At 39.9% G+C, this 144,179-nt stretch overlaps 1 pseudogene; it reads left to right on the forward strand.

The window, feature by feature from the left end:
- Positions 1–57,124: 57,124 nt before the first annotated feature.
- Positions 57,125–106,721, forward strand: LOC149163049 (uncharacterized; annotated as a pseudogene).
- The last annotated feature ends 37,458 nt before the right edge of the window (positions 106,722–144,179 follow it).

Consider the following 144,179-nt stretch of genomic DNA (forward strand, 5'->3'; position numbering starts at 1 on the left):
AAACCCACTTTTCCAAAGTTTTCCTCATCAGCGCGTCTGTTTCTAAAATATCCGCGCTGACTGGCGGCTCCTAGTGTATTCAGTGCGCTGCCAGCGCGGAAGCACATCACTTTTCCGCGCTGGTCGCATTTTATGAGCCAGCGCATCTCTCCTGTGTATTGGGTCGCGCTGACATGACTTTTACAGTTATTGAGGCGCGACGTCAGCGCGTCAGTCACCTTATAAACCGCGCTGATCCTGTTTGGGCGAATTTGTTCCAACAGCCAGCCTTCCAGATTATTCCAGGCTTGGTTGTTGGCTTTGTGAGTATCGACTCCCTTCTATGGCATGTCTGTTCGACTCTTTGCAACCACTTCCCTCAAGGATAAGCTCATCCTTCCACCTTTTTAGGAGGCTCCTTCTCCTATATAAACTTCCACCATTACCATGAGCAGCTAGTTTGGAATAGCTTGGATTGTGTAGAGCTTATAGTGCTCAGATTGCTGCTACTATAGGTATTTGGTGTGCTAAGTGTGGAAGTGATTGATAGCTTAGGGAAGGTTGTTTTGTGTTTCTAGTGTGAGAGAGAGTTTCTTGTCTTGGGAGAATCATTTCCAAAGGTGAATGCTTGAGACACTTACTGACTGGCCCCTCCTGAGAAGGATACCGACGTCAGAACATTTGGTTGTACTCTTCTCTATTTTGATTAATAATAGATGATTGCTACTATTGTTCCATTCTCATTTGTACATGCAATGGTTAAATGTGAATTACATCTTTTCTAACTGGTGTATGGTTGCTTTTACTAGATTTCACGCTTGCGTTTGTTTCCTCTTCATGTGTGCAGGTGTCTGTTCGCGGGGATCGCGAAGGATCGTGACCAGCCAAAGCGAAGGAGCGAAGGCAACATCTCTTCGTCAAACGACAGCGCGGGAATCCAAGTAGGTGCTCTTTACCTCTTGTTTAATTGTAATTAGGAACATGCATAGCAGCATTGTGTGATTATTGCTAGACCCTTACTGGGCTAGTAGGGATCGCCTCTATCCGTAGAGGGGATTTACCTCTCCAAAAATTTGGCGACTCCACTGGGGATCAGCCTTTTTGTCTCTTGAGTCCATCTTTGTGTTTGAATTTGATTGTTCTCTCTTGTCGAGATTTTGGGATTGTTTCTCTGCTTGTAAACTTTCTGGGTGCATCTGAGAAGTGTTTTAACTGTTAAAAGGTCTTTACCTTTAGTTTGGGAAGTTTTTCCTTTGGCTTTATTGATTTTTGCCCTCAGCGCGCTTTAATTCAAAACAGACGCGCTGACGTCGCGTCCCTTCTTCTGTGTTGCCTTTGTCATCGCGCATGTACCATCCATAGTCGCGCTGACCTCGTTTTTAGAGACAGCACGCTTTATCCGTGTGCTTCCGCGCTGATGTCGCACACTTGCTTCTTTGTCCTTCCTGTCATCGCGACTGTGTGAGTTATAACCGCGCTAACCTCGTTTTTCCGAGACAGCGCGCTTTATCCGTGTATTTCCGCGCTGACGTCGCAAAGTTGCTACAAGACCCCTCTTGTCAGCGCCAAGTTGCTGAAGGCCACCCGCGCTGATCCTGTAAAATTTGATTTTGTCCAGATCAGCCTACTGAACCTGTTCCTTTAGCTTTCCCCTCTTCTCTCCACTTGGTTTGTGGCTTGTTTTTCACTATTTGAACTCTGAGCTGCTTGCTTGCGAAGTTTTGTTCCACAGGGTTTCGTTTTTCTCACCTTTTCGATTTTGCAAATACCTTCCTCTTTGCTGTTGCTGCTTGGTTTGTGTTTCCACCATTACTTTTACAGTTGCTGGATTGTGTTGAGTCTCTAATTGACTGGTTGTAACTCTCATCCTCCGGGTGTTTGCTTTTCTCCATTGATTTCGCACTCTAGCCCTAGGGCATCTAGTGGCCGTGTGTGTGTCAAGCCTTCCGTAGGGATCTTGTTTGCTTGTTTGACCAGCGAATTTCAGATTTGTTGTTGCACTTGTTCGGGGATTGTTGAAGTGTTTTGGGTTGTGTTTCCGAGTGGTTTTTCGCTTCCTCCTTGCTTGCAATCCTTGCTTGTCTTGCCAAGCTTAGATCACGTAGCTCGTGCAGAACTTACTTTTTCCTTTCGATTTGGGAATCTTTGTTGGGTTTTTGGGAACTTTGTGTGCTTTCATTAAGTGATTTGCTTGGTGTTCCGGTTCCTCCAAATTCATTTAGATGCTTTGTGCCATTGAAAGAAAATCAAACTAGTAGCTTTGCTTTTGGAAATTGAAAAGGAAAAGAACATTTCGTTTATTTGCATTTTCAAAGAGAAAAAGTTTCCTTTCCTCGCTTTAGCTGCATTAGGTTGCTTGTTTGCTTGTATTTGTTTTGTTTGATCAAGATTCTTTACCTTCTCGTAGCTAGAATTCATCGAACAAAATGAAATTCTTTGGCATGTAGTTTGCATCTAGGTAATTGTGAGAGAACATACGATAGAACATGAAATCGAAACTTAATTTCAAGATCAAATATAAAATGAACCGAATGAATCTAAAAACGCATTGGAACTAAACGCAAATATCTAGAGGTCTAGGTTAGAGACGTGTTCCGGCGTCTTTAAACATAGTCACTGTTGTTTCACGTTAGGTTGGGTGATTCCTCCTTCTGTGACTCGATAGTGGTCTAACACGGACTGCGCTCCCACGTACCATCGCGTATATAGGGAGACCCCACTAGGCTTTTATCCTTTATCCATAGGAAGCCGAGTCTGCCACCTTGTGAACCGTAACGCACCGAACACAGCATTCGGGAAGATTGACTGCAGTACGGAAAGTCCTTGGCTCTCATACGATTGCTGAGGTGTATAAGTAGTTTTACGGGTTGCTTGGTAAACCTTATACCTAGAGCCTCCGGAGCAGTCACTTTTGATCCTTTTCGGACTCCCTAAATGAAAAGGTGCCTGTGAGCATCTTGTCACTTCGTGCTCATTAAACATTCAAAGGAGACTGGAGTCATCTTTTCGTCCTTTTCTCGACTCCTGAAACATGAAAAGGTCAAGTTTGGTTCTTGTGTCTAAAAATTAATTCGGCCACAATAACATCACCTGATTACATCTTGTGTGCGATAGTTTTGAGTAGGGTTTTTATCTTTAGTTTCCTTTAGGTTTTTTAAGGGGTCTGGTCATCCTGGCTGACCCGTCAACTCCCGGTCCAAGTGATCAAGGTTCTCCATCTTCTGTTGCTCCAGAGGTACCAGTTGTAAGCGGTACTCTTCCCATTGTTCCGAGTATCCAGCCTATCAACGTACGTGCCCCAGGCGACGAAGATTACATAGAAGATTGGAATCCTATCTGGGAGCCCGATTATACCCCTCGTACCCCTCGTACTCCTCTCGGTATGTCGTCTCCAATGTCTACTTCCCCCATGGATGAGACAGCTTCCAGCACCGGTGAGATGCCCATGGTGACAGACATTGAGACTCCGATCCCGGCTTCCTCTCCCCTCCCTCCACGATATCAATCAGTGAGGGATAGGATAGCCGCTAGAACTACTTCTACGACTATATGGGATCCTAGTCTTATTGCCTCCACTGGGCCCTTTGTTTCGCAACCCCTTAGTACACCCCTTACGTCAGGGCTTAACACGCCCGTTACCTCAGTTCCCACTAGACCCACCGTCTGTGTAGCACGTCCGACTCCGGTTGTCAGTGCTGAACCGACGTCCTCATCTGCAAACCCTGAAGCTGGTCCCTTTTCTGGTGGCATTCCAGGAGCAGGGCCGTATGATGCTTTTGGGCAACCCATTACGGACCTAGATTACGAAGGTCCCCTCTTTTACTATGATGAGAACGGTGAGTACCTCGAGACCATTTCGGTCCTTCCTCATCGTCCTTTCGAAGAAAACGAGGAACCGTTGAACGTTACGTATGATCCCGCTACTCACATTCTCCGTGGGAACCGGGATCCTCCCAGACAACCCCAAGGACCACCCAATCAAGGCCAACCACTCTATGTGCAAACCCCTCAGGGGCAACCACTTTATGGTCCGCCTTACCCAGGACAATCTGGGGGCCCACAGGGTCAACCCTTCCAGGGACAACCCTCGGGCATTGGAGGTCCGTCGTATTCATATCAAGGTCAACCTACTGGCTATCCAGGGCAACCTGGTACCCAGCAGGGTTACCCAACTGGACAACCTGGGCAGCCTTACGTTCAGCAAGGCCAACCCGGTTTCCAGCAAGGGTACCCATCTGGACAAACTGGGACAGTTTATAATCCTCAAAATCAACCGGCAGTCCAGCAGGGATATCCTCTTGGGCAGGGGGGGCAACCCTACGTTCAGCAGGGCCAACCTACTGCCCAGTCTGGTCATCTTTCTGGGCAGGGTGGGCAACCCTATGTTCAGCAGGGTCAACCCACTGCTCAATCCATGAATCCTTCTGGGCAAGGGGGGCAACCTGCTATACAGCAAGGCCAACCCTCTGCTCAGCCTGTGCACCATGGAGGGCAGCCTGCCATGCAGCAAGCCCAGCCCTCTTCTCAATCTGTTCACCCTGGGGGGCAAACGGGCCAACCTTCTATACAGCAAGGTCAACCCGCTGTCCGCCCTAATCGCCAATCTGGACAAGCTGGCCAACCTCGGCGTCAACCAGCTATCCAGCCAATTCAGTCATCCATTCCGCAAGGACAACCCTTGGTGGCGCATGGACAACCTGGTGCCCAGCAAGTCTATCTTGCTGGCCAACCAGGTCTATCTCAAATCCAACTAGGTCAACCTTCGGGACAAATGGTTCAACCCAAGCCGGTTCAAGGACATTACCCTGGGCCTCAAACTCAAACAGGTTATCAACCTTCTTACCAAACGCAGCCTGCCTATCAGGCTTCGTATGGGGCCCAGCAACCATATGGCTACCAGCAACCCCAGGGGCAAAATCAGTTTGCTCCTTATCAAAATTATCAGCAACCACAGGTCACTCCTTATCAAAATTATCAATATGGTGCACCTGCGGGGCAAGCTGCTAGTACATGGGGAGCTGGGGGGCAGACACAGGGACAGCCGTCCGCATATGGCCAGAATCCATACGGACAGAACCCCTACGGACAAACTCCCTATGCGCCAGGCCCTTTTGGGCCAGGTCCATCGGGACAAAATTCTTACGCGCCAGGCCCTTTTGGGCCAGGTCCGTCCGGACAAAGTTCGTGGGGGCAACCACAATCTGGGTGGAACCCTAATGTCGCCTCGAATCCGCAGCCACAGATGTCCTTTAACCCGCAGCTACCATTTTTAGCAACGTTGGAACTGCCTGATGTGTCCAAGTTAACAAATGATCCTATTTTGCATAATCTGTATTGGCCACCGGTTCCAACCAAAATACCAGGTGACTGTCCAAAGTTTGACGGCAAAGCCGGTGAAGACCCTCAGGCCCATGTAATGACTTATCACCTTTGGTGCTCGTCTAACTCGTGGCTTGATGATTCTATCCGGCTTCGCCTCTTCCAGAGGACTCTCACTGGTTCAGCTGCTAAATGGTACATCGAACTCAATCGCGGCATGTTTTCAGATTTCAACTCGTTGGCTATGGCCTTTTTGACTCATTTTCAGTTACCCATTCGGTACGAGACTGGGACCCATCTTCTCACGTCTCTCAAACAGGATACGGCTACGCACATCTCTGATCATATACATGAATGGAGAAGGCGTCGTCACTTGATTAAATTTTGGATTCCTGATCAACTCCTGACCGACTGGTTCACGACTTCCTTTGTCCCTAAAATTGCAAAAGATATTGCAATGGGAGCGTGTGTAACTGAAGAGCAAGCAATTGCGCGAGGTCAGTACCTTGACTTAGTGTACTCCCAATCAGGTACTTTGTATGAGTATTTACCAGATGCCCCGAGGCCTGGACAGCCCAAAGCTCCACCAAAGCCTTCTGTTGATGGAGTCATTGGTTCTGTGAATTCGTCATCTAAGAAATCGGCTGCGAACCCTGGGAAGCAGAAACAGAACCCCTCTAACGAAAATGCTCCTCAGGGCCAATCTATTTCTGGGAATACCTCCGAGGTAAACGCCGTCCAGTCCACCGCGGCGAATAAATCCTCGAAAGGCAAAAAGAAAGGGAAGGCTAAAGATAAATCTGGACAGCCCAAGCAGAACCCTCCTAAACCTCCCTCCGAGGAAGGATCCAAACGAAAGCCTAAGTATCCTTGTCTCATCTGTGAGGAGGATCACTACACCAAGGATTGCCCTAGGCGGTCCGAGGTTAGTCGACTTTTGAAAGGTGCTCCGGGGCCTCCTGCTATTCTTAAAGAGCCCTTCCCTTCCCAATAGACGCATCAGGTGGCAGATCCCTCTCAATCCTCTTCCTCGTTCGGTTCTCAAGTGTTCATGGCTGGAACGATCCCCATCCATGTTTCAACTCGAGCGAAAGATTATCCATCTCCAGCCGGGAAAGAGCCGGAGGTTCCCTCCAGTGCTCCTCCGTCCAGTTCTGGTCCCCTTCACATCGAACGGCCCAGCACCGAGACGATCCCCCGACCCCCTCCCAAAGGTGTACTCAGGAAGTCATCTTATAACCCCAATGCTCGTGCTGCCCAGCATTATAGCATTGTCGAGGACTTAGCTCAGGCTCCGTCTGCTATGTCCGCATTAGAAGTCCTCCAGAGCTGCCCCTCCCAGAGGAAGTCCCTACTATCAGCGATTGGTGGCATAGACCCGGCAGATTCAGATTTAATTTCTTTTGATCTCGAGGGTTTCACCCAGAGACTGCCTCATCTGGTGGCCTTCCTTATACAGGTTCTCATCAACGGCAAAACGATCCATCGTACAGTCATTGATGAAGGTGCCTCAACCTGCATCATGTCAGTTGCTTACTGGAAGGCTATTGGTTCTCCTGCTCTGAGCCACTCTCCTACGACCCTGGAGGCTTTCGATGGAAGAGAATCTCGTCCATATGGTATCCTCCCACGATTGCCTATCTCTTTAGAAGGGAAAACCGTAGAAGTCGAGGTTGAAGTTGTTGACGCTAATCTCACTTACAACCTCCTCCTTGGACGAAGCTGGACATACGCCATGCAAGCCGTGGCTTCCTCCTTGTTCCGTGTCGTTCGCTTCCCCCATCAAGGATGTTGAAATTTGGTACCGGAGGACAGGTGGTTCCCTAAGGCTTTGATCTTTGGCCTAGGGAAAAGTGTCCAAAAGAATTTAATTTTTCTCCTAAAGTAACTTTATAATTTTTATAAAGTTAAATCTAATTTGAAAGTGACTTTAAGTGATAAAGTTACTAAGTCTAATTTTAAAGTGACTTTATAAAGTCAATGAAAAATTAGAAAGGAAAAGTGACTTTGGAAATAAATGACTAAGTGGGTCTTTATTAAAGTGGGGTGAATTAAAAAATAGAAAGTGAGATTTAAATGAGCATTTAATCTCAGCCATTGATCTAAATCTATTTCAGCCATTGGATTTAGGGATCACCCAAAAGTCATTTAGGGTTGGGTTAAGGGAGGAAAAGGAGGAAAAGATCATTCATTCTTTCATGAGCAGATTGGGAGAAGGAGAGCAAGAGAGCAAGGGAGATTTCTGGACAAGGAGGAGAAAGAGGCAGCAGTTTGGCACACACACCAAGGCAGCACTTCAGCAAATCCGAACAGCATAAAGAACAAGCAGAAAAAGGCAGTTTTTGTGAGCAAAATAGTGGAAAAATTAATTTTCAGCACGAATATCGAGGAGGCGATTTTCTGCACTTTTTCCGAGGGCTGTCCGTACAAGTCCGTACGGCCGTCCGTACAATCCGTACAGTCCGTACATCCGTACAGCCCGTACATCCGTACGGTCCGTACAGCTCTTACAGCATTTTTCAGATTGTCGTTTGGGCTGAAAACAGATAAGTTTTGCTTGCTGGAAATTTCTGTTTTTGCTGAAATTTATTTGCTGAAAATTTTCTCTGTAAAAGGCATTTTCCAGAAATAAAGAAGAGATCTCAAACTGGTTTTCCCCAAGAGTTGTAGGGGGTTTTTCCAGGGTCAAGTTGACCAAAAATCACTGAGTTTAAATGTGTTTTAATGGCTGTTTTAATTGCTGATTTTTTATTTCTGCAATTTCCAGCACTCTGAAAAATTTCCAGAATTTGTGTTTTCAGCAATATTTATTTTTTTCAGTCTGTTAAATGTATGGCTATGGGAATGGGCATTTAACTATATGGGAGAAATAAGGTGAAACTGAAAACCGGGGTGGGAAACAGAAAATTTTACATGGTATCAGAGCTTGAGTGCTGAAGGGCAGTTTGGGACAGCAAAAGAGAAAAATACAGCTGTTGATTTTTTCACTCAGAAAATTTCAGCAAGCTGATTTTTCATAAACAACAGGTTTATCTTTACCACAGCAGTGCTATTTTTCAGTTTTAGGACAGCAAGATGTCATTGGGATTAAGGGTGGAGGATAGGTTGGATGGGCATACAAATTACAGCGTTTGGAAGGAGAGAATGCAGAGTATCTTTGAGGAGGCAGAAGTCTGGGATATCATGGTGCATACAGCACAACACCCTGTTGTTGTGCCTACTGATGCTACTCAGTTGGCAGCTTATAATAAAAAGAACAACAAGGGTAAGAGGCTGATTCTAGACGGAATCAAAGACCATTGCATTCCTCATGTGAGAGGAAAAAGCAATGCCCATGAGATGTGGACAGCATTGTCCAATCTCTACCAGAGTACCAATGAGAACCGGAAGATGGTCCTGAAGGAGAAGTTGAAGAACATTAAGATGGGGAATGATAGTGCAGCTGGATATCTCACAAAGATTACCAATGTGAGAGATGAGTTGGCAGCGATTGGAGAGGCCATTCCATCCACTGAGTTGGTGCGTATTGCAGTGAATGGCCTCCCCCGTTCATGGTTGAACTTTGCTGATGGGGTTTGTGCACGTGAGACCCTTCCCACATGGGAGAGGTTTTGGGATGATTGTATTCAGACAGAGATCAGGAAAGGACAGCTTGGGGCAGCCAAGCCAGTTGAGCAGGATGAGGACGTAGCACTGATGGCAGGAGGCAAGAAAGGCAAAGGGAAGAAGCAGGCTTCCACAAGCGGTGGTGGAGGCAAAGGCAAAGGTAAAGGTAAACAGGGTAACTCACAAAAGGACTATTCCAAAGTGAAGTGTTGGAATTGTCAGAAGATGGGACACTATGCAGTTGTGTGTCCGGAGAAGAAGAAGAAGAAGGGGAAGACCCAGGATGTGGCAGCGTCAGCTGAGATTGAGGACTTTGCAGGTCGTTTTGACCGGGAGTTTGCGTTCACTACATGTGAGTCCTCTAGTGCAGGATCACCTGCCACACAGGTTCAGAGGGAGCATGCTTTTCCCTCGATTAGCGGAGCATCTACAGGTATCTGGTATGTGGACAGTGGGGCTTCACGTCACATGACAGGAGTCCGAGAGTACTTCTCAGAGCTTTCAGAGAGTGGCACTGATATTGAGGTAGTACTCGGTGATGACAGAGTTGTTAGAGCAGTCGGGGTGGGGACAGTGACATTTCAGAGGGAGTCCAAACCTCCCTTGAAGGTGTCAGAGGTTTTGTATGTGCCAGGGATGAGGAAGAACCTCATATCCGTCTCAGCTTTGGAGGACAGAGGATATGAGGTATTGTTCAGGGAAGGACAGGTGTTGATGTATCCCAGGGGCTCTCCAGCTGATTCAGCTAGAGTGATAGGTGTACGCCATGCAAAGGTGTACAAGTTTGCATTCCAGCCCCCTTTGGCATTGAGCTGTAGTACCGACAGCAGAGCTAGCAGTTCTGAGCTGTGTGAGATTTGGCACCGCAGGATGGGACACATGTATCATGGAGCCTTGAGGACATTGCAGGAGATCACCACAGGTGTGCCAGATTTCAGTACTGATCACTTCGATACTTGCAGAGGTTGTGCGATGGGCAAGTTTGCCAAATCCCCTTTTCCCAGCAGTGACAGCAGAGCGACGGGGATACTTGATTTGATTCATTCCGATGTGAGCGGTCGGATGTCTCATGTTTCCTTGAGTGGATATGAGTACTATGTCTTATTCATTGATGATCACTCCAGGAGGACCTGGATTTATTTCTTGAAGACCAAGAGTGAGGTCTTCAAGCGGTTTCAGGAGTTCAGAGCTCTTGTGGAGACTCAGACAGGTCGAAAGATCAAGTCCCTGAGGTCGGACAATGGAGGAGAGTACACCCTTGGAGAGTTTGTTGACTATTGTGCGGAGGCAGGCATTAGGAGGGAGTTCACTGTTCCTTACAACCCCCAGCAGAACGGGGTTGCGGAGAGGAAGAACAGATCCATCATAGGGGCTGCCAAAGCCATGTTATATGATCAGGGGTTGCCATTGTTCTTGTGGGCAGAGGCCTGCAACACAGCTGTTTACTTGCAGAACAGGAGTCCGCATCATGCCTTGGGGCACATGACTCCGGAGGAGGCTTTCTCTGGGAAGAAGCCTGATCTTGGTCATCTTCATATCTTTGGATGCATTACATACTCCTATATACCCAAGGAGGAGAGGACCAAACTAGAGCCCACCGCAGAGAAGGGTATCTTTGTGGGCTACAGTGAGACCTCAAAGGCCTTTCGGATTTACATTCCTGCACAGAGGAAAGTTGTTGTCAGACGGGATGTGAAGTTCGAGGAGGACAGGGCCTTTAGGAGGTCACGGGAGTTAGAGTATCTGGATCAGCCAGACCCTCAGCAGCAGTTGAGTCAGTCGCAGGGATCCAGTGGGCAGGGATCAGGAGGATCCAGAGGTACATCTATGAGGATGTCAGGTCCATCAGTGAGCAGTGGCTCGCCGAGCCAGAGGGGTGGTGCTCCGGGCAGCATGCAGAGCAGTTCACAGAGCAGTTCACTAGGGAGTCCACTGATGGACAGTTCACACGGTACCTCAACTTCTACAGGTTCAGGTGCAGGCAGGAGGACAGCAGACAGACAGTCAGGAGTTCAGGCTATTGATGGGGATGAGGAGGAGGAGTTTCATTCTCCTATGGGAGAAGCATGCTCAGGGAAGAGGAAGCCCAAGTGGCTTCAGGACACCTTGAGAGATGCCACATCTGTTGCTGAGCCGAAGAGGCCGGTCAGAGAGAGTAGACCACCTGAGAGATTTTGTAGCTATATGGCGATGGTTACCAGCATCCTTGACTCTGAGCCTTCTAGCTATGAGGAGGCAGCTAGCCAGCAGGTCTGGAGAGAGGCCATGCAGGAGGAGTATTCTTCTATCATGAAGAATGATGTTTGGGAGGTGGTGCCGAGGCCTGAGGGCAAATCCGTGGTTACTTCCAGATGGCTTTACAAGGTAAAGCATGTTGCAGATGGCAGCATTGAGAAATTCAAAGCAAGGTTTGTGGCTAGAGGGTTCTCACAGGTAGAGGGAGTTGATTATGAGGAGACCTTCGCTCCCGTGGCTCGATATACTTCGATCCGCTCCATTATATCGATAGCAGCAGAGATGGGTTGGAAGATCCACCAGATGGATGTGAAGACCGCATTTCTCAATGGCTACATACAGGAGGAGGTGTACATTGAGCAGCCACAGGGCTTTGAGGTGCATGGGAAGGAGTCCCATGTGTGCAGATTGAAGAAGGCCCTTTATGGCCTGAAGCAAGCTCCCAGAGCTTGGTACTCCAGGATAGATGCATACTTGCAGGGGATGGGTTTCACAAAGAGTGAGGCAGATCCGAACCTTTACTTTATTGTGATTGGTGAGGAGCCTCTCATTCTGGTGATGTATGTGGATGACTTGATCATTACAGGTGCAGAGAGACTCATAGAGCACTGCAAGAGAGATCTTGCGGCGGAGTTTGAGATGAAGGACATCGGCTTGATGCATTACTTTTTGGGTTTGGAGGTGTGGCAGGAGGAGGGGCATTTCTTCCTGGGGCAGGGGAAGTATATTGTGGACATCCTTAGCAGATTCCACATGGAGGATTGTAGACCCATGTCGACACCGATGATCACCAACTGGAAGAAGCTTCATGCTTCGGATTCCGAGTTGGTGGATCCCACATTGTACAGGCAGCTGATTGGTTCCTTGATGTATTTGGTCAACACCAGACCAGATATCTGTTTTGCAGTCAACACGATGAGTCAGTTTATGTGTGAGCCTAGGAAGGTTCACTGGGTGGCTGCAAAACACATTTTGCGGTACTTGCAGGGGACAGTGGATTATGGTCTGGACTACAGGCAGGGAGATGGAGTGAGATTGGCAGGATACACTGATTCTGATTGGGCAGGTTGTGCTTCTGATAGGAAGAGCACTTCAGGGTGTTGTTTTGGGTTGGGTTCAGCAGTAGTGTCATGGTTCAGCCGGAAGCAGCAGTCAATAGCACTGAGTTCAGCGGAAGCAGAGTATATGGCAGCCAGTCTAGCTAGTTGTGAGGCCATCTGGCTTCGCAAGATGTTGTTTGGCTTATTTGGTCAGCCGTTGAGACCTTCAGTGATTTACTGTGATAATCAGAGTTGCATTAAACTCACGGAGAATCCAGTATTTCATGACAGGTCAAAGCATATCGGGATCAGATATCATTTCATCAGAGACTATGTTCAGAAGGGAGCTGTGAAGCTTGAGTATATTTCCACTGATGAGCAGGTTGCAGATATTCTTACCAAAGCCTTACCACGGGGCAAGCATGTCTACTTCAGAGACAAGATGGGTGTGGTGAGGAACACCTTCCTCGGTAAGAGGGAGTGTTGAAATTTGGTACCGGAGGACAGGTGGTTCCCTAAGGCTTTGATCTTTGGCCTAGGGAAAAGTGTCCAAAAGAATTTATTTTTTCTCCTAAAGTAACTTTATAATTTTTATAAAGTTAAATCTAATTTGAAAGTGACTTTAAGTGATAAAGTTACTAAGTCTAATTTTAAAGTGACTTTATAAAGTCAATGAAAAATTAGAAAGGAAAAGTGACTTTGGAAATAAATGACTAAGTGGGTCTTTATTAAAGTGGGGTGAATTAAAAAATAGAAAGTGAGATTTAAATGAGCATTTAATCTCAGCCATTGATCTAAATCTATTTCAGCCATTGGATTTAGGGATCACCCAAAAGTCATTTAGGGTTGGGTTAAGGGAGGAAAAGGAGGAAAAGATCATTCATTCTTTCATGAGCAGATTGGGAGAAGGAGAGCAAGAGAGCAAGGGAGATTTCTGGACAAGGAGGAGAAAGAGGCAGCAGTTTGGCACACACACCAAGGCAGCACTTCAGCAAATCCGAACAGCATAAAGAACAAGCAGAAAAAGGCAGTTTTTGTGAGCAAAATAGTGGAAAAATTAATTTTCAGCACGAATATCGAGGAGGCGATTTTCTGCACTTTTTCCAAGGGCTGTCCGTACAAGTCCGTACGGTCGTCCGTACAATCCGTACAGTCCGTACGGTCCGTACAGTCCGTACATCTGTACGGCCGTACAGCTCTTACATCATTTTTCAGATTGTCGTTTGGGCTGAAAACAGATAAGTTTTGCTTGCTGGAAATTTCTGTTTTTGCTGAAATTTATTTGCTGAAAATTTTCTCTGTAAAAGGCATTTTCCAGAAATAAAGAAGAGCTCTCAAACTGGTTTTCCCCAAGAGTTGTAGGGGGTTTTTCCAGGGTCAAGTTGACCAAAAATCACTGAGTTTAAATGTGTTTTAATGGCTGTTTTAATTGCTGATTTTTTATTTCTGCAATTTCCAGCACTCTGAAAAATTTCCAGAATTTGTGTTTTCAGCAATATTTATTTTTTTCAGTCTGTTAAATGTATGGCTATGGGAATGGGCATTTAACTATATGGGAGAAATAAGGTGAAACTGAAAACCGGGGTGGGAAACAGAAAATTTTACAAAGGAAGAATCGTCACGGTGGACCAGCTGTCCTTTTTTGCTTCCTCCTCTGAAGGGAATGTGCCATTCGTGGAGCATACCTCCAAGTCGTTAGTGAGTGTGGATGCCGGATTGTTCAAAGATCCCTCATTGATGGGAGTCTTCCCCCTCCCACCTCTGAATCTCGCCCCTGTTAACATGATTTCAGTGCGTTCTAATCCATGGGTTCTTCCTCCCTTGAATCAGGAAGACTCTTGGGGTGAGATGATGTCGTTGAGTCCCGCCGAGCTCAACTACATCGAGATTGTCGCTGCATCGGCTCCCCCTCCTGAACCTGCTTTTCCAAGCAGCGTTCCCGATTCATATGATCACTTCCCTTGGTTAGGAGATGAGGCCACTTCGGATCCTTTGAAGGAATCATTCCCCTCCGATGAGGCTATCATTGAGACTATGTCTCTCGAGGAGCTCCCTTGGTTAGATCACCACCATCGCTCTTCGTTTCTCCCTCCACATTCGGAAATGGTCGCATGTCTCGAGCGGTTTGCTTCATGTGTCCCATCTCCGCCTCTCCAAACGCCTGTTCAGCTATATCAAGTGTCTTCGGAAGGCAATATGGGTAACATCACGCAGACCCAGGCCATCGACATCTCTGTCAAATCAGGGATTGTCGAGAATATTTTCATTGGAGTCACGTGCACTCCTGAGGAAGTTCAACTTTACACCGCTTTATTTCGTGAATTCCGTGATGTTTTCGCATGGTCTTACGAGGAAATGCCCGGCATCGACCCTAGTATTGTGGTGCACGAAATACCTACTTATCCCGGCGTTAAGCCTGTGCGTCAGCGTTTACGTCCAGTGCACACCCGAAAGGCTGCCGCTATCAAAGCTGAAGTTGAAAAGCTCCTTCGAGCTGGTTTCATCTATGCCATTCCCCTCACGGAATGGGTATCCAATATAGTCCCTGTGGATAAAAAGCAGGGCACTATCCGGGTCTGTGTTGACTATCGCGACATTAATCGTGCCTGTCCAAAAGATAACTTTCCTACGCCTTTTATTGATCAGCTTATTGATGACTGCGCAGGAAGCGAGATTTATTCATTTATGGATGGCTTCTCTGGTTACAACCAGATCAACATAGCCCCCGCAGACCAGCATAAGACAACTTTCATTTGTCCTTGGGGCACCTTCGCTTATAAGAAGCTACCTTTCGGTCTCAAAAATGCCGGTGCCACCTTCAGCGTGCGATGTCGTATGCTTTTCATGATATCCGACACATCGTACAGCCTTACCTGGATGACCTTCCAGCTCATTCAGCTAAACGTCAAGACCATCCATCTCATTTACGCGAAATCTTTCTCCGCTGTCGACACTACCGTATTCGACTTAATCCGCATAAGTGTGTCTTCTGCGTAGAATCTGGCCGACTGCTCGGGTTCATCGTCTCCCGGGAAGGCATCCGTTTGGATCCCCTCAAAGTCGAGGCCATTTTGAATCTTCCTCCCCCTGCCTCTTTGCAGCAATTGCAGAGCCTGCAGGGTAAAGCTAACTTTCTCAGATGATTCATTCCAAATTATGCCGAGGTGGCTAAGGGTTTCACACGGTTGTTAAAACAAGACACACCCTTTCGTTGGGATGCTATCGCCCAGGAATCTTTCGAGCGTCTTAAAGACCTTCTTGTCTCAGCTCCGCTCTTAAGACCTCCGAATTACCACCGCGATTACACCCTGTATCTAGCTGCCGCTGACACCACCATCGGCATGGTTCTAGTGCAGGATGATGATGCTAGCACCGAGCACGTTATCTACTATCTTAGCCGCAACCTTCTGGATACGGAAACTCGCTATGCATATGTCGAGAAGTTGGCATTGGCAGCTGTCTGTGCCGTCCAACGATTCCGTCATTATATCCTGTTGCGCACAACGACCGTGATCTCTGACTGCAACCCCATGACCTACATTTTGTCACGTTAGCTGTTGGGGGGCAAATACTCGAAGTGGATTGTAATCCTCCAAGAGTTCGACTTGGAATTCACTGCAGCCAAGTCTAAGAAATCTCTGGTCTTTGCTGAACTGCTCTATTCTTTACCATCTCATTCTGCACCATCTCGCTCAGAGGAGCATATCCCGGATGAAACGCTGTTTCTCATCAGCACCCTCGACCCGTGGTACGGGGACATTATCGTATATTTACAGACGTCTTCCTTCCATCCAAATGTATCAAAAGATGCTCGACGGCGAATTCGTCACCAAGCTCAACCCTATCGCATTCTGGGCGATACCCTGTACCGCCTCGGCGTTGATTCTGTTCTCTGCCGTTGCTTGACCCTCGAGGAGGCTGAGTAGGTTTTGAATGACTGCCACTCCGGCGCTTGTGGCGGCCATATGTCCGGATATGCTACCGCCCAGAAGATCCTCCGTGCTGGTTATTTCTGGCCTTCCATCTTCAAGGACTGCATCCTTGCTGTACGTGCATGTCACGAATGCCAGGTTTACCACCGGAAGATGCGTGCACCTGTTGCACCACTGCACCCTGTTGTCACCGTAGGTCCATTTGCCAAGTGGGGCATCGATTACACATCCTGTAACCCTCGTTCGGCCGGGGGGCATGGGTACATCATCGTTGCCATGGATTATTTCACCAAGTGGGCCGAAGCGATGCCTACATTAAACGAAGATGGTTACACAGCGGCGCAGTTTTTATTCAATCATGTCATTACTCGTTTCGGAGTCCCTCAGGCTATCGTCACAGATCACGGAAAGCATTTCCGTAATCACATGATGACAGAACTAACGACCCAACTAGGCTTGCGTCAGGATAGTTCGACACCATACTATCCACAATCTAATGGTCAGGTCGAAGCCGTGAACAAAGTTTTGATCACTATGCTTCAACGCACCGTCAATACGCACAAGTCTAATTGGCATCTGATGTTGTTCCCAGCCTTGTGGGCCTACCGGACTTCTGTGAAGGATGCCACCGGCTTCACTCCATTTCAATTGGTTTATGGGTTGGAGGCTACCCTTCCCGTCGAGTGTGAGATTCCTTCGTTGAAACTAGCTGTCGAGTTGCTTCCCAACACCACTCCGGTGGAGGAATGGCTTCTGTACCTAGAACGGTTAGACGAGACTCGTCGTTTAGCTTCTATGGCTATCGAAGCGCAAAAGAAGAGAGTCAAAGCTCACTTTGACCAGGATATTCATCCTCGTTCGTTCGTTGAGGGAGATCTAGTACTGCTCTACGATCAAGCTAAAGATAAGCTGGGGGCAGGAAAACTCGAGTCTATGTGGCTAGGTCCCTATATCGTGAAAATAGTTTTACAAAAGGGCGCATATGAGTTGATTGATTACGAAGGAAACCCTCTCGACAAGCCCCGCAACGGGCTGTATCTGAAGAAATATTATGCATGACTTCGTGCACTCACTTTGTACATACGTGTGTTTGGTGTGCATGATTTCATATTTTGCTTTGGTGTGAAAGCGTGTTTGCCTCTTATTGTGTTTTCTTCTTCTCGTGCAGATGTCTAGTACACCTTATGTTGGTTTCGCTGATGGCGCCTGCCGTAGTACCTGCAATTTGTCTTCTGCGGCATGGGCGATCTATGATCCTCACGGAGAGTTGCTAGATCTTCAAGGAGTCTGTCTTGGTCGTACCACTAATAATGTTGCTGAATACAGTGCCGTAATTGAGCTACTAGCCGAAGCAGTCGATCTCGGCATTCGAGCAATAATGGTAAACCTGGACTCCCAACTGGTCGTTCATCAACTCAACAGGCGATATTCCGTAAGAGACCAACATATCCTAAGGTTGTATCTACGTGTCAGATTGTTGGAAAGGAATTTTGACTATATCACATATCAACATATTCCGAGACGATTAAACGCGTTGAATGATGCATTGGCGAATCATGTATTAGACAGACATTTACGAAATAGATAATGTTATACAAGAAGACATAGAAAGCATAATAGAGTAAAGCATATGTAAATATTTTCTCAAGCATAGTTTGCATGCGTGCTGTGTGTGCTTTTAAGCTTGCATTTAAAAAACATTAAAGTACATGGGTCATGTGTTGTGCAAATCGTACATAAGATCACATTTGTACTGAACATTTGCATAGCATAAACAAAAACATCATCATATGTAAACAAGATCCATCCAAAATCGGTATGTATATATATATATCGTGTGGTGCACTGAGGCGCTCAAAAAATAAGTGTATGTGTCAAAATATAAGAGTCACTGTTCTCCATACATCAAGACAGATGTCTCGCAAAACATCAAAAAGAAACCTAGGCGACTACTGTGCTGGGTTGTGCTCTCTATAGCACACAGCCGCTCGTGTCACCCGCCTCAACAAGCGGTGCACCCTGGGTACCACCCCCACTGTATGGATCTGGTGCTCTATGGGAACCTCCTCGACTCCCTGATAGTCCGGCACACCCTCCAACAACCCCTCGAGGTTGCGGGCTATGGTCTCTGAAGTATCAACTCCTGGAGGGACCAAGGCAAGGACATTAGCTCCCTGCACCTCCCTCCGTGCCTCTGGGGCTAAGCCGACGGGTCTGACAGGTCCCACATCTGCACACGGCGACATTTGTTAAAACATATACATTAAAATCAAAAACATTAAAAACTCAGAAAAATCAAAGTGTCATACCTCCATCATCCCAGTGGTCTCCCGGCGGCAATGGCATGTCGGGATCGTTGCGGAAATCCATACCTGCGTATGGCCAATCCTCAACGAAAACAATCTGCTGCTCCAACCACTCTCGAAAAACCACTCCCCAATTAGCTGGCCGGCCACCGCCCCCGCGTGGCATGATGCGAGCCCATCGAGTGGCCCTCGTCTCCCGCGGACTCCTGGGAGGATCCACGTCTATAGTCTGCAGCCGCATGACTGGCACCCGCTCTAGAATAAGTGGAAGTAAGAGCGACCCATAGCCAAACTATTTCGACTCTCCGCGTCGACAGTTGTTGAGTTGTCTCTTCATGTTGTTGGTCACTCCAGTAGCCCAGTCAAACACAGTAGGCTGTAGGCAATCAAGAGCTAGCAGAAGATGGGTCTTCGAGGCCTCATGGTTGGCCAAGCTTCCCGCTGCCCGGGTCACCATAAAAATAATGGTGCGAAGAACTATGTCTCTCACCGTGGGAATTGACACCTTCCCACTCCGCGTTTTCTCTGCCTCTGGACATACTCGAGCCATGAGTTGGTCAAGAGTCTCGCCGCTGGGCCGCTGCCCCTCCAGAATGAGCCTCGCCCCCCGGCGCGACAAACCGGTCAAGAAATATATGTCCATATAGTCAAACTCGATGTCTTTACCGCGGATGGTAAATTTTCCATCTATTGGGTTCCATGCCCGGATCAGGAACTCAAGTAAGTCATGATGAGCTCTCAAGCGTGGAGTCAGGAAGAATTTTAGAAATCCACACGCCCGCATGGCATCTCGACAATCCGCTCTTGCAAAAGCGGCTATATCCTCAACATCATGAGCCCTCTCTTTCCACTGGAAGGCCATTGCGTCCTGCATGAACATTAAAACCAATTAGAATACTGGCTAATAAAAATTTCACGTCCAAATTGTAAAAATTGAAATTTGACTGCGCCAGCGTGGCTGTTTTTAAAACAGTCGTGCTGAAAATGGCGGTCCCTTTGTATTTTCTCCAGGTCAGCGCGGAAGAACACGGGTTTTCCGCGCTGACCCGAAATCTGGTACGTGCAATTTTCATCGGTCAGCGCGGTCCCGAGCCGGAAACCCGCGCTGACCGAGAGCGCACCAATGGCTAAAAAACTCGCCCAATTGGGCCAATCCCACCGTCAAAATACTGCTAAAAAGACTCAAAAGAGGGCGCGTCGCAAGAGGAACCTACCTGGAGCAAGCCATTCGCCAAATGGTGTCCGCACGAGGAAGAATTGGCTCCGTCAACTTCACAGCTTCACAACGTTCTCAAAGGCTCAATTTGGTAACAATGGTGAAAATGACTATTTACCTTTCTATTTATAGTAAAAATGGCTTAATTGACTATAATTTTACGAATATGGGTTTTTGGTCATGCTTTTACCATGGATTTAGCACTTCTGCTGATGTCTTATACATGTTTCTATATATTTGTAACATGTCGAACGGATTTATGCGGGTATTTTTATTGTGCAGGTCCTTCGAAACGGTGAAACTCATAATGATCCTAAAATCACTTGGTCGCAAACAATGTCGTCTTTGAGCTCTTTTTTGACACAAAACAAGAAAATATGGCCGAGCCTCCTTTCAGCTCGTTAAAAGGAAAGAGAGGTGGTCATTTTAAGCTCTTTTTTCGACCGTGTAACTTAAAAAGATTGCCGGGTGTTTGTCGTTTCGCACTCGTTATTGGCTCTAAAACGACGTGTTTTCGACCGCTTTTTTACTTTTTCGGGTCAAAAACACTATTTACGAAAAGTACTCCTCGATCGTAATGGTTGGGCGGTTCTTTCGAGCATTGTTTTATACTTTTTCGGGCTCGAGAGACACAACTGTACGAAAAAGGACCCCCCTGGAGTCTCCTTTTCCGCTGTCTTTTCAGACTCTCTAAACAAGAAAAGGCGCCGAGTTTTTCCTTTGTCAGGCTCGTTAAACACTTGATGACATTGGGCATTGTCGAAATGACGCTCTTCAAGCATATGCTATCCCCGTCAAGCTTGTCATCCAAAAATAACCGGGGTACCTGCCAGAAATGGTGGGGAAAATGGAATTGTAATCATAGTCGTGTCGGCAGTATGTCGCTCTTGAACATGGCACTCCTCTACTTCGTGTCTGGGTGGGACCATCTCATCTTGCTTTTCGCTGGCTTCCGTGGGTTTGGGTTATCCTATTTGGCCTATCATCTGCTCATTGCCATCGTTATCATACCCTTTGCTCATTTGATGTCAAATACTGCCAAATCCGCTATAGTGTCGCCGATATGTTCAAGAGAAGTTGACCTCTGCAATAGTACAACCTCATCTGTTGTCTCACACAAATCATTTGTTACCTCTGTCTCGTGTCGATGATGTGGGAAACATTATGGCCCACCTTCGATCAAGGTCACTTCCTGTCGACTTCAACTCATTATCCAGGAAGGTGACTTAGAGACTCCCTTCAGGTGCCTTAGAGCCTGCATGCCTCAATGGCAGGTTCTTCGTGTTCGACACGAGGTTTTCATCATTGGCCTCTGATCGGATGATTCTGCGGGTGTTCGACACCAGCTCATTGATTCACATGCCGCGGATTGTACCTATAGTACCTTGAGGGCCATTGTCATTATTGGTGGTACCTCTCGCGTCTGTTAACAGTTTCATCATTGACTGGTAATCAGACGATGTTCACGCATGTTCGACTCCAGCTCATGTATTCACATGTTTGAACTTGTACTTTGTTCAGATCGGGACGGAGCGCAAGACTCTGGATCCCTATCTGTTATGGTCCAGGTTGCGATTTTGTGGATGATCATTTGCATGACTCATTGATGGATGGCTGCGCCCATACCTGAGTCTTCATGGATGGCTGCGACCATACCTTATCATTATTTTGGTCTCTTTAGCTGGGTGGCTGCGTCCATTCCACAGACCTTTTCGCATGTCTTTTGGATGGCTGCGCCCATGCCTAGACTGCATGCACTTGATTATCAGAGATATTCGGTCCTTCCTGGTGGTGTTCCAGTTCGGCAAAGCGTTGTAAAGCATTTCACCCCTCCCACTCTCTCGGTCTTCATGCTTTAGGGGGCATCTGTTACACAGTAATTTGTCACTGTCTCCCTATCAGTCACCCTACTGTGTCAAGAATTCACAATAATCAAGTTCATGCCTTCTGAACTGGCCCAAAACCCACTTTTCCAAAGTTTTCCTCATCAGCGCGTCTGTTTCTAAAATATCCGCGCTTACTGGCGGCTCCTAGTGTATTCAATGCGCTGCCAGCGCGGAAGCACATCACTTTTCCGCGCTGGTCGCATTTTATGAGCCAGCGCATCTCTCCTGTGTATTGGGTCGCACTGACATGACTTTTACAGTTATTGAGGCGCGACGTCAGCGCGTCAGTCACCTTATAAACCGTGCTGATCCTATTTAGGCGAATTTGTTCCAACAGCCAGCCTTCCAGATTATTCCAGGCTTGGTTGTTGGCTTTGTGAGTATCGACTCCCTTCTATGGCATGTCTGTTCGATTCTTTGCAACCATTTCCCTCAAGGATAAGTTCATCCTTCCACCTTTTTAGGAGGCTCCTTCTCCTATATGAACTTCCACCATTACCATGAGCAGCTAGTTTGGAATAGCTTGGATTGTGTAGAGCTTATAGTGCTCAGATTGCTGCTACTATAGGTATTTGGTGTGCTAAGTGTGGAAGTGATTGATAGCTTAGGGAAGGTTGTTTTGTGTTGCTAGTGTGAGAGAGAGTTTCTTGTCTTGGGAGAATCATTTCCAAAGGTGAATGCTTGAGACACTTGCTGACTGGCCCCTCCTAAGAAGGATACCGACGTCAGAACATTTGGTTGTACTCTTCTCTATTTTGATTAATAATAGATGACTGCTACTATTGTTCCATTCTCATTTGTACATGCAATGGTTAAATGTGAATTATATCTTTTCTGACTGGTGTATGATTGCTTTTACTAGATTTCACGCTTGCGTTTGTTTCCTCTTCGTGTGTGCAGGTGTCTGTTCGCGAAGGATCGTGACCAGCCAAAGCGAAGGAGCGAAGGCAACATCTCTTCGTCAAACGACAGCGTGGGAATCCAAGTAGGTGCTCTTTACCTCTTGTTTAATTGTAATTAGGAACATGCATAGCAACATTGTGTGATTGTTGCTAGACCCTTACTGGGCTAGTAGGGATCGCCTCTATCCGTAGAGGGGATTTACCTCTCCAACAGGGCTCTTTACGAGGTAAGAAGGATGATGATCATTCCAAGAAAGGACATGGAGGAAATGGTGATCCACCACCCCCATCTTCACCTTCTTCCTCTTCATCTTTGTCTTATTCTGTTCATAAGCATAGATCCTCTGGAAAAGGTCCTTTTTTGAAGCTTGATGTAAAATTCGAATTACCTATGTTTAATGGTGAAGTGAATGCATAAAATCTTGACAACTGGATTAGGCAGTTGGAAGTTTACTTGAGGATCCAAAATATGCATGATTATGCCACAAAGATTCAGTTGGCTTCTTTGAGAATGGATGGAGTAGCATTGGTCTGGTGGGAGGCCAAGACTAAAGAGGAGATCAAAAATTTTGGTAAGGTTACCTTAACATGGCCTGAATTTCTGTTAGCCATTAAAAAACTGTTTTATCCTCTTGCTCACATGCAGAAGGCCATTATGAATTGGCAAAATTTCAGACTACTTAAGGGTCAGAGTGTCCAAGACTACACCCAAGAATTCAGGAGAAGAGCTCTCTTGTTAGGGGTAGATTTACAGACCCAAGAAACCTTGCTGAAATACATCGGTGGCTTGCATAGCTACCTTAGACACACCATCTTGATGTTTAACCCTACTATCCTGGACGAGGTTTGTGTCCAAGCTACCCATTTAGAGGCAAGGGGAAAAAACACATTTGAAGAGGGTAGAAACAAGCCCCCCAAGGGGAAAAACAAAGAGAAAACCTCCAAGGGAAAGGGCAAAAAGAATGCATCTGTCAAACAGGAGAGTGAGAAAGTGATCTGTAAACACTGTTATAAACCAGGCCATGAGGAGAAAAACTGTTGGAAATTATATCCTGAAAAAAGACCTCAATTTAACAAATCCAAAGGGAAACAGAAAACTGTTGCTACTACATCTACACCACAAGATTTAGGGGAAGATTCAGGTGATGAAACCAAAATTACAGCCATGGGTTTGGAAAACTTGAAGGAAAAAGAAATTGAAACTCAAGCCAGCACTAGTACCTCAAACTGCCATGTACAAGCTCCTAATGAGGAAGAAAGAATTGAACTGTTACATGTGAGGGTGATTTCAAAACATACTAAAATTGACACAATTTTTGGTAGTGGGTCACAAGAAAACCTTATATCAGAGGACTTGGTCAAGCAGCTTAAACTTGAGACCGTTCCACATCTGAAGCCATATCCACTTGGATGGATTTGCAAGGATGCAAATTTACAAGTTTCAAGAAAGTGCACATTTCGCTTTGCAATTACTGCACATTTTATTGACAAAGTTGAACTTGATGTGGTACCTTTTGATATAGCAGGAATTGTTTTGAGAAGTCCTTACTTGTTTGACAGGAAAGCTATCTTTCATCGCCATGAAAACAAATATCATATGTTCAAAGATGGCAAGGAGTTCATTGTTAGAGCTCATCGCAAGAAGACAAATATAGTGATGGTGAATGCAGGACAGGTAAAAAGGCTGGTCAATTCAAGTAAGAATTTTGTTCTTCTTATGATTAAGCCCAAGGTTGATGTGAATCATGAGTCATTTGACAATTGTGATCCAAAACTTAAATCAGATCTGTATGATGTAGTTGATGCATATCATGAGATGTTTTAGGAGCCAACAGGTTTGCCTCCTAAGAGGGAGATTTAGCATGAAATCCATTTGCATCCAGATTTTCCTCTTCCAAACATAGGCATGTACTGCATGTCTATTATGGAGAATGTTGAAATAAAGAAGCAAATCAAGGACTTGTTGGACAAGAGTTTCATAAGGCCAAGTACTTCGCCATGTGGGTCACCGATTGTATTGATTCCAAAGAAAGATGGCACTTGGCATATGTGTGTTGATTTCAGGGCCTTGAACAAGATAACGGTAAAGAATCGTTACCCACTCCCAAGGATAGATGATTTGCTAGACCAGCTAAAAGATGCTCGATATTTCACTAAGCTAGACTTGCACAGTGGATATCATCAAGTAAGAATTGAAGAAAGTGACATTTGGAAGACAGCCTTTAAAACCAAACAAGGACTCTTTGAGTGGCTTGTGATGTTGTTTGGTTTGTGCAATGCACCTGCAACTTTCATGCGGGTAATGGATGATGTCTTGCCTCCTTTTTTTGATGATTTCGTTATTGTCTACTTAGACGAAATCTTAATTTTGAGCAAGTCTAGAGAAGATCATGTCATGCATGTTAGAAAAGTACTTGATGTTTTGAAGAAGAATCGGTTCTTTCTTAAAATGTCAAAGTGTGAATTTGGAAAGACTTCTTTGGTTTATTTGGGACACATAGTAGGAGGAGGTACTTTGAGAATTGATCCTGCTAAGATTGAGGCTATTGTGAAGTGGCCTACTCCCAAATCCATAACATAGGTAAGAAGTTTTTTGGGTGCAGCTCAATATTGGAGGAAGTTTATCTCTAACTTCTCTTCTATAGCAGCTCCTATGCATGCAGTGACAAGTGTGAAGCATGCTTTCCAATGGGGAGGAAAGCAACAAAAAACTTTCGAATCTTTGAAAGAGAAGATTAGTTCAGCTCCAGTCCTTGCATTACCGGATTTGAGACAGCCATTTGAAATACAAACTGATGCTAGTGATTATGCTATGGGTGCAGTTCTTCTACAGCATGGTAAGCCTATTGCTTTTCATTCTGAAACTTTTAATGGTGTTGTTGTAAATTATCCTACATATGATAAGGAGTTGTATGCGTTGGTACAAAGCGTCAAAAAGTGGAAACACTACTTGATGGGCAAAGAAACTATTATACATACCGACCATCAGCCCTTACAGTACTTGCAATCACAAAGCAAGTTACAACAGTCACGACACTTCAGATGGATGGGCTTCTTGCAACAATTCCATTTGGTAATAAGGTATAAGAAAGGTACTTTGAATAAGGTTGCTGATATGCTTTCAAGGCCTATTATTGCTGTTGTTACTTTACTTAAGAATGATTCCATTGTACATGATAGTTACATAGAACAATATGCATCTGATGATGACTTTAAAGATGTGTATGCTAACTTTAGTAAAGGGAATCATGTAGAGGAAAATGACTATCACATGCATAACAATTTGCTATTTCATTTGGGCAAGTTGTTTATACCATAGGGGGAGAGGATAAATGTCATAAGAGAAGCTCATTATTCTCTTATTGCTGGCCATTTTGGTGTGAGTAAAACAGTTGCACATCTACAGAGGTATTGCTATTGGCCTCGCATGGTAGATTCTGTTTCAAGGTTCATAAGAGGTTGTTCATTATGTGCTACAAGCAAGCCTAGCAACAGGAAGCTTGGTTTGTATACTCCTTTGCCGGTACCTTCTAGACCATGGGAGAGCATCTCTATGGATTTTGTAGGAGGTTTGCCAAAATCTCGAAAGCAACATGATTATTTATATGTAGTAGTTGATCGTTTCAGAAAAATGTGTATACTTATGCCTTGTAAGAAAACTATAACTGCTGAACAAACTGCTGAATTATTTTTTCATCATGTATGGATTCACTTTGGTTTGCCTACTTCCATTATTAGTGACAGGGATTCCAGATTTGTGGGGAATTTTTGGTCCAACCTATGGGAGATGATGGACAAAAAGTTGAAGAAAAGTATTGCTTTCCATCCGCAAACAGATGGACAAACCGAAGTTGTGAACAGAACCATTGTGCACCTCTTGAGAGGTTATTGCAGCAAGCATCCCAAGCTTTGGGATGAACATTTGCACTACATACAGCATGCTTACAATCGTGCCAAGCACTCTTCCACAAACACCTCGCCATTTGAAGCTTGTTTTGGTTACTTGCCAAAATCACCTCTTGATTTCATTCTTGAGAAAGATGTTGCCATTGAGGGACATAGTGACATTGACAAAGCTCGTTCATTCATTGAAAGAACTCAGCAAATACATTAGCAAATTCAAGAACAGCTTGAGAAGAGTCAAAGCAAGTACAAGGAAAGACACGACAAGCATAGAGTCGATCACAAGTTTCAAGAAGGAGATGAGGTATGGCTGTACATTAGTAAGGAAAGGATGCAATGAGAAGGTAAAAAGTTGAAGCCTATTCATTATGGTCCATTCAAATTCCTCAAGAAGGTTGGAAATAATGCTTTTCAATTAGATTTGCCTTCCTACATGCAAATGTATTCTGTTGTCAATGTGGAGAACTTACGTTTGTATGAACCTCCTTTGATTGTTGATCATGAAAGTGTTGTTCAGCTTCCATCTATAGAAGATTTCTCGCTATAATTCTTAGATGAGTTGAAAGAAGATACAATCCTTGACATAAGGACACACACTTCAAGAAGGGGCAGTGTAGATTATGTTCGGGTTGGTTTCAAAGGCAGCAAACCGAACAAGGAAAAGTGGATGGAGGTGTACAGAGTGAGGGAGCTGTACCCTCACCTCTTTAACAGGTAGTTGAAGGCTTTTGGGGTCCAAAAGCTTCCCAATGGGGAGGCGTGATCAGGTGCTCATGTCCTAAGTGTCGTAAAATGCTCAAAATTTAAAGTGCTTAGAACTAGTTCAAAGTTGAATGACTGGAAAGTGCTCGCCTTCCGATTCTGGTGCCGCAAACAGTTCGAAAAACGGTCGCCGTATGAGGAAGTTATGGCAAAAAGAAGAATTTGTCCATAACATTAGAAATTTTAATTTTTCAAAAAAAAAATAAAAAAAGAATATTCCGCTGGGGACGAAATCCGAGGCAACCACCAAACATTAAATGTAACTGCAGTTAAGTTGGCGGAATTTTGGCAGGAGCGCCAAATTTTTCGGACTTGCCATAATTGGCGGAGCTATCTGGAGTTAACTAAAGTTAGCCGGAGTTTTTCTAGGGAAAAACTGGAGAAACTTTAAATGGCCATAACTTTGGCTAGGAAAGTCAGTTTTGGACGAATTTGTTTTTGATTTTGGGTAATTTCAACCTTATGAAGTCATTGGTGCAGGTCTTACAGCCATCTGAGGTCATTTGCAGAGGTTTTGGAGCCATGAAAGTTCTAGGAGCCACCACGGCCCAGTTTTGTGAAGACTGTATAGGGTTGCAGGTATCCATTGGAGGTGATCCAATAGTCAATCCTGAAGGATTCAAGTGTTCTGAATCCATTTTTACCATTTATTTCTCCTGTAGATGCTTCTATTCAGCTGTATTTTCAATTTTAGCATTTAATAAAAACAAGGACAAGCCTGGTTGGGAGCTTTGGACCCAGCAGACATAGCCCTGGAGGGGGTGAACTGCTTTATCAACTTCTTTTGCATTTGTGGTTGATTTATTTTGCAGATCAAAATCATTTTAATGTGTTAAACAGTAAAAGGAAATAACTCTGCTATGCTTAAATGGGTCATGAACAACTGAAAATTTCATGTCTATTCTTTCTGCAAGACATGGAAATCTTTTAAACATGTTTAATTCTGAATTGAATACCTTGCAAAAAAATTTCAAGTAGTTTCAAATTCATATCAATAATGGGGACCATTGCTTCCTAATGGGGGAGGAATGATCCAGGTGGATATTAGTGGCCACCCACCAATTCCACTTGGACTCCCACCATTGTTTCTCTAAGTTTTTCAGTTTCCTTAATTGTAGCACAATTTACTATTTTTACTAGTTCGGGTCCTGAACTTCCGGAGCCATTTTGAGGCTCTAAACGATGTTTTTTTTGGCAATATACCACCAAAACTTTTAACAAGTTTCTTTTTTCATCGTAGTCCTTGGAGAGATATTTCCAACAGGGTATTATGTGCGTCAAACAGAGATAATATGACCAAGTCATGACCTCGGGAACTTGGATGCCCAACTAACCCCAACGGGACCCATAAACTCTTGGTGTTACATCTCCTTGGGTTAGGGTTTTTTATGAGCCTCATCATTGGGTAATTATATAGGCCTTAATTCACCTCCTAGCTTAGTCAAATCAACTCTTCTCACAACTTATTACATTTTTTTATTATATTTTGTTTAATGAGATGAGTTAAAGTGAGATATTATGCCTAGTGGACTAATATGCATTGAATGTAGGTTTGGAAGAGAAAATCAAGGAATTTTGGCAAGACTAAGGTTTGAAACTCAAATGGGGCAAGGGAGAGAGATTGTAGGAGGTAAATCCTCCTCATTTACCCCCCCACTCAAATATTCATCCATTAATCACACCAGCTCATAGTGCAAGCATCCAAGTCATGAAGATCAAAAGGCAGTCGCGCAAGTGATAGGCAAAGAGTTATTTCATCTCAATTTTGGGAGCTGAGCCTCCCTAGATTTAAGGAATTCATTGGAGACTTCAATTGTATAAGTGGAGAGGCCTAGAGCCTCATTAGGATTCGAATTTTGGTTGCAAAAATACTAGTTATTTTCGAGCTCTAAACTTGTGGAAGACATTGATGTAATTTTATGTTTTGATAATGAAAATGAGATTTTTATTGATCCGACACTGAGTTAACTCAGAGGGTTGAAGCTCTTGGGTTAGGGCCCAAACCTAGCAGCAAAGGCTCCTCTTCTTGCATCTGTATGCTTAGCTTAGTTTCATAGATTCATGGTTAAATTGTCTCTAGAAGTATTTCATTGCAAGTACTGTGGATTTGATTAGTTGTTTATTAGTTTGCTTCCATTTTTGATTTACTTTAGTAGCAGGTTAGAATAGATAAAAGGAGCACCACAAAGCTGTTAGTGGGTGTCTTGGCCTCACCTCTTCCCTTAGGAATCATGATTTGAGGAAAAGACCCTTAAGTAGCCCCAAAAAGATAGATTTCTGTTTCTTCATAAGATTTAGAGTTTACGCTACTTAAAATAGCATTTGATCATTTTTGCAAGTGTAGGATTTAGTTGCATCTCTTATATCTTCAGTCTTTCATTAGATCTCATCCATGATTCCATTTTGTTCAACAATTTTCTTCATTCATGAAGTAGATAGTTCATTCAATTCTACTTTTCTAGCTTGTTAGAATTCTTCTTGTTTACATGACCTGGTGGAAATTATAAATGTTTGATGTAGAGCAGGTGCTTCAGAAATATAAAGGATCTCATATTAGGCAACATCCCTCCAACTTCATCCATTCATAATCATCCCTTTCTTTCACCAAGATCTTCACCAATCTCATCATTTTACATAGAAATTACTCCAAGCATGTTGAGTGAATCCAACCATCTCCTAACCTTGGTATTGAGTTCTAAGTAATCTTGGGCATTTTCTCACTCCATTCCACCTATCCACCACCTTCCATAAGACTTCCATCACCTCCAGCAACCATCGTTTTTCTCTCAGCTGTATCTTGTAGAAGTAGTGGGAATCTTGAAGGTTTCTAGTACATCTTGTAGGTTTTCATGTAGTGGTCTATTTTGAGACCGAATTGAGGGAAAACCTCTAGGAAGCCACACCAGGTCACCAAAGGGTCTCCCAAACCTCCCAGTCATATCCTAAACCTCCCAATCATATCCTAAACCTCCTAACCATCCACCATCATCGCTAAGCCACCTGCCACATCACCAAAAGCAATTAGGGTTTACACTTCACTTTCTAGAAAAAGAATAAAAAGAACAAAACAGATTTATTTCAGTCCTCTACATGCATAGTAGTGACATTTAATGTCTTGAACTTCCATGCTTTAGATAGTAGCATTTCATACATGTTGGTTTGACATTTTTGTAAGTCATAGTTTCTCAACAGCTATTTAGAGAAGGATGTGTTTTTAGAATAGGATTTTGGTCATTTTCCTTATTTGCAGTAGATAAGATTTATCCTAGAGTAGATCTCTCTTTCTTTCATCAGCAATCAAGCTTCTTCTGAATCCATATAAGTTTGGCTTCAAACCCTAGTGGTCTCTCACCAGCTGAATAGTGACAAAAGGCAGCCATCACTTGTACTTGTGTATACAGCACTGTCACCTCCAAGTTTGTATGAACCCCCAGTTGATAAAGTAAAGTTGGTAGCTCCAGGAGTTGAAACATTCTTGTTGAAATACTGGTGCTCATTGGTTTTGGTTGTTTAGGGTTTGCTCTTATTGTTCAATAATAAAAAGGTCCTTGAGCTTCATTGTAACTCATTTTAGAGGCATGTAGCCACCACATCTCTTCTTAGAGATAAGCTATCATCGTCGAGCTAGTCTCATTTCCATACTATTTGTAATCATATTTCATTATTTGATATTAATCAAAGGAAGTGTTATTTTTACTGCATCTCTGTATTTATGGTTATATCTATGATTTACTACGTTCTTGTTTAAATTCAAATGAGCCTGACTTTTGTGTTGTAGATTCAGAATGTCGAGGACTAGTTCTTAATTTTATAATATCTTTGCATATATGAAATGATAATAACAGTTCTTTAAATTTGAATTTCTTCGTACATTTGGAGCAATCGTAAACAATTCTTAATGTAATGCTTCTCCATCGATTTTAGGTAACTATAGAAACCTGAATCCTTTCAAGGAGAACACAAATTTCTTTGCTTAAAGGACCATGCTGATAAGAGCTTATGGCTCCAAAAATGGGACTAACCTTAACCTTATCCAGAGGGAATGTTTATGTAAGAATCCCAAATTCCAAGGGAAAATAACCCACCCCAGTGTTTACAATATCTGTTATTTTTATTAAATAATATGCATCCTAATTTCCATACTGGTTTCATTAATTGGTTCTTTGTTTGATCAATTTCTTTTCTTTTGGTACTATAACTTCCTATCAATTTGGAAATTTCACAATAACACTCTTCATTATAGGTTCTTTTTTTTTCCTTTTCTTTAACCCATAATTTCTCACATAACTTTCTATAGTGGACAGTATTTCTTCTATCAATATTTACTAGCTACTTCTTTTCCTTTCAAAACATAACTTACAGAAGATAGACAATAAAATTTCCATGTAGCTTTACATAAATCAGACAACAGTACCTTCCTATAATAATTCAAGTTGCCTTTCTAATCAACACAAGGTACTTATCTACATGTTACACTTATCAAGGAATTATTTGAGAAGGAATACTTTTCCTCCCAACTGATGAGATTGGCTATTACTTCCAATACTCCCCCTAAGCCTCTTTAAATATCCAGAGTTGATTAGGCAACAATTTTCAGTTCCTTGAACTCAAGACTCCAATCGAGTCAAGAACTTCTCATAGTTTCCACTGGCTCCAGACCAACTCAAGAATATCCTAGTGATAATATGCATTTCCCTTGGGAGCGTCTTGCACAAGGTTTCCTCTTTTGTTTGATTTATTTTCTAGCCTCAGGCTCTCCCCTACCCTCCTAGGTTTTCTCTATGAAAAATGAGATCTTTTAAAAGGAAAGGCATAACTGCTTCAACCACTTGGAGAATTTTTAAAGATATTATTTTAAAAGTATGTTCTCTATAATTCCACTAATTGCATAACTAATCTTTAAACAATAAACATAATTAACCCCTGTAATTTTATTCTTACTTTTAACTATTCTAAATAATTATCACATACTTGCATCATGTAGTAAATTAATATTTACAAAACCTGGGTGGGTGTTACATCTTCCCCCCTTGAGAAAAACATTGTCCTTTGTGTTTGTCTTATTCTTGGAACATGTAAGGATACACTTTCTGCATGAGGTCCTCCTCCTCCCAGGTGGCTTCTTCCAGGCCAAAGTGCCTCCACTTTACTTTAACCTGGGTGATAGCTCACCTTCGTACTGTTGTTTCTCTCTGATTGAGAAGGAGCAAGGGTTCTATGATCATTTCTCGGTCTGGCTCTACTTGTTTCACATCATGCAATGTCATCAATGTTTATTTTTTAGTAATACATATATGTTATGCACAATTTATCATATAATGTTTTAACCAATCTATTCTACTTGTACGTCTTGCTAATTTATAACATGTCTAGAGTCATACACATATTTCTTTAACAAGGACACATGGAACACGTTGTGGACTTGCACATGACTGGGTAGCGCAAGTTGATAGGCAACGGGTCGAATCCTTTCCAGGATTTGGAAGGGCCCACAATATCAAGGTCCTAATTTTTCACATTATCTCCATCGCAAGGTGCTCTTTTTGGGTTTTACTCGGACATAAACATGATCCCCTTCTTGATATTCTTTAGGTGTCCTTTTCCTGTCTGCATATGGCTTTTTCTGATCTTAGGCAACCTTCAAAATTTTCCACGCTTTTTTCACTATTTTCTCCAGTCCCACTAACATATATGGTCCTCGAAGTAAATTATCTTCAGGGCTATTTCAACTTATTTGTGTTTTGCATCTCCTTCCATATAAAACCTCAAAAGGGCTCATTTTTAAAGATTCATGGTAATTGTTGTTGTATGTGAGTTTGATCCAGATCTTAGGGGGGGCCCCCAAGATCTAAAAAAATGAAATGGATCTTGGGAGGGGGGAGGCTCCCAAGATCTGGAAAATTGAAATGGTAGAAGAAAAAGAGGAGAATTCCCAATAAAGAAAACCAGAATGATTTGTTTTATTAAAAACAGGGAATGATGGTAAAAGCTATATTGTCGTAGACAAACTGTCCTTTTACAAAATGTGACTTGTTACTTATAGTATTTTTCGGTTACAATACCATGGGTAAATTAATACCATGGGTGGATGTCACAATACCATGGGTGAATGAATACCATGGGAAAATACCATGGGTGGATGTCACTTACAATACCTTGGGTGGATATGACTTACAATACCATGGGTGGATGAATACCATGGGTTGATGCCAGTTTCCATTCCGATCATTCCTCCCTCCTTAAGAAGCAATGGTCCCCATCACATGAAGTTCCCTCCTGCGAAGCCCTTATTAAATATGAAGAGCCACTGAAGGTAAGGGTTTTATGTGGTTAACCCATAACCATGATGAACGAAGATCCAAGGATAGAGATACCCTATAATGCTTGTGACCAATTGTGATGTTGACAGTGTGCAACCTAGTAAATGGAATTCGATGAAGTGTGGGTTCGTGAATGAGCCATAACCATGATGAATGCAGATCTGAGGATAGAGATACCCTGTAATTCTTGTGACCAACTATGATACTGATAGTGTGTGGCCTAGAAAATGGACTTCGATGAAGTGTGGGTTTTTGGATGACCCATAACCATGAAAAACGAATATCCGAGGATAGAGATACCATGTAATGCTTGTGACCAATTGTGATACTAACAATGTGCAGCCTAGAAAATGGACTTTGATGACAAGAATTTTGTGCGGTTGAACCATAAATGTGATTTTGGTTGTTGATGAAGTAGAAGGTGCCTACATAGCCTAGTGTGGGAGGGCACATCTCCCAAGAACCCAAGCTGAATCCTGCTATGCTAAAACTAATGAATGTAAAGCATATGCCTACTAAAGCGGGGTGGGAGGGCATGTCTCCAAAGGTAACCCGCTCCGAATGCTGCTCCATAATTAAAATGGACATAACTTGACCAATATAACCATTTTTCATCTTCCTATGTGTTGGAAATACTTATCTAGACACTCTAGAATATCAGATTCATGCTGCAACTTTTCTGCCGTCACAAAAGTTCTAAAAAATTAGTTGATTTTAAATCAGAAATATCTCCCACATCCGAACTCCGATTTGACCCATTTTGTTTTTTAAATTAAGTGTTTTTTTGAGAGGACCTCAGATCTACAATCACTTTTTTGAAATTATGTACCCAAATTGCAAAAAAATATAAGAGAGCTGCCATCCATGATTTGCCGTCAGAAACATTTCTGCAACATAGCTGATTTTAAATCAGTGATATCTCCCTCATTAAAAGTGTGATTCGGCCAATTCTTTTTTTTTTTTTAATTTGGGTATTTTTTCACAAGGAATCCAAATCTGTTTTTTTTTTTTTGTAAAATTTTCACCCAAAATTTCAGATCTGATTTGCAAGCTTGTCACCCAAAAACATTCTTGCAAAAAAATGAAAAAGGAAAAATTCTTCCCACTTGACACAAGAAAATGCTTTGTGGATGAAGTAGCACATGCCTGAAGTTTATTGAATATTGCTACAAAATTTAAAACTAAAATATGCATCAAACCCTCATTCCCATGGAATCATAACCTGCTCTGATACCACTGATCTAGATCATAGGGGGAGGCCCCCAAGATCTAAAAAATTGAAATGGATCTTGGGGGTGGAGGCCCCCAAGATTTGAAAAATTGAAAATGTAGAAGAAAAAAAGGAGAATGCCCAATAAATAAAAGCACAAATATTTTTTTATTATTAAAAACAGTGAATAACTGTAAAAGCTACATTTTGGCGAACAAACTGTCCTCTTACAAAATGCAACTTGTTACTTATAGTATTTTTCGGTTACGATACCATGGGTAAATTCCATGGGTAAATTCCATGGGTGGATGAATAACATGGGTGGATGCCATTTTCCATTCGGATAAGAGTTCTACCAAATGGAGGTACTCTTCCCATTTTCCTGGTTGTTGCATAACATAAAATCACAACGTATCCTCTATCACTTGATTCACCTATTCTGTTTTCCCATCTGTTTAAGGATGATATGTAGTACTGAATTGTACTTGAGTGCCAAAACCAGTAAAAAGAGTTTTCCAAAATGCTGACGTGAAATTCACATCTCTATCAGAAACCATTATCTTAGGCATTCCATGCACTCTAAATATTTCATGCATGAATATATCTGTAATTTGTATAGTTTTGTATGTTGATTGAATAAGAATGAAATGGGATACTTTAGTTAATTTTTTTACTACCACCATGATTGAAACATTATGTTTCTTGGTCTTAGGAAAACCAATGATGAAGTCTGAAGTGATTACCTGCCAAATTCATTCTGGAATGGGTACCGGGTGAAGCAGTCCAACCGGGTGTTGGTGTTCAACTTTAACTTGCTAACACTCCAAACATTTGGCCAAATATTCCATAATGTCCTTTCTCATTCCCGACCAAAATAATTTTTTCTTAACAAAAAAAAATAATTTTTGATAACTGGGGTTGGAAACATAAGGTATTTTATGGAATTTTTCTAGTATTAATTTTCTAACAACTACCTGATTCATAATGTATACTCGTCCTCTAAATATCAATAAATTATCACCATTTATGTCATAATTAGTTTGTTTTTCTGCATTATTTGCTTCTTTTGTTTGTTGCCACAAAAATAAATATTTCAGATCCTTATTTGTTGCTTCTTTAATCAATTCTGAAAAATTAAATTCAACCTGACTCTATGAAATTTCATACACATGATGAAACTTCATACTTAATGAATCCACCATTCGATTTTATTTTCCTTTTAAATATTTAATATAAAAATTGAATTCACACAAAAAGGTGGTCCATCTAGCTTGATGAGCATTGAGGCTAGGTTGCTTAAAGAAACTGGTTAGGATACTATGATCAGTCATTAAACAAAAATAATTTCCTAGAAGATAATGTCTCCACATCTTTAAGAGTGTACCACTGCGGTTAGTTCCAAGTTGTAAGCGGAATACCTCTATTCATGTTCCTTTATTTTTCAAACCTCATATGCAATGACTTTACCTTATTGCATCAACACCCCTCCCACACCTTTTTGACATGCATGAGTGCAGACGATGAAATCCTTTTCTAGGTCTATTATCTTTAACACTAGAGCCGTGGTTAGCAAATGATTTAATAAATCAAAGCTGCGCTGAAATTCCACAGTCCACTTAAAGGTTTTTCCTTTCTTTTGTAAGGAAGTAATGGGATATTGTCTTCATCTGTGCCTTCACCGGTACAAATTTCAGCCCAATTCTTCTCGCAGTATCTTCACCCATGAAGTTGTGAGAGGCCCCTGTTACAGGGAAAAGTGTCTATTTAGAACTGCTCTATCCCACTAAGGTGTGATAGCTGCCTTAGAAACAAACAGAGAAAAGCTACTTTTGTTTTTCCTTTATGAATTATAGATAGAGAGGAACAGAAAGACCAACCTCTGTCTTGCGCTAATCCTTCGATTTGATTCCTCTCTTCTTTGATAGTCCTCAGCTACCTGCTCCCTTGCACGCCCAGCTTCACAAAGTACCTGTAAGATCACAGAAGCATAGCACTATACAAAGACATGGATCTATAATCATAAACAATCTAGGGTCAGATGTAAATTGACCATACAAATGTAACAAGCATCAATGACACAAAAGCATGGAGGAAAACTCAAATAGCTTTTATTGATAAACAAGAAAAGAGCCAAGAGGAGTTACAACCGGTTGTTCTGACCTAGCATCAAACTCCCAGCAAAGAAGCCCCTCTTCACCTCAAACAAAGCTTAGATCACCCAACAATCTGATGTTTGTCTCAGAAAACCAACAACAATTCCTTACAATATGCAAAATTCCAGCCTCTGGATCTCTGGGATGAGGGATCCATATATAGATATCTGTAAGGGGGATGAGTCAGCTTGTGATTTTATTAGTGTCTTCTCTCTGATAGTTCTTACTTCCACTTGGAGACTGAGGGCATCTTACTCATCCTTGGTCGAATTCAGTGAGGCAAGTGTCACAGGAGAATATTTTGGAAGCTTCCATTGCCTCTCCACCTCGCGGAATGAAACTACCATTTGTAATTTCTCACCCATCACACCCCAAAGAAGGGACTTTTGAAATGCAACGCACCCTCACAGTGTATTTTGGTGAGATGCAACGCACCTAGCCAGTGGAGCAGCTGCAATGATCCTCTTTTGACCAATTCTGAGCAGTTTCTCATGGAGAACTTCTGGGAGAAGCTGTAATCTGTTGACCTTGTTCCTTTAGGGGTTATAACAACACTTTTAGGGACTTCAGAGCCCTTGGTTTATGGACATTTCATGCTTGGGGTTGTAGGGCCCAAAAATGTCAATAACAGCCCCACTATCCACCATAGTGAGTATATCAGCGTCTCCAACCTTCATCTGAACATACTCCAACTTGTTCCTCTCAGGATCCCTCTGAGAGACCACCTCTATAGCAGTAGCAGCACCTAGTATCTGCATCATCCCCATAGAAGCTTTTTCATTCTTCGCATTAGATTGTGCAATCGCAGCCACTTTCAGTTTAGAAGGACAATTCTTCACCGTATGTGGTCCAGCACATATCCAACACTTCAAGGTTTTCTTCGTCTTCGAATTATCATCCGATTTTGAAGCATCATCCTTCTTCTTATCTTTCGACTTATTGAGCTTCTTCTTCCTATCATTAGAAGTCTCATCATAATGCTCCACCAACCTGTCAACAGCAACAAAAGCTTCCTCAAGTGTTCTAATTCTCTGCCTCTTCACTTCATTGCGTGCCCAAGGCTTCAACCCAATAATGAAGTTGAACACCTTGTCTCTCTCTACCATGTCAGGAAATTCCAGAACCACACTTGCAAACTCCCACTGCTATGTGCGAAGGTTCCCGATCTGCTTTATGAACTTAATTTTCATCCTTTCTTCCCACATTTCATCCTGACGACTAAAATGGGTCTGCAAAGCTTTCTTCATCTTGTCCCACAAAGTAATGTCACCAGCACTGCCATTGGCAATTTGATCCATCCTCCTTTGCCACCACATCTTAGCATCCTTTGTCATGAACTGAGCAGCCACTTTCACTCTTGTCTCATCATCAGATAGACCCAATTGTTCCAAGTATTGCTCCATGTCCCATAGAAAGTTGCCAAGAATATTTTCACTCCTTGTATCATCGTAAGATTTTGGTTTCTTGACTTTCACATGATGCACTCCTCCACCTGAGTTATGCCTCACGACCTTCTTCAATACCGCGATCTCATCTCTGGCTTTGTCAAGATATTTTCGCAATCCCACAATCTATACAAGACCTTGGTCTCTCACCTCTTCAACCTCCTTGACCCTTACTTTAAGTGGTGTACACATAAGATCAGTGTACTCATGTTGAGTCCAGAGTTCCTCGAGCTCTTCCCTCATCTTCGAATTGGCCACTTGATCCCTGTCGACCAAGTCCATATTCTTAGTCCAGTAAGTCTCTAAGTCCTCCATATTCTCCAACACTTTTTCAATGAATGCCATAGTAGCATCCTTCACACTGTGACTAGACCCAACCTGAGATTTAGCTGCCATTGCTAACAGCTTCCTTCTTGTATGCGATCTAGTTTTGACCATCCAACAGCTTCACCAAGATGCCTGCAACTTGAACCAGCTCTTGTTCCACTTGTATGTGTAACAGCTTCCTTCACCTGCAAGTACCTTCTTCACTGTCACCAATTTTCAAGCTTCTTTAGCCCTGAATCAGCTTCAATCACCAACTCCAACCGAGCTCTGATACCAACTGTCGTGCCCCCAGGCCGACGGTAGTCTTTCAACTGCACCTAGCGAGGTGCGGCACCACCGAACACTTTCTTTTCACAAATACTTATGTTCGTGGACTACGCCTAACCACTTATTCCTACTTAGTTTGTGTTTCGTAACCAAGTATTATTAATGTTTCCTTTATACCAATGAACACCCATACACATTCATTAACATCAGCAATTATACATGAAGAACACAATTGCACAGTATAAAGGGAGGGGAAACTCCCTGAAAAATTAGTCTGCCCGAATAATATATATTATACAATATTCAATGTTAAAAGCTTTTACAAGTATACTTGGGAAACACCAAGTTTCATACTCAGCCAAATTTACAATATTCAGCAAACTCGGTTGCCCAGCACGTCGGCGCCTCTGCACGATCACCGCATGACTCACCAACCCTTTTGTACACCTTGTCGCACGATCGTGTTGTTTTCCCAACTTGAGCGCGCCTCCAAGTCACCACACACGGGTGCCTCTGCATGAGACACTCCTACGTTCACAATCTCAACACTTCACCAAGTCACCGTGCACACTTGCACGATGGGCGGGTGCTCACCCGAGTCACCCAAGAACCCGTGTCAAGTCATCGCACAAATCGGGTGCCACATCCATGCACACCTTCCTCAACCACCGGGCGACCCTGCTCGTGCCCTTCACCCAAAACCAAGACAAGCGGTTCACCTTCGTGCGGCCTTGCCCAATAACGAGCGCATCACCCAAATCTGCGCCTTTCTCCTTAGCTGCGTCCACACTCTTGTTCTACACCTTCTTCACATGTTTGAGCGATGAGTGATGGATGATGGTTCAAATGACTCCAACGCATCACTTTGCTTATACGGGTGGAAAGGCGAGTTAGCCTACCCAGCCGACTCGTCCTCCACACCTTACACACCCACACTTCATCACACTTTAACCCGTCGGCTTTATGTCCAAGTATGGTCAGCCTATGGGTGTTTCATTACGCTCCCACGCCTATATAACAGCTCACCCAACTCTTATGTCTTCGCATTATGCCATAACACCATCGTACACCAAGTCGAGCTCGCACCTCAAGCCGGAACGTTGTTCGTTCAAGTCTCCAACTGTGCACGCTTCCGTTCGGTCGCGGTCGCACTTCAGGCGGAGCTACAGGTCCTTACATACTCCTCCACCTAAAGTCGTTGTCATCCTCGACAACATGCCATCCTGGTAGCCATCCACCAAGATCAACATCAATATCTGTCTCATTCTTGGTCCATGATGTCAACTCCTCCACATATTGCAAACATCCCTCCAACATATGTAGAACTTCCATCTCCACCATGTTTCATCCTCATCCTGTGAACTATCCTGCTCATCTGCCTAATGTCAACATCTCTCTGGTCCACTTCTAGCCCCCATGACTTGAACTAGTTGGGTGATCAGTCCAACTGTCATGCTCAAATCATAAGAATGTCCCTCCTTATGCCTTCATCAGTCCATCTCGGATTTTGCCACATCCCGGACTCACCACGAATCGCACCCATGCTCAGGTCCATGGAAACTCCATCCCATCTGTAACATGTCATGATGCTTGATGCCAAGCCATCCCTGCACCATCTGCCATACCTGCTCAACCTGTTTTAAGGACTCACTGCCATGAGTAGCCAACAATGAGCCCCATCTTCTTTGTCATCTAAGAAGATGTGGAGGGAGCAGACCCTGAAGGCTCACCCTCACTAATCATCTCAATCCATCTGTCCGGATCTTCTATCTCCATCCTCTGTAGATAAGTGACCCGATCCTCCTCCCAGACATTCGGCCTCACATATGCCTTATCATCATCATCATCATCCTTAACCACTTCTAGCCTTCTTGACAAATCCAAGATACTATCTGAAAGTGTCCTAATGACCAATGACTGTTTGGTAAGCTTTGTCTCAACCTTAGACAACCGCTTACTCATGTCTTCCATCCGCTTCTCATCCTCCATTTGCATCACTGCCAACTTACAATTAGGGCTTGTCACTCCAATGGTTGGAACACCAACGGGTACATCTTCCCTTCCATCGTAAATGTACAGCTTCTTCAAATGTGGAACAATCATAGCATCGAATTGTTTCATGAATTGCATTCCCAGCATAGCCTCATAGTCATCAATCCGCACTATAGTGAAGTTGACTTTCCCGGTCCACGCACCTAGTGTTGTGTCCACTTTTTCAGCTACACCAAGAACATTATCAGGAGGAGAATTGACTATCTTCATCTGTGCCTTCACCGGTACAAATTTCAGCCCAATTCTTCTTGCAGTATCTTCACCCATGAAGTTGTGAGAGGCTCCACTATCCACCATAGTGTGTATATCAGCGTCTCCAACCTTCATCCGAACATACTCCAAATTGTTCCTCTCAGGATCCCTCCGAGAGACCACCTCTGTAGCAGCAGCAACACCAAGTATCTGCATCATCCCCACAGAAGCTTCTTCATTCTTCGCATTGGATTGTGCAATCGTAGCCACTTTTAGTTTAGAAGGACAATTCTTCACTGTATGTGGTCCAGCACATATCCAACACTTCAAGGCTTTCTTCGTCTTCGAATTATCATCCGATTTTGAAGCATCATCCTTCTTCTTATCTTTCAGCTTATCGGACTTCTTCTTCCTATCATCGGAAGTCTCATCATAATGCTCCACCAACCTGTCAATAGCAGCAAAAGCTTCCTCAAGTGTTCTAATTCTCTGCCTCTTCACTTCATTGCGTGCCCAAGATTTCAACCCAATAATGAAGTTGAACACCTTGCCTCTCTCCGCCATGTCATGAAGTTCCAGAACTGCACTTGCAAACTCCTGTTGATATGTCTGAAGGTTCCCAGTCTGCTTTATGAACTTAATTTTCATCCTTGCTTCCCACGTTTCATCCTGAGGACTAAAATGGGTCTGCAAATCTTTCTTCATCTCGTCCCTCGAAGTAATGTCACCAACACTGCCATTAGCAATCTGATCCATCCTCCTTTGCCACCACATCTTAGCATCCTTTGTCAAGAATTGAGTAGCCACTTTCACTCTTGTCTCATCATCAGATAGACCCAATTCTTCCAAGTATTGCTCCATGTCCCATAGAAAGTTGCCAAGAGTATTTGCACTCCTTGTACCATCGTAAGGTTCTGGTTCCTTGACTTTCACGTGACACACTCCTCCACCTGAGTTATGCCTCAAGGCCTTCTTCAACACCGCAATCTCATCTCTGGCTTCATCAAGAGATTTTCGCAAGCCCGCGATCTCTACAAGACCTTGGTCTCTCGCCTCTTCAACCTCCTTGACACTTACTTCAAGTTGTGTACACATAAGATCAATGTACTAGTGTTGAGTTTGGAGTTCCTCGAGCTCTTCCCTCATATTCGAATTGGCCTCTTGATCCCTATCGACCAAGTCCATCTTCTTAGTCCAGTAAGTCTCTAAGTCCTCTATCTTCTCCAACACTTTTTCAATGAATGCCATAGTAGCATCCTTCGCACCGTGACTAGACCCAGCCTGAGATTCAGCTACCATTGCTAACAACTTCCTTCTTCTTTGCGATCTAGTTTCTACCATCCAACAACTTCACCAAGATGCCTGAAACATAAACCAGCTCTTGTTCCACTTGTATGTGAAACAACTTCCTTCACCTGCAAGTACCTGCTTCACTGTCACCAATTGTCAAGCTTCTTCAACCTTGAATCAGCTTCAATCACCAGCTCCAACCGAGCTTTGATACCAACTGTCGCGCCCCCAAGCTGGCGATAGTCTTTCAACCGCGCTTGGCGAGGTGCGGCACCACCGAACACTTTCTTTTCACCAATACTTATGTTCGTGGACTACGCCTAACCACTTATTCCTACTTAGTTTGTGTTTCGCAACCAAGTATTATTAATGTTTCCTTTATACCAATGGACACCCATACACATTCATTAACATCAACAATTATACATGAAGAACATAATTGCACAGCATAAAGGGAGGGGCAACTCCCTGAACAATGAGTCTACCTGAATAATATTTATTATACAATCTTCAATGTTACAATCTTCTGCAAACTTGGTTGCCCAACTCGTCGGCACCTCTGCACGATCGCCGCACGACTCACCAACCCTTTGTTCACCTTGTCGAGCGGTCATGTTGTTTGCCCAACTTGGGCGAACCTCCAAGTCGCCACACACGGGTGCTTCTGCATGAGACACTCCTCCATTCAAAATCTCAACACTTCACCAAGTCACCGTGCATACTTGCACGACAGGCAGGCGCTCACCCGAGTCACCCAAGAACCCGTGCCAAGTCATCGCATAAACTGGGCACCACACCCGTGCACGCCTTCCTCAATCGGTGGCGTTATAGACATTTTTGTGCCCTACAACCCCAAGCATGAAATGTCCATAAACCAAGGGCTCCTAAGTCCCTAAAAGTGTTGTTCTAACCCCTAAAGGAACAAGGTCAACAAATTACAGCTTCTCCCAGAAGTTCTCCATGAAAAACTACTCAAAATTGGTCAAAACAGGATCATTGCAGCTGCTCCACTGGCTACGTGCGTTTCATCTCACCCAAATACAATGTGAGGGTGCGTTTCATTTCAAAAGTCCCTTCTGTGGGGTGCGATGGGCGAGAAATGACAAATGGCAGTGTCATTCCGCGAGGTGGAGAGGCAATGGAAGCTTCCAGAATCTTCTCCTGTGACACTTGCCTCACTAAATTCGACCAAGGATGAGTAAGAGGCCCTCAGTCTCCAATTGGAAGCAAGAAATTTCAAAGAGAAGACACTAATCAAATCACAAGCTGACTCATCCCCCTTACAGATATCTATATATGGATCCCTCATCCGAGAGATCCAGGGGGTTGGAATTTTGCATATTGTAAGGAATTGTTGTTGGTTTCCAGAGATAAAACATCAGATTGTTGGGTGATCTAAGCTTTGTTTGAGGTGAAGAGGGGCTTCTTTGCTGGGAGGTTGATGCTGGGTCGGAAAAACTGGTTGTAACTCCTCCTGGATCTTTTCTTATTTATCAATAAAATCTATTTGAGTTTTCCTCCATGCTTTTGTATCATTGATGCTTGTTACATTTGTATGGTCAATTTAAATCTGATCCTAAATTGTTTATGAATATAAATCCATGTCTTTGTATAGTGCTATGCTTCTGTGATCTTACAAGTACTTTGTGAAGCTAGGCGTGCAAGGGAGCAGGTAGCTGGGAACTATCAAAGAAGAGAGGGATCGAATCGAAGGATTAGCGCAAGACAGAGGTTGGTCTTTCTATTCCTCTCTATCTATAATTCGTAAAGTAAACACAAAAGTAGCTTTTATCTGTTTGTTTCTAAGGCAACTGTCACACCTTAGTGGGATAGAGCAGTTCTAAATAGACACTTTTCCTTGTAACAAGCGGGCGACCCTGCCCACGCCCTTCACCCAAAACCAAGACAAGTGGTTCACCTTCGTGCGGCCTTGCCCAAGAATGGGCACATCACCCAAATCTGCGCCTTTGTCCTTAGCTGCATCCACACTCTTATTTTGCGCCTTCTTCACATGTTTGAGTGATGAGCGATGGATGATGTTTCAAATGACTCCAACACATCACTTGTTTATACGGGTGGCAAGGCGAGTTAGCCTACCTGGCCGACTCGTCCTCCACGCCTTACACACCCAATCTTCATCACACTTTACCGCGTCGGCTTTTGTGTCCAAGAATGGTCAGCCCATGGGTGTTTCATTACGCTCCCACGCCTATATAACAGCTTGCCCAACTCTTATGTATTCGCATTATGCCATAACGACGTCGCACACCAAGTCGAGCTCGCACGTCAAGCTGGAACGTTGTTTTTTCAAGCCTCCAACCGCGCGCACTTCCGTTCGGTCACGGTTGCACTTCGGGCGGAGCTACAGGTCCTTACATCCTCCTCCACCTGAAGTCATTTTTGTCCTCGAGAACATGCCATCCTGGTAGCCATCCACCAAGATCAACATCAATATCTGTCTCATTCCTGGTCCATGATGTCGACTCCTCCACATACTTCAAACATCCCTACAACATATGTAGAACCTCCATCTCCATCATGTGTCGTCCTCATCCTGTGAACTGTCCTCCTCGTCTGCCTGATGTCAACATCTCTCTGGTCTAGTGCTAGCCCCCATGACTTGAACTAGTCGGGTGATTAGTCCAATTGTGACGCTCAAATCATAAGAATGTCCCTCCTTATGCCTTCATCAGTCCATCTCAGATTCTGCCACATCCCGGACTCACCAAGAATCTCATCCATGCTCAGGTCCATGGAAACTCCATCCCATCTACATCATGTCATGATGCTTGATGCCAAGCCATCCCTACACCATCTACCATACCTGCTCAACCTGTTTTAAAGACTCACTGCCATGAGCAGCCAATAATGAGCCCCATCTTATTTGTCATCTAAGAAGATGTGGAGGGAGCAGAGCCTGAAGGCTCACCCTCACTAATCATCTCAATCCATCTATCTGGATCTTCTATCTCCATCCTCTGTAGATAAGTGACCCGATCCTCCTCCCAGAAATTCGGCCTCACATATGCCTTATCATCGTCATCATCATCCTCAACCACTTCTAGCCTTCTTGACAAATCCAAGATACTACCTGAAAGTGTCCTGATGACCAATGACTGTTCGGTAAGCTTTGTCTCAACCATAGACAACCGCTTAGTCATGTCTTCCATCTGCTTCTCATCCTCCATTTGCATCACTGCCAACATACAATCAGGCCTTGTCACTCCAATTGTTCGAACACCAATGGGTACATCTTCCCTTCCATCGTAAATGTACAGCTGCTTCAAATGTGGAACAATCATAGCATCGAATTGTTTCATGAATTCCATTCCCAGCACAGCCTCATAGTCATCAATCCGCACTATAGTGAAGTCGACTTTCCTGGTCCACTCAACTAGTGTTGTGTCCACTTTTTCAACTACACCAAGAACATTATCAGGAAACGAATTGACTTTCTTCATCTGTGCCTTCACCGGTACAAATTTCAGCCCAATTATTCTCGCAGTATCTTCAGCCATGAAGTTGTGAGAGGCCCCACTATCCACCATAGTGAGTATATCAGCGTCTCCAACCTTCATCCGAACATACTCCAACTTGTTCCTCTTAGGATCCCTCTGAGAGACCACCTCTGTAGCAGCAGCAGCACCAAATATTTGCATCATCGCCACAGAAGCTTCTTCATTCTTCGCATTAGATTGTGCAATCTCAGCCACTTTCAGTTTAGAAGGACAATTCTTCACCGAATGTGGTCCAACACATATCCAACACTTCAAGGCTTTCTTTGTCTTTGTATTATCATCCGATTTCAAAGCATCATCCTTCTTCTTATCTTTCGGCTTATCGTACTTCTTATTCGTATCATCAGAAGTCTCATCATAATGCCCCACCAACCTGTCAATAGGAGCAAAAGCTTCCTCAAGTGTTCTAATTCTCTGCCACTTCACTTCATTGCGTGCCCAAGGCTTCAACCCAATAATAAAGTTGAACACCTTGTCTCTCTCTACCATGTCAGGAAGTTCCAGAACCGCACTTGAAAACTCCCAATGATATGTCTGAAGGTTCCCGGTTTGCTTTATGAACTTAATTTTCATCCTTGCTTCCCACGTTTCATCCTAAGGATTGAAATGGGTCTGCAAAGATTTCTTCATCTTGTCCCATGAAGTAATGTCACCAGCACTGCCATTGGCAATCTGATCCATCTGACTTCACCACCACATATTAGCATCCTTTGTCAAGAACTGAGCAGCCACTTTCACTCTTGTCTCATCATCAGATAGACCCAATCGTTCCAAGTATTGCTCCATGTCCCATAGAAAGTTGCCAAGAGTCATTGTATTCCTTGTACCATCGTAAGATTCTAGTTCCTTGACTTTCACATGAGGCACCCCTCCACCTGAGTTATGCCTCATGGCCTTCTTCAACACCGCGATCTCATCTCTGGCTTCGTCAAGAGATTTTCGCAAGCCCACGATCTCTACAAGACCTTGGTCTCTCGCCTCTTCAACCTCCTTGACCCTTACTTCAAGTTGTGTACACATAAGATTAGTGTACTTGTGTTGATTCCAGAGTTCCTCGAGCTCTTCCCTCATCTTCGAATTGGCCTCTTGATCCCTGTCAACTAATTCCATCTTCTTAGTCCAGTAAGTCTCTAAGTCCTCCATCTTCTCCAACACTTTTTCAATGAATGCCATAGTAGCATCCTTCGCACCGTGACTAGACCCAGCCTGAGATTCAGCTGCCATTGCTAACAACTTCCTTCTTCTTTGAGATCTAGTTTTGACCATCCAACAGCTTCACCAAGATGCTTGCAACCTGAACCAGCTCTTGTTCCACTTGTATGTGAAATATCTTCCTTCACCTGCAAGTACCTGCTTCACTATCACCAACTGTCAAGCTTCTTCAACCCTGAATCAACTTCAATCACCAGCTCCAACCTAGATCTGATACTAACTGATGTGCCCCCAGGCCGGCGGTAGTCGTTCAACCACACTTGGGGAGGTGCGGCACCACCGAACACTTTCTTTTCACCCATACTTATGTTCGTGGACTACACCTAACCACTTATTCCTACTCAGTTTGTGTTCCGCAACCAAGTATTATTAATGTTTCCTTTATACCAATGAACACCCATGCACATTCATTAACATCAAAAATTATACATGAAGAACACAATTGCACAGTATAAAGGGAGGGGCAACTCCCTGAACAATGATTCTACCCAAATAATAGATATTATACAATCTTCAACGTTTAAAGCTTTTACAAGTATACTTGGGAAACACCAAGTTTCATACTTAGCCAAATTTACAATCTTCAGCAAACTCGGTTGCCCAACTCATCGGTGCCTCTGTGCAGTCGCCGCACGACTCACCAAGCCTTTGTTCACCTTGTCGCACGATCGTGTTGTTTGCCCAGCTTGGGCGCGCCTCCAAGTTGCCACACATAGGCGCCTCTGCACGAGACACTCCTCCGTTCACAATCTCAACACTTCACCAAGTCACCATGCACACTTGCACGACGGGTGGGCGCTCACCCGAGTCACCGAAGAACTCATGCCAAGTTATCGCACAAACCAGGCGCGACACCCGTGCACGCCTTCCTCAATCGGCAGGCGACCCTGCCCACGCCCTTCACCCAAAACCAAGACAAGCGGTTCACCTTCGTGTGGCCTTGCCCATGAACGGGCGCATCACCCAAATCTGCTCCTTTCTCCTTAGCTGCGTCCACACTCTTGTTCTACGCCTTCTTCACATGTTTGAGCGATGAGTGATGGATGATGGTTCAAATGACTCCAACGCATCACTTGTTTATACAGGTGGCAGGGCGAGTTAGCCTACCCGACCGACTCATCCTCCACGCCTTACACACCCACACTTCATCACATTTTACCCCGTCAGCTTTGTGTCCAAGTATGGTCAGCCCGTGGGTGTTTCATTACACTCCCACGCCTATATAACATCTTGCCCAACTCTTATGTCTTCGCATTATGCCATAACTCCATCGCACCTCAAGCCGGAATGTTGTTCGTTCAAGCCTCCAATCGCGCGCACTTCCATTCGGTCGCAGTCGCACTTCGGGCGGAGCTGCAGGTCCTTACAGCAAGTCTTCTGATCTTGCTTTCTTTAATTCCGATAGTGTGATGGATTCCAATTGATTCTCTAATGGTACTTACATGGTTTTTTCATTTTTGTGAATACTAGTGTTAAAAATCTTGTAAGGCCTCAATAATATTGAATGGCCACTCGTCTTTATCGTTAGTTCAAGGCTCGACTTTGAACCATGTGATTAAAAAAAAAAAAAAATCTTCATTACTATCAAATATAAAATAGGAAGAGTTTTATAAATTTATTAAACAATAGGATTTTAATTTTTAGTTCTCATGAGATAAATGTCATCTTATGCTATTCATTTTTCTCTATCATGCAAAAAACAATCTCAAATTCATATATTTATGTCAATAGGTGTTTCTTTTGAATTAGTGTCTCTCTCGTCTTAGTCTAAATTTTTCCTCAGCTTTTGACATCTGGCACATAATTTAATTACTCTCAGCTTCACATCTGACTCCCACACATTATTCTCTGAGTCTCTCCAAAACTACATCACTACATTTTAGGTTAGTACTCCCAGTGCCATAGTCTAAATGACCTACTTCCATGATCCACAATGAACGATTTTGTTTTCGTCCCAGATCAAATTTCATCAGCAACCCTCAGTTATGTATTTTTCTTTATCAGTTCATCATCTTGTGATTCAAGGAGACGGAGACCAGAGAAGGGGTTTTGTGTTTAGTATAACAAAGTCGTCGTGTTTAGAATCTCACAGACAACCTAGGGAGAACAAAGAAGGAGGTCGTGTTCAGTGTAGCAAATACAGTGGAGGTGTGATGTTGATACTTTTGTTATCTCAGTTTTTGGTTTCTGTAGTAATGTTAGGGAAAATGTGATTATCTTTTAACTGTTGTAGCTTAATTCTATTTTTGGTTTGTGTTTACATTTTCCCTTACGTTTTAAATTTGATTTACCAGTTGTATAAACTCATCAGTTGGTCAATATCAATCAATCCACTGCTCCCTTGTTCTTCCACGCTTCTTCCTTGACTTATTGCAACATATTGATAAGAGAATTGCATGTCCTCGCACAAACAACAATCATAGTTTTAATGCAGGTACCTCTCTTTAACAGTTCTCAAGGCACATGGCTTTGAACTTCTCCCCTAACCAATGACATGGGAAGTTGTACTATTATATTGCTTATTGACAATTGCTTTGGCAACTCTTTTATCAATTTACCATTTTTCTACTCAGATATGTTGAATGAGGCCAAAGTTCTTCAAAACCTTTGAAACTTTCATGAAATTTGGTCTTCTCAGAGGCATTTTCCCCATGGAGAATCTAAAGGCTCTCAGACAACAAAGTTGAGGATCTTTAGGGCCATCCTCTGCATCAGAATCAACATTTTTTCTGAGTCTCTGAAGTTTTGCAAGGCCTTTTCTGAGTCCCTTGATTGGAGCCTCTGTCTCTTGGCAAGGTGCATCATTATATTCTTCCCATAATTGATCCATTTCTTCATCATTCAAGGAACTTTCTGTAGAAGTCAAAGACTGGCTTTCTAAAGAACTACTTGTTGATTTCCCACTTAAGATGTCCACATAGTTCAGGTGTTCAGGAATTTTCATTGAAGGTGAAAGCTGGTTGTAAAATTTACTTGAACCCATTTCCTGATCCTCTAAATGTTTATCTGTAAGTGTTCCCTTCCAGAGGTTGCTCTGCTCTTCATAGAGCTTACAAGCAAGTGTTTTCTTCCAGTCTTTTTCTTTCTTGACTCACTGGTTTTTCTGAGCTACAAATAGGCCCATGTTATTATGGTCCTCTTCCCAGAGCCTATCCATGGTAGGAAACTCCTCTTCTGAGTCACCAAATGGGAAGCTCCTGCATGAATTGAATACACATTGTTCAAGACCATGAAGTACATGAGATGAGTCTGCTTCATTGCCACTATCAACCACTCTATTATTTTTCTCTGAAACCTGTGACAAGTCTGGCAGCTTTGCAACATATAATTCTTCACTACTGCCAATAGGGGTCTCAAATACATTAGCCTGAACATCACCCACATCACAAGCATGTTTATCCAGCTAATCAATATGTTCTTCAGAGTCCTCAAAGTTTGACATCTAAGAAAAATCATGATTTCCCATACTTTCACACTTGGCAGTTAATGGCAATTCCCCTGTATTTTTGGCCTCAAAACAGAGTGACTCAAGGCCAATTAATGCACACTCTCTTGAAGTCTTGGCTTCTTGTTCATCACCAGATTCTCCATCCCCTGTTGTTCCAATGCTTGAATTCACTATGTCTTCTTCATATTGTCTCAGTGTAGTCTCCATGAATGCTTCAACAATGGCCTCTAATGCATATGGGACACCGAACTCCACCTTACCACCAAGCTCAACAACTAGTCTGTCCATCAACACTTTTACCTTATTCACTACAATGCTTTAGCATGGATTCAAAGTATCATCCTCTACCATTGCAATTACAATGATCCCACACTCCTCAAAACCAACCCCAAGCTCCTCTGCTTCATTTCCTACTGAGAAAAACCCACATACATCATGCAATCAACCTCTATGACATTTGGTGGGTTGTTTAATCCTCCTATCATCTTTAGCCTTCAAACCCAAGATCCCACTAGCTTCCCTAAATCTCTTCCATTGCAAATCCCCCTCGACTCTAATTCTCCCAAGTTGAGGACCAAGGTTGAATATTACCAACACCAATAAGAAAGTAGAGACTAACAGGAGGGGAAAGAAACATATCGTTTTAAGAAACTAGAGAGTAAAGAAAACGAAATATTCCAAGAATCTTCCATGTTAAGCCCAACATCTCACAATACAACTCTTTCATTTGCTCTGCTTCCAACTTGGCATTCATTGTCACAATTGATTTCTCCATTAATGCATTCCCATGAGCTTCCTGGACGCCAATCTGAGCAAATTCAAGAACCCATTCACAATACTCTCATGAAAAACAAGGCACAATTAATGGACTACACAATCAAGTATTTTGACTTCTCCGTTTTCCCAATTGGCAAATGTTGCATATTTACATATATCTTCTCACATCTCTTGTTATGCGTAGCCAAAAATAAATTTCTTTCAAAATGCATGGGTTTTGTCCCTTCTGAAATGATCATTCAATCCTCCATGATATGATTCCCAAATTCTAGATTAAATTGTCACTAATGGAACCTCTTGGAACACTTTTTTTTTTGAATAAAAATGCTTCTTGAAAAAATAATCCATGTAGGATGTTTGATCTCCCATCAATGATTCCTTGCATGCTCTCCTTGCCTCTTAAAACCGTTATCGTGTTCATACAATTTTTTTATAACTTCAAAGCTAACTACCTTTGTTGACATAGTTTCCAACAAATTAATTCGTTTACTCATTGCATCAACTATAATGTTTCAATTGTTTTATTTGTCTTCCCCTAGAAGAATCAATTTGCATATATCCAACCCACCTCACATGCATTTGATGGCACATTCAAAAAATAAACTCATGTTGCTTCCTACCCATTAGATATCTTATTATTTCACCCTTGAGAGAAACCCCTACGCATCATAACTTGTGAATCGATGTTTATTTGCAAATTTCTTCTTCGTGTATTTTATTGCAGCAACTAACTTATGATCTCATCCAACTTGACATTTTCTACACTTGTAGCTACACTGATGGTAAGTATTAGATTCTTCCAAGAATCTAAAATACCATAGTGCATGTTATGCGTAGCTTATTTTCATTTGTCAATGATTTCCTTCAGATAAATAAACAAAGCGTGGAAAACCCTAGTGTGATTTATAACACTATCATCACCTTCCATCTTCAGAGCATACAACTTCTATAGAAATATCAAATTCATGAGTGATTTAGCCTTGTACAATGAACAAGCTTATCCCAAAGATTTTTTGTTGTAGTTTCCCTAGACACATAATTAACACATAATCAGGATTAAGACTAGGATTAAGACTAGTCAAGGAAATGGCCTTATCATGTATCTAATTCCCATGTTTCTTCCATGATGAATGATCTTATCAGAATGCCCATGCTCATGAAATACTAGCAAGTGTTTAGTACCTGCATTTTTCTACATTAATGCAACTGTGTAGCATGAGTATTAAGTATTGGAGTCCCAAAGGGGTGTAAGGTGTATTGGATATTAATACTTCCGACTCAGTGGGACAATTAAGGTGGAAATTTGTACTCTTGGATGTTTTTTCTTTGTTTTTGTTTCTTCCTGGGAATGTTTAGCATTTACTTTGCTTCTTCCTAAGGCTTCCTACTCAATAGTACATTTAAAGTGGAACTTTTAGAGTCGTAGACACAATTCGAAAATGCATAAAATGACCGTATCCAACTCATTCACACACAACCCATAGAGAAGGGAATGAGCTTGAGTAGAAGGTATATATATCCCAAGTTCAGTTTGAGAATGTGGACTATGGACCCATATACATTGATGTCGTCTTGAAGGAATGTAAGGACATTTATGCTACCATAAACTTTCCCTTAAGCCTATGTGGGATACACAAGAAGAGGTGCTTTTGTAACGGTATAAATAAATCAAAGATGCACACAGTGGGCATATATAACTTTTATTCACTGGCAATTTGTATGCTTTGTCATCTTGATGTTGCAAGATTGAAAATGTTGATTGATTCTAAGGGACATTGAATCCCTAATCCTAATAACTACATTAACTATATGTTTTTTATTCCTTTTTATCTTTCTAATGCATAAAATGATAGGGTATGCATATAAATCTCATTTTCACTCCTCCAAATGGATTGCGATTAAGGGCTTATGAAAAAACTGTGGTTGTGTTGGAACATGGTCCAACAGTGAATCAATGGGAATTTACCTCAATTGGCCTAGGTTTGATTCCAAATGTTTCAACATTTCAACCTCTCTCATTGATAATCCCAGAAGTGGGTTTTGTTTAACATATATATCATGAGTTGTTGGTTTTAATGGTCTAGCATTAAATCAATGGGAATTTCCCTCAATTGGGCAAGGTTGGTTGAAAATTAGCGAGAAAAGTGATTCCTTGATTTGTGCTTTAATTCAAGGAGTCAAAGTTGAGTTTTTTTAAGTTTCTACATACACAATGGACTATGAAATTGATAGGGAGAACCAATAAACCATAAATTAAGGGGTATATCATTATATTTATTAGAGATTTTAAGTGCATATTTTTTAATCAAAATTTTTTATATCCATAAAAAATAGTTAATGAATTAAAAAATGAAATTCGTACTAACAAAATGAATCATATAACATCAATTGTCACCTCTAAAACTTACACTTAATAACGAATTTTTTTTAGTAAGATCACCCATGTGTTAATATATTTTAATTTTAGTGTGCTTAGTGCTCTTATATTCAGAAAAGGGTGGATGGTTGATATAGGAAGTTAAGACTTATGTGTCCATGTTTGAAATTGCATATGCATGATAAAGGGTGTTAGAAACTATATTGTTGATCTACCTGCTTATATAGTTGGGGCATTTCTTGCATAGCATATTGAGCAAGTCATTTTATAAAATTAAATTTACAATTCCAATTCATGATTCCCTTACATACATTATCATTTTATGTTTAAATATATTTTCCAATGCATTAAAATTAATTACAGGTATTTCCATCACGAAAAAATGATTGTATTGTGCTAATAACATGAAGCTAGCCAAGCCCCAAGTGTTAGCTCAGTTGGTCGAGTTCCTGTTGCTAAGTACCTTGCCAGTTGGGAGGTCATGAGGTCAAATCTCCTTGACGCCCTTGGGGTTATGCCCTTCTCGTTTGGCTAGCAGGTAGACCCCTTCGGGCTTATCTGCCTGGATTTTTCCCATGGATGTAGCGACCACATAGTGTCCATGAAACACCCTTAGAAAAAAAACATGAAGCCAACCTTAACTAAGAATGCCATTCCTTTGATACTAAATGGTTCCACTGAGATTCAACCACTACTCCAAATAATCGACATCGGATCTGTTACGTCATCAAAAACTACATCCTCACACTTCCACATTACTCTCTTTGATGGAACACATCAACATAAGACTCTGCTACTATCAGAGTGCACAAGTTGAATTTGAAGATATCCAAGTCGGCTCAATCATTCTTCTTAAAAAAGTAGCTTGCATGACACTTCAATACTCTTCGTAAGGCCCAATATTTGTCTACACCATATTCCATTTTTTTGTATGTTACACTCTTCTTGCATTATGCAAAAAATCAAATGGACTCTACATTAATCTCCTTTTTTTTCATTTACACAAGGTCCATCCGAGTTATTGAACTTGAGGTTGTGAGGCATAAATCAACGTTGACCAAAGACTCATTAACATTACTACATGAAAAGGCATGCATGTCCCAATCCTCCTCTTCATCAGCATAGATTTTTACCTCTTTAGTAACTCCAACGAATACATCCACAACTACAACTATCTCATTCAAGGCACTCAATCCCTACCGAAAGTATTGGTCAATCCAAGGTAGATCATCTACATAGACAACATTGAATACTTAAAACAACGTGCATCGCTCGAGAAAATTCTTTGGATTTGACCTCGTTGATCGTGATAAAGATGAAATCCACCTTTCCACATTTGCTAAATTGGTTGAATCTCTTTATAATCTAATCCAAGTTGGGAGGTTATACATTGTTTCGAATGACACAGTTAAAGAAACAAACCGAAACTACAACCACCTAAAGAACAAATGGGAGATTTACTTGTTTGTTGCATCCACTGTCAAACCATATTTGGTAGATGATCCAACCTTTCCTTATCAATGCTTTCATTTCAGAACTATTGCTGAAATCAAGTCTGCAAGCTCAAATACTAATGTAGATGTTATTGGTGTTGTTAGATCCACCTCACATGCCTCAAAAATTTGATGCAGAGATGGAACTGGAATACTAAGGAAATCACTTACATTAAAGGACAATTCAAGTTTTACAACTGATGTAACACTATGGGGAGATCATTTTGACTCTTCAGGATAGAACCTTGCTGCATTGTTCTCTTCTCACAAACCCGCCAATCCTTGCAATCAAAGGGGGTCGTGTATATGAATTCAATGGAATCACCATAGGGATAGTCTCCACTAGCACTCTTGTCATAAATCCAAACATTGAAGAAACTCAACAACTCCATACATGGTTCTGTGAAACATGCTATAACTCTTCCTCTCCATATTTGAGTAGAAACTACAGTGTTGCTTCCAAATGAGCCCTACTACAAAATATGCTTCATGAAATTAATTGCATGCAAGTCTCTGAGAAAGCAATATGGCATTGGCATTGGAATTGGCATTTGCTACATTCTAACAATCTTTGGCATTGTACAAAGTGTAATGATGACTTCCCAGAATGTGACTATCATTACGAACTTAAAATTGAGTTACATAACCACACAGGGCATCTACAAAACATCACAACTTTCAATTACATAGAAAATGAGCTCATGGGCATCCCAGAAAAATATGTGTTCCTTATTTCTATCAAAGCAGTTGATCTCCATGAAATTTGTGGACAGATTTTAGGTCGTCGCTTCCTACTAACACTTTCCATCAAAATAGACTCCTTCAATGGTGTTGAGCACTTACAAACAATACTAGTTAATCCAAAAGAAATTCAATATGAGTCTGTATGCAAGGAGGTCCTCAAGGAAATTCATGCAATGTCCATTGCACAATGACCTGTTATTCACCACCTTTGAACTTGCTTCATGGTTGCAAGGAACTCTACTGTTTTGTACATGAAGTATCATCTCTATATAGATCATTGTTCAATACACTTTCTTTGACAATACTCTTTTTCAATAATTCCAACATATGTATGTTTACCCCTTCACAATCTACATAATGTACATATCAACATTTGTAGGATCTTCAATACATATTTTTTTCCCTTTGTCATTTACATGTCTATAAACTAAATGTTTTCTTGTTTATCTATTTATGCAATCGTTCAATGACGTTCAAATAAGAAAAAACTAGAAATTTGCTTATCTTACTATATTTCTATCATTGTTTGATGTTATAGTAATGTGTATTTTGACAACACTCTTGTTCAATAATTCCAACATATGTATGCTTACCCCTTCAAAATTTACATAACCTATATATCAACATCTATGTCAATGTCAATTGAATCTTACTTCATTGTTTATATGTCTATAAAATTAATTTTTATCTGTTTACCTATTCATGCTATCATTTTATGATGTTCAAATAAAAAACTAGAATTCTAAAAATTGTAATACATTTTATATGCATAATAACTCAATTTTGATTCATTCTAAATTTCTTATGTCTCCATCTAATGTTAAATGATTTTCTACTTGCTTAGATATTCCATGCAACAATGAAAATGTAGATAAAAACACATGAAGGCGTATTATTTATGCAAAAAACAAAGATACAATAAATGCATGTCGATGAATTCTTTATAGAGACCCCAAAAAACCTATTTCCTCTACTACATCCCTTCCCACATCAAGTGCTCTCCCAGTTCTAAAACCAATTCACCTAACCCCCGCCCCCTTAATGATGAACACGTTGCTTTCGACAAAGGATAAATAAACTTTCTACCATGCATGTTTGCACAATATGAAAATAACCATACCCAGGTATGAAAACAAGGCTTTTACATGACAACCTTTCTTGCTTTCGTTGTGCATCATCTAAAATTACTAATCATTTTTCTCATCTTAACAACATGGACCCCGGTGAACAACCGTATGTTCTTAAAAAATTAACACAAGTTGAGGAAATGCTCATTGCACGTTTGAACCCCATTCTAAAAGTCACTCATGCTCGTGGTGGTCAATACAAATATAGCACCCATACAATCATCTTCCCCCAAGACATCACTGATATTGCCAAATACTTACCTCAGATGGTTTCTGAATTGGACATCCTCATTGTCAAAAGGTATGCTCCTTCTGAAAATGCTTATGAATTATTTGTTTTCAAGTCATGTGTACTTGCAACACCTAAATACAAACTAAATCATGATCCCTAATACAAGGATGTCCAACTCAGTCCATCTGCAATTTATGCTTTACTAGATCAACCTACAGATATTTATTCTCTTTTTCATAATGTAACAACCTCCTCTTTTGATCCCCATCAAACCATAGTTGATTCTACTTATGATCTTGATGTTGTGTTAAGTCCATTAGATATCCAAACTTCTTCTTTTGTTCCAATTCTCCCAAATTCATGTCCTGAACTTGAGCACATTGTGCTTATTTTCACTCGATCAATCCAAATTCAACAAGCTCGATTGACTGGACTAGAATCTCTCTATCCCCAACGAATGAATACAACACTGAGGGACTCTTTGCTAAGGAATTCCCCACCCTCTTTCCTACAGGAATTTCCATGATCACACAACCAAGAATTACAAAAGTTGAAATGCATGAATATGATTTACACTTGTTGCACTACCATGATAATCGATTCAACCAACACCCAAGATTTCACTACTACCTATATAACATTCTAATATGCCACCATAGCCAAGGAAATGCAAATTTTTTTGTGAAGAAACACATTTAGAACAACTTGTCAACAACTATTTCAGATCTTCGACAATGTCTTCCTGACTTCCCAGATTCTGAATTTCCTAAACAAGTCATGCATTTCGGTTCAAGTTTATGAGGAACACACTCTTTCTAGAACAAGTGACTATGTGAACTAACTGACATGACCACGCAGATAGGAAGCTCGACATTGTTGTTCACTCTCAATGCAACTGATACCAAATGCCATGATTTTCACATGATCATGCCTACTAATGTTCCTTCAAGTTTGAACAATCAGTACCAATGGAGAATTCAAAACATAACTAAAAACCCACATTTAACAACACAATATATGCATTTCATATTTACAATTTTCCTCGAAGAAGTCCTACAAAAAGGCCTTCACATATTTGATTAACGGTGTAGGTATTTTTTTTTCATACCATTCTTCTTTCCATTGATATATAAATTGGAATTTTGTATGATTCAATTTTTGACTTTCATATTTTATTCAGAGACAATGGAAACATAAAGGATCTGCACACATACACGGCTTCATTTGGTTGCAAGATGCACCAAATATGGACAATCTTGATTGGAAAAATTGTAGGTTTTAACCCTGTATAAAAATTACCTGCATACGAATTCTAAAACATAGAAAATAAACAATGCGAGAGCATAACACATAAAACACATATACACAGAGATTTCCCCTAGATCCCAAAACCGGGACTACTAGCTTGATTTTTCATTATATTCCTTTCAATGTTACAATACATATTTATACATGTCGAAGCATCCAATGCCATGGATCGAAAACCATTGTGTCCAAAACCATGGAACAAAAACCATCATATCCAAAACCATGTGTGAAAATCATGCACAAAACCATAGGTAGGTCCGCCCAACCTAATATAGGGTCCAAAAAAAAAAAATTCCATGGTGCTGCCCTGGGCCCCATAGAGTGGAGTTACCTACACCCCTCAAACCCCCTGTGACCCCGTCACTACGCAATCGACACAACGAAGGGGGGGTTCTGCCTTGCCTCTAACCCCTCGGTTAACTACGTGGGCTAGTCGTGGAAAGAATATAACACAACCCAACATTCTCCCACTTGTTGTTTGCTTTCCACAGGGGGCCACAAGAGAGCTTAGTCATTTATCTAGCCCTACAACGCCCATTGTTTCTCTACACCAAGAGAACTTCTCAGAGCTCATAGATTTTGTCAATGCATCTCTAGTATTCTTCAAGGTGTCCACCTCTACCAGCAACTCCTTTTTGTCTTCTATCATATCCCTCACAAAGTGATACTGAACATCAATGTGTTTTGTCTTTGAATTATATGCAGGGTTCTTTGCCAAGAAAATTGCACTTTGGTTGTCACAGTCTATCCTTATAGCTCCTTGTATTAACCCCATACTTGAACACAATCTCTGCAAACAAATTGCTTCCTTGCTTGCATGAGTGGCTGCCATGTATTATGTGTCTATAGTTGATAGTGCCACTACAGATTGTTTCTTACTCATTCAACTAACTGCACCTCCAAATGGGTTAAACACATACCCACCTGTAGATCTTCTCTGATCCATATCTCCAACCCAATCTACATCAACAAATCCACGAATATCCAACACTCTGTCCAATCCTTGTCTTCCTTGGTAGCATAAACCATAATCACTAGTGCCAGGCAAATACTTGAAAACTCACTTCGCTGTTGTCCAGTGCTCCTTCCCTGGTTTTGATATAAATCTTCTCAATACTCCCACTGCATGTGCAATGTCTAGTCTAGTACATACCATTGCATACATCAAGCTACCAACTGCACTTGCATATGGAACATGGGACATGTCCTCTTCCTCTTCTTGTGTCTTGGGACATTGTTCAGCAGATAACTTCACACCTACAGGAATAAGAACCTTCACCGGTTTACTATCTTGCATATTAAACCTTCGCAATATTGTCTCGACATACTTCCTGCTTCCTCTTTGTCTGATCTCTTTTAATTTCCATGCCCAAAATATGGTTTGCAACACCAAAATCTTTGATGTCGAATTTGGAGGACAAATGGGTCTTCAAATCTTGGATAATTTCTTTCTCATTTCCAACCAGCGACATATCATCCACATACAAGACCAGATAAATAACATGGTCACCAATTAATTTAAAATACACACAATGATCTGCTTTTCTTCTGGTGGAGCCAAGTCCCCATATAAATTGATCAAATTTCTGATACCACATCCTTGGTATTTGTTTTAACCCATATAGAGACTTCTTTAACTTGCATACCGATTCTTTCTTACCCTTCACCACAAAGCCTTCAGGTTGCTTCATGTAGATCTCCTCTTCCAGATCCCCATGAAGAAATGTTGTCTTCACATCCATCTGTTCTACCTCAAAACCAAAATCAGTAGCAACAGATAAAAGTAATCTAATAGAAGTTACCTTGGCAATAGGAGAAAAAATATCACCAAAATCAATTCCTGACACCTGGGAATAACCTTTTGCTAGCAACCGAGCGTTGTATTTCTCCACCTTTCCCTCTACATTTTTCTTCTTCTTGAACACCCATTTTCTGCCAATGGGTTTCCTTCCAGCTGGAAACTCCACCAGATCCCAAGCCTCATTTTTGTGCAAATATGCCATTTCATCAACCATGGCCTCTTTCCATAGTTTTCCATCCTTTGAATCTACTGCTTCCTTCACAGTTCTGGGATCATCATCAGTAATAGATAAAGAAAAATTTGAACAGAAAGCAGATGGACTATACCTTTCTAGTTGCCTTCTTTCTCGAACTGATCTTCTTACACCCCGAGTTTGTGGCTCTTCATCTTCTGATTCCTCCTCTTTTGTAGAGTCTGATTCTTCCTCCTTTAGCTCAAACTCTACCTTCTCAAGTTCCTTTGGTTGGACTTCACGTTTAATAACATCTTTCACCTCTCTGAACACCAATTCTGGGCTATACACAACCTTCCTTGTTGTTGGGTTCCAAAGCTTATAACCCTTTAAACCATCCTTATACCCAATAAAGATGCACTTTTCAGATTTACTATCCAACTTGGTTCGTTTCTCCTTTGGAACATGTACATATGTATCACATCCAAATACCCTCAAATGTGAAAGAGAGGGTTTCTTACCAGTCCATACCTCTTGTGGAGTCTTATCCTCCAACGCTGATGAAGGTGATTTCTTGACCAGGTAACATGATGTCTCCACCGCCTCTACCCAGAATTCCTATCCTAACCCAGCACCACTGAGCATGCTTCTTGTCCTTTCCATCAACGTCTTGTTCATTCTTTCTGCAACTCCATTTTGCTGAGGTGTGTATGGAGTAGTCTTCTACCATGATATACCACACTTCTTACATAATTCTTCAAATTCCTTACTGCAAAAATCTCCACCATTATCTATCCTCAGCACCTTTATCTTCTTCTCTGTCTGGTTTTCCACTAGAGCCTTAAACCTGTCAAAGACTTCAGATTTCTTCTTAAGGAAATATATCCATGTATTCCTTGAGAAATCATCTATAAATGATATATAGTACACAAACTTACCCAGTGATGGAACCTTCACAGGTCCAAACACATAATTGTGCACAAGTTCTAATATCTCTTTCGCCCTCTTAACACCATAGGGGAAACTCACCCGATTCTACTTCCCATATACACAATTTTCACAGAAATCAAAATCTAGAGAGCTATTACTCATACCTTCTACCATACCTTTACCATGAAGCATTTGAATGCCCTTCTCTCCAATATATCCAGGCCTTTGATGCAACAACATGGTCTTCTCTCTAGAGACCACTAGATTTTCTGCTCCACTTTTAGGAACCACAGAGTTCTTGCACCCATCAACAACAATGCTACCTTGTAGCTTGTATAGAGTTCCAATCCAAACTCCCCGCATCAATACCAATGCTCCCCAAACCATCTTGCAAGTATCCTTCTCGAACATTGTTTTTACACCTGCATCATCCAGCTTGCTTACAAAAATCAAATTTCTGGCCAATGCAAGAATATGCAGAACACCTGGAAGTGTTCTAACCCTTCCACCTTGTAACTTCAACTTTACTTTTCTGTGACCAACGATTCTAGGCTTCATATCATCCCCTAAGAAGACATCACCACCATCGTATTTCTCATACTCGCAGAACTACTCTCCATGGGGAGTGAAGTGAAAGGATGCACTTGAGTCAATCAACCATGCCTCATGATCTACATGTGTACTTGAAGAAGCCAAGTACACATCCCCACCTTCATTTGAGGTGGTTTTCACCTCTGCAGAAGGAGCATCATCAGATCCCTTTCCTTTATTAAGAGCTTTAGATTTACAGTCCCTTTTGTAGTGCCCTTCCTTTCCACATTTCCAACACACCACCTTTATAGGTTTTCCTGGAGATTTAGATATCCCTTTAGATCTAGTTCTCCCACTCGATGATTTATTTTTGTTTTTGTTATGGGACCGTCCTTGTATAGACAAGGCATCACCATTCTGGCTCTCCATATTTTTCCGTCTCATCTCCTCCATCAACAAGGATGAGACTATTTCATCAAACTGCAAGGCAGTTGTATTGCTACCTATTACAATAACCAGACTATCGCACTAATTTGGTAGAGAACACCACAAACTGATGCACTTATCTTCATCTGAAATTTTAATATCAACATATAATAACTGACTTACCACTGTATTAAATGCGTTCAGATGCTCTGTCACCGAGTCTTTGTCTTTCATCCTTTGGTTATATAGATTTTTCTGCAGGAAAAATTTATTCACTAGAGACTTAGATTGGTACAAAGTCCCTAACTTGTCCCACAAAGCCTTCGTCGTAGCTTCCCCTGATACATTCAGCAATACTTAATCTGAGACACACAATCGTATTGTTCTCTTTACCTTCCGATCCAACTTCTTCCATTCTTCATCTAACACTCCAGTCGGTTTAGTACTTGGATCTATCGCGATCCACTGATCTTTATCCACCAACAGATCCTCCATCTTGATTTTCCACAACTCAAAACTCTGACCATCAAATATCTCGATCCCTATCTTTCCATTGCTCGCCATCTTCTTTCACCACCAAAATTGATCTTGCAGATATCCTATTGAACAAAGTCTACCAAAGGCCCGAGCGAAACCCCTCAGCAGCAAAGGCGTCCCTTGAAGCCAAAACAACTCTGATACCAAATGCAGGTTTTAACCCTATATAGAAATTACCTGCATACAAATTCTAAAACAGAGAAAATAAACAATGCGAGAGCATAACACATAAAACACATATAAACAAAGATTTTCCCCTGGATCCCAAAACCGGGACCACTAGCTTGATTTTTCATTATATTCATTTCAATGTTACAATACATATTTATACATTCCGAAGCATCCAATACCATGGATCGAAAACCATCGCGTCCAAAACCATGTGCAAAAATCATGCACAAAACCATAGGTAGGTCTGCCCAACCTAATATAGGGTCCAAAAACAAAATTTTCTGGGGTGCTACCCCATACCCCATAGAGTGGGGTTACCTGCACCCCTCAAACCCCTTGTGACCCCCCCACTACGCAATCGACACAACGAAGGGGGGTTTCCACCCCCCCTCTATCCCCCGGTTAACTACGTGGGCTAGTCGTGAAAAGAATATAACACAACCCAACAACAATGAAGAGGAATTTTTTGATGTTAATAACTATTTTGATCACTACTAAACTTCCTGGAATCTTACGCTACACCAATCAACAATTCACAACCCATGCCTTCTTGACACAACATCAATCTTCACATCAACTCATTCTGATGACAATGAAGAGCTTGTTAATTGTGTTCAACATCACACAAAGTGTCATGAATCTTCCCGACTTCGCAAAAAAGACAATGTTATTAGTTGTCGATATGGAGTGTTGTGGGAGTTAAACTCCACATCTTCAATGTTCATTGACAATAAAGGTCGAGAAACCTACACCCTTTCTCGCAATGATGATAGACTGAATATCCACAATTTCGATCTACTTTCTATCTAGAGAGAAAATGTTGATTGTTAACACCTATTCTATCATGCCATGTTGTGTTAAGCTATATTTCAAAATATGTAGCAAAAGAAGAAACAAGATCAAAGAGCTACTGGCAAATGTCATCACGTCTCTCGCAAAATGCCACTTCAGAAGCACCTATTGTTATTTTCATCTGGAAACTCCTTACAAAAACCATTGTAGATAGAGACATTGGGGCACAATAAATATGCCATATGTTACAAAAACTACCCCTCTCTTTGAAGTTGTACATTTGTTTCTTTGAATGCTAACATAATTGTTTTCAGACGGTTTCTCAAGAATATGAGAATCCCATTTTGACACCAACCTTTATCCTTGCATACATGAATAGACATGTTTCATTGGAATCATTTACCCTGCTTGAAGTTGCACGCTCTTGTTAATTTTATGCTCGTCGAAAGAAAAACCAATGGAAACACATATTCCCTCTAATGGTTGTACATGTCTTGCCATGATACATTGTCATCCCTTCCCCTAATGATCCTTTTTGTGCCATGTTTTGTTGGAGTGAACTATTATTGTATTTCCCTTTCTGCACACTCACCAATGATATTGGTCCTACTGATGAGGAAATAATTACACACTAGGAACAAAAGAAATGGACATATACACCATGTCATGTTCATCGAGAAATAGAAAACCCACTGTTACACAGTAATTTGTCACCATCCCTGTTACTCCTCTTGTCGTACCTTGGAGGACACATCCTGAGAGTTATAAGAAGTGACAAAGGCTAAAAACACTTGCATTATGTTCCCCTGAGTATGTACTCCATGTTCCCTAAAGACACCTTCTGCAGATCATCCCTAAAAAGTGCTATTTTTCCATTGGCGCAAGTCCACAGTATTCTACCCGCGCCAATGGTGGAGATCCTCAAAAGAGGGCGCGAACATTGGCGCTCTGTCTTAGAGCAACAGTCGCGCCAACCAAATTTAGTTGTGCTTTTTGCCTTAATGCACGTCCGGCTGTTGTTTCCTTCATTACATGGAGCTTTCCTGAGGATAAAAAATCAGTCTTTTGTCGAGCTTTATCCATCTTTATGGCTTTTGCTAAATCCGCGAAAGGTGTCCCGGTTCATCGCATCCTCCTCCCTTCTTCATCTATATAAGCTTGTCATTATGCATTGGACAAGAGATATAGATAGAGTGTTGGTGTTAGTGTTATGCTAGTGATTTGGTAATTGAGTTATAGTAGTGATGATTATTGGTCATGGAGTGTTATATGTTGAGTTCTTGGAGGAATGCTAGTGAGTGCTAGAGAGGTTATGCTTCCAGAGAGGAGATGCATGTCAAGACACATATAGTTATTCGCCCAGCCAGGAGAAGGGTCGACGTCAGAACAATGGTTATAACTTTTCCTGTTTATTAATTGATGAGCGACTGCTATTATAGTTCCAATCTCATTATCTGTCATGGTGATATGTTGATTTATTTCCTTTCTGACTGAAATATAGTTGTGCCTTGGTGGTTTCTATGTTGGTATCTGTCTCTTCCTTTGCATGTGCAGGTGTTCGTTTATGATCTGTTGGAGCGAGGGAGCGAGGATATCAACTCTGCTTCAATCATAGCGTTGGACTCCAGGTTAGTCTTCTTGATTCCCCTTTGATGCATAACTAGGAACTTGCGTAGTAGCGTGGTTTGTTTGTGGCTAGTTCTGTGATAGGCTAGTGGGATTGCCTCTGTCCGCAGAGGGGATTTACCTTACCAACAAATTGGCGACTCCACTGGGGAGTAACTCTTTGATTTCTGTCTTGCATGTTAATTTTCTTCTGCTTGCTTGAGTGCATGAGCTTCCTGAGTCAGTTTTGAGTTTATTCTTTACTGTTTGACCCATCTGAGCACTGTCAACCCGACCTGAGGTCGTATCTTTTATCTTTTTAGTTGGCAAGCTTAATTGGCGCGGTTATTTCTCTGACAGTCGCGCCAGTTGGTGCATGTTGCTCAAAAGCAACTCGCGCCAATTCTGTGGTAGCGCAAGTTGCAGGCTGACAGTCGTGCCAGCTCTGTAAATTTTGCCTGTGTGTGGGTGGAAATCTCATTCATTCTCTTTATATATCTCTTTCAGCCTCTGGAACTGTGTTGAACCTCTGCTTGACTGGTCTTAGCCTGTATCCCTCAGCTGTTTGCTTATTTCCAGTGACTTTGCATGTCTAGCCTTCTGTGGGAAGTTTCGGTCTCTTGATCATCCAGTCAGCTTGTTGATTGTTCTACACCTATCCAGTGCTTTGTTAAAGCTTGATCTTCTATACTCTGAATACTTCACTTCTAGCCTCTTTGAAGTTCACTAGTTTTTGTGTTTTTCCTTGCTTGCATGGTTCATTTTGTGTTTTAGAATTGGTTCTATTTCATTGACTGAACTTGGATTGTGCATATCTCTTAGAATTTGTTTACATGCATCATGCCATCTTAAAGGAAAGAAAAACGAAAAATCTCTTGTATTATAGTAGTTAGCATTTATTGTTATTTGTTGCTATTAAAAAGAAAAAGACAAAATTTCGTTTCTTGTTATTAGCTGCATTAGGATCTTTGTTGTTTGTTGAAGTGATCATTTTGTTTGTGAAAAAGATCTCAACCCTCCTGTAGATAGAATTCATTGAATTAAATGATTTAATTTCAGCATATAGTTTGCATGTAAGAAGTTTTCGAGATATCACATACGGTAGGACCAAAAAACTGAAACATAATCAAAGATAAACTTTAAAATGAACTCAATGAACATAACAACGCATTGGAACATAACGCAAACACTGTAGAGGTCTAGGTTAGAGACGTGTTCCAGCGTCTTTAAACCTGGTAGTTTATCGTCGAGTGGTTGGGTGATTCCTCCACGGTGAAACGATAGGTGCCAATACGGACTGTGCTCCCACGTACCGTCGAGTATATATTGGGAGACCCCTATAGGAATAAAGCCTTTATCCATAGGAAGCCATGTCAGCCGCCCTACGATTCGCAATGCAGTGAACACAGCATTCACGAAGATCGACCACATGTACCCTAAAAAGTATTCTGTGGTTTTGCGAAAAGTTTGGCACACCCTCTACCTAGAATTCCAGAGCAGTCACTTTTGATCCTTTTCGGACTCCCTAAACGAAAAGGTGCCTGTGAGCGTCTTGTCACTTCGTGCTCGTTAAATATTCGAAGGAGACTAGAGTCATCTTTTGTCCTTTTCTCGACTCTTAAAAAATGAAAAGGTTAAGTTCAGTGTCTTAAAATTTATTGGCCACGATAACATTACCCAATTAGATTTTGTTTGCGTTAGCTTGAGTAGGGTTATTTCTCGTTCAATGGCAGCCTTTCCGGTGCTCACCGGCCAAGGTGTTCCTCCTAAGGGGTACCCTCGCCCATTTCCTTCTGTTGGAAATGTTGGTGTTCAGTATATCGCAATATTGTCTTTGCCTGGGTTGACCATTGGTTTACCCGTATGGTTGTTTTCAAACTCGGTGGTCTCAAGTGTGATGACTCCTGTCCCACCACCACCTCCTCCACCCGAACAACACCATGTTGATTCTAAGGTGGACCCCTTCCCTTCTTCGCCTATTGCTGCGTCCTCATCTTCTACTTCGCCTGGCGAAACCTTGGATTTCACTAACCAGGTGGCTAAGAAGAAGAAGAAGAAGACCAAAAAGAAGAAGTCTCCTAAGGGAAAGGTCGTATCTACCACGAAGCTATCAGAAGTGGAACCACCTTCTGCTCCTCCGCGGAAGCTTCGATCTCCTTGTCAATTATGCAAAGGGGACCATTTTCTTTCTGATTGTCCTAGCATTCCCAGGATCCTAGATATATGGTCCCGTGACCCGACTCGCCCCTTACTGTCACGAATCGACGATACCTTACTAGCTGGTAACAGAAAAGGGAAGGTTCGTTTCCCTTGTCGACTTTGTGAAGGTAATCATCTCCTTCGCCTTTGTCCACTTATGGATGAAGCTTCCCGTCTTTTGGCAAGTCTGCCGGATTCCTTACCCCAACTACCCGCTGGATATCAACGTCTTTTTACACCTGCAGAGTGTCTCTCCACTAACCAAGTGATCCAACATGATTCCTCTTTGGTCCAGCTTTCTCTTCCTGAACCTACCTGTGCTCCGCCTGCTCCAGACCAGTCCCTGGTTGGAACAAGTGATTTATATTCATCATCTACGCACCACTTGATCATCAAAGATGAACCCCCTGAGTCCAAACCAACCGAAAGTCCACAGTTCCAGCTTACAAGTAACCCGGTATTTCAAAAGGTCCAGCTTACAAGCGACCCGGTTTTGCCTACAAAAGTTCCATCTTTAGCTGCTCTTACAAGTGACCTGGTTTTGCTTTCAGAACTTCCACCCCTAGATGATCCTACATCTGAATCCAAACCAGACAATAGTCAAACGGTCCGGATTACAAGTGACTCGGTTTCGCCTTCAGAAGTTACCTCCTAAGATGATGTTATCACTGCCAAGAATGACGAACCCACCATCCAAATTATGTTCATTGACATAGACGTTAATGATCAAGTGAGCATCCCTCTCATTTCTTCACAACAGGAAGAAAGTCCATTAGAGGCATATCCGACTGTCTATCCAGTCCCACCTCCGAGCAACCTAGTTATTTCCTTTAATTGGGATCAACTAGTCAATCCTCGGTTACCAGCCTCCATACCATTTCGAATTATAGTTCAAGTCTATCACATGGTTATGGCTGGTACAATTATTGATGAAGGATCTCCTGTGAGTATCCTTTCTTCAACAGCTTGGGAAGCACTTGGTTCCCCACTGCTTCTGCCTGAGATGAGAAACCTTGTAGGTTTCCATCGAGAAATCACTCGACCTTTAGGAATTCTTCCCAATTTACCTATCATGTTAGAAGGGAAGACTATCCAAATGGGTCTCATGGTAGTCCAAGGTCCGTTAGATTACAATTTACTCCTTGGACGAGACTATATTTATCGCATACGTGCTATTGTGTCCTCACTCTTCAGAGTGATGTGTTTTCCGCATGAAGGAAGAACGATCAAAGTCGTAGACCAACTTTCATTCCCCGGTTCACACTTCACATATAGCCATTTGCCATTCCTAAATGGTCTTATTTCCACAGGAAATGCCCCAGCACCCACCCCGTCATTCTGATGACGGCAGCTCACCCGGGCGCATGACTGAAGCCCGGGGGCATCCTCCAATTGAGTCTTTCCAGGTAAACCTTCATTCCATCCACTCCATGAATGCCATGAAGCTTGGGGGGCATGTGCCTCGATTGGTATAATCATGCTGGGGGCATGCAACAATTTTTTTTTTAACAAGCAAAGTTCTCCATGGTTCAAGCTTGTGTAAAAATGAACCCATTTACATCCCGTGATTTCCTTTTATCCGCTAAAATTCTGCTAGATGAGCCTTGGTTGTTTCTTCCATCGCTACCATCTTTTTGGCCGATCATATGCTTTCACTTGGTTGTTTCTCCTTTCCTGAGGAACCGCAACGATGAGTGGTCTTATTAGCCAGCCTCTTAACCTTTACGTGTTTCAAGTAAAGTTCCACCATTACCGGAACCAGTTGCTATCCCTTATACCACTTGTTCCTTCAGGACGAGTCGCCTTTACGCTCTTTTCTGACTCGTAAAATATGAAAAGATTGCCGAGTATTTTTCCCTTTTTGACTCGTTAAAGAAAATAAAAATGGAGGTCCACTTTCAGCTCTTTTCTGACCATTTAAAGAGGAAAAGATTGCCGAGTCGCTCCTCTTGACTCGTTAAATGGTGATAAGGGGCGGTCGTTTTAAGTTCTTTTTGTCGACCGTTAAAACATAAAAAGATTACCGGGTTTTTGTCGTTTCAAACTCGTTAGTGGTTACGAAACGACGTGGTTTTGACCGCTTTTTTACTTTTTCAGGTCGAAGTCACTAATCATGAAAAGTACTCCTCGATCGTAATGATCGGGCGGTTCTTTCGGGTATTATTTTATACTTTTTCGGGCCCGAGAGACACAACTTTACGAAAAAGGACATCCCTGGAGTTTCCTTTCTGCTGTCTTTTCAAACTCTCTAAACATGAAAAGACGTCGAGTTCTTCCTTTGTCAGACTCGTTAAAACTTAATGACATCGGATTTTATCACAACACAAGCATATGCTATCCCCATCAAGCTTGTTAAAAATAACTGGGGTACTCGCCAGAAATGGTGGGGGGAAAATAAAATTTTTTGAACCATAGTTATTACCGTAAAGGCAGTATGTCACTCTTGAACATGGCACTTTTTGTTTTCGTGTCCGGGGTGGGGATATCTCATCTCATATTTTTCACTTGCTCCCATGGACTTGGGTACCCTATTTGACCTCTCATTCACTCATTGCCTCGTCATAATGACCTTTGATACATTGATGTCGAATACTGCCAATTCCGTTAATGTGCCGCCGATATGTTCAAGAGAAGTTGACCTCTGAAAAAACAACCTCCCTCTGATAGTTCGCACAATCTTGATTCACAACATTATCTCTTTGTCTCATGTCGATGATGTGGGAAACATTATGGCCCACCTTCGATCAAGGTCACTCCCTGTCGACTTCAGCTCATTATCCAGGAAGTTGACCTAGAGACTCCCTTCCGGTGCCTTGGAGCCTGCATGCCTCAATGGCAGGTTCTTCGTGTTCGACATGAGGTTTTCATCATTGGCCTCCGATCGAATGATTCTACAGGTGTTCGACTTCAGATCATTGACTCACACGCCGTAGATTGTACCTATAGTACCTTGAGGGCCATTGTCATTATTGGTGGTACCTCTCGCGTCTGTTAACAGTTTCCATTTTTGACTGGTAATCAGGCGATGTTCATGCATGTTTGACTTCAGCTCATATATTCACATGCTTGGACTTGTACTCTTGTTCAGGTCGAGATGGAGCGCAAGACCCTGGATTGTGTCTGTTGTAATCCAGGCGTGATTCTTGATACTTGACTCATTCACTGGATGGCTGCGACGATACCTGAGTCAATTCATTGATCCCAACCAGATGGCTGCGTCCATACTATGTATCCAGATTATTTATGTACTCTCTTATGGATGGTTGCGACCATACCACGTACATCATGTAATTGAACTATCAGTCATGTCTCTTAATACAGCTCCTCGGCGATAGTAACTATATGTGCTCTTGTGTGCTCTTATGTGTGTGTTCTTGTAAAGCATTTCACCCCTCTCCACCTCTCGGGCTTCATGCTTTAGGGGGCATCTGTTACACAGTAATTTGTCACCATCCCTGTTACTCCTCTTGTCGTACCTTGGAGGACACATCCCGGGAGTTATAAGAAGTGACAAAGGCTAAAAGCACTTGCATTATGTTCCCCTGAGTATGTACTCCATGTTCCTTAAAGACGCCTTCTGCAGATCATCCCTAAAAAGTGCTATTTTTCCATTGGCGCAAGTCCACAGTATTCTACCCGCGCCAATGGTGGAGATCCTCAAAAGAGGGCGCGACCATTGGCGCTCTGTCTTAGAGCAACAGTCGCGCCAACCAAATTTAGTCGTCCTTTTTTCCTTAATGCACGTCCGGCTGTTGTTTCCTTCATTACATGGAGCTTTTCTGAGGATAAAAAATCAGTCTTTTGTCGAGCTTATCCATCTTTATGGCTTTTGCTAAATCCGCGAAAGGTGTCCCGGTTCATCGCATCCTCCTCCCTTCTTCATCTATATAAGCTTGTCATTATGCATTGGATAAGAGATATAGATAGAGTGTTGGTGTTAGTGTTATGCTAGTGATTTGGTAATTGAGTTATAGTAGTGATGATTATTGGTCATGGAGTGTTAGATGTTGAGTTCTTGGAGGAATGCTAGTGAGTGCTAGAGAGGTTATGCTGCCGGAGAGGAGATGCATGTCAAGACACATATAGTTATTCGCCCAGCCAGGAGAAGGGTCGACGTCAGAACAATGGTTGTAACTTTTCCTGTTTATTAATTGATGAGCGACTGCTATTATAGTTCCAATCTCATTATCTGTCATGGTGATATGTTGATTTATTTCCTTTCTGACTGAAATATAGTTGTGCCTTGGTGGTTTCTATGTTGGTATCTGTCTCTTCCTTTGCATGTGCAGGTGTTCGTTTATGATCTGTTGGAGCGAGGGAGTGAGGATATCAACTCTGCTTCAATCATAGCGTTGGACTCCAGGTTAGTCTTCTTGATTCCCCTTTGATGCATAACTAGGAACTTGCGTAGCAGCGTGGTTTGTTTGTGGCTAGTTCTGTGATAGGCTAGTGGGATCGCCTCTGTCCGTAGAGGGGATTTACCTTACCAACACCCACAAACCCAAAAACCTGAAGATCAATCTACTTATGTGACTACCTGTTGTGGGTGGGAACACCCTAGGGTCTTAGGCTGAAAACGCCAATAGAGCGAAGGGAAAACAACAACAAGAAATTGTCAGACAAACAATCTAAATGCTTATACTACTGAACTGGGGAGAAGTGACCTTACCCAGAGGTCCTACGTTTGGGTAGATCCTGCAGGGTTCAAACCCTCTGCTTCCTCCAATGCCTTTGAAACCTATAAATTATCCAAGCAAAGCATATACAACAATAGTAACATAAAGCATATTCATGGTAGATACGTTAGATCATATAAGAAAATGAACAATTACTCATTAATATAATATTTATAAATAAATCACGACATGTATCAATGCATAAACACAATAAATATCAGGAACAGAACAACATTTCTTTATTGAGGTAAGCTACAAGAAATATGGAAAACTACAACCTGAGTCTTCCTCCAGTTCCAAGTGGAACCGTCCTCCGGGTCTATCCTATCCTGGCCTCAACAATCTTCCTCCATCAACATACACAAGGATATCACAAGAGGGATCAAGGATGTCTCAAAAGAGGAAACAAGACTTTCCTAAAGCTTGGGAAGTGTAGAAGGCACAAGGATTTCGTCAGACTCAATCAGGGATCAATCAACTATAATATCAATATCTCATCTCTTCTCTTCTTAGGAATTCCCATGGAGGTTTATTTATACTTCTCCAAATTAGTATTTTTTTTTTTTTTTTCCAGTTGGGAAACAGTTGGGCCATGGGCTATTGTAGGTAAGTAACAGGAAAAACCTGTAAACTCCACCCAAAATTAAGGATATTTATTATTTCTAAGTGTTTTAACACATGTACGCAGGTTGGGTATATGCGGATCCATGTGTACACACTTTTAACACAGGGAAATGTAGTGTATAGGAAATAAAACACTGCTTTTTAGATTTCAGACCAAGTCTGGAAAGGAAGGGTTGCCCTAGGCCATAATCAGAGCATCAGATCTACCAAGAGTGGTAAATGGTGCTATAACATATTCCCCCTAATATATGAGGTCAGAAGGGGTACATGATGGCCAAAATGTATTAAGTTTATAGAAGGATTCATTCCGAGACCAAGGAGGAGTTCATCGGAATTCAGCCTGCCAAGCTAGTGAAAGAGATCAGAAAGAAACTATTGTCTGAGGTGGGCATTACCATGCTTAGAGATAGTAAAGCATATCTACATGTAAGTAAATAAGAGGATCCAATATGCATAAAAGTATAAAGGAACTGAAAATACATAATGGATCATCTGATCATATCCAAATAAGTACATGTCTGAATATCACATATAAATAATTGATTAATGATGTTGAAGTATGAAGCCAATCACTAAAGTCATAAAGCTTATCCAAAAAGTACCAAGTCAAAAGGTAGAATAAATTGTACTACTCTACAACTCGGGTGCTAACATATAGGATGTTGTTGTAAGGAAAAACAACATATAAGGTGGATGGTGTCAACTAGTAGCAACATGAGCAACTAACAAGTGAACCAAGAAATGCTGATGCAAACTCGAGGTCTTCACTGATTACCGTGGTACATTTCTACATAATGGGAATAAATGATCTGAAGTCGACTGTTAGCCTCCTGGTGCAATAGGTGTTCATCTTTCATGATTGACATTTTTACATGCCAAATATGTCATACTTTGCATGCTGCAATGCTCCATATTTCCAAAAGAGGCCAAAGAAGAGGCCATGAAAGTGTGCCAGTCTAAATGCCACTGTTGTATTCCAAATTTTGATAAGTTAATCATTTTTGAAGATTTTTTTGTTAAGGGAAGGCCAAACAGCTTAATCTTGGCCTCCCTAGGTTTCAATTTCTTTTTTTAGAATATAGAGAATCATTGTCTGTCCAAACAGTTTAATCTTGGCAGATTTGTAGATAGGTAGAGAAACAAAGGAGCCCAACTGTTTAATCTGGGCCCTTGGAAGAAATAAGTGTAGATTTAGATAGGAGGACAACTAAAAAGCAAAAAGGATAATCAGGGTTTGCAAGTCCAAGTGCACCCATGCAAAAAGAAGAAAAAATGTTAGGTAAGTAAGTTGGGTAACTAGTTTTGTGGTTGCAGAATCAAGCTATGTGATCCATTTCATGTTTTCAAAAGTTATATTTACTCAGATCACAATTATGAGGCAATTTTCCTTTGGAGGAGCTCAAGCTGGACATGTCTAACTCCCCCTTCTTCTCATTCCCCAAATCACTCACTAACATCCCCTTGAGGACCTTGGGATCTGCCCAACCAGTCCTGTTATCACTTCATTTTTGTACAGCACCAAGTCAAGCTTTGACTTTCTTCTGTGAAAAGAAGCCACATTTCTTGTGTAAAATCATGTCTCCACAGTCCATTCACTTCTTATGTCTAAGTTTTAGTTCACAAACTTAGCCTCTCCCCTACCCTTCACCTCACAAATTCATATTAACTCCTAACTCTATTAACTAGCTCCCTATATCATTTCCTTATCCCCTATTATACAAAAAATATATAAATCCCAAAAATATTTTATATCCCCCTCCCCTTGGCATTATAGCCATATTTATCAAGTCCGGGAAATAGTAGTCCATCTGGGGCTCCTACCAACCCTTCCATGTCCTAACCTGGAATTAGTCTAACATCTGGTCACACTAATAACCATTTCCCCTAAGTCCTAACCCTACAATACTCATTTCCCGCCCTTATCCTAAGGTCATGCATATAAAATATATTTTACCCCGCTTGTATATAACCCAAAACCCACTTTCCTAAAGTTTTCCCCCCGCTAGATTAAAACAATTAATAAAAAGCATCAAAGGCCCCGTATCTATCCTTCCGCCGTATTTATCGTGCCGTCGACCGTCAGATTTGGCGCGCCCAAGATTTACGGTGGGCGGGTCTTTTTGTGCCCCAACATGCCGAGGGTTAGCGCCCGGGAGATGGGTGGTTTTCCCATTGTACTCCTGCCACGCGTCGCTCTCCCGGCTGTGGCAAAGCCCCCTCCTCCGAAACCGCTTCTGCACAAAAGAGGTGCGATATGAAACCACTAACCGCTTCCCCTATGTGACGTCACTGCCACGCCTTCACGACGTCATCATCCTACGTCGGCCTCCTGCCACCGTGTCCCTGCCATGTCATTGCCATGTCGCTGCCACCGTACTACCGCGTCATCACCTCTACCATACCGCCACATCACCCGTTCGTACTGCTGATGTCACCTTGCCACGTCACCGCCGTACTAGGACCCACCACTGACGTCATCGTCAAAAGGGCGCGAAGCGCAAATCTGCACCAATGGATACCCGGAATGAAAAACCGAGGCAGTTTTTGATGCGCGATTAGTGCTTAGCACTAATCGCGCATCGCTAAGGGAAATAGGCCAAAATGGAAAGTCCTTTCATGGCTCAGCCACCAGGAGGCCTGAAAGTCACAAAATGACATGAATTTCTTCGCAGAGATTCAGAAAAGGGGCAAAGACATTTTTTAAAGCAACAGAGGGCCGAACAGTAGCATAAGAGGTCGATGGGACAGTTTAAATAGTATCAGAGGTGAGAAAGGCACACATTCAGTGCCAAAGCATGTCAAGGAAGCGGCAAAGAGTATCAGTTAAATGTTTTTGATGGAAATCTTTATTCCCAATGCAGGTGAACATTGAATGGCCTCCAACAAAGTCAAAGAAAGTGGTGGAACTATATCGAGGCTCTCCCATCACAGTTAATGCACCTCAAAACCACTCAAGAGCATGGATCAAAACCCAAAGCACAGTTATGGCTAAGTGATCAGCACAGAGCCATAAAGACAACACATTAATTCCTTTTTGATACAGCTGCCCCCAGCGCAGCTTGAAGATATTTTCTCGCATTTATTTCAGACATATGTTAGGTTAAAGACACTTATTACAACAGATCTGTCTGAGATCTGATTTTTGTAGATATTTTACTTATAAAACCACCCTAATTCACTATTTAAGGGGTTGGTTGGTTGTATAGCTCCAAGAGAGACTCGCTCTGTATACTTGATGTTTTCATTAATCAAAGACTGCTGAAAAGCTTGGAGAATGGATTGTGTGCTGTGTATTGATGTTTTGAAGAATTGAATGTGGAATTCTTGTGCTACAATATGACTCAATAAGTGCCTCTTACCTCTGTTTTCATTGATATATGCTCATATCATACATGTATTACCATCTAAATAGCAGAAAGAAAGATTAGCTTAGAACTTGTTTCACTACACTCTATGCTCAATTTCTGCTGTTTCTTTATGTTTTCATCTGAACTTAATTAGTAATGAATATGATTTCCCTTTGGCTCATATTTACCCTAATTCACCCATTTTTGACAGTTATCTAGGTATTCTTTACTGCTCCTAGATAGAGCTCATTTGCCTTCCCTCTGTTAAGATGAACGAGAGATTCTTAATTGCCTCTCATTCCTTAGCCTTCAATCCATCTCCATTTAGCTTGAATCATTGTTTCATGTGCAGCTAGCTTGCTCCATATTTCTCTCTTGTGACCAAGAAAACGCACCAACAGTCCTACTCCTTGACTCCACGCCCAATGGTTCCAAAACTTACATGCTATCGCTGGCTCTCTACTTGAAATCATCATCCTTCCCACCAAAACTTAAACAAAAGCCCTTGAACTCAATAACTAACCTAAAACCATCATAAACAAAGCTAAATTATAAAGAGAGAGCCCTCTATGATTGCAGGTAGGCTAGGACCTGCAGTCCAAATATTGGTTTGTGGTTACCTCGGCTGTATTCCCTTGGGAGTCAAAGGGAACAACCTGAGTGATAACATCGACCATGTGGGAAATAGTTTTATTACTAGTCATTGATGTATACCATTAACAAATGTGAGGCTACTCACCAATAATGATGATGAAAGCCAAGGTACCCAGTACAAACTAACGAGTGTGAATAAATGAGTTGTAGTTGAACACTTGGAAGAATCTATGAATCAGGAAAAAATGATGTTTTCTCACTGTCGATAGAAAAGGAGTCTAGCATTGATGATTGCAAACCCTAAGGTAATGCCAAATGGACTCTAGATCTCTTTCCCAAAGAAATGAGTTGAATTCGATGGGAAACTATCTGCTAGAAGGAAGGCATTAAAGCATCCTTCATCAATCTAGTGCGAGTGAACTCATAGGCCAATAATATGGAAGGAATCAGACGAATAAAGATGTAGTAACCCAATCGAAGCATATTTCCAGCATACACAAGATGTAGCTAGTGCATGATAGAAACTCTCTAAACCAACCAAAAATGAAAGCTTTCACAGAGGTGAAGAATCCACCAATAGGGTAAAATGGAAACCAAGGTACTGCACAAATCCCAATCTATGATAATGAAAGTTGATGTCGAACACAAGGGAAACCACTCAATCAAAGAACCGTGATATTATTCGATTCCTAACACAAGGTGATCTATCAATAATGAAAATAGGGCTAGGGTGTGGCTCTAGATCTGCTCTCGGAGCAATTTGTCGTAGTCAATAAGAGAAAGACCCACCAACAAGAATTTAATGGAGAGCTTCTCAAACTGGCATGAACAAAGGACCGAATAACTGATGTGATAATGAACATGACTCTGACAACTAGGGATGGTCGATGGAAAAATATGTCAATAGACACCGTAGAGAGGCCGACTCAAGTTTACTTCCCTTGAACAAAATCACAACTCAACTGTGACTTCATGGCAGCATATGATAACTTTGTATAAGTTTGTCATGTAGGAGGCATAAGCAAACTCTCCATATGATTGGAAGAGATAGCAAATAAGAGGATTACTAACTCAATAATAAGGTTATGGCTCCCCTAACTCAAACTAAAGCCCATCCCAATGGAGGAAAGACTTATTTTTTGAGTGCTATATTCAAGGGTGACACAACTGACTTGAGCTGCCATCAAATACGGAAATAATATCCTGTTCTCGCTCTTTTTTTTGGAATATATAATTTTTTTGTCTTTTTCATATTTATGAAGCCTGAAAAAGAATAAAATAATGATATAGTACAGTCGAAAGAACGAGTGTCGAAAAAGCAGTTGCTCTAGTTCCTGGGAGGGGAACATTACTATGCTCAATGCAAGGTGGCGAAACTGGTCAGCGACACTCAAAGGAATGTTCTTTCCATAGGTAAAAGGTGATGTCAAGTTGCAGAGGCTAAGAAATTGCAAGTTTGATTTTGTAGAAGACATGGTCAAAAAGTGGCTTAAACACGAGTCCAAGTGAAGCCGGCTCAAGGCCAAAAAGTACAAATTATCAACATGCAATGTAGCAGTACAATTGAACACAAAGGAGCATCTAGGGTATAAAGCCAGAAAAATAGCGAAGAAGTAAGAGAATGAAGCTTTAACGCATAAGTCATGGCGGGACTAAAGAGGACTCCCAAGCCTAAGAACAAAAGTTCAGCATGGGTGCCAAGTGACAACAAGGTACTATCTAGGGCACCCATGATAAGGTAGACTCTACCACACAAGTCATGACACTTCTAAGCAATGAGAAGGTTCTACATCATATCTTGGTGGGGTTGATCCTAAGGCAAAAATGGAAAAGGAAATTGATAAATGCATAATGCAGGCGAAAAACCTATCCTAGATGTTAGTTTCGAGAACCAACACATGTCAGAACAGATCAACCATTAAAATGTCCAAAGGAGAAATCTTCCAAGTTTTGTAGACATAAATCGAAACACTAGACAAGAAGTTAATACATCCCATATATAAACTTCAGATAAAATATTGTGTTATAGAATACAAAACTTGAGAATGCGTATCTTATATGTACAATATGGTACAGGGAACCACGCAGCCTTGAGGCTTATGCATAATAGTTCTTCAGGACAACCCCCTCATGGGGCTTGGGCAAGGACTCCTTTGGTAGTTAAAACTCATGGCTTCAAAAAGTTCCTCTTGTGAAGGAAAATTAAATTCCAAGAAATCATGAGAAATAAAAGCATCAAAAGAGGGAATTTAAGGGGTCCATGTCCCCATAGGAGGAATCACTCAATCAAATAATGGGACCAAGTCCCAAGAAGGAAAATAATAGTTCAAAGGATCCTTCTCAGAAGCAATTGAACATTGAGGATTCAATGCCACATAGTTCACCCATGGTGGGGTAGAGTCTACTTGAACACTTGGAACAAACCAAGAGGTATTTTGTAGTAAATTCGAATTAGGGTGGTGATTATCTGATGCAAGCTAATCAATAGTGACAATATTCCCGTTATGAGGAAAACACATCACTCAAAATAGTGAAGACACCACAACATTCATAGAATAGAAAAAATCATGCCCAAGTAGCATATTAAAGTCTAAAGGGCAATCAACCACCATCATATCGATAAAAGCAGTCTTCCCACCTAAAGTAATAGGAAATTGAGGAAGAACACCCATAGATTCACTAGGTCTTCTATCATAGGCTAACAACTGACTATCAGTTGTCAACAAATTTGGAGAACCCAATCTTTCCAAGTCAAGGAGGATGTAATACTTGCAGAGGATCCTTCATCCACCATACATCAATAGACATTTATGGAATTAACTCTAACCTTTATTTGGAAATGTGTGGCGGAAGGAAGATAGGGCTCAACAAGAATATCCCAATCAAAGAAGTCACTCCTAGAACTTGGAGGGGGAACATTCGAAGAAACCGGAATCCCCCCTATACCAGAAGACTATGTACTGGAAATCAAACATACTCTATTTTTAGGCACTTCACCCCCAAAAGAGGAGTGTAATTAACCAGAGATTGCACTGGCTCAACCACATTATCAACCAATGGTTGATGAGACTGTTGAGAAACCAAATCAGAGTCATGAGTAGAAGAACCTTTAGAATTGGACCATATCCGTTGTACCTCTGGAATACTAGGGCCTAAATGAGTAAGATGGTCTCCCTTGCATATCTTACAAGGGAATTTAGGTTTAAAACTTCCACGCCTAGGTTTCTTATCAACATCCAATCTCCCAACATGACTAGCAGTGGTTGATGGAAAGTTTCTAACATGACTTGCAGAGGTCAATGACTCTTTCCCAAAAAAGATAGGACTTGTGTCCCCATCCCTACTCACAGAAGCAGGTGAGACAATAGAAATAAAACTCAAATAGGTAGGTGACCCATTGCTAGTATGACTTGCAGTGACTAGACTTATGCCCACAGCATGACCTGCAGTGGCTGAAAGCTCATCTCCAACATGACTAGTAGATGTTGATGATGATTCATTGCTAGTATGAATTACAATGACTAGACTTATGCCCCCAACATGACTTGCAGAGGCTGAAAGCTCATCTATAAGATGACTAGTAGAGGTTGCAAGCTCATCTCCAACATGACTAGTAGAAGTTGACGATGAATTTCTAGTATTACTTGTAGTGACTAGACTTATGCCCCCAGCATGACTTGCAACGGCTGAAAGCTCATCTCCAACATGACTAGCAGAGGTTGATGATGAATGGATAGAACTATTATTCTTCTTCATCTTCCTCTTTCTCCTCTTTTTAGATCTCTTATTACAAGAGGGAGGAGAAAGAGGAATCCCAGATTTCTCTTTGAAAGAAGATGAAAAATTAACACCCATTTGATGCCCTTGAAATAAAGAATTCATTTGAGAAGCTTCAAGAACATTAAGAATATTTGGAGTGGACCACAACCAAACTAGTAGTCCAACATTCAATCCAGGAATATTCAAAGTGGTCATCAAGGGGGTACCAACATTTCCAAAGAAAGGAAAATCACAAGGATCCCCTTTTGGAAGGGTACCTTGGTTGGTCTCCAAAGCAATAGTGGCCATACCAAACTTATTCGTTGATCCTTCCCTTGCGGGAATGTAGAAATGAATTTCCAAGGAAGAGAGCCGCACAATCAAAACCTTTTCCATTAAGGAGGCAACTCCATAACTTTCAAAAGAAATATCAAAAGGCATTTCAAGATCAGTGGAGTGGTAGGTCAGTCACTCAGAATATAAGGTCCAAAAGTGACAAAAAAATCCACCTAAAGTCAACTAAATCCAAAGAGAAAAGGGCACTCAACTATAAAGTGCCTAAATATGCAACCAATCAAGAAACTTCCAAGTATTTCCACTCCGGATGATGAGGATTAGACACCAAAATACAAGAAAGTGAAGTAAGGGACATTCCGAAGATAGTTTGGGATAATAACGGCCCAAGCCTATCAGCGAAGGTATCAGAACCAACTATGCTGACCTCCAGACAAAATCCTTTGTTGGTGCAAGAACCCAAGCTTCGCAAGGGTACCCTCCAGAAGTACTGATGAATGTGATGTAACTTCTACCTCAGGTGCCATGGGATTCCCCTGCGCAGCCACCTATGTGATCCCTATGAAAGGCAACTATGGGAACCAACTCGTATCAATGTTTTGGCGGAATAGCTGTGAGGTGGGATCCAATAAGTAGGAGAGGGGGTATCTTTCTTCCTTGTCTTCACTCTCTCTCATGCTTAACACCCAGTCATGGAGCTTTCCTGATCTTTCTAACGATATTGGATTTCACTCATTATTCAACTTCTATGTTTAATAATTTGAGTAGCCTTGGAGAGTTAACTCTCCACTCACCTATTCCAAGGCCCTAATGAACTTAAACTTGTTGGTGTTTGTTAATGACAAAATAGAAAAGTTCTAGTTCTTTTTATTAGATCGCTTGATTTTAGAGGGTTATTCTTAAGTCAAGGGTATAGAGAGAGTGAAATTGATGATTTTTTGACACAAAAGAAATCAATATAAATTTAACTACATGCAAATACAATTATTTTCTTCAATGAAAAGAGATTTCTATAGAGTTCTACAAATAAACTTGTACAAGCAAATTTCTCTTTTTCCAGCAAACACACTCCACATACTCAAAAGCTAACAAAAAGACTAAAATTCCTGCAATGCAAACTATAATAATGATGCATGGATGCTCACACAAGAAGCAAAAGTGTTATTTCACAAGATCAATAGGCTAAATTGACTATAAAGAGGGCACCAATCAAAAGACAAACTTCCCTAAAAACCAAGAAAAACCAATTGAAAAAAGTTAACATTTGCTCAAAAACAAAACAAAAGAAACCAAAAAACCAAAAGCTTGGAGAGAAAAAGGCTAAAACTATGTTTTTGTCTTTTAAAAAAAAAAAAAAACAATGAAATTTTCGAGGTCATAAAAATACTACTAAATTCTAAAGATCAAGAAACAAGCATAAAGATCCTTATACCTTGCAAGTTATAAAATTCATTAATAAATGAAACTTGAAATAAGAAGGACTACAAACTTGTATAGACTGATCTGAACAATAGCAAAATACTTCAACAAAAATGTTAGGAAAAACTCTCAAGATTGCCAAAGAGACACTCAAAAACTGCGAAAAACAACAAGGTCAACCAAAATGGAAAGAAAAGCAAAGAAATTCGAAATCTGGGTTATAAACGAAACTGAAATCAATTTCTTGTTCTGGAAATCTAGAACATCCAAGAACTTCAAACAGAAGAATTGAACCCAAGACACAAACAAAGACCTTACTTAAAAAGCAATCCTAGGCCGACATGGTTTTTCACTGAGAAAGAGATTCGAAATTGAAAAATTGTAGAGAACAGAGTTCTACAGAGAGTGGATGACCAAAAAATAGTAGAATTCACCAGGAAATAGACCTAACTAAGAAAAATATTTTGAAAAAACAATCCAAAATTATGTATACGTGACTATGTAAAGACACAGAGGCGTGCACACGCATTTCAAACGCAGGAAAACTCACATATACATGAGTATACTTGAGGAACCTATCATGTATATGTGACTGTACTCCAAGAAAAAAGCGTATAAATGACTAAATCAAGAAAAACAAAAATCAAGGTCTGATCCAGAAGATTAGAATTGGTTCCTGAGAAGCTAATAAGTCAAATACCAATGTAATAGTAATCATTCAAGAAAACAAACCCTAATCGAGAAGAAACAACCAAAACTAGGAAAAACAAGAATGTTTTCACCAATGGAGTCGTCAATTCTGTTGCTGGTGGGAACACCCTAGGGTCTTGGGTTGAAAACCCCAATAGAGTGGAGGGCAAACAACAACGAGAAATTCTCAAACAAACAATCTAAATTCTTATACTATTGAACTGGGAGGAAGTGACCTTACTCAGAGGTCCTACATTTGGGTAGATCCCGCAAGGTTCAAACCCTCTACTTCCTCCAATGCCTTTGAAACCTATAAATTATCCAAGCAAATCATATACAACAATAGTAACATAAAGAATATTCATGATATATACGTTAGATCATTTAAGAAAATGAAAAATTACACATTAATATAAGATTTATAAACAAATCGCAACATGTATCAATGCATAAACACGATAAATATCAGGAACAAAACATTATTTTTATTGATGTAAGCTACAAGAAAGATGGAAAAGTATAACTTGAGTCTTCCTCTAGATCCAAGCAAAACTGTCCTTCGGATCTGTCTTATCCCAGCCTCAATAATCTTCCTCCATCAACATACAGAAGGATATAACAAGAGGGATCAAGGATATCCCAAAAGAGGAAACAAGAGTTTCCTAAAGCTTGGGGAGTGAAGGAGGCACAGGGATTTCATCAGACTTGATCAGGGATCAATCAACTATAATATCAATATCTCATCTCTTCTCCTCTTAGGCCTTCCCATGGAGGTTTATTTATACTTCTCCAAATTAGTTTTGTTCTTCTTCTTCTTTTTTTGTTTATTTTATTTTATTTTATTTATTATTATTTTTTTTAACAGTTGGGAAACAGTTGGGCCACGTGCTATAGTAGGTAAGTAATAGGTAAAACCCATAAACTCCGCTAGAAATTAAGGAGATTTATTATGTTTTAAGTGTTTTAACACATGTAGGTGGGTTGGGTATATGCTGACCCGCGTGTACACACTTTTAACATAGGGAAAAGTAGCGTATAGGAAATAAAACACTGCTTTTTAGATTTTGGATCAAGTCTAGGAAGGAAGGGTTTCCCTAGGCCATAATCAGAGCGTTAGATCTACTAAGAGTGGTAAATGGTGCTATAACACTACCCCTTCCGACTCCCCTCCCGACCCCATGCAAATGAATGAATGGAAAATCCTCTCTCAACTCCACCTAAGCTACAATATTGAAATTGATTACCTTGAAATGATTGGCTATAGCGACTTCGATGCTAACCACAATTGGTCACATACTTCTATCACTCTCCATTTGCAAGAAATTGCCATAAATTTCATTGAATTCAACCACTCAAATATTCAAAACCAATATCATCCTTTTTCAAACCTCCCCCAAGATCACACATTCTCTCCCACCCAAAACATACATTTTACCATTGTTCTTTCTCACTTCAAGAACCTCTGCTTAGAATCATCATATGCTATAGATCTAACTTGAAAATATATGAGAAATATAAATATACCCAATAACTGTAAATAATCACCAAAAATAACAAGATCTAAATATAGAAATAGATAGAAATGTTTCACTTTATTAATCAAACCCTTAAGGTAGGGAAACACCATACATTCACTTCGTAAGGAAGGAGACCACTCCACAAGCCATATGCATGTTCATACAATAATCCTTGACATCTCTCAATGGGGAGTCTCTAGCCTCTATATAGGCCTCATACATACAATACCATGGGTCATTACCATGGTTCCCTCAATACCATCTATCTAATACCATGGGCTTATTACATTATTACATCTACTTGTGGTCCCTTACATGATACGGGTTAACCATCTTATTTACTATTATGGCCCGTCCCATTATTACCTTATTCCCTTGGTTACCTCTCTCTGTACCCCATATTATCCCCCCTAGGTATACTACATTCCACCCCTCTTAACATGTTTCCTCCCTGAGATATAAGAAGAACACAAATAATAAGATCTACTCAAAAGAGTAGTCCACTACTACCATGCACGTGCATCTAGCCATCCCAGAGAAAGGTGAACCCTTGATCTAGCTGGTGCCTCGCTCGCTTGAGATGGAAGTTGACCTTGGCGGCTCTTCTGTGTTGATGTGTAGTAGGTGGATCGGTGCCCCTCTCTATCTGTCATGTGGGGGTTTTTTTCCTTGTGGCTAATTCGTTGCCATCTTGTTGGTTGTTTTCATGTGAGGTGATGTGGGTGGTGATATGTTGAATTTTTAACAAATGGCATATCTTTCTTTAATTCACCACCTAATGGCACCTGATTTGTGGCTGGTACATGTTGTGGTGCCTGCTATTGTTTCTTATCTTCCAATATTTACTTCAACCACTGAGTCCTCATCTGATGTATCAGTACTTGTAATATTTTCTGCTTCAACCTCCTTAGACACTACCTGTTTTTCTGGTACCTGGTCTGATGTTTGTATTGATTGCTGACCATAAAGGGTTCATCATCTGATGTGTCAGTCCCTGTGTTAGGCCCCTATACCACTAGTGTAACCCCTTATTGTTATTAGTAAAACCCACTAATTATAGTGATGTATCCATGTAGTGCCCATATTGTTGCTATTGTGCCACATAGAAGCTCATTATTGTTATTATTGTGCCCTCACATTATTATTGTTATGTCGACTATGATTATGTTATGACCCCTTAGACTCCTATATATAGAAAGAAGGTATTTTCATTTGTATCATTCAAGAATTGTTCATTTATGTAATGTAAAGGAGGTTTCCCCCTCGAAGAGGCTAAATTCTAAGGCGTTGATCTATCTTTTCTATCATTTCTTGAGCTGGTTTCATAACATTTAGTATCAGAGCTTTGGATTCTAGGGTTTCTCTGCTCCAAACAGGTCATCATGGCATTTTCGCTATAACTTTTTTCTGCGATGTTTCAGACATTGCAAAAAAAACCCATTTGAGAAGAAATCACGCTGAACCTCGGGTCCGAATTTCAGAGCTTTTTGCATTCTATTTACGGAGATATGATCTGAGGAAATTGGTCTTTTTGCAGACTCCTGAATTACATTCCAAACAGGTGACCTGGGGAAAATGGTCATAACTTTCTCTCTGGGGATCAGATTGAAATTTCATAAGAAGGTACAGAAAGAGGATGGACTGTAGTTTCTTGTAGGCATTTTTCAGATCCAAAGGTCGAAACAGTGACTCGTGGCACGTCGTACAAGTTCGCATTATTGAACTAGTCTATAATCAAGTCATTGTGGGAGATTTCGCATAACTCTTTCTTAGAGAATCCAATTTGGATCAGACTGGTTGCATTAGAAAGAGGACACAGAGGGCTACTACAGGTCACAATTTTAGAACTTAAAGATCCGAAAGTACATAGTTACAGTCATTTCAAGATCGAGCTCCTAAAATCAAGAAAAAGCAAGATGAGGAAGTTTGATGGCAAGGATCCGGTAAATTGGATACTTCAGATGGAGCAATATTTTGATCTACATGGTGTACCACTGTTACAAAAGGTATGTATTGCATCTTCATATTTAGAACCGGATCAATTTTTATAGTATGAAGGGCTTTTTTCTCATAAACAACTTGTTACGTGGTCAATTTTCACGGAGGAAATGATAGCACATAATGAGGATACAAAGAGCAACACCTTCTATAGAGCAACACCACAACAATTGGAAAGAGTAAAAGGGATTTTTGACATAGTGGAAAGAAAAATTATGGAAACCTAGAAGCATACCCCTCACAACTATAAATATGGAAGTGTTGTTTCTCCTAGCCTTCCACAACCTACAAGGGTTACACCACAATAATTGGAAGAAAAAAGAGAAAAAGGGCTTTGTTACAATTGTGATAGAAAATGCACTAAAGGTCATAAGTGTGTTGAGAAGAAATTATTTTACATAGAATATGAAGAGGAGGAAGAAAATGATCAAGAAACATCAAATGAAGAGGATATACCCCAGGACCCCACCCCAGAGAAAGAAGAAATGAATCAGACCATATCTTGTAAAGCATTGGCAAGAATTACCACTCCTCAAACTCTCAAGATAGAAGGACATATCAAGAAGAAAAAGGTGCAAGAAGTGAAAGATCACATCGAGAAATAAGAAATGAATCCAACCATATCTTGTAATTCATTGGTAGAAATTACCACTCCTCAAACTATCAAGATAGAAGGACATATCAAGAAGAAAAATGTTCAAGAAGTGAAAGATCACATCGAGCATCAAGAAATGAATCCGACCATATCTTGTAAAGGATTGGAAGAAATTACCACTCCTCAAACTCTAGAGATAGGACATATCAAGAAGAAAAAGGTTCAAGCAATGAAAGATCACATTGAGCATCAACAACAAGTTCTCCAACTTTTAAAGGATAATGCCACTTCAGTGCAAAATCAAACGAAACAACAGGTAGATCAACATCGTAGTGAAAATTGTTTTGATGTAGGTGATTGGGTATTTTTACTACTACATCTCAAGCAAGCTATTTATGAGAAGGAAATGTTGGAAATACTACATGCACTTAAAAAATGGCGACCTTACCGAATGGGAAGACTCCTCAGGGATGAGGATGTGGAAGCATTGTTTTGTGCTATTTCTATTATCCAACCAGATTGGATAAATGAAGCAAGGGATGAATGGAAGAAGGACAAAGAAGTATGGCCACTTATTCAAAAGTTGCAAAAGATCCCAATTCAAACAATATTGCCAGAAATTGAAGAGGAAGGAAAAATCATATTGGAACTTGGAGCAGTCATAGAAACAAGAACCCAAAAACTACAAAATCGATCAATTTCAGAGTATCTCATCAAGTGGAAGAACTTACTTGCTGAATATTCTACATGGGAGGACAAGAATTTTATACAGAAGCATCAAGAACTACTCAAGCGTTGAGGACATCGCTTTTTGAAGGAGAGGGGCATGTTAGGCCCCTATACCACTAGTGTAACCCCTTATTGTTATTAGTACGACCCACTAATTATAGTGATGTATCCATGTAGTGCCCATATTGTTACTATTGTGCCACATAGAAGCCCATTATTGTTATTATTGTGCCCTCACATTATTATTGTTATGTCGGCTCTGATTATGTTATGACCCCTTAGACTCCTATATATAGAAAGGAGGTATTTTCATTTGTATCATTCAAGAATTGTTCATTTATGTAATGTAAAGGAGGTTGCCCCCTCGAAGAGGCTGAATTCTAAGGCATTGGTATATCTTTTCTATCTTTTCTTAAGCTGGTTTCATAACACCCTGGAACATCCTCTGCTTAAGCCTCCTTGGAATCTACTTGTTTATTAATGGAAATATCCTGTAATGTAATTTTCTTCTTTTTATACTCAGAGCTTCAGGAATTTCTTCTGCACATTAATATTGATAGTACCCACCAATTCCATCGAAGGGTATCCCAAAACAACATCCACATTAGCCATATCTGAAGCATAAAAATCAGAATGCAATACATACTTGTCCATAGAAATATTCAAATCTTTATAAACTTGCACCTCCTCATTATTAACCTGTGTGTGCTCCATTTGTTTTGCTGGAACTTACAATTTTTTTGCCAAATTGACATTTATAAGATTTTGCTTGCAACTAGGATTTATAGACACAATGATCTTCTCCTTCTGAATATATCCATGAACCTGTAATAAGTAGATACCAGGATAAAATAACCCCACATGTTTCTCATTATCTTGTTTTCTAGCATGAGACCATCTGTCTAAAAGGAATTTTTCAAATTCTTCATCAGGTAGGTTGGAACACTTTTTTTTGTTAAGTAATTCCCACCATGTGGCCACCTCATCTATAAAATTAGCCACTACCCAAAATCTCCAATGCTTTTCCCATAATGAATTTTTTCTTTTATGTATTCTTCAATAGTAGTACCATTATCTTTTCCTTTAAAATATAGAATCGCCATGAAGAGGGTTTGGAAAAAAAAATTCACTTACTTGGCGAAAATTTGAAATTGTCACAATTTAGTCAATATTGCTCAGAGTCCCTATTATGACCTATTTTTGGAAATGGAACAACTATTCTACATCTTCCCATGTGATAGAAATCTCGATCTAGGCACTGGAATTTCCGATTTGCGCTGCAACTGTCTGGTCGTCAAAAAACAATTCTAAAAAAAGAGCGGATTTTAAATCAGCGATATCTCCTTCATCCAAACTCCGATTCAACTGATTTTTTTTTTGAGCTTGGGTATTTTTTCACCAAAAACTCATATCTACAATTAGATTCTGTAGATTTTGCACTAGAACATACAGATCTGATCTGCAAACTCGCCGCCCCGAAAAATGTCTACGACAAAGCTGATTTTTAAATCAGCAATATCTCCCTCATCCGAACTCCGATTCAGCCGATTTTCTTTTCAAATTGGGTATTTTTTCACAGAAAACCTAGATATACAATTATATTCTACAAATTTTGCACTAGAATGTATAGATCTTATACACAAATCGCCACCCTGAAAAATGTCTGCAACATAGTGGATTTTTAAATCAGCAATATCTCCCTCATCTGTACTCCGATTCGACCAATTTTTTTTTGAAATTGGGTATTTTTCACAAAGAACTCATATTTATAACTAGATTCTGCAAATATTGCCTCAGAACATTGATCTAAAAATCACTCGTGTATGACCTCAGTAAAAGAATTATTAATAAATGAAGATATTACAGACTCATGTGCTAGTGTGTGTCTATGTTATTTTAGGCAATAGATCGATTAGATTGCAAAATACACAAACACTGGAAAATGGAAAATAGTAAGGAAAACACAATAAGAAAATGCAAGGACACAACAATTAATAAGGAGTTCACCCTATTCTTCAGGGCTACATCTCCGGTCCAGCTTTCATTGGTGGCCTTCTTTTATTGTGTCTTTAAAGCACGGATTTACAATGAGGAGCTCAATTTGAGTCTCCTAAAATAGAGAATGTTTGGTAGGGTGGTTCTTGGATTGCCCAAGCTGCTAGAGTGCACAAGCTCTTTTCCTTTCCAAATCTTGACCTCTCTAGTCTTTAATAGGAGGAGCCCAATGTGGTGCTCAATTCTTGACAGATCCTCTCAAGGATTGCTTGTCTGCTCGATGCTACCTTACGCTGCAGGTCAGCTTGGCTCTCTGTTTTTCTGCTTCTTGCTTCACTATCTTCCTTTCTTTTTCTCTCTTCTCCTTTTTTCTCTCTGGTTTTTCATGGCTTAAAGCCAATTTTTCTCATGAATGCTCGCTTCCTCTTACGTCCCTTTGGTTCACCTACTGCTGTTCACTTGGAGTTCCCTGCCTCTGTGTCTTCACCAATGTTTCACAGGGAGTGGCCACTTGTCCTCTAACGAACTATGCCAGCTCGTCCTCAACGATTCGGTAGTTTCTGTTACACTATGGAGTGACTCATCTGCCGACTCAGCGGTCAAATCAGACGTCAAATTCTTATGTGTCACAACTTAATCCCATATCAAATCTGGTTCCTCCATTGGGTGCAATCTCCACCGTCAAATTTGGAGCCCCAAATCCTATGACATTCGCTCATTTCACGTGGTTGACTTGCTCGACCGTTAGCACGCGATGAGCGGTGGTTTTCTCTCTCATCTGTCGAACATGCATCGGGTGCTAAATGGAATCGCTTGTTTTTCTCCAAATCTGTTTACCGCCTGAGGATGCCTTCGATATATACCACTGGTTTTGGAGCGCGGGTCCCGCCTTTCGCCTTAGTGCTTTCCCCATGGTTTCCCAGCTTCCATGTGACTGAGCACTTTGGGGCTTTTCCTTTTCGAGGGGTTTCACCCAGCGATGCGTGATTAGCAAGCGCTAATCGCGCATCAGAAATGCCCTCTATTTCCCGATCCTGGCTTCCCAAGTACCATTTTTGCCTCCTGCACGGTCTCCATGGGCCTCGGTCAGCGTGCTTTGACCGAGGTCCTTTTGTTCCTTGCTGGCTGCAAACTACCACCGTCCAAAGGTTTTCTTGATCACTTTTTACCCATAATTTCGAAGTATGTCCTGATTTGATACAGTCATGGCACTTTGATTATTTTTCATGGATCCAATTCAAACCACGGCCTTCCCACTGAAAAAGATTTTGGACCACCAAAATTTTGTTTTCAAGCATTGACTAAGTGAGGATACAATTGTCTCACTTGTCCAATCTCTATCCACTTTTCACTACTCGACTTTGAACCTTTGAGCCCAATTCTAAGGTCCTCAACATCTCCCCTACGCATCGTCCTCACTTTCCTATCCAGCACTATGTCTTCCTGCAATTCATTAAGATATTTAGGTAGCAGGTCATCAATAGAAGGCAATTGACTCCGCTCTTCGGAATCATCAATCAGTGAGGGTTCAAACAATCTCGAGCAATCTGCATTTACGACTAAGTAGATGTGCATGTGAGCTGGTAGATCAAGGCGAAAAGCATTTTCACCAATCTTCTCAAGTATCTTGAAGGGTCCATACCTGATAGGCTTTAGCTTTGTACCTTCACCTTGCATCTTGTCCTTGCTAATATACATCCAGACTTGGTCACCAACTTGGAAACTATGCTTCATCTGATTCTAGTCATGCCTTGCCTTGTATTTGGCTTGGCTCTTTTCCAGCTATTCTTGTACTGCCTAGTGGATCTCTTGGATCTGTTCAATGAACCTAGTTGCCCTGTCCACATCACTGTGTCCCTCAACTATGGTGTCTTTACCAAAGACAAAATCCAAAGGAGACCTTGGTGTGAAAACAAAATAGGTCTCAAAAGGATATCTATGTGTAGAAGAATGTTTTTCTATGTTGTAAGCATGTAGCACATAACATAAATGTTCATCCCAATGCTTAGGATGTTTGATGCAATATCCTCTGAGTAATTGGATCACTATCCTGTTAACTACTTATGTCTGGCCATCAATTTGTGGATGAAACACAATGCTTTTCTTCATTTTGGTGTCCATCAGTTCCCACGGACTTGACCAAAACTTCCCCACAAATCAGGTGTCTCAATCAGATACAATGGAAGTGGGTAATCCAAAATGAACCCATACATGTTCAAAGAACAGTTTTGCAGTTTGTTTAGTTGTAATCTGTTTATTACAAGGTATCAAAATACACATTTTGCTGAATCTATCCACAAAAACATACAGATAATCATGACCTTTCCTAGATTTAGGTAGTCCTCCAACAAAATCCGTGGAAACACTTTCCCAAGGGTGAGAAGGAACTGGTAATGAAGTGTACAAGCCTAGTTTTCTGTTGCTGGGCTTTCTTTTAGCACACATAGTACACCTTCTCACATATCTAGAATCTGTCTCATTCATTTTTGGCCAATAACAAAATATTTGCAGTTGTGCAACTGTTTTACTTACCCCAAAGCGACTTGATATTAGAGAAGTGTGTGCTTCTTGAATTATCTTTACTCTCTCAGTTTGTGGAATGCATAACTTCCCACAATGGTATAAGAGTCAGTCCTTTACATGATAGTCCAATTCTTCTACTCTTTTGCCTTGACTTAAAGTTTCATATACATCTTTAAAGTCTACGTCTTGAGCATACGGTTCAATGTAACTCTCATGTAACACAGAATTATGCTTAAGTATAGTAGATGCATTTATAATGGGTCTAGATAACATGTCTGCAACTCTATTATGTATGCCCTTTTTATATTTGATGACTAAATGAAACTGTTAAAGAAAACCCATCCATCTATAGTGTCTTGATTGCCGCAACTTAGTTTGGGAGTGTAGATATTGAAGTGGTTGATGATTAGTATGTATTACTGTCTCTTTGCCCATTAAGTAATGTTTCCACTTTTTCACACTCTGTACTAATGCATACAATTCTTTATCATATGTAGGATAGTTAACTACTGCAGAATTCAATGTCTCAGAATGATAACATATGGGTTTACCATGCTGTGTCAACACTGCTCCCATGGCATAGTCACTGGCATCTGTTTGGATCTTAAATGGTCTCTAAAGATCAGGCAGTGCTAATATAGGTGTTGTACTAATCTTTTCTTTCAAGGTGTTGAAGGCTTTCTGTTGTTTGCCTCCCCACTGAAACACCTTGTTCAATCCTGTTAAAGCATGTAAGGGAGCTGCAATTAATAAAATTTAGAAATAAACTTCCTCCAATATTGTGCTGCTCCTAAGAAGCTTTTAACTTCTGTAGCAGATTTGGGTTTAGGCCAGTTCACAATGACTGCCACTTTAGAGGGATCTATCTTCAATTCACCACCCCCTACTATATGACCCAAATAATTCAGAGATGTTTTTCCAAATTCACATTTTGAGAGTTTAATATAAATTTTTTCTCTTTTCAAAACATCTAGTGTCTACTTAACATGCTTTAAGTGTTCTTCCCATGTTTTGCTAAAAATCAGAATGTCATCTAGATAAACAATAACAAAATCATCAAGAAACGGTCTGAGTACATCATTCATTAATCTCGTGAAAGTAGCAAGAGCATTAGTTAAGCCAAAAGGCATAACTAGCCACTCATACAATCCTTGCTTTGTTTTGAAAGCAGTCTTCCATGCATCTTATTCTGCAACTCTGACTTGATGGTATCCATTGTGCAATTCTAACTTGGAAAAATAAACAGCGTCTTTCAATTGATCCAAAAGATCATCTATACGAGGAAGGGGATAAAGATTTTTTATTGTTATCTTATTTAGTGCTCGGTAATAAATGCACATTCTCCATGAGCCATCGTTCTTTCTCACCAAAACAATTGGTGACCCACATGGTTATGTGCTAGGTCTGATGAACCCTTTCTTGAGAAACTCCTGCACCTGCTTCTAGATTTCAGCATTCTCTAAAGCAGACAACCTTTACATTCCAATGTTAGGCAATGGAGCATCTTGCTGCAAAATAATATCATGCACTATTTCCTTTTTGGGTGGTAGACCTTTAAGTTCTTGAAACAAGATATCATACTCTGAAACAACCTTTTCTAAATCAACTTATTGTTCAACATTACAACCTTCAAATACATTGGTTTCATCAGGTTTCTTTTCCATTACAACCATTATTAAGAATTTTTTACATGAATTTATGATTCATTTCATCTGCCCTGAGTTTATGAGAGTATAATTATTCTTGAGCTTATGAGCTCTTACAAAGTTTTTGATTCCATCTTTAACAAGTAGATACTTGTTCTCAGCTCTATAGAAAATAGCTTTCCTATCATACAAGTAAGGACTTCCTAAAACAATTCCACATATATCCAAACGAATTATGTCTAACTCAACCTCATCTACAAATGCTGACCCAAAAGAAAACTTGAGTTTGCACAGTCTAGTCACTTGTAGTTGTGCTTTATCATTTAACCATCCTAATGGGTATGGTTTCTTGTGAAGTGTAGTTACTAATCCCAACTTCTTTACAATTTCTTCCAAAATCAAATTTACTTGTGAGCCACTATCAAACAAAGTATCAATATTTTGATGTTTGGAAATAACTCAAATATGGAAAAGCTCATGTCTTTTTCTTTCATTTTCTTCATCAATAATAGATTATGCATAATTACTAGTAGATGCTTCAGAATTCTTATCTTTTATACCTGTGGCTACAATATTTGTTTCATCTCCTGAGTCTGACCCCAAATCTTTCTAAATAGCTGCAACATTCTTCTTCTTCTTGCCCTCGAACTTCTTAGGTCTCAGCTCTGGATGCAGAATCCAACAGTGCTTATCATCATGCCCATCCTTTTTACAGTGAGTGCATGAAGCCTTGCTTTTTGTGCAGCATTAGCCTTCCTCGCTTTCCATTTATGATTTCTTTTCTCCTTATTCTTGCTTGCAGTGGGTGGGGATGATCCCCCAACTTCTAGACTTCCATTCTTTCCTCTAGCTTCTAGATGAGTAACTTGTACAGATACCTCATCTATACTAGTGGGATTAAACATGAGGATAGTGTGCCTCATGTAGCTGTGTAGACCACCAATATACTTCAACAGAGTCTCAGGTGAGTCTAATGAGATTCCTAGAATCAATGCTCTCTTTCTAAATTCTTGAGTATACCCTTGCACACTTTTCCCTTTCAACCGTTGAAGAGTTTTCCAACTCATCATGGCTTGTTGCATGTAGGCCAATGGATAGAACTGCTTTTTTTATTGCAGAAACAAATTCACTTCAGAAAGAGAGTCTTACCATGTATCTTCAGATCAGCTCGGGTTCTGCCTTCCCACCAAACCAAGGTAGTGCCTCCAAGGCGTAGGCTTGCCAGCTGAATCTTGCTCTTGTCTGATTCAATACTCTGCACTCTGCAATAAACATCAATTTGTCTAATCCAATTGTCTAGCTTTTCTGCATTCAACTCTCCATCATATATAGGCAAATCAAATTTAACATCTAGTTTTATCAAAGATGCTTTCTTTTTATGTTCAAGGCTATTAGGAGGTGTGAGAAAGTGTTCTTCTTTCCCTTTACCTTTTGATTGGTCATGAGATTCATCTTCTCCTTTGTCTTGTTTAGAGCCTGATGCATCTTCATCCTTATGCTTTCTAAAGTCCTTATACATTTCCTCTACCATGGAATTTATGGCTAGGAAACTATCTATGAATTGAGGGTCTGGTCCCATAGAACCTTCCTCTGACATTTTCTTTCGAGAATAGACTCTCCCAATTTTAGGATTAGTTTCAACCAACTCTCCTTCTCCTAATTTGAGCTTTGATCTAGTTAGCATTCAACAACTAAACCAACACAAGCTTTTCTAACCTTATAGCCTAGAGCTTTGATACCACTTGATCTGAAAATCACTCGTGTATGACCTCAGTTAATAAATGAAGGTATTACAGACTCATGTGCTGGTGTGTGTCTATGTTATTTTAGGCAATGGATCGATTAGATTGAAAAATACACAGACACTGGAAAATGGAAAATAGTAAGGAAAAAACAGTAAGAAAATGCAGGGACAAAACAATTAATAAGGATTTCACCCTATTCTCCAGGGATACATCTTCAGTCCAACTTTCAATGGTGGCCTTCTTTTATTGTTTCTTTAAAGCAGGGATTTACAATGAGGAGCTCAATTTGAGTCTCCTGAAATAGAGAATGTTTGGTAGGGTGGTTCTTAGATTCCCCAAGCCACAAGAGTGCACAGACTCTTTTCCCTTCCAAATCTTGACCTCTTTAGTCTTTAATGGGAGGAGCCCAATGTGGTGCTCAATTCCCAACAGATCCTCTCAGGGATTTCTTGTCTACTCGATGTTGCCTTACGCTGTAGGTCATCTTGGCTCTCTGTTTTTCTGCTTCTTGCTTCACTGTCTTCCTTTCTTTTTCTCCCTTCTCCTTGTTCTGCTCTCTCGCTATTCATGCCTTAAAGCCAATTTGTCTCATGACTGCTCACTTCCTCTTCCATCCCTTATCTTTTCCTGCTGCTGTTCACTTGGAATTCCCTGCCTCTGCATCTTCGCCAACTTCTCACAAGGAGTGGCCACTTGTCCTCTCACGAACTATGCCAGCTCATCCTCAATGGTTCGTTAGTTTCGGTTACACTATGGAGTGATTCATCTGCTGACTCAATGGTCAAATCGGATGTCAAATTCTTATGTGTCGCGACTTAATCCCCTGTCAAATCTGGTTCCTCCATTGGGCGCAGTCCCCACCGTCAGATCTGGAGCCCCCATATCCTACGACATTCGCTCATTTCGCGCAGTTGACTTGCTCGACCGTTAGCATGCGATGAGCGGCGGTTTTCTCTCTCATCCGCCGGACAAGCATCGGGAGCTTAATGGAACTGCTCGTTTTTCTCCAAATCCCCTTACCGCCCAAGGATGCCTCCGATATATACCGCCAGTTTTCGAGCGCGGGTCCTGCCTTTCGCCTGAGCGCTTTCCCCACGGTTTCTCGGCTTCCATGCGATCGAGTGCTTCGAGGCTTTTACTTTTCGAGGGGTTTTGCCCAGCGATAAGTGATATCATAAATGCCCTCTGTTTCCTGATCCGGGCATCCCAAGTGCCATTTTTGCCTCCTGTGCGGTCTCCATGGGCCTCGGTCAGCACGCTTTGATCGAGGTCCTCGTCGTTCCTTGCTGGCTGCAAGCTGCCACCATCCAGAGGTTTTCCTGATTGCTTTTTACCCATAATTTTGAAGTCTGTCCTGATTTGATACAGTCTTGTCACTTTGATTATTTTTCATAACGAACTCAGATCTATAATTAGATTATGCAAATATTGCCCCAGAACATATAGATTTGATCTACAAACTCACCGCCCCAAAAAGTTCTTGCAAAAATAAAAATAAAAATTCTGCTATGCCCAAGAAAGTACTCTGATACCACTTTTTATAGATCTGACCTAAAATATATGAGAAATATAAATATACCCAATAATTGTAAATAGTCACCAGAAATAACAAGATCTGAATATAAAAATAGATAGAAATGCTTCACTTTATTAATCAAACCCTTAAGGTAGGGCAACACCATACATTCACTCCTTAAGGAAGGAGAACACTCCACAAGCCATATGCCTGTTCATATAATAATCCTTGACATCTCTCAATGGGGAGTCTCTAGCCTCTATATAGACCTCATACATACAATACCATGGTTCCCTCAATACCATCTATCTAATACCATGAGCTTATTACATTATTACATCTACTTGTGGTCCCTTACATGATACGGGTTAACCACCTTATTTATTACTATGGCCCATCCCATTATTACCTTATTCCCTTGGGTACATCCTTTTGTACCCCATATTATCCCCGCTAGGTATACTACATCATACAAGGGACAGTTGGGATAGGAAAATCTCATTTAATTAAATTTTTGCAACGTGCGTTTATGGAAAACTCCCCAACAAACACAAATCATTTGTTGTTACTTTCACTCATCAACGTGGCGGATTTCAACATAAACTCCCTTACAATCCACTCTTCCCTTTGTATCCCTATCCAATCAATGCATCCTTTGAAGGACAGACACTCATACACTTTCAAGATTAACTCTGTCACGCAGAGTACATCCTAATTTATAGCTTCATCAATCCAAAAATGTTTTCTCGCATTGACAATCACCTGAAAGAGACATTCATCCTTCATAGAAATGCACCATTCGACAATCGCTCCATTATCCTTGTTGGAGATTTAGGTCAACTGCCACTTGTGAAAGACATTCCTCTATACATTGGCACATCACGTGGCACTGCACTTTGGCACAACTTTGACACTTTCAACTGTTTTTCGCCAACAAGGTGTTAATCATTCCCAGGTTGCTTTCCGCTAGATCCTCACAAACCTCAGAAATGGAACACCTACTCTTGAAGATTGGAAACTATTAATGGCAAGGAAAAATTCCTCTCTTACACATGAAGAGAAACAAACATTTCAAGGCTCCATGCACCTCTATGCAACAAACAACTCAATTTCCTTGCATAATAAAACAATGCTTAAAAAATTGAACATGCTAGTAGCACTTTGCTTTGTAGAGCAATAAAGGCAACAAACTTTTGCTAGAATAGAAGATGAATATTTGGACACAAAGATACTCTTATGAAATGAACAAAAATTTATACTCACCAACAAGTTGTGTGTAAATTCAGGCCTTGATAATGGTGCACTTAGCAAAGTCATTTCAATATTTTATTCACCTGACTCAAAGCCCCCATAATTTCCATCCTTTGTGGTCGTCGACTTCAACCAATACAAAGGAACACCATGGGACATTTCACACCCAACATATGTACCCATTTCCCCCATCACAAGGGGTGCACGCCGATAGATACCACCTCGAATGGCATGGGCTTTAACGATACACAAGTAACAAGGAATGACATTAGAAAAAGAAACAATACATGTTGGCACCAAAGAACGCCAAGGTTTAACATTCACTGCAATTTCAAGAGTAAGGTCATTGGTACACATTCGAATCAATCCAGCATTTCCATTCTCACGCATCACACACATGCGCGAGAAACCATATCTAAAACTTAGACAACAAGAGGAATCATTGGTCAGATCAAAATATGTGTAGTAGAATACACTCTAGCCAACCATACACTCTATCTTCCAACTTTACCCATGGTAAACACCACTTTCTACTTAACCAAATTTCACATACAGTTGCCTGTTATTACATTTAACCTCATATTATTTTATTCTTATTTAAAAAAAAAATCATATTTACTTTATTTAAAAAAAAATGCTTTCAACAGACATGCCCACTATCACTTACTATTTCTCTTTTTTAATGACCACCATGTATGGATACAAACTACTTACACATGCTATATGAATATTGCCAAGAAATTCAGCAGAAGGAACTTACCTTGCAAGATATACAAACGAGGATCATGCCCCAACAATCATTGCCTCTTTATCGTTTGTGTCCAACTATTGAATTGCTACTAAAGATAAGGAAATTACTAAAAAAAAAAACAATTCACATCCATGAAAGATGCACAAATAGGAAAATGCAGGCTCACTTGCAGGAAAAAAATTCACATCTTCGCACCACAATAAACATCAATTGGTGTTGTTGATGCCATGCCTCATCATGTATATATGACTAGTTGCTCACTGTCAATTAAATCTATATGACATAAAATACTTTTATCGTATATATGTTTTGTTATTAACTGCCAAAAACATCTCTATGTATATAGGTCTCGTTCCATTGAATACTACACCATATGTAAAATTTCAAACAAAGATATTGCATAGCATGTAGAATATTATTGCTAACTTTATGATAATGATCATCAACATTGTATATGATTCAACTTTCATTTATTGATTGTTGTATATAATACTTGTTAATGTTGTTACATTCAATTATCACACTTTTCACTCAGATTATTCTCATTCAGTACATGATTTGAGTGCATACCTTATTCAAAAAGGCAAAAAAATTACCCCTCGATCCTGTGGAAAAATTGATTTAATTTGTAGGCAAAGAGGATCTACAAAAGAAATTGATTAAGTGCAAACCCTGAATAAAATTCTTAAATCTATAGGTAATCATTGTGGCAACCGAAGTTTTCTTTGTCATCTTGATCCGCATTTGCAGGAAAGCATAACAAAGACCTCTAAGTGATGAGTCCACTGGTATGTTCTATCTTCCCTGCTGCAGATTTAATGTGAATGTCTAAATTATTTTCATGCTTTTAAAGCTTCCACTTTTAAACTAACTATTTTGTTGTGAGTAATCTCTTAAGTACAACTCCTTGCAAATTTGTATATGTTTTATCTTCCCCTCTGCAGATTTAATGTGAATGTCTAAATTATTTTCATGCTTTTAAAGTTTCCACTTTTAAATTGACTATTTTGATGTGAGTAATATCTTAAGTACAACTCCTTGCCAAGTTGTGTACCAGATTAGAAATGGCATTCAATAAAATCTTGCTTTTAGAAGAAAAGCATATGCAATAGCTTCAGAGGAAGTTATGATGACATCCCACTTTAGTATAGATGAGATTCACAAGTACAAAATTGTTGTTGTATTGTATTTTGAACTATTGAAATAATTATCATCTTGTACCAATGCATATTTTCTCGGTGACTGTACTGGTATACTAGATAAATGCAAATATTAATGTTTCACTAATAATTCAAGGGAATCCTACTCCAAGATAAATGAGCATATCTAGAAGCTTAAGACGCTGCAAGGATGATTTAGCACTTCAGTACATACAATATTCATGTGTACACTACCTTATTGTGTTTGGAACCTTCGAGATATTCAAATAAATAGGATTTAAACATGGCATATTGTATCAATAATAAGAGGTTCCAAGTCAACATGCTTGACTAATATTCTTAAATTTAAAATGTTATCACTTCATATCTCAAACAATTATCGATACCATCATAGGATGTGATATATGAGTCTCTCTCTTTGTAGACTAATATACTCAATAAAAAGGTCAAAAATCCTTATTTAGTCATGAAAGAAATGTACTCTTAGAAAATGGGCATATCTAGTAGCTTCGGAAGTGGTAATAACAATTTCCTACTTCAATATTAATGAGATTCATGTGTACAAAACTAGAGTCCATTGCAATATTCGAATCAGAATTTTGAATGAGTGGATGATGTTTTAATATGGGTTGTAATTTGGAGAATGCTCATGTCTTTCAACATTCTAGTTGTTTAAAGGAAACTGCAGTCTACAATTTTACCTGGAGAGAAGCCAAACTCTCCATGATTAATTTTCGCCATGGCTTGTAAGGACCCCTTACCCTAAGTGTAGTTTCAAATTTCCTTAGAATCCATCTCTTAGATTGTTGAAATGATTTAAGTTCTTTTTGATAGGTGATTTCCTTCATGCATTCAGGAGAATCTTATTAGATCCTGAAAATGTATTGCAAAGCTAGGATCCTACTCTTGTTAATCCTTGTACCTAGTTCCATGTCACTTGTGACCGGGATAACCAAGTTATAAGAGTGTAAGATTATTTTCCTATATCTGTGTAGTGGTTCAGAGAAGCATCTTGGGCTGCCTTTTATTTTACACCATCCTAATTTTGTTATGTGTGTAGGGACTTGGGTAACTCAAATCTCTCTAGTCGTCTAGTGCCTGAGCTTGGAATTATTGGACATTTACAGTATTGGTAAGTCTTTTGTGTTCAATTTGGCATTTGTTTGTTGTCCATTTGGAATTTAAATATTTAATTTTTATAGATTCAAGATTAGAAAAAGCAAAATGGAAGTTCTAGGATCAGGCTTCTAGTTCACTAAGTTATTTGACTTCAAACTCATATTTTAGATATAACATAGCAGACTACAAAGTGTTACTGATTTTTTTAACTACAGTTCATGTCACACATTGGTGACCACTTCTCTAGATTGAATAGCCTCCTCCTCACAACAACAAGACATAAAAATGATACTAATATTTACAGTCGCACTATTTGCATACCTCAGTTGCAGATGTTCACTTATTTTTCACCTTTTCAAATTCCAGAGTTACCATACCCATCTCAAATCCTTTCAAAGACTTATCCCCCTAAAAATAGGGAGAGAATGATAAAGAGTTGATATGAACACTACCAAGGATATTTCCCCAAGAAAAAAGAGAGTATATGTTGAAATATGTATTTTCAGCTTTAGATTTACCTCACTTGCTTAAACATCAATGCTATTTGCTGAGTAGATTATTTTAAAGAGTAGTTCATCATTGCAGTCTGCAAGTTATGTCTACTATTTTTCAAGGTCAACATGATCAGGCCTCAAGGGAACGATGGTAGCATAATTTTATACATGTCAAATCTTTATTTGTTTAATGTATATACAGGTTGCAAGTCTTACGTGATGTGGCTTGTTTCATGCAGTTGTGGCTAGGTACAAGTCCTATGTGACATTGGTGGAATATATCCCCCACTTGTAGCCTCTCAGTCGAGGGATCATTTTAACCATTGTAAGTGAGCTACATTCCATTTTAATTTCCCAAAATGGTAATGACACACTTGCCACAGTGATAATCATAAATTTCTTCTTAAAAAAGGAGAATAAAAAGTCCCCAAAATTAGAAAAACAATTTATATATTTTTGTAGCTTTTGTGGCCAACCAAATTTTTAGAACTTCCCTGTAAATAGATAAGATCTATGTTACCAGAAACTTAATCATTGGCAACATTCCTGCGCAAAATAGCTCCAGAAACCATATGGGACAGGAAATCACGTTTTATCAGGAGTTCTCATTTTTATTGACAAGAAACTGGTTTCTGGCAAAACTGATCATTTCCCACAACGTTTTATGCAAAAACATTTATCCGTTTTCAATGAAATGTTTTGGTTCCGCCTCTGGTTTTCCCTAATTGGTGTTAAATTCCATTTAAAAAACAAAAGTTTCGGAGTTGGTCCATTTCAAAAATAGCAGTTTCCAAGTTGAGTTCTGTGAGTCAGCGGCTATGCCTACCCGTAAAGCGAGGTTTGAGCATGATTTACACTGGAGAGGAGCGTAGATTTGCCATTCAAGAGACACCGGTCAAGAACAGTTTAAGCAGAGAGGAGCGCATCGAACAGAGTCCATAGCATTCTGGATTTGTTTGAGAATTCCCAATTCCTGTGTATGTTTTCATATTATTTCAATGAACCTAGGCTAGCAATTGATCCTTATGCAGCAAATTGTCATTTCGATTGCTCTCTTCCTGCATTGCTAATGGATTTTTGTTGCTAACATTGAATATAGTTTACATGGTTGGGTAGAACACTAACATGCTTATTGTGGGCTTGGCTGTAAATGGTGTTCTTATTTTAGCTGTGGTCTCGATTTTTTTCTTGAAGTTAAAGAATATGATATCATGAAATATGTTCATTTATTAAATGAAGGGGAAGATTTCTTGACAGAATAAATCGTAGCAGGTAACATCTGTTTTCAAATAAATACAAAATGCCCCTGTTGAGAGGTGGAGATTAATTGCGAGTAAACAGTTATTAATTATGATTTCAAATAATGTTTCATGAGGGGTAGAGATTAATTGCGGTTATAGCCTAATAAATGGTTGTTTTCTAGAAATTGATTTCCATACGAACTACTCTTTCAAGTATCCAACCTTTCCGATAGAACCAATTCCAAATGGCAGAAGTTCATGTACAGATAAAAGGTTAGATAATGATAAATGTCTATGTCTTATCTTACATGTCTTTTGAGAACTCAAAAAACATACTTCAACCTCAAAATGCTACTTAAACCTTACGCTATCATAACGAAAATAAAGGGCGAGAAAGGACACACTTAACTTCGCTGTTTTGAAAGTTTGAAAATATAGGTCTTCTTTGAGATCATCAAAAATCTACTTCAACCTTAAGCAAGGAAAAGCCAAGGCCAAAATGGATACTCTTAAGCGTCGTTCTTGTGCAGGTTTGAAAATGCATGATATTGAATTATTGATGAAACATGGCATATTATATTTAATATAAGTTTTCGAAAATTTAAATCAACTAGCTAGTAAGTTAGTTGTTCTTCAGGTTTTATAATGTTGATTAAAAGAGTATGTAGCCACTATCTCCATGAAGCTCTAGCCGTATAGCTATAAGATTTATTATTGTAAGTTTTCGGCATTCTTTGATAATATTTTTATTCTTTCTTTTCTTTTCCTTTCTCAGATAGTAATTTTTTCAGCCTTTATATATCTCATTTTAATTTAAAGTATTGTCTTTCTTTTCTTTTGATACTTGTTACTAATCTTTATAAAAATATAATATAGATTTAATTTGTTTTATAAAATAGCTTTAATTTAAACAAATTAAGAGTTTTATTCTGAATAATTTTGATAAAGTTTTTTGATGAAGTTTGAATGTTTTGTTTTCACTTTATAATTTTAGTTTAAAGTTTTCATTTTAAATTATAAAGCTTTATTTTAATGTAATAGTGTCAATATTGTTTTTTTTTAATTTATATTTATGATTTTTACGATTAAAAGTAAATCACCCTTTAGAAATGTTTCCTTAAAACTTCACATGTGGGAACATTATGATTAATGTTGTGTTTTATATTGTTAATCTTTAATCTTGTTTTTTCTCTGTCCTCGTTTCTTATACGCGAAACCTGCAAACTTTGTTTCTCATATCGTTCTCGTTTCTCATTCCATTTCCCGTTTCCCGTTTCTGGTAACATAGGATAAGATACCCCATGGATTCCTTCTACCAGAAACAAAGACTACAATTACTAAGACAAACCTAACTACCAGTAATTTCAAATTTCAAATGCAACCTAAATAGATAAGATGGAAGGCACAAAGCTGGGAAAGCATTAATGAATGAGAGAATCAGTGTGGGAAGGCAGATGGTATTGATAGTTCATCTCCTTTTCTAAAACCTAGAATTTGATGACATTTATGATTAGAGTGAATAACCTCCTGAAGGATTCATTGCCAGAGCCAGATTCCCGGTGTTCTGGAGTTTTGACATTAAAGAGTTGTTGAAGCCTTCTTTTTTATGCAACTGTTAACTGTCAGTTGTTGGAATTCAACTCAGGTGTAGCTAAATCTTCTCTCTAGTGTTGCTTAAAATTATTTATGGTGGTATTTGATAATGTTATGCATAATTTCTGAAAAAATATCATAGATATTGGCATAATGAACTTGCTTAGACTATCTTGGCTATCTTCATAGCTTATATGTTTTCTTTTTAGGAAGATTTTTTCTGTATTGTATGTTATCAAGATGATTTCCATGTTTCATGAGTTTCTCACTATTTCATTAATATTTACAAGATGTGTTGTTGCCCTTTTCTTGTGTGCAGAGGAAGAGGGAAATTTGATTGATTTTAAACACATAAACGAGCTACCTATTACAGACTCTTACAAGGAATCAGGATGTTGACAAGCTTATTAGGGATACATTGGACAAAGTTTTTGGTTCTCCAATTTGGAAGGGCCACAGTTTTTGTTTGCATGCAACTTGATGAAATTGTACTCTTATTCTAATCATCCTGACTCATTTTTGAGTTTTTATCAAAGATGCTCATGTTTTGGTTATGTTGGTATTTTAATTTTGTGTCTTCTCTCATTTTTTCTGTGGACACAACTTGCAAAAACTATACATGAAGTGTCAAAGTTTGCACTTATAGCTTTAGTGGATGTTGATGCAGAGAAAATCCAAGTTTATCTCGAGTACTTTGACATCAACTTGATACCTACTACAATGTTCTTCTTTAATGTGCATCAAATGAAGATGGACTCAAGGTATTTCATTGTTACTCACATTCAATTTTGTAGGTTTTATACATCATGATTTTTCCTTATTTGTTTCTCTGGTAGCAATATTTGCGACCAACAATGTTGTGAATTAGCTCATGACAATAGATATTTTATGACCAATGCTTGCCTGTGAGAATCAACTTTAGATTTACAATAAGATTTTTATTATGGGAAATTGTGTCATCAAAATGAGGAGGAATATTCAAGTGTAACTAAATTTGTCAAAAAATATTGTTGTGGCTTGTTCACTTAATGCACAAGTAGACTTTGGAAAAGTTATTCTCATTATGCAGGGAGATTGATAAAATGTAATCTTGCTTTCAAACAGAACTCCATATCATACTAAATGGATTGGTGCTTTCTATCAAAAATAAGACTTCATTGATGTTGTGGAGGTATGTGTTTAAAATTGATTTTTTTAGCAAATTTGAATTGTTGTCTTATTACACATTTTTTTTACTCTTTGGATATGGCAATAATGTACTTGTTCATCATGATATTGACAAATCTTTAATTTATTATTATCAATTTCTTTACAATAAAATATTTGGGGATTTTGGGACACATTAGTCAATGGGAAGCTAGTAAATCACTCGTTGTTTATTTGTTATGGGGTTATATTTGTTGAGGTGTTATATTTTAGAGACTGACATGTAGATTCTTTGATTGAAAAACTTCTTTACAAAGATATTCAATCTAGGGCATTTTATATATGTTATTTTTTGGAGGATTTTCAAGTCACATTAGTGTTTTTTATAAGGCATCATTAATCCCAGCTTGGATTGTGATTTTACATTTTCATGATTTTTCTTTCCTCTCTTTATGTAGGCGATTTTCAGAGGAGCAATGAAAGGCAAATTGATTGACAGATGTCCATTGCCCCCAAAGAGAGTTCCGAAATTCAAACTTCTTTATATGAAAATTTAGTCTATAACTAATGTTATATGGCTTGATAAAAGGAGGAGGCTAAAATAGCAAAAATTTCTCTTAATGCTAGCTTTATAAGTGTTTGAAGAGGTCAAGTATACTAAATTTTCATGAAAAGACTATTGGTTGGGCTAGGCTATATTGGTTGAAAAGACAAAATGGCTCATTACTTAATAATAATAAAAAATTTCCGCTGGGTTAATATTCAATTTCCCATGTGTATACATCCACATTATAGGTAGCCAAATAATATATGTTTATCATGTGAAAGCAATGATTTTTTTTTTCCTTTTTTTTGTAACCTAGACTATTCATGTTCAAGAATAACACCCTGGAAATTAAACCAATAAATTAACACTTAGAAATGTCTCAACAATACAAATCATATCTACAAATACATTCACTTAAACCAAACCTATTAACATTTCTTTACCTCTTTTAAGGCAATTACTAATAATATTTATCCCCTATATTTGTGAAGCCGTTGACCATTAATTATGGAAAAAATAGCCGTTATCGGTTTTTCCACTACCGATATATCTAATCACGTGCAATAAGACAAAATTACCAGGTGGATCCTTTCTTGAACTGTGGATTTTGTTCCACGTGTTGATATGCAACGACTTCCCCTCAATCTAAGGGGAGAGTTTCGTGTGAAGCGACGATACAGAATACACTTGCACATGCCCATGATTTGTTTTTGTTTAAATAATCGTGTTATTTTTCTCGGTAAAATGGGATTATGTTAACAACTGCTTTAGGTTATGCATGGTTTTTTTTTTTATTATTTTTTGGGTGGGTGTGGGGACAATTTTCTAGAATTTGTTGTTTAACCATATTTTTACTGGGAGAGGTCAAGTGTCTTGGTATATGGATGGTGTTAATTCATTTTATTTATCTTTCAATTTTTTATTTATTTTTTGTCAACAGGGTCAATTTTCTATGCATGTTACTTTGAGGTTTTTTAAAATGAAGTTGAAGTGCTACACACTCCAAATTAAACATTGATTAAATGTTGTGAACTTTTACCGAATCAAGGCATTTACTTAGGAAATTAAATATTTTTATAACTACGAATAAATTATTTACGAGTATATCCATATTCACGTTTAATATATCTTTCGTCCTTATCCCTCTCGATCTTCGGTGGGTGATGACAATCCGTATGATTAAATTAATATACATTGAATAAAATGGGCATCAAACAAAACTACCAAGAAAAATATGACTACTCTTAATTCGAGTAAATTTTTATCACTTAGCAGTAGAAACGAGGATATGGAAAAATATGAACTCGGAAGAAGGTCTATATCTATTTTGCAAATAAAAATAAATTCCCGTTGAGATGCATATGCCGTATCATTGTTTTATGTATAAATAAATAAGTTAGAAACCCAAAGTAGTTTACATTTTTTATGTTTTTGCCAATAACACAAATGTTGTATATGTAAGTTGAGACATCATTAAGATAAGTCAGATTAATGTTTTGAAACTAAATATTTTAGTAATCTTTTATATTATCTAATTTATCTTATATTGTTTTTATTTGGTGTAAATAAAAAAATTAATAAGATGCAAGTGATCATTAACATAGGCAAATAAAAAATGTAATGAGATGCAAGTGATGGCTAACATAACACAAAAAAGATGTATTATAAAAAGATGATAAAAAATGTACTATGAGAATATGGTTTGCTCATATGGTTTTTAGCTAGAGAATAAATTATCTATATTATATCATTAATTCTGATCAAAAACTAGAATCTTTAAAAAAAAAAATAACATACTCAAAAGATGAGAGTAAGTTCACATCACCCTAATAGTTTTTGTTAAAATAACTGTAGAATAATTAAAATCTTAACAAAGATATTTATACCTCCAGACATATGGATTTGGTAAAAGAATCATATTTCCTTTGTAAATTACCTACCTAAGAAATAATTTATTTAATCAATTTAAAAAAAAATATCAATAATATATAGTATTTATTAATAAAAAATGTAATTTTAGTTAGATAAATATTAAAAATTTAACTTTTAATGTTATAATAAAATTGATATTGAAATAAAAGAAAGATAAAAATAATTATAAAAGTGTTAATAACAAAAAAAAATTAGATATTATAAAATTTACCAAATATAATATGTATATATCTAACTATCTATATGTTTATAAATTTATTAAAAAAATATTAATATTATAATAATTTTTAAAATAATAATAATAATATTAAAAAGTTTTAATTAAACCAAAAAAATGCATTATTCTCTAGGCATTTAGTTGTGCTAATTTATGTGCCAACTTCAACTTAGTTTGTTTTATGGTTTATTCACTCATTAGGATGTCTTTAGTTACCTTAGGCTATGCACATTGTAGCTATAATTTTCTTAATCTTAGTTATAAAAGCTTCCTTTATAGTAATTTATTTAGTTGAACACTTCATATGTTAAACAATTTTTTTTTGAGTATTATGAGATTTGTTTGGATGGCTGGCTGGTTTGATTTCCCAAATGGGAAATTATAAAAAGAAAAAGATTGATGTATGCTTTCTTTTAGATAATCAAAAGAATATAAGCTGAACAAAAAATAAAAAAACAAAAAAAATTTGATATTTGATATTAATGATAAATCACATAATATCAATTGGGATTATTTCCAGTTGTTGGGAAAAAATTGTTATTATCTCTCCCATCAGGTTCAATTCATTGTGATTCACATGATAATGAAATATATTGATGTAATGGCTATGTGTCTATGAATATTGTTATATTAACCCTTAGATAAATATTATTGTATTGATCTCACTCTTACTATCACTCTCAAGTTGAGAGAGAGGATGATTTCCCTTGAAAAAATTCCATGGGAAACAAATCAATTAACAATGACCTGATAATGTTATGAAATATTACCAGACTATAAGATATTTGAGTAATAATAAATCACATATTGATATGGAAAAAATTTCACTTTCTTATATGTGCTATAATTCAATATTATATTGAAAAATTACTTTTGAACTATATTGTGAAGCATGATTGAAGAAAGAATATACATTTATTAAATCTATCAAATGAGAAAAAAAACATGAGCTTCATAAATAGATGTAATTGCTAAATATAAATTTTTAAATTAAACAATTATTTTGAAAATGCAAAGGTGAGTATTGGAAACATTATTTAGCAATTTCATTGTATTAAAAAATATTTGGTGAGTACCATTAATTTGGAAACACACACATTATTAATTCCATTAAAATAAAAATAAAAATATAATGTGAATTTAACTTGGAATTTAAAAGTATAAATAATAATAGTAAAGCTTCTTATTACGCTATAAGTTGTTTCCTTTTGGGAATAACTCCTCTCTTATGCACTAATTAATGCTTCTTTGACAACTATTGAAAGACAAAAAATTATCAACAAAATGCAAGGACCATGCTACAAAAATTGTTTGGTGATCAATGGATGCATCTTTATGTTATATTATCATTTGTATCCTTCATTCCATCATTTTAGCTACCGAAACCAACATGAACACCACAAGTATATTTGTATGTAGATATTCTTGTCATTTACTCTATAGTTGTTATCAGTGAAAATTATGTCTTTAGATACTTTAATGGCTTCCACTAGCTTGGTTAAAGTTTTGGTTGTGTGAACACTATGCTTACCCGTTGCTCTGTTGCTTGATTGAAATTACTGTTCGATTCGTAATAATGGTTACATCATTTGATAAGGACATTGTTTTGGCATGGAAATTTTAATGGTCATAGTACATTTGTTACTGATTCTTCCATTTGTGAGTGACGTACCATATTGCAGTTGTTGGAATGAATACAAGAGGAGATAGATGCCATTTCCACGTATGGCTTGTATCACTTGCAAGATATGACAATTAGGGATTTTGGACTTTGGTGTTACACATTTTTATTTGAATAAATTGGGTAAACTTATCATAATAAGTTATTAATTGGAATATTTTAAAAATTTTAATATATTTTATGTTTTAGAAATCTAATGAAAATGAGTAAATTTGACTTTACTTACCTCCCACAAATTTTCTAAATGAATAGAATTATCAAGGAAATTATAAACTTTTCAAATCTATCGAAATAACTGTTGGGAGAGGGTACCCTAGGGTCAATTTTCGGGCAAAAGCCCAAGTTTTGGGGAAAAAATCTCAAGTTTTGTTGTAAAGAATGTAAAGTCTCCGTAAAATGTGGTCGCAAAACATGTAGATGATAAAGTGTCATAAAGGGTTTTGCCCTTTTGTTATGTAAGTTGTGTCAGCTCGTATAGACCTACACATGGTCCACGGACCATGGGATTGTATAAAAATGAGAGTCTTAGAGAGTATAAGGCATATTGGAGAAGTAACAAGGAATGAATGTAATGGGTCATTAGTAGTAAAAACGAGGAAGTCTTAGAGTAGAAGAAAGGCTCTGCAGCTGTGTGCGTAGAGGCCTAGAGTAGAGTCTGCAGCTGAGTGCGTGGACCCCTGCAGCTGAGTGTGCAAGGAAGCCTTGAGTCTATAAGAAGAACAGAAGCATTAATAAAGAGATTATTCTGGAAATATCTGTGTTTTGTCTATCTATTTCTGCTATGAATGAATGTGCTTTTATGCTATGATGAATGATGGGTTTATGAATTAACACTGTATTGATGCATGATTTTACATGGTTTACATTGTCATATGAATGCAAGTAATAATAACTGTTTATGCAAAGAATATCTTATTGCATGTTAATATTATCAAACACTTAAGACGATCTAGGCAAATATAGACCTAAGGGTAGTTACAGAGGCACATAAAGGGTTTATTCACCTGTTTAGGGTCTGTGAAAGATAGTCGTAGACCTTTGCGAAGGTCTAGAGGGTGGTTAAAGGAAGTTATATCAATAAGCCTTAGAGGCTTATCGATTTGCGTGAAGGTAGGTTTAGGGCACAAAATGACATTACACTAATCTCTAGGTGAGGAAACTTGGTTCCAACATCCCCCCACACTGCTTCAGGTGAGACTTCAGTACGCGTTCTCCAGGTTGATGCTGAAAGGGCCAATAGTGTAGGGATTTTTGTGGCTACTTAACTTTGAACCTGGTTCAGGACCCACTAAGCCAACAAAAACAAATTACTAGAATAGGAACTTGTTACTTACAAAATTTGTAGCTTAGCGAAGTTGGAGACATCCCAAAACACTCCCTTACCAAGTGATTCAGATTTAGTGAGATAGAGAAAGGCATGTTAACACCAATGCTTATCCTCTGCTCTTCTCAACACCACGTAAAGTCTGACTCATACTTCTCTCAAGACGAATGCATTCAACAAGAAGTCTTTTCTCGACACCATGCAAGCATTCAACAAGAATTCACCCAAGTGATAGGGTTCGACTCTTAAAATAGATAAAGTTTCAGAGAGAAACACATGAAAAGTGTTTGTGTTTATTAGTATTCCATTCTTAATCATAGGGTTTTATTGTTTGTAATTCTTGTGAAATGTATTAGTTGTTGCCAGACTCAATTCCATCAGCTCCTAATGGGAAACCAAATTTTGTATCAGTAAGGACTAAGAGATTGTTTCCATAAGTTCAATCAATCAAGGGGCATATAAAAAATGATTGGTCTCTTTGCACTTGTAGGAAGTTAAGTCTCTCATGATTTGCAAATTTATCTTTATTCATATTTATTTGGAGCAATTTCTTTAAATGTTGACATCTTTTCTTTTCTTTTTCTTTTTTCAGAAAAGGAAATCCTCGTTTTGATTGCTAAAGGTGAGTGGTATTTGAGCTTCTCTTTATATTTTGTGCATTTTGAGTGTATTTTTAGTTAGTTATGAATGTGAATATCTTGAGAGACGTGTTATATATTATGAGTTTAGATTAAATGTGCTTGAATTAATATTCACTCTAAATGTCATGTAAGCCCTAAAATGTACTAAATTGTGTTGTATATAAAGAGAATATACCACATTGCATATTCATGACGTGACGTTGCATAATTCTTTCACATTTTTACCAGTATGATAGACAATAGGTTATCTAAATTTCGAGGCCATTATTTTAAAACCAAAGTGAGGTATTTTAATGTAAAAAGGTAGTATTTTCATTGTGGTGCTTATGGATCACACTTGCTTGATTTTCAAGATAAAATAGTTTAAATGTTGTTGAGTGATCCCTGCATTATTTTCAACTGCATGACATGTGCTATATTTTCCTAAGCATAATCTGTTGGATTTAAACAAGAACATGGTAGACACCAAGGAGATTAGTGGTAAAGAGAAATGTGATATTTTGAATAGTTTATGAAGGAAATAATACAAAGGTGAGTTAACAGTCATAAGAGAAACACACAAAAAAAAATTGTAGCATGGTCCTTGCATTTTGTTGATAATGTTTTGTCTTTCAATAGTTGTCAAAGAAGCATTAATTAGTGCTATACGTTAGGGTTTTTTGGGATTAATTCTTATACAAAGTCATTTATCTATGTTCTATCCCCCAAGAGGATCATTGATTTATTACAAATAACTCATGAGCTCGAATGATCCACTTAGCATTTTGTGCATCAGGTGATGCTCACATAAATATGTAAAGTGTTTCGCCTATGGACCATGTGAATATCCTTGGTGAGTACAATCTTCACAGGGTTAATTCTTGGCCTGGTGATAGGAACTCAAGTGGGAGTAATAGTTATGGATCTGTCATCCACAGGAAAAAAGAGGAGGTCTAGTGGAAGCAGCTTTGTAGACAGTCTCTATTCTTGGGATTTCCCCCTTACTAACTACTATCCTAACTTATCTCTGAATTTCATTAATTCTACCTTCCTCAATGCATTTTATGAATAAGAATGAAAATATGATGATACCAGACAAATTGTTGATGCTGAGAAGAACTAGGCACGATAGATTGAAGAAAGTTACAATCCGCAACTTACACTTTCTCTTTGACTTATTGCAAAAGCATCACTAGTAGAGGAACTTCGTTTCCTTAGTATACACATTCAAAGTATGCCTAATATCTCATTTATAGGTTCTGCAAGAAATTATGTTGTGGCTTTATGTCATCGTTTCTAGGTATGTTTTTAGGATCTTTTACTATCTCATTGAGTCTAATAATGTATTTTCCTATTCTATAATTTTTCCTCGTATATTTCTTAGGTGTTGTGTTTTGTTGAAATATATTTGATTGTATAAATATGCTCAAATAATAATATTCAAGTGATACACATGATTTGTGGTTTTGTAGCGTTCATGGTCTGAGTGGAAATTCAATTGTTGTCTTGTGCATGTTTCACTCAGGCTCTAATTTCTTTGTATATTGCGTTATCCCTTTCTTCAAGAAAATATTAGTTCACATAACTTGTCAATATTTACAAATAATAGACAAGAAAGACATTTTCTTGGGGCTTACCAATTTCTTTTATGAACATCCAAAAGAATTTCCATAGCTTCAAACCCATGCATGATCCAGGTAGATATTGGTGGCCACCCACCTATTCCACTTGGACCCCCACCATTGTTTCTTTCAGTTTTTCAATTTCCTTATTTGTAGCACAATTTACTATTTTTGGCAGTTTTTTCGAGTCCTGAACTTCTGGAGCCGTTTTGAGATCCTAAACGACGTTTTTTTGAGAAAATCGGGGCCATCAAAACTCTTGTAATGATGTTGTCCATCCAAAATTTGTAGTCCTCAGATAGATATTTTTAACGAGGTATTGTGCATGTCAAACAGAGATAGTATGTCAAAGTTACTACCCTGGGAAGGTGATCTACCAATTTACCCAAACGGGGCCCATAGTTTGGTGCTTCATCTCCTAGAGTTAGGTTTTTGGATATTTAGGGTTTTCCATTGTTTCTCAATAATAAATAGTCCTTTGAGCCTAACTGTAACACCGTTCAGACGCATGTACCCGGCACATCTCTTCTTAGAGATAAGCTACCATCGTTCGAGCTAACCTTATTTCCATTCTGTTTGTAAGCATATTTTAGTATTTGATATTAATGAAATGAAGTGTTATTTTTGCTGCATCTCTGTATTTATGGTTATATTTGTAATTTGTTGTGTTCCTGTTTAACTATGAATCAGTGGTATTAGAGCGGTCTTCTCTTTCTCTATTTTTCTTTGCATGTCCCCAACGAGGTCAGGATATAAGGAGTTAGGGCTCGATCTGGTTGAACCTTTGCAAGATCAGCCTTAGGGAATAAAAGAAAGATGAGGGAGTAGGAGATCCTATCAAAATATTGCCTAGGAGGCCCTTGAGAAACAATGGACTGCGATGATCGATAACTTTGCCCAGATCCTTCAACGATTACCCATCAGTGACGCATCCACATCTAGCAGCCACTTTGGAGGCTCCACTCCTTTTAAGGTACAAGTAAACTTTGACATTCCCATATTTGAGGGAAAAATAGATGCAAATGTCGTAGATAAATGGTTAAATATGCTAGAAGGATACTTTTTTGTTCATGATTTTTCCAGTCGGGAAAACATTACTTTTTCTCTTCTCAAAGCCAACCCCCATGTCAAGGACTAGTCGGAAATCTACTGTGATAAGAAGGATGAAAGTATGACCTTGTTGTTTTCAGCCGCACCCACTTCGAATTCATTCTAGGACACCATCAAGGAGCAATACTACCCCATTGGGAGCTATGAGGATAAATACAAAAAGTGGACCATGTTGTGGTAGGGAAGTGACCAATATGTGCCAGAGTTTACCAATGTTGTTCATACCCTTCACACAAAGTTGGGTATCAAGGATTCTGAGAAACATTTGGTACTCAAGTACTGCCACTGCCTACACAAGTACATCCAGGATGAGATGGAATTCTTGGACATCTCCTCGCTCAGAATGACATACCAATACACTGTCAAGATTGAGTAGAAGTTTGAATAGAAGAAGTGATACTTTGGATCTGTGAATCTGAAGCAAAGGAAAGGTGCCCCCAGATAGTAGAACAAAGGAAAAATCCAAGGCAGGGCAGCCCAGGAAAACCTGCCAAAGACACAAGAAAATAACAACACCGTGAAGCTAAAGAAGGACACATAAAAGTGGTGTGAGTTCCATAAGAGCTCCACTCACAACACAAGTGAGTGTTGGGACAAGCGGTCGCTAGTGACCGAGCTGAAGGCTTCAAAATCAAATGAATGTTCCAAATCTGAGTCAGAATCCGACAAAGGGAATGAAAAAGGGAAGTAGATTATTAATGCAGAGCTCAATGCCATCGTTGCCACCATGAAGATCCAGAAGGAGGAACCCGAAGATCCATAGGAGGAGGAGCGCCTCTTCCACTCCGAGATGTGGGTAAAGGGTTCCCTTCTATAGTTAATTATTGACCGTGGGAACCAAAAGAACCTCATTTCAACAGAGGTCATGAAGAGATTGGGCTTACCGACCACAACATACCCACAACCATACACCATAGAGTGGCTTCAGCAAGGATAGGATCTTCACGTGAGCCAATAGTGTCACCTTCGATACAGCATCAAGCCCTTCACGGATGAGGTATTATGTGACGTTTCTCCCCTTGATGTTTGTGATGTATTATTAGGCCAACCATACTTGTGGAAGCGACATGTTTGTAGAAATTTTGAATAATTTAACACATATTCAACAGAGATTATCCTGATCATGTACTATTGCGGAATACATACACAATACATAAGCTCCTCTACGTTGATCATCAATATAGCAGCATCAATAACAATAAAACATCAAGAGCATTCACACATTAACACAGTATGTAACCCGAGGAAAGCATCTCGCTAAAAACCCCACACTATCTGTATATTAATGATTGAGACCATGTAACATTACAAAGTACAATGCTTATCACAAGCAATCCAGTACCAGCTCCACCTGTTACACACAATACAGCTCAGATATGATCTCCAAATCTATTCCACTCCTTTCCTGCCTCTCCAGCTCAATACCTGCTCAAGAACTGATGAGAATGGTTTACCAAACTCGTATTTCACCTGCAAAGAATCACTCACACTCTGTTGGATGTGAGCACAAGCTACAGTTCTTGATATTGGCCAATTCATTGGCATACTCAATCCCTCTGATTGTGCAAGATCTGATGCACAACTATAGTCACAACTGATAGCAATCTGATCCTCTAACACCTGTCCCTGTTGAACTGAACATGCACTGACATGCAACTGAGTTAACTAATGTATTCTATAGTTGCATTATGAGTTAATAACTTGTGAATTAATTAATAACTAATTAACCCAACTCATCTCTAGTCTATTTTCCATTTCGACTAAATACAACCAGTTTAACAAAGCTAAACTGAACACAACTCCATCAACTGCACCTCCAGTCCACTAAACTCAACTCACTTGAGTTCTAACTGAAGTCCTGCATGCAAATATTAGTCATCCCATAGGTAACCACGTATTTCCTTCTGGGGTCTGCATGTACCACATCCGTAGCTCATCCTGAAGTGCTCCAAGAGAATAAGATCAAGTTTATAGTCCAAATATTATTATGAGACAATAATATTTGACTTTTCTATTTTTGACAGCCAGTCTAAAAATAGACTTTGATCACTCATACTGTGATCACTCACACTATGGTCATCCACACTGTGATCACTCATACTGTGGTCACCCACACTGTGATCATCCCTGCTGGGATCAAAAATAGAACTTGCGCCATAATTTTCCTGCGGGCCCACTTAGTGAAGGCGACTCTTTTCACTAAGCTCCACCATCTTGTTGCAATCTCAACACTCCCTCTCGAAAAGATATGGATTATCAGCAACCCCTATCCTGCCTCGGTGGTACTCGAATTTGCTCCTGGTGAGAGCCTTCGTCAGAATATCAGCATCCTAATCCTCCGTTGGAATGTATGAAAGCAACATGATCCTCCGCTACACATAATCTCTGATATGATGGTACTTGATGTCAATATGCTTAGATCTATCATGAAATACAGGATTAGCTGAGAGTTTAATGCAACTCTGGTTATCACAATAAATCACAGTAGGATCCAGATGAGAACCGAACAAACCAACCAGGATCTTCCTCATCCATATAGCCTCGCATGTAGCCAAACTTGCTGCCATATACTCGGCCTCCGCTGAACTAAGTGCCACGGATCTCTGCTTCCTGCTGTACCAAGAAACTGTTGTCAATCCAATACTGAAGACCCCTTCTGATGTGCTCTTTCTGTCTGTTGGGCTCCCTGCCCAATCTACATCCATGAAGCCACATAGCTTCACCTCAAACTCCTGTATGTACCATAAACCATATCCCGATGTGCCTCTCAAGTAGCGCAATACATGCTTGCCCGCCTTCCAGAAGAGCTTGGTAGGCTTAAACATAGCTTGTGAAATCTGGTTAACTGCGTAGCATATATCAGGTCGTGTATTGACCAAATACATCAGCAACCCCACCAATTGTCGATAAACAGTGGCATCCACTTCTTCTCCCGAAGTGGCATCCTCCTTCCTCCAACCTCTAGGAAGAGGAGTATCAATAGGCTTGCAGCCATGCATGTTGAACTTCTCCAGTATCTCCCGAGCATACTTGCCCTGAGAAATAAACAGTCCACCACTGCGCTGCCATATTTCCAATCCTAGGAAATAGTGAAGGAGGCCCAAATCCTTCATCTCAAACTCTGTAGCAAGATCCTTCTTGCATGACAGTATCAACAACCCATCACCCGTTAGAATCAAATCATCAACATACAGTACAATGATAAGCAACTTACCCTCCACCACAATCTGGTGTAGGTTAGGATCCGCCTCGCTCTTGGAGAATCCAAGTCCTGTGAAATAGTTGTCTATCCGTGTGTACCAAGCATGTGGTGCTTGCTTCAACCCATACAGCGCTCTCTTGAGCCTGCACACATGCGACTCGCTGCTGAAGACCTCAAAGCCTTCGGGCTGCTCAATGTACACCTCCTCCTCAATGACTCTGTTGAGGAACGCAGTCTTCACATCCATCTGATGAATGTGCCATCCCATCTGCGCTGAGAGAGCAAGAATCATCCGTATGGAAGAATACCTTACAACAGGTGCAAAGGTCTCCTCATAATCGATCCCCTCTATCTGTGAAAAGCCTCGGGCAAAAAATCTTGCCTTTTACTTCTCCACACTCCCGTCAGCTGCCTGCTTGACCTTGTAGATCCATCTCGAACCCACCATTGATTTCCCTTCCGGTCTAAGAACAATCTCCCATGCACTATTTATGACAATAGAATCATACTCTTCCACCATGGCGTCTACCCATGCGGGATACTCCACAGCTTCCTCGAAAGAGGATGGCTCAGTCACAACACACTTGCTCATCAGAGCCATGTATCCAGTGTACCAATCAGGTGATTGTCTCTGCCTGTGTTGGGCTATAGGTGGTCCTACAACTTTCTCTGCATCTTGAGCCAGTCGCTTAGCTTCTGTCAAGCGCTTTCGCCCTTTGATGGTTGGCGCTGCATGAGTGGTCTCTTCCACTCCATGAACCTCGTCCTGTGGCTGATCCACGTCCTGAAGCTCATCCTTAGGAACTAATAGCTCCTCATCTGCATGCAAGTGTAGCTCCCTCTCAAGCGAACACTTCATGGCTTTCTCCTCCTGAAATTTTATATCTCGTCGCACGATAGTTTTACCACTGTCTGGCAAATACACACAATAGTTGTGGGGTGTATCAGTGTACCCCACAAATATCCCAACCTTTGCAGTCGGTTTCAACTTCTTCCTGGCATCCTTCATCACATGCATGTAAACGTTAGCACCAAAAATCCTCAGATGAGAAAGATCAGGCTTCTTACCAGAATAAGTCTCCTCGGGTGTACTCATGCCAAGTATCCTATGAGGACAACGGTTCTGCACATAAATTGTTGTATTGCATGCTTCCACCCACAAGTGAAGGGGTAGGCACTGATCATGCAACATTGCCCGTGCAGCACTCATAATCGTTATGTTCTTCCGCTCAGCTACCCCGTTCTGCTGTGGGTTATGGGGAGCTATGAGCTCTCTTCGAATCCCTTCTGCCTTGCAGAAATCCTTGAACTCATCCAAGATGTATTCACCACCATTATCACTCCTAAGAGCCTTCACCTTCCTCCCTGACTCCTTCTCGACCAGTGCTTTGAATTCACAGAACTTTGAATATGTCTTGCTCTTCTTCTGCATGAAGAAGATCCATTACTTATGAGAGAAATCATCAACAAAAATCACATAATACCTGTGCTTTGCTGTCGAAGCAACTGAGAAAGGTCCACACACGTCTGTGTGAATTCTCTCAAGGATCGTCGTGGCGCGACTATCCTTCTCGTGAAAGGTGGCTTTCACAAACTTCCCCAAAGTACAGCCCTTGCACTGATCTGACTGCGCAAGTGTGCCTTTAGGAAGCCCTGTAGTGATCTGCTGCAGTTTCTTCAAGGCTCCATGGTGAAGGTGACCCAATCTCCTATGCCACAACTCACCATCATCCCGGCTCACCAATCCTTCTGCCTTGCCAGCCATTGCTGCGCATCCATCTACATGCAACTGATAAAGGTTCCTCACTCGAACCCCTATCTTCTGGGTCTCACCAGTTGTCTTGTTGCGGAGGAAAGCCTTTCCCTCGTTGAAAACAACATCATACCCCTTGTCTTCTAACATCGCTACTGAGATAAGATTCTTCTTCAATCCTGGAACATGCATGACTTCCTTCAATACGAAGGGTTTACCAGACTCCCTCTCAAAGGAAATGGTACCGATACCGGTCGCACTGTATCTACCATCATCGCCCATCTCAATGTGCACTCAAAGATCTTTGTCCTCCAGATCAGAGAACATATCTCTATCTCCCATCATGTGAAAAGACGCACCACTGTCCAAGAACCACACCGATCCCATCACACTTGAAACCAAGCATGCGATCAATGAAAAATCAAGCTCAAATTGCGAGGCTAGAGCCTCTCCTACTGCCGATCCAGCAGCCTGCTTGTTCTTCTTATGCAGACAATTAGTGGCATAGTGTCCCTGTTGGTGACAGTGAAAACACTTCACCTTGGACATATCCTACTTCTTGCCTTTCGCACTAGACTGAGAAGCTTTCTTGCTCTTCCCTTTCTTTGCTTTTGCAGCCAAAGCACAATTCTCTTCATCAGCTCCCTTTGACGAAGATCCATCCTTGGTACTCTGCCTGATCTCCTCCTGCACAAGATCTGACCATAGTCTTTCCCATCCTGGCAATTTCTCCTGACCATTGACAGAGTCCTGATAGGAATGCCAACTCTTCGGAAGACCAAGGAGAGCCAAGCTCACCAAGTCCTCATCATCGACAGTAACCCCCACACTTCCCATCTCATCTCGACACTGAGTGAACTTCGTGAGATACTTGGGAATATTGTCACCCTTCTCACATTTGATGTTTCTGAGTTTATCTTTGAGCGCCAGCTTCCTCTGATCGCACTTGCTTTTGAATAATTATGTTAATGATTTCCACATCAAATATGGAGTAGCCTTTCCATGGAGGCTGGACACAATGTGATCCTTCACGCCCTCCAACAGAATCCTTCGACATTTTGTGGTCTTCTTTTGCCAAACTTCCGCCTCAGCAGCATCAGTAGGCTTTGGGATATTCGTATCTATGAACTCCTTCAGCCCATTATCATCCAATACTGCCTCCATCCTGTCCTTCCATGCAATATAGTTTGAGCTGCCCTCAAGAGCATACTCCAATCGCAATCCGTTGAAAGACATTGCTGCATTGTCACCAAGAAAACACTGCTGCAAATTCGAATTCCACCAGCAACCAACTCAACCGCCTCGGATCTAAGATTCGTGAGAACACAATATTTCTCGTACAGAGATTGACTATATGGGCATTCACCGGATATCTCACCTTCCAAAGGAAGGATGAATCCAGAGGTTACCTAGCCCTATTACAGACTCTTCCTGAAGAAATAGAATGTAAACAGTTCCTGAATAGTAGATTTGATGATCAATAGCTCTGATACCATGTAGAAAATTTTTCTACAATTATCTAGCTCGCTCTCATACCATGTAGAAATTTTGAATAATTTAACACATATTCAATATAGATTATCCTGATCATGTAATATTGCGGAATACATACACAATACATAAGCTCCTCTACATTGATCGTCAATATAGCAGCATCAATAACAATAAAACATCAAGAGCATTCACACATTAACACAGTATGTAACCCGGGGAAAGCATCTCGCTAAAAACCCCACACTATCTATATATTAATGATTGAGACCATGTAACATTACAAAGTACAATGCTTATCACAAGAAATCCAGTACCAGCTCCACCTGTTACACACAATACAACTCATATCTGATCTCCAAATCTATTCCACTTCTTTCCTGCCTCTCCAGCTCAATACCTGCTCAAGAACTGATGAGAATGGTTTACCAAACTCGTATTTAACCTGCAAAGAATCACTCACACTCTGTTGGACGTGAGCACAAGCTACAATTCTTGATATTGGCCAATTCATTGGCATACTCAATCCCTCTGATTGTGCAAGATTTGATGCACAACTATAGTCACAACTGATAGCAATATGATCCTCTAACCCCTGTCCCTGCTGAACTAAACATGCAGTGACATGAAACTGAGTTAACTGATGTATTCTATAGTTGCATTATGAGTTAATAACTTGTGAATTAATTAATAACTAATTCACCCAACTCATCTCTAGTCTATTTGCCAGTTAGACTAAATACAACCAGTTTAACAAAGCTAAACTGAACACAACTCCATCAACTGCACCTCCAGTCCACTAAACTCAACTCACTTGAGTTCTAACTGAAGTCCTGCATGCAAATATTAGTCATCCCATAGGTAACCATGTATTTCCTTCTGGGATCTGCATGTACCACATCCGTAGCTCATCCTGAAGTGCTCCAAGAGAATAAGATCAAGTTTATAGTCCAAATATTATTATGAGACAATAATATTTGACTTTTCCATTTTTGACAGCCAGTCTAAAAATAGACTTTGATCACTCATAATGTAATCACTCATACTGTGGTCACCCACACTGTGATCATCCCTGCTGGGATCAAAAATAGAACTTGCGCCATAATTTGCCTGCGGGCCCACTTAGTGAAGGCGACTCTTTTCACTAAGCTCCATCATCTTATTGCAATCTCAACAATGTTGTGTATGAGTCAAGGCCTCGCGTTGTTATTGTTACCTTGGGAAATAAGTTGTACAAGATATCAGAGGCAGCACCACCTACTGACATCTCTTTGGTTACTGTAAAACAATGGAGTAATCTCATTTCCAAAACTTGGAAATTTGTTTTCCTGATGAAACACCCTCAGGGAAACAAGAATATGGTGGCCATGACCTCTAGATAGGACCCCTCCGCATGACAAAAACAGATGGACAAGGTCATGGAGGAGTACAAGGACATCTTCACCTCCTCCATAGGGGGGCCTCTATACTGTCAGGTCAAGCACTCCATCGATCTGACCTGAGGTGCGTCTTTGCCTAATGGACCAATCTATCGGCGCTCCATTCTAGAGAACAACAAAATCAAGAGGTAGATTCAGGAGCTTCTGCAGAAAGGTCACATCTAGTCGAGTTCATCGCCTTGTGGGAGCCCGATCATGTTGGTACCGAAGAAGGATGGGACTTGGAGACTTTGTATTGACTATCAAGCGCCAAACAATATCAGTGTCTAGAATAGGTACCTGATCCCATGGATTAATGACCTTTTGGACCAAATCAAGGGAGGGGAATATTTCAGCAAGATCGACTTGAAGTCCAGATATCACCAGGTACCAATAGAACCCTTCGATGTGTGGAAGACTAACTTCAAAGCCAAGGAGGACCTTTTCAAATGGTTGGTTATGACTTTTGGGTTCATGAATGCTCCTGCAACCTTCATGAGGCTGATGGATGACATATTACGGCCATTCACCAACTCATTTTTAGTGGTATACTTAGATGACATCCTAATATTCATCCACAGTTGGGAAGAGCACCTCCACCACATCTGATAGGTTCTCCAAACACTGTGGAAACACAAGTTGTGTGCCAAATTGGAGAAATGCACTTTTTGAATTACCCGGGTTCAATATCTAGGATACATTATTGATGAACAAGGGTGGATGTGGATCCAGCCAAGATCCAAGTCATTCAGGATTGGCCAACCCCAACCACTCTAACAAAGCTCCATAGCTTTCTGGGCCTTGCCAATTTCTACTGCAGGTTTGTATTGGGGTTCTCTCATATCACTTGGCCCTTGAGTCAAGTCACCAAGGGAGGAGCGAAAGCAAAATTATTTTGGTCTAAATCTCAATAGAAGGCATTCGCAGAGTTGAAACATTGCCTCTGCTCTGCACCAGTGCTCACATTACCAGACTTGTAACAACCATTTAAGATCGAAACAGATGCCTCTGACTATGCTATTGGGGCAGTCCTTACTCAATAGGGGAATCCAGTGGCATATCATAGTGAGACACTTTTAGAGACAATCCAAAAGTATCCCACTTATGACAAAGAGATGTATTCCATTGTTCGGACTTGCCAACAATGGAGGCATTACATTTTGGGGAAGGAAACTGTCATCCACATAGAACACCGACCGTTGCAGTTCATACAGACACAAGGGAAGTTGTAGAATGATCACCATCCAAAGGGGTCCAAATACCTGCAACAGTTCCATTTGAATATCAAATACAAGAAGGGAAGCACCAATAATGTTGCATACTGCCTCAACCAACCACCGATCATGGCATTAACCACCATGTTCAACTCTTGTGGGCACGAGACTTCTGATTGGGCAGTTCTCTACAAAAGTGACCCAGAATTCGGCCACACATAACAGACACTCTTGGAGGGTCAGCAAGTTCCATATTTTCACCTCCAAGATGCCCTGTTATGCCACCTAGGACACCTTTGTGTTCCTTCAAGCAAGCGTGCCAAGATGATTTTGGAAGTGTACTACAGTCGAGCTGTTTGGCATTTCGGGGTCGAGAAAATGGTGGCAGTACTATAGAATTATTTCTATTGGTCAAATCTTTGACATGATGTTGGGAAGTACATCAGATCCTGCACCACCTGCACCATTGTAAAACTGACCATCAAGAAGCAAGGCCTTTATACTCTACTTCCTACCCCTAGTCAACCTTGGGAATCCATATCCATGGATTACATGTCGATCCTTTCTTCTACTAAGCATGGCAATGATTGTTTTTTTGTTGTTGTTAACATATTCTCGAAGATGGCCATTATGGCGGCCTGCAAGAAGAATACCATAACAGAAGCCATTGCTAAACTCTTCTTCGAACGAGTGTGGGTGCACTTTGGGATCCCACAGTCAATCATCTTATATCGGGACAAAAAATTCCTCAGTACATTTTGGTCCAGTCTCTAGTCGATGCTGCACACCAAGCTCACTAAGTCCACAACTTTCCATCCCAAAAATGATGGTGAGACAGAGGTCGTCAATAGGATGATCGTATAGATTCTGCACATGTACAACTCAAAGAATCCATGCACATGGGATGAGAGCCTCCCTTATGTCCAACACAACTATAACCAAGCTCTCCATAACTCGACTAGCCACATCCCTTTTAAGGTGGGCTTGGGATTCCAACCATTATGTCCCATTGATGTGGCCATACCATTTGCAGCTACACAGAAACATTCATCTCATGTCCAGTTTGAAGCTGATAAGGAAAAAAAATTCATTTAGCACATCCAACGCATTTTCCAATAGGTCCACAACATTCTGGAGAAATCAAATGCCAAGTACAAGTAGCGACATGATCAACATCGTGTGCCACACAATTTTCAGGTAGGTGACAAAGTCTAGTTTCATTTGTAGAAAGAACACCTTACCGGAGCCTATCAAAAACTCATACCACTCTAATATGGTCCTTACACCATTACCAATGCTATGGGAGATAATACATTTGAACTCGACATTCCCCCATTCCTTGGCCTATTCCCAATGTTCAATGTGGACTGCCTTCGACCATACTTCCCACCATTGTTGGACACATCAAACATTCCAAAACAACTCATATCTATAGAGTTAAATCTAGACTGCATGGAACAAGCCACAACTGATCAGGTCATGGACACGTAGATCAAGAACACCTGACAACAAAGGATCCAACTATATCAAGCTGTAAAATCAGACCAACTCCTTCACCAGGGTAAGTGGGTCACCGGGGACCAAGTTCAACAGAAGTTTCCTCATCTCATGGAGGAAATCAATACAATAGGGACCATTGCTTCCTAAGGGGGGAGGAATGATCCAGGTGGATATTGGTGGCCACCCACCTATTCCACTTGGACCCCCACCATCAGTTTCCTTATTTATAGCACAATTTACTATTTTTGGCAATTTTTTCGAGCCTTGAACTTCCGAAGCCGCTTTAAGACCCTAAACGATGCTTTTTGGGGAAAACCAGGGCCAACATTATTGCAAATCTTCTATTGGCCATCCAAATTTGTATTCCTTGCATAGATATTTTTAACAAGGTATTGCGTGCATCAAACGGAGATCGTATGCCAAAGTTACGACCTCGGGAAGTTGATGTACCAATTTACCCAAACAGGGCCCATAGTTTTGCGCTTCATCTCCTAGGGTTAGGTTTTTAGATATTTAGAGTTTTCGCTTGTTTCTCAATAGGCCTTCGAGCCTCATTGTAACACAGTTCATAGGCATGTAGCCGCCACATCTCTTCTCAAAGATAAGCTACCATCGCCTGAGCTAGTCTTATTTCGATTATGTTTGTAAGCATATTTCAGTATTTGATACTAATGAAATGAAGTGTTATATCTATTGCATCTCTGTATTTATGGTTATATTTATAATTTTTTGCGTTCCTATTTAAATCCAGATCATTGCAATCCATCAATATTTTCTATCTACCTTGTAAAACTTAAGTCATCAAATATTGTTTTGTTTCACTTCATTTAATCATTTTGTACTTCCACTTATGATGCAAGCTATATTTTCTTTGAAAAGACACTTTGTTTTTGTTCTAAATTTTTGATAGTGAAATATGTTTTTTTGTTATGGAGTAGTGGTTAGAGTAAAGTAATGTACCACCACACAAATGACCCCGCCTTGATCATGAAGAGGGAGGAGGAAGGGAGTGGAATCACCACTAAGTTTACGAAGGCAACTGGGACCAAGGTGGGGGAAGTAAGAAAACAAAGGGAAGTCACTAGGTTAATTATTAACATTGGTTTAGTGTTCATCTAGGGTAGGGTTGCAAGAGAGATTGGATTGGTATACCAACAAGCTAAAAATATCATGTATGTTTGAACCTCATAGAAATTTTCATGCATCTGAATGTTAATGTACAATCACAAGTGTTGTCTTTACACTTATTTAGATATTAAAATAGGATTTGTTGCATCTTTATCTCATTTAGGTCATACTCTACCTCAAGATTCTAATATGTTATTGGTTGTACTAACATTCCTATAGTAATATCACATGGATCATCTAACTATCAAGAAAAACAACCATGCTTGTATAATGATCCACCATGGGCATTCTGCATTTATCTTCTCATTTATTTGAAAGGCAGCCAATCCTCATTCAAAAGACCTACATGACTGCAAGAAAACATGACACCAATGATAGTGATTTAATTTGGTTTCACACTTTCTAGTTCCATTCTGTAAAAAAAAGTGTGAGAGATTCGATTCCACCCCCATGCATTTAATATCCTACAATAATGACACTCCATAATAGAAAATCCTATATAGAAATTCTATCAAATAAATGGTGTGCAACCTCTAAAATACCACACTTTACAATTGATAGATGCATATGAGGGCATCACCTACACAAACCTGACTCAAAATCCATTTCTGATGATTTAATTGTGGATCACCTTGTATTACAGTTGATATCTTAAATCAATAAATATTCGAAGAATATTTATCACATTGACTGAATTAGGTAAAGCATCTAAACCATCCATTTAACAATAGTGGTTCTAATCTTTATCAGAATACTAATTCTAATAATAGGCTACAATGGCATCATTCTAGGAGGCCATGTCTTTGTAAGACAATGTAGCAAATACTTGGTCTCCAATCTTGCTCTTGGATGTCGAATGCATGTATACAAGTGCATTACCCAATACTCCAATCCATTTCAAACTACAAATTCATTAATTATCATTCCATTTTTAAGATCCTCTGAGATGGGACATATAGGAAGAATTCTCAAAAGGGTGCAGAGTCGAGTTTCACACATGCAAGTTCCTTATGATGAAAGGCATTCAAAGTTTCATGGTGATTCCCATTCTGAGAACAACTTGATGATGGGTCTTCAAATGTCTTAAGGAATCCCTATCATGGGTTCAAAATGAAACTCTTTAATCACTTTAAGCTAAAATTGAAAATTATGTAACTGAATATGCAAGCAAAGAGTTACCGGTAATTTGATAAAATCTACTTAATTAGGTCATCATATGGGTAAGGATTTGTGGAATGTTGCATGTCTATTGATTTTGATTAATGTCATGAAATATGTAAAGTGTTTCGCCCGTGGCCCATGTGAATATCCTTGGTGAGTACAACCTTCACAGGTTTAATGCCTATCCTGGTGATAAGAACTCAAGTGGGAGTAACAGTTATGGGTCCATCATCCATGGGACTGCAGAGGGGGTTTAGTGGAAGCAACTTTGTAGACAGTCTCTATTCTTGGTATTTTCCCCTTACTAACAACTCTCCAAAATTTTCTTTGAATGTCACCAATTTCGGCTTATTCAACATATTTTATGAAGAAGAATGGAAATATGATGATACCAAGCACAGTGTTGAGGCTGAGAAGAAATGGGCACAACAAACTGAAGAGAGTTATAATTTGCACCTTAATCTCACTCTTCAGCTTACTACATAAGTATCACTAGTATAGGACCTTCATTTCCTTGGAAGACACGTTTAAAGAATGCCTACTATGTCATGTGTAGGTTATACGAAAAAGTTAGTTGTGGATTTATGTCATCATTTTTGGGTATGTTTTTAGGATCTTTCACTGTCTCTTTGAGTCTGGGAATATATTTTACTATTGAATAATTTTTCCTCGTATATTTCTTGTGTGTTTTATTTTTCTGAAATATATTTGATGGAAGAAATTTGCTCAAATAATAGTTTTCAAGTGATAAACATGATTTTTCGTTATGTAGCCTTCATGGTCTGAGTGGAAATTCAATTTTTGTCTTGTGCATGTTTCACTCAGGCTCTAAGTTATTTGTATATTGGTTTAAGCCTTTCTTCAAGCAACTCTTAGTTCAAATAACTTGTCAATAGTTACAAATAATAGATAAGAAACACATTTTCTTGGGGCTTACCAATTTCTTTTATGAACATGCAAAACAATTTCCATAGCTTCAAACCCATGCAAGCCATCAATCTTTTCTATCTATGTTGTAAAACTTAAGTCATCACATATTGTTTTGTTTCACTTCATTTAATCATTTTGTACTTCCACTTATGATGCAAGCTATGTTTTCTTTGAAAAGATATTTTGTTTTTGTTCTAAAATTTTTATAGTGAAATATATATATATATATATATATATATATATATATAAAATTTTATTTTTATTTTTTTATGAACATGTAAAACAATTTCCATAGCTTCAAAGCCATGCAAGCTATCTATATTTTCTATCTATGTTGTAAAACTTAAGTCATCACATATTGTTTTGTTTCACTTCATTTAATCATTTTGTACATCCACTTATGATGCAAGCTATGTTTTCTTTGAAAATATATTTTGTTTTTGTTCTAAATTTTTTATAGTGAAATATGTTGTTATTGTTGTTGTGTTGTGTTTGTTTTGTTTTTTTTTTTTTTTTTTTTAGTAGTGGTTAGAGTAAAAGTAATGCACCACCACACAAATGGCCCTGCCCTCATCATGAGGAGGGAGGAGGAAGGGAGTGAAATCACCACTTGGTTTATGAAGGCAACTGGGACCAGGGTGGGGGAAGGAGGAAAGACAAAGGGAAGCCACTAGGTTAATTATTAATCTTGGGTTAGTGTTCATCTAGGGTGGGGTTGCAAGAGAGGTTGAATTTGTATACCAACAAGGTAAAAATATCATGATTGCTTGAACCTCAAAGATTTTACCATGTATCTAAATGTGAATGTAGAATCCCAAGTGTTGTCTCTACACTTGTTTATATAAAAGTCTACAAGTGCATTACCCAATACTCCAATCCATTGTGAACTACATAATCATGAATTCTCTCATTGTGTTGAAGATCCTTTAAGCTAGGGCATACATGAAGAGTGCTCAAAAGGGTGTAGAGTCTAGTTTCACACCTACAAGTTTCATTTTGTAAAAGGAATTCAAAGTTTCATGGTGATTTACATTATGAGAATATCAAGATTTTGAGTCTTCAAATGTATTAAGGAAGCCCTATCATGAGTTGAAAATACAACTCTTTAATCACTTTTCATCTAAAATTGAAAATTATGTAAATGAATATGCAATCAAAGAGTTGTTGGTAATTTGATATAATCCACTTAATTAGGGCATCAGATGGGTAAGGGTTTGTAGAAGGTTGTGTGTCTATTGCTTTTGATTAATTATTTGAAAAATAGTGACTCTTTCTAATATGTCCTTTTTAGCCCTTCCAAAATAATCAATTGAGGTCTCCAAGAATCTCGATGAAGCTCCTACAATATTTGACGCGTTAAAAAATTTAATGACGACATCAAACACTTTTCTTTTGAAATCACAAATTATTGAAATGATTAAAGCAAACTACATAGAAAAAATATTTTGAATGTAAGGTGAGCATGCTTTGTTTCAAAAACTCATAACAAGCTTGAACAAGAGTATATTTTATATATGTTGAGAGTGCCTTGCTTTAATCTCTTTCATCTAGTCACCTAGCATCATTAATTTTCTTTTCAACAACAAAAGAAACTTGGTAAAGTGTTGGGCACAAATATGTATACATTCTTGCCTTGTGGCCACAAATATGTATACTTTCTCTACTTCAGTGAACATAATGAAGCACAAAACTTTTATTGGGGAAATAACCAAATTTCTTCATCTCATTAGCCAACCTTTCTAGCATTGCATAGATTTTTGCTGCTTGCGAATGTGATTTGTCTCCTGTGTGGAATGCATGGAATCTATTTTTCACCGCTATCCGACTGTGTCCTGACCACTTTTTTAGCCCCCTGTCTTTGATTATTGTTCTAATCTTTGTTACTCCATCCCATCTGCCAACAATTGCATATAAATTTTATAGTAGTACATAATATCCTACAAGTTTCAGGTTCTAAATCAAAAAGTTGATTTTTGTCCCATTCTCCTATCTCTATATTATAGTGAATTCTGCATGCAACAAGAAAAGCACTAAATACATCAGTATCCGGATTTAATGGAATTGTTTCAATCAGATTGAATGCCTCATTAAGTTTCCCAACATGCCCAAGAAGATCAATAATTCATGCATAATAACCCACCATGGGTGCTATGTAATAATGTCTTCTCATTCGATTAAAATTCAACTAGCCCTCGTTCACCAGGCCTGCATGGTTGCACACACATAGAATGCCAATGAAGGTGAGTGATTTGGCTTCATGCCTTCTCATTCCATTTCATAGAAAAGTGTGAGATCTTCCATTCCATCCCCATGCATTCCATATCTTGCAATCGTATTTTTGTCTATTAATGGATTTTTAGGAATCACATTCATGAGTATTGATTGATCATTTCAACTACATATGGAAGTAACCAAGATAGGTTTTCTCTATGTTTTCTCCATATTTCAATGTTGCATCAAATTAGTGTTGAAAAACTCATCAAGGCAAATGACTTGTAAGAGGCGGGAATGTAAGAGTTTGATTTGCATTAGGGAAAGGCTCAACAAACACTTGGTCATAGGAAAATTTCAAATTGAGAGTTTTCCTTTTATTTTTTGACACATAATTTTTCATCTACCTATAAATTGAACTTATGATATCTTACAGGTCAAAGACTGACCAGTGAGTACCTAGCATGTCTTACTCTGCTGCTAGTGACTTTAAAAAAAAATAGAGAATTTAGTTTGAAAAAGGTATGCTTCATATTGTTCTAAGTCATTTAAATATAATATGAGACTCTTGAGTTTCACAAAGCAATTAACATTTTTTCTATTTATTCATCACAATATCTCATGTAGTCATTGGATTTTCTATGCTATTGTTTCCTATAGAACCGCCTTACGACGTTTCCTTTACAACATGTGGTGTGATTTCTAGTTAAAATAATTTTAAATCATATTCATATATGTAAACGTGTCATTTAAATGTGTTTAATTTCATTTTAAATTTATAGATATTAAGTGTTTTAATTTTTAATTTATTATTTAGTATCATGAATTGAATTTTCCTTTTCTTTCATTATAATTTACCTTCTAAAATTAAGTTAATTTAATTTTAAATTTATATATATGAAATATTTTTTATCTTTAAATAGTTATAAATATCAAAAATTATATTTCTTAACTTTTTATCATTTTAATAATTATGTATAAAAAAATTTACATATTTAGAAATTTAATTTCTTTAAAGGCTTGATAGATACAAATTTAGATAGATTTAAATTTTTGTTTTTCAATTTATTTTTAAATTTTTAATATTACATAACATCTATTACATATTTTCCATGTAACAAAAGTCTAGACATATTTTATCATATATTTTTTTTGAGATATTTTTATGGTCAATATTGTTTTAGTTTTCAATTATGTTGGATTTAATAAAATAATATAATTTTATGAAATATAATCGAAGTAATTTTTTTTAACAAAACATAATTGAGCCTATTATATTTATAACAGTGAATGTCTTTATCATAATTTTATGATAAATTTTTCTATAAAGGTTTTTTTTTTTTTTTTTATAGAGGTGTTAAGTTAAAGGAAAAAAACCTAATGTAAAATAGTTAAAAAAAAAACTCTTTAGGATAGTTTTAAAGGGTTTTGAAACTTGATAAAATGAATGTGCACAAGACTCTAATTAAAATGAAAAAAATTGTATAAATAGAAAACAACAATTTTTTCATTGGATTTTCATAAGTAACAAAGGAAAATTTTGATTAATAAAATAAATAATAGGATATTTTTAAAGGAATGGAATTCCCTTACAAATCTTTATGAATCCATTAAAGTCACATTTTTCCAAATATACCTTACAAATATTTATGAATCCAGTAAAGCCACGTTTTTCCAAATATTATTAGAAAGATTGAAATTTTTGTTTTAAAAGACATAAAGCTTGGGTTTAAGCATCTAGAAAATGGGCAAGAAACGAACATCAAAGACTACCAAGGTGAAATATTCAACTGGAGGGCCTATCCCCATACCTCACATCAATGTTGCAAACATCCACATTGAGATAGAATCGAGAAGGGTTAAAAGAAAACTGTAAAAATCGAGAAAATATCGGTAAAAATCAACAAACGTCGGCTAGACCAAAACATCACCATTTTGTGATTTTTTTGTGATAAAATTGGGATGTTTGAAACACTACCTCACATACACAATCTATTTAGTTTAGTAGTCAAGCATGGCCTCCCCAAGCCTTGGATACAAAGCCTCATTTTTATATTTTTTATAAGTTATGATAAAAACAATCCTTCTAACTATAAGACCATTATGATTAGTCCATTTTAGCCAAACTATATAAGATCATTTTGGAAAATAAGATTATCAAATGGCTAGAAAGTCACTTAAAATTCACAGTAAAAGAGCTAAATGCTATTGGTATATTTACAAGTTATTATCCAACTGTGGACTAAAATGTTTTGCTTAGGATCATTACAGAAGAGTATCCCAATGATAAAACCAATATTTTTTGTTGTTTCATCAACTTTATAAAAGCGACAAGGTTGTAAGGGAATGTGATTTCCCAATTTAGGATAATTGAGGGTTGGTTGGAAGGGAATAATTGTAATTTTCATGCCAGGAATGAGCAAATCCAAGTGATGTGTTTTCCATTAATGTTCAATCAAATGTATAAAAATAAGCGATCCTTAATTTCATATTCCAAGGGTCCCTTGCCATTCTTTTATTTATTTACAATTTTATTTGTAGGACAAAAATATTAGAGGATTACATCCAAAAATCGTCTCTAGTAAGCTAAAGGGGTGTGTGAGAGTCCAAGCACCATTATGGTTTTTTCAAACTTTTCTCTTCCAAGTGCTTTTGCGAAGATATTTGAAATTTTCTCATTTGTGGAACAATGTCTTAAATGAATAGTCTTAGCCTCCACATGATATTGAATCAAATGATATTTTGTGTTGATATGTTTGGCTTGATCATGAAATTTGGGATTCTTGACCAATTTGATTGCAGAAGTATAATCAACTAGAAGAAGACTATAATCCAGTTGTTTCTCCTACAAGTCTTCAAGTATTTTTTGAGCCATTTAATCTTCTTTGTTCCTTCTACAGTTGCATCATATTCTGCATCTATCATGGAATCTGCTAGAATTGTCTATTTGTGTGACCTATAAGAGATATTTGTTGATCCAAGACTCATGAGATAACCTAAAGTTGACATTCCATTTTCTTTGTCTCCATCAAAGTTTGAATATCAATATCCAATAAAATTGAAGTCATCCATCCATGAATATTTGAGTCCAAAATCTTGAGTTCATTTCAATTACTTTAGAACTCTTATTGTAGTAAATAAATTTCCTTCATAATAATTTTGAATTTGGGAAGAATTCCAAGAACAAATGAAATATTTGGTCTAGTAGTAGTGAGGTAGATAAGGCTTCTCATAACTTGTCTATACTTGGTCACATCCTCAAATTAATCCCTATTCTTTTAATGCGAGCTTCAAATTATGTTTCATCGAATTCGATAGAGGGTTGCATTCAACCATGCCAAACTTGCTAAACAATTCTCCAATGTACTTATTTTGGGAGATGACAATATACTTTGGATATTGAGTCACTTCAACACCGAAGTAATAGTGAGGGTGTCCCAAACATATAATTTTAAATCCCTTCTTTAATTATTTTTTTTATAGATGCTGTTGGATACCTATACTAATAGGTTTCATATTTCATGATTGGCCAAGGAAAGTCCAAATATGCTCTGCTTTGGTTTAACAAAGATCCCATATTTCCTAGAGAACAAGAGGTGTGTAATCTGTTTCAAATATTGAGGACCTTGTTTCAATTTTGTGGATGATTCAACAGTTTAACCTGGATCATGCCATGTTTCAATTTTGAGTTATAGAATAGAGAAAGAAGTCTGTCCAAACTGTTTAATCTTGGCAGACAACTAGTTTAGGTAGAGAAGAAAAGGATCCCAACAGCTTAATCTGGGACCTTGGAAGAGATAAGGGTAGAAGTAGATAGAAAAGAATAAAGAAAAAGCCAAAGAAAAGAAAAGGCAAGTAAGGGTCTGCAAGTCCAAATGCACCCTCCAAGAAGAAATAAAATGCTAGGCGAGTAGCTGGGTAGGTAGCAGGGGTTGCAGAAAGGTATCCCTATCATTGCAAGGTTGGTGATGGTGGGCAGCAAGGCAAAGATTACAGCTGGAAGCATGACTAATTTCCCTCACTCCCCTCCAATTTCATTTCTAACATTCCCTCACTAGCCTGAGATTCATGGAAAAGACTAAGTTTTCATGGCGGTTCTTGATCTTTTAAAGCCACATTTCTTATCTAAAGCTCTTTTCATTTTGATCTACTCTTGAAACCAAGCTTGTTTCATATAAACTCAATGGTTTCCACATCCACTTACCCCCTCCTCCATAACTAACACTAACCCTATTGTATAAATCCCTTATATCACCCTTTACCCTAATATTACTAACACCAAGGTGTATAAATCCCAGCATTATCTACATATCCTCCTTTTGGCATTATAGCCAAGTAAATGGTCTAAGGAGACTTCAGTCCACCTGGGACTGTGGTCAACCTTGTCTTGGATGTGCTCTGACCTCTGGTTATGAGCAGAAATCCCGTCCCTCAAGCCCTTACCGTCTCTTTGCTGAAAACGCACAAAACCCCCTTTGCCTATATAAACCCCTGAAAAGGCCCAAAAAACCCAAAAACTGCGAAAAAACCCACTTGCCTATAGTCCTCCGCCCAAAAATTAAATTGAATATTTTATTGCGCTGGCGGGACCCCTCCCCAACATGCTCGACCAGTCGGAAGGCCCGCCAGCCGTCAGATTTCCGTCGCCCGGATCTAAAGGTGGGCGGTCATTTTCACTCCCCGACCTGCCGACCTTTAGCGTCCGGGGAAAGTGGTTTTGCCTATCCCGTACAGGGGACGCGTGGCAGGCGGTGGGGTTGTTCGGAGCCCCCCTCCCCGTTACCGCCTTTGCCCAAAGGTGGTGCGGGGAACCCGCTTACCGCCACCCCTAATACCACTCTCCCCCCACGTCATCTGTACGTCACCCTGATGTCACTTCGCCGGCGCCCGCCCCAGCGTCCCGTGGCCCTCCACGCGGACCCGCCACTGTACCCGCCCGCCACCGTGTCCTGCCACCCTGGCGAACACCTCGGCAGCCACGTCACCTCCGTACCTGGGCCCCGCCATGACGTCATGCTGACGTCATCGGCGGAAAAGCGCCAAATGCACACTTTTGCCAAATTTAACGATTTAAACGACTAAATGAGTCGTTTTCGCTCATTTGCATGCAAAAGAGAAACTAGCCGTTGCCAACAGCTGCCGCGAAACCTCTCACTCAGCCATCAAATTCGACAATCCGACCGTTCAAAAGTTCAGGATTCGACGGCACTAAGTCTCCACAACCCGGCCCGCGAGCTTCCAAGCCGATTTTCCAGGTATTTTGCCATTTCCTTCCACTTTGCCCGTGAATTCCAATTTTCTGTAGAATTCACCATTAAAGACTGGTAAAATCGCTTAATTCAGCTCCACCTGAGCACCTAAACCAAACCCAAGCAACCTGCCCCATCCCTTAGCCACAATTTGACACTGGAGAAATCAGTTCGCGAGTTAAAACTGCAAAATTTGCCCCCGAGGTACCCGGCATTGTTCCCTTTTGCCAAGTACAGGTTACCTGCACTCTTCCTAAAGAATTATCACTACCTCTGCAAACATCCCCTTAGGCAATCCACATCCCTGAGAAATTACAGCACTTTACCAGCTTGCTTACAATTCTACTCTAGAAGAGGACATCACACTGAATACAGTTTACCTGCTGCTTAAGTCTTTAAAGACTTATCAAACTATTACCTCTTCCTGCACACAGTCAGACTATATCATGGCAGCATCTGCATCCTCCTCCCTCAGTGTTACTCCACTAAATCAAACCAATAAGGAACTGGAGGCCTTGCCATTTATTGACAAGGATTGTCTCATCAATGACTTTGAGGGAAGCAGGGACTTCTTAAAGACCTTCACTACACTGAGGGAAGACCATAAGGCTGGACTTGGTACAGATGGAATATGGGAGTCAAACCTGCCCTATTACTGTCTCCTAGCAGTGAATGTTTTCCCTGAAATCATTCACTTATGTGCTCAAAACTATGATCTGGAGCACAGAGCTGTAAATACTCCATCAGGGAGGATCCTTTTTTATATAAATGCTGACTCCATCAACAAGATGTTACAGTTTGATCAAACGGAGTTGCTAGTCCCATTCTCCATGAGGTATTTACTGGAAGCTGGTGATAAGATGACTAGTGAGGAGCTGCAGAAGGTCACCAGGAACTACATGTGGACTGAGTGCCAGCCTACAGGGCCACCCCCTTATCTGCATGAACATTTCAATGACTCAGGCAGGCTGCTGCTGGACATGATAGCCTATGTGCTAGGTTACCAAAACAGTAAGCATGTGGATCAAGCCATGCTCGTATTGTTGTCTGCTTACAGCCCACGTAAACCCCCTGCCCGAAAGTATAACTTTGCTAAGTTCATAGCCAATAGGATTCATGATCAATTGAGCAAATTGGACAGACAGGGGGTCTTCAGGTACTCAGCTTACATCTACCACCTGTTCATGTTTTATCATTCTGAAGCTTTCCCATGCTACATCAGAAGGCTGGATAACAAAGGAGAGAGAAGATCTGTCATTTTCTGGACCTCAGTCTATCATGAAATCACAAATTCACCCTACACCTATTGTGAATTTGTTGACCAGTTTGTGTACCCAGTCTCCTGCATGCTTATGAAGTCCCCTCCACCTAGAGTATCTAATGAGATCAAGAAAGCTTTGCAGCTATCTAAGAAGTACAAAATAGGTGATTGGTACCTATATGAACACCATACTGTGTTCAGAGTATATGGGTGTGAGCTCTGTCCATATAGGCTACCCAAGTATGTTCCTATGAGATTATTTGCCTTGGAGTATTACAGGCAATTGATTCAGTCAGACCTTACCCATTTCCACAGCTCCAAGAAAAAGGCACACCTTAACTACAAAAATGAGTTGGGCCCTTTCATCATGAACAAGAAGGAAGGATGGGAATCTGCAGACCTGATCCTCAAGGACAAATACAAATTGTCATACAGTTTTCGATGGGTCCCTTATGACCCTCAAGGTTTCATCACTGCTAGGAGAACTAAGTACAGACTCCTAGGGATTAAACACTGCCACTACCCACACATAGAAAAGTATGCCAACTTACAAGAATGGCAGCTGGACACTTTAGTTGAGAGCTTAACTGAAGAAGAGAGAATGCTTAAAAATATGAAAGAACTTGAGAAGACTATTGACCTGGACTATGTGCTCCAGGTACCTTTCAGACTGCCTCAAACAGTGGGAGAAGGGACCTCAGTTACCAGGACAGCGCCACAAACAGCAGCACCAGGCTTAGATAAAGGAAAAGGAAAAATGGATGCAGAGGATGAAGCAAAAAAGGAACAGTCAAAGGAACAGTCAGAGCAACAGTCACAGCAGAAAGATCAACAAACAGAGCAGCAACAAGAACAAACTATTCTGCCACAAACTGGGCTGCCAGAAACCCCCCTATTGCAAACACCACCACCTCAAATTGAGCCACTAACTACCTCAGTTTTGCAGACCCCAGCACATGAAGAAAGGGGTACTAAAAGGCAAAGAGAAGAGTCCACTCCCCTCAGTGGATCCTCCCACCAGCCAGAAGCCAAAAGGCAAAGGGCAGATTCCCGAGAGGTGGAAGACATTACTGAAGATGTCTTGAACGATACAGCAAAGGACAGGGAAGGCAGCCAACATACAGGGACAAGCTCCTTTCAGCAGGAGCAGAATTTACAGCTTGGTTTGGAGGTGTCATCCTCTTCTCAGCAAAGCCAGAAGCTTAAAAGTGCTAAGGCTACCTTCAAAGAAATCAAGGCAGCAAATGAGTTATTGAGGGCTGAGGTTTACAAACAATTTATAGATGCCACTCCAGCCCAGCAAGAAAGGTTGATGTCAGTCTACGACTTCAAAGAGGAAAAAATGATATTCAGCCATTTCAAACCCAAGGGGCCGCACCCAATGACAACTGCAGATTTCATCAAAACAAGGGTGGAGGTCCTGGCCAAAGACATACATCCTATGGACCAAATTGAGCTCCACAAGCAGACTGGGGAGATGGTCTATGCCACCTTGGTAGACAAGGCCACATTAGCTCATGAGCTGAAAGAATCTTTGAAAAATACAAACACTCAACTAGATTTTGAGAGGTTGTCCTCTAAGGCCAAGGACAATAGGATAAAATCTCTTGAGGAGATTATTGTTGATCTAGGGCATGACCCTAGTGACCCAACGGGGTAAAAGCCCTCATAAAGAAAAAGGATGATGATCTAAATGCCATGAAGAAGAGGTTGAAGCTGTTACCTACAGAACACCCTCAGACAGCTGAATTGCAAAAGGAAAAGCAAGTTAATGAACAACTTGACCTCTTATTACAGCAAGATCAAAGGATTCAAGAACTAGAGAAAGAGCTGGAGGGAGCATTGCAAGACAAACAGGGAGGACCTACACTCCAAGCTCCTCCAACAGATTCCACAACAGCAACAACTTTTGGGGCAACAGTGGCCCCACAACTGAAGCAGCAGGTACAGCAACAGCTCCAGATGCCCACCCCAGTGTAGAAGAACTGACCAAAGCTGTCAAGGCAATGGAGCTACAAGCGGATGAAATAAGGAAAGCAAAAGAAAAACTGGCAGAGATAGATGCCAAATATGATCAATCAAAGATAACGGTGGCAGAACAGGGCAGACAGATTAAGACTCAAAAAGATAAAATAAAGGCCCTAGAGAAGGAGCTCAATCTGGAAAATACTATGGCAGAAATCAAAAGAATCTTGTGGAATAAAATTACCCAAGCCGTTATCAAACAGTGGAAATCCATTAAAACAATGCATGAGCATATGGATTTAATTGTACAAGCCCAGACAGATGTCCAGAGGGCCAAGACAGTGTTAGGAAACAGACCTGAGCAAGCTAGCCAATTGATAGACTTTTTGAACAGGCAAGACAAAGATGAGCTGGCAGCTATTGGAATCACCAACAGAACAGAGGCCATCCTCATGGCTAAAAAGGTGCTAACTCTCAGAGGTTATGTACAGACGGCAGAAAGAAGAAGTTATGAGATACAGACTGAAGTTGAAGATTATAAACTCAGAATGGGAATGCTACAAGCAAGAGGACTGCCTAGCCTATTGAGCAGCTCAGGAAAACTGATCAGCAGAGATCAATTTACAAACAGGGTGGCCGCTTACATTGAAAATCAAATCACTGCATCCAGCAGTACTTCTGAGGAAACAGTTCCTCCAACAGGACAGAGCTTGTACACTAAGCTCGAAAGCTCATTTTTTGTTGAAAATGAGGTAAATCATTTATTTGAAACTCCTCCTAGTTTTTTTAGATATACAGAGCTTGACGAGACTCTAATTAAAATTCGGAGGCACCAAATGCCTAAGGAGGACTGGTGGTAGGCCATGCTCCAAATTCTGCCACGGTAGTTGAAAAGACATTCGGCCACTGCCAGCTCAGATCACCAGAAGACAAGTGCAAAAGAGTTAATGTTTGAAAAGCATCCAAAAAATGATTCATCACTAATGATGACAGCTCACCACATTTTGAACAGCGCGTCCCCAACCGACTCAGCAGCTCTCAAAGGCCAAATATCTTCTGACAGAACATCAAGACGCCTTCATTTTGTATTCAATGCTGTAATAAATTTTGATAAAAATATCTCAAAAGTTGGTGAGAATATTAAAGTCTGAGATAACTTAGAACTCAGATATTTTTGTAAAATCGTATGTATATATTCGCCTCTCACTGAAGCTTAAGAGGTTGTTGTTATTTTCATTTGAGGCATCTCATTTGCTGTAAAACTCTCAGAGAAATAATACAAAGGGTGAATGGAATTTCCGAAGCTTGGTGTACCTTGATGCATTGTGATGAATGGTGAATGTTGCAGGATTCCAGAGTGTTTCATAAAACAATAAGTCTTTCTTAAATCTCTGTGTTACATGTTTTCGAGTCTTTTGTTCTCTTTCATTGTTTAAATGTTTTACACTTAATAGCAAGGTAGAAGAATAGTTCCAGGATTTAATCACTGATTACCCTGAACTCAATCTGAGCTATTATCCATGTTTTCTTCAGATACAGTGAATGAAGTGTAATTCTTAATTGCTGCACTTTAAAACTATATCTTCTACAGTGATAGACATCCCCAGGGATTCAAGTGTTGCTCCCGAGGCATCTATCTGTTTCTCATACCTAGTTTGGTGGAAATACTCGAATACTTTAGTGAAAATTCTTAATTGCTTTCACTGGTTTTTTCACCTGTTCGTGTTATAAATCAAAAATTTTGTTGTATGAAGTATCCAAATGGCCCTGTAAGTTTCACCAGTTCACCTCAAGGTTCCTAGACACCTATACAGCCATAGACTCCATTGCCCAATGATATTTGACTCTTTGAATACTACATCATAAGACCTAAAAGAAACTCTTCAACCAAAACATAAACGAACCTGTGCATAATAGCTAGCCTAAAACCCTATCATAAACAGATACAAATCATAAAGAGAGAGCCCTCTCTGATCACCGTTTGGCTAGAAACAGTGATCCAAAGATTGGTTAGTGGTTACCCCGGCCGTATTCCCTTGGGAGTCATAGGGAACAACCTGGGTGTTAACAGATGCAATAAGGTTCTCATTGTTCCTTGTTCTCAATAGCTCATCCATATATAAAAAAAGATATACAAAAAGTTTTCTAACTTCCTTGACAAATATAGTTTCATAATCAAAATTAAATTGTTTCAAACTAAATTTTAGAAGATTCTCAATTAACGTTTCATACCAGGCTTACAATGATTGTTTTAATCCATATACGAATTTGATGAGTTTGCATACTTTATATTATTTTCTCTTCACAAATAAAGCTTTTGATTGAGCTCTGAATACATTGTTGGCTTGTTGGGGCCTAACCTAGGTTTTGAGTTAATTAGCCAAACAAATCCCTATACTACTTGCCCTTTCAGCAACAATCCATGGAGCGCGGACTGAGGTATCACTTGAAGTAGAATGGGAGGGTGCTAGAACCAGGTTTCTGCACCCTTGAGATGTCTGAGAGGTTTGACTGGTCCTTAGTTTGTTCCTGCGTGCAAGCTGCTTCGCGCACCTTTCGTTCCTCGCGGCCTGATACCCTGCCTTCGCGCAGCCCTAACCAGGGGTTGTGTCGTGCTCTGCGCTATCACCTGAGATCTTATTTATCTTCCAATATTAATTAAGCAACTTTGCCTACTTGAATGTCTTAAGTTATAATTAGCAACACAAAACATTCATACAAGTTCGCGTAGTAAATAAACAATATGCTTGCAAATTATATCAATCATGCATTAACCCAGGAACAAATACACAAAATTATAGCAAAACTTCTCTTTATTGATTTTCCACCGGTTACAAACTCAACCTGCCCTGTGCACTTAGCTGTAGAGCCTTCTCCTACTCTACGACCCACAGACGCACTTTACACTTCGACTCAATCACTTAGACTTCTCATGCTCCTATTCCATTTCTCTTGTTCTAGTTATCTTCTACACTTAGAGCCTCGCTCTATTTATACAATCCCATGGTCCGTGGACCATGGGTAGGTCTATCCAGCCGACATTACATTAAAAAACTAGGGTGGACAACCCTGTGACTCTATCATACTTTCGCTTCTCGGGCCCGCAATTCCCGGAGCTTTTACAACAAGATTCAGTCAAAACTTGGGCTTTAAGCCCCAAAACATGCCTTGCAGGGATTCCATGCCTAACAGGCCCCCAACACAAACTTCATGACTCGCCCTCGAGTCACTCATTTGGCGCAGAGATCTTTGCGCGGAGTCCCTCCAACTATTCTCAAACTGCAGCAAGGTCAGCCGCGCATTGTGTTGCTACTTGTTGGATCTGTTGCATACGTTGTTCCGAGACCTCTGTGTCAGAAGTGCTTCTCTGCATTTGTGCTGATATCCCCTGTATTTTTTTATAGTTCCACGCCTTTGTCTGGATCCTTGGGGCGTGAAGACTGTGCTTCTGCCAGTTAGTTAGATAGTCAAGCCACCCGTGTAGGGCTTCAAGCGGCTGCCATTCACTTTGCCTGGGAAAGGCTCTCCATTTATTTTGACTAGCTGGACCGCGCCTCCATCCGTGACCTTCTTAAAAACGTACGGTCCCGGCCAATGCATTCTGAACTTTCCGCGAATTTATCAAACTTACTGTGATACAGCAACACCAAATCATTTATCTTGAAGGTGCGCAACTTAATATGGTGATCATGCCAGGCCTTCTCACGCTATTTTTGCACCTGTTGATGAAAGCCAGATAGGAACCGTTCCTCATCAAGTTCTTCCAACTGCGTGAGCCTTTCTTCCAGGGCTTCGTGATTCATCATACCTATGAGTGCTGCTATGCGCAGACTAGGTACAATATATTCCATTGGCATGACAACTTCCACGCCATAAACTAACCGGAAAGGTGTCTGTCCCATCCGTTTTTTGCACGTTTCCCTATAAGCCCATAATACTGCAGGTACGCGTAAGTCCCAATCACTTCGCTACACATTGCCTACTTTGGTTTGCGTAGTCTCCAGTATTTTTTTGAATGTTTCTATTGTCCCATTAGCTTGTGGGTGGTACGGTGTGCTTTTCTAGTGATATACTTGGAACTCTTCTATTAGCGCGTTGATGGTTTCATTCAGGAAATGTGTACTGCGATCGCTCATTAAGATTTTTGGACAACCAAATCGATTCAACACTTGCTCAAACAAAACCTTCACAGCCATGTCGTCCGTGTAGTCTTTGACTGACTTCATTTGTGCACAATGAATCAGGTACTCCATCGCATTGACGATGTATCGCGTGCCCGTTTTTCCCTGAGGTTTGATAGGTCCTACAAAGTCGATTGCCATTTTTTCGATGGGCTGCAGCGTCATTTGTGGATTCAAAGGCATCTCGTCCCTCTACTATGTTTTACCTATCCTTTGACATATATCATAGGCCTTAAAGTGTTCGTTTGAATCCTGATGAACGGTTGGCCACCCACAACCCTGTGCGGAGAATCTTTTG

Source organism: Pinus tabuliformis, chromosome 5_2 (genome assembly GCF_031772625.1).
Source record: "Pinus tabuliformis cultivar Carrire ecotype Pingquan chromosome 5_2, CPIR1, whole genome shotgun sequence".
Lineage (NCBI taxonomy): Eukaryota > Viridiplantae > Streptophyta > Pinopsida > Pinales > Pinaceae > Pinus > Pinus tabuliformis.